The 121896-nt window shown below is 44.4% G+C and overlaps 1 protein-coding gene across 6 annotated transcripts; it reads right to left on the reverse strand.

The window, feature by feature from the left end:
• Positions 1-43241: 43241 nt before the first annotated feature.
• On the reverse strand, positions 43242-119459 carry TSPAN15 (tetraspanin 15). 6 transcript variants are annotated; one of them, XM_072628751.1, is made up of 9 exons: positions 119192-119375; positions 99191-99278; positions 82241-82426; positions 81094-81168; positions 67401-67496; positions 61710-61826; positions 49881-49928; positions 45227-45343; positions 43242-44364 (listed from the first exon to the last, which is right to left on the reverse strand). In XM_072628751.1, the coding sequence occupies exons 2-9, from the start codon at positions 99266-99268 to the stop codon at positions 44197-44199; spliced, it is 885 nt and encodes a 294-aa protein (XP_072484852.1). In that variant the 5' UTR covers positions 99269-99278; positions 119192-119375; the 3' UTR covers positions 43242-44196. The 6 variants fall into 6 exon arrangements, with proteins under 6 accessions (XP_072484852.1, XP_072484851.1, XP_072484855.1 ...); XM_072628753.1 differs by lacking the exon at positions 99191-99278 and adding an exon at positions 44471-44553 and having other exon boundaries at positions 43597-44364; positions 119192-119389; XM_072628750.1 differs by lacking the exon at positions 99191-99278 and having other exon boundaries at positions 119192-119459.
• Between the last annotated feature and the right edge of the window lie 2437 nt (positions 119460-121896).

The raw sequence follows: 121896 nt of genomic DNA on the forward strand, positions 1-121896 counted from the left end.
ACACACACACACTCCTTAAAAACCTACAACACTCAGTTCAGCTACAATCCTTACACTGTATCCAAGATAGTGCTTGGGTTGTCCTTTCATTATCCCTTCTGCTTGATGGAGACTGAAACCAAAGGATCCAAGAGTCAGAACTGGAAGAGACCTTAGCAGACACAGGAGCATGGATTTAGAATTGGAAGCTGATTTGGTGGTCCTCAAGCCTGATCTTCTCATTTTACATTTGAGAAACCTGAGGCACAGAAAGGTTAAGTGATTTGCCTGATGTCACACAGGCAACAAGCATTGCAGCTGAGATTTGAACCCACATTCTCTGACATGAAATCTCTCTCCCTCCCGCCCTCCCTCCTTACTATTGCTGTGCCTCATTGCCTGACTTAGGAGGAATTGGATCTCAGAGCTATAAAGAAGCTAAAGTCTTCTAGCCCAACTGAAACACAAAGCATAAATCCCTTCTACGTCATGGGTTTGGAATCAAAGGATCCAGTTTTTAATCCTTGCTTTAGTGCTTTCTAGCTGTTTTTTTAAAGAAAGGAAAGAAGGAAGGAAGAAGGGGAGAAAGGGAGGGCAGGAATGAGGAAGGGAAGGATAGGAGGAAAGAAGGAAGGAAGGAAGAGAGGAAGGGAGGAAAGAAGGAAGGAAGGAAGGAAGGAAGGAAGGAAGGAAGGAAGGAAGGAAGAAAGGGAGAGAGGGAGGGAGGGAGGAAGGAAGTATTGGATAAGCACCCACAGTTCACTGAGCACTAAGTTAAGTACTTTACAATTATTGTCTCATTAGATCCCCAAAATAACCCAGGGAAGTAGATGTTATTATCCTCATTTTACTGTTGAAGAGACTGAGGTAAAGACTAAGTGTCTGATGCTAAATCTGAAGCCATGTCTTCCTGATTCCAGGCCCAGCATTCTATACGCCATGCCCCCAAGTTGTCTGAGCTAGGCTAGATGATACAGTAAATACAACATAGAACTTCAAATCGGGAATACCTGGGTTTAAATCCTGCCTCAGACACTCAATAGTTGTCTGGATAAGTAGACGAACTTCTCTGTGCCTCAATTTTCTTGTCTTTAAAATGAGGCTAATGGTAGCGCTTACCTTTCAGAGTTGTGAGGATCAGTTAGCTTGTAAAATGCTTTGTGAACCTTAATGCACTATACAAATGCTGGCTATTATTAATATAATTTTCATGTTATCTTTTTATTCTGAATTTAACCAGTATTCAAAAAATAATGAGTGAATAAAAAGGTACTTTTCTGCCACATACTTTTCCATACATAAAGTAGAACAGAAAGAGATTATCTGTGAAGCTATGAATCTCTGTTATGTACCACCTGCTTTTCTTTTAAAGATATCATATATTGAATATTATTTTTGAAGCAACCCTGCCTCTCTGTGTTCCCCTCTGTGCACTTTAAAATGCATAATGACCTTTTTTACTTTCTTTTCTTCATTTTTGGGGCAACCCTACTGCTTGTACCCTCTTCCCCTCCAATATCCCTAACAAAAGAAAAAGAAAAACATAATCCTTATAATAAGTATGAATAGTCAAGCAAAACAAATCCAGACATTTGCCATGTTCAAAGTCATCCTTCTCATTCTGTATCTTGAGCCCGGGTGGGTCTCTACCTCTATAGATAGGCTTGTTCATTAAACTGACCAAAAAAGCTTTCTATAAATATTTTTCCCAATTATCTCTTTCCCTTCTTAGTTTACTATCTTTGTTTTTGTTTGTGCAAAAACATATCAGTTTTACATAATCAAAATTGTCTTCTATTTTCCTTTGTGAAAAATATTTTCTCTCTTGCTTCTTTACTTCAATGTGACATCTAGGTCATGTATCCATTTGGAGTTCATTATGGTAGATGGTATGAGGTCTTAATCTAGAACTAATTTATGCCAGACTGCTTTCCAGTTTTCCCAGTAGTTTTTTCAAGAGTCCTTACCCAAGTAAACATAATTAATTGTTTTAATTAATTTTTAGTTAATTCTCTAGGGTTCTCTATGTATATGACCATGTCATCTACAAAAAATGATAATTTTTTTCCTCTTTGCCCATGATGATTTCCTCAATTTCTTTTTCTTCTCATTGTTATAAGGAGCATTTCTAGTACTATGTGAGTAGTTGTGGTCTTTAGGTTTCTCAAACACTAGATTACTATGTTCCTTTCCTTCTGTATGTTGTGTACCTGGTCTCTTCCTCTGATTATCTTTTTTATTAATTTTTTTCATTTTAAAATCATTTACTTACTTTTTCTTTCACCTCTCTCCCTCTAATCACTAGAGTAAGAAAAATCTTTTTTAACAAATATGCATAGTCAAGCAAAACAAATTTCTAAACAGTATTGGCCATGTCCAACAACGTATATCTCATTCTACATATTTAGCAAATCACTTCTCTGTTGGGAGAAGGGCAGAATCTTCCATCATTGGTCCTCTGGAATCATGCTTGGTCATTATGTTCATCAGAGGTTTTAAGTGTTTCACAATTGCTCATCATCTTATGAATTGTTTTCTATTTCTATTCATTTTACCTTCATCAGTTTGACTTTTTGGTTTTTACTGATACCAAATAATTTTGATGATTGCTGCTTTATGGTATTAAAATGTGAATTTACTGCAGCTAGATCCCCTTCCTTTCCACCTTTTTCATTATTTCATCTAAGAGTCTTGACTTTTTGTTCCTCCAGATGAATTTTGCTATTTTTTTGGCTTTCTAAAATAATCCTTTGTTAATTTGATTGGTAAGACACTGAGGAAGTAAGTTAATTCAAGTAGTAATGTTGTATTTATTAGATGACATGTCCCAACCATAAGAAATAAGTTTCTCTCCACTTCTGTGGGTCTGTATTTCTATAAAGAGGATTTTACAATTGCATTCATCTAGTTACCATATTGCCTTGGCAGGTGGACTCCTAAGTATTTTATACATTCTTCAGTTTTCTTGAATGGAATTTTTTTCTATTGCTTCTTGATTGTGTTTGGCTGGTAACATGTAGAAAAGTTGATGATTTTGGATAGCTTCTTTTATGCTCTACAATGTTGAAGCTATTTGTTTCAATTGATTTGAATTGATTCTCTAGGGTTCTCTATGAATACTACCACATAATCTGCAAATTCAATAATTTTACCTCCTCTTTGCCTGTGACTCCCTCAATTTCCTTTTCTTTTTTTTATTGCTATAAGTAGCATTTTTAGCACTTTATCAAATAATAGTAGTGACAATGGAAATCTTTGCTAACATCTATCTCATTGGAAAGTTCTCTGGTTGGTCTCAGTTACGTATAATGGTGGCATTTGGTTTTAGATGCTATTTATCACCATTCTTTCCCCATCTAAGCTAGAAACTGATCTCCTACTCTGGCCTGTGCTTCTTGATGGGACTGTCCTTTGACTTTGTCAAATTAGCCCCCACTCCCTTTCCTGTGATTAATTTCTCATTTATTAGGACATGTTGGGGATATTTAAAATCATAAGAATGGAAAGGACTTTAAGCATCATCTATTCCAATCTCCTCATTCTGTTGAGAGTCAGGGAAGGAAAATGACTTACACAATGTCATATAGTTATTAACAGAGCTGTGAATAGAACCCAGATCTCCTAGTTCCCTGCCCCATGTTCATTCCACTATGTCACTTAAGAAGTAATTATATTAATCTTAAGAGGGGCAGGAAAGTTGTTCTTGTTCAGTCATGTTTGACTCTTTGTGACCCCATTTGGGGTTTTCTTGGCAAAGATACTGCAGTGGTTTGCCATTTCCTTCTTCACCTCATTTTACAGATGAGGAAACTGAGGCAAACTAGGTGAAGTGACTTACCCAGGGTCACACAATCTGAGACCAGATTGAAACTCATAAAGATGAATCTTCCTGATTCCAGGGTGGGCACTACCCACTGCAGCCAGAGATAGCAACACATAGTGGTTAAAGAACCTGCCTCAGGGTCGGGAAGACCAGGATTCAAGTCTTGCCTCTGACACGAACTGGTTGTGTGATCCTGAGCTCTTGCAGCCATGAAGAATTGCATGAGGTATGAGAGTTTAAGTGATTTGCCCAAGTTCGTATCATCAGTGTGTATCAGAGGCAGAGACTGGAAACCAGATTTTCCTGAATCTGAGACTGTCTGTCCACTATTGTATGCTATTTCTTGGGTGTATAATAGTTCACATTTCTTAGGACAATGGTTTCCAAAGTGGGACCTGGGGCTCCCCGGAGAGGCTGTAGAATGAGCCCCAAGGGGCCATGGCTTGAACTTAAAGGTATATGATCAACCAATTAAAGGATGGAAAATGTATTGTGTCCCCCAACTATACTAGCCCCTTCAACATTCTCTAGCTATATCCTCATGGGTAGTTAATGGGTCGCTTAGGGCAGTTATAAACCTATTCTGATTCAGGAACCCACAGCTCAGTAGGCACAATTTTCTGCACATCTCCTCCACTCCCATGTCCATTCCATCCCTGATCACTCTCTGGTTCCTGCAGGATGTCCTCAGTGGTCAGTGCTCTGTGCTTTGGGACCAATAAAGAACACTTCCTATCCCCACAAGCACATATTCCTTCTACACATTTTTCTTTTTTTTAAATAGGAAAGACTGATTCTTTCAATTCAAGATTAACTGGCATAGGTGAATTAAAGTTATATTATCTTACATTATTAAATTAAATGACCCAAATTAATATACTTATTTAGTGCCATACCAATTAAACTATCAGACAATTACTTTCTAGAGCTGGACAAAATAATATCAAAATTCATTTGGAAAAACAAAAGGTCCAGAATATCAAAGGGACTAATGAAAAGAAATGCTTGGGAAGGTGGCCTAGCGCTACCAGACCTCAAACTGTACTATAAAGCAGCAATTATCAAAACCACTTGGTATTGGCTAAGAAACAGAGAGGTAGACAAGTGGAATAGACTTGGCACTCAAGATGCAGTAGGCAAGGAATATAGCAACCTTCTGTTTGATAAACCCAAGGACCCCAGCTTCTGGGATAAGAACTCATTGTTTGACAAAAATTGCTGGGAAAACTGGATAACAGTGTGGCGGAAATTAGGCATAGACCCATACCTGACACCGTACACAAGAATAAAGTCCAAATGGGTACATGATTTAGGTATAAAGATTGATACCATGAATAAACTGGAGAAGCAAGGAATAGTGTATTTATCAGATCTATGGAGAAGGGAAGAATTCTTTACTAAAGGAGAGATAGAATGCATTATGAAATGCAAAATGGATAACTTTGATTACATTAAACTGAGAAGTTTTTGCACAACCAAACCCAATGCAACCAAAATCCGGAGGGATGTAGTAAATTGGGAAAGAATTTTTACAGCTAAGCTCGGGGATAAAGGCCTCATTTCTAGAATATATAGAGAACTGATCCAAATGTACAATCATACAAGTCATTCCCCAATTGATAAATGGTCAAAGGATATGAACAGGCAATTTTCAGAGGAAGAAATTAAAGCTATCTATAATCATATGAAAAAATGCTCTAAATCACTATTGGTTAGAGAGATGCAAATCAAAACAACTCTGAGGTACCACATCACACCTATAAGATTGGCAAACATGACAGAACAAGAAAATGATAAATGCTGGAGAGGATGTGGGAAAGTTGGAACACTAATTCATTGTTGGTGGAGCTGCGAGCGCATCCAACCATTCTGGAGAGCAATTTGGAACTATGCCCAAAGGGCTACAAAAATGTGCATACCCTTTGACCCAGCAATATCACTACTAGGACTATATCCCCAAGAGATCATAAAAATGGGAAAGGGTCCCACATGTACAAAAATATTTATAGCAGCACTCTATGTAGTTGCCAAAAACTGGAAGTCAAGGGGATGCCCATCAATTGGGGAATGGCTGAATAAATTATGGTATATGAATGTAATGGAGTACTATTGTGCCATAAGAAATGATGAACAAGAAGACTTCAGAGAGGCCTGGAAGGACTTATATGACCTGATGCTGAGTGAAAGGAGCAGAACCAGGAGAACTTTATGCACAGCAACAACCACAGTGTGTGAGAGTTTTTTCTGGTAGACTTACATTTTTGTAATAACACAAGAACTTCTTACCAAAAAAAAAAAAAAAATCCCAATGGAGGATCTCAAGGCAAAATGCCTGCCACACTCAGAGAGAGAAATATGGAAGTCACTCACATATTGTAGCAGATCATGTTTGTGTATGTGTATGTGTTTGTGTATCATGTTCTGATTTGTTATACGATTTCTTTCATTTATCTTAGTCTGACTACATAGCATGACTATAGTGAAAATATACTCAATAGGAAAGTATATGTAGAATCTATACAGAATTGTATGCAGTTGTGGGGAGGGAGGGGGGGAGTGGGGGGTACGTGGGGGGGATAAAATCACAATTGTATGGCAGTGATTGTTAAACATTACAAAAGAAAAAAAAAAGAAAAAAAAATTAAATGTTTTACAAAACTCAAGTTCCTATATAAACATGAACTGTTATGATAACAATTATCTGGAAAACTATAATAATTACATAAGCATATAATTATTGTGGCTTTTATTTCCACCCACTCAATAGTCTTCTTCTGAACGTCCTTCTTTCTACAGACGCCAACCTTCTTAAGTCTTCGAGGCTCTCAATCTTCTCCCCATCATTTAACTAAAACTGAAACTGTCTTCAAAATAACTAATAATTTCTTAACTGTCAAACGGAATGCCCTTCTCTCTGCGCATCTTTCTGGACCTCTACAGCCTTTGATGCTGCTGCCCGCCTTTGGTCTTCTCTCTTTGCTCTTCTCCCATCTGTCTGACCAACCTCTTTGAGCTTTTTTGACACCTGTCCCCTACCAAGACTTTATCCTGAGCATCCCTCTGTATATTCTTTCAGTTGGGAATTTCATCAGTTCCCATGGGCTTAATTATTTCTGTTCAGATGACTCCCAGATCCCTCTATCCCACTCTAGTCTCTCTCCTGAACACAATTTCCACATCTCCAGCTGCCTGAGTTCAAATCCAGCCTCCGACACTTACTGGCTGTGTGACTCCAGGCAAGTCACTTAGCCCTGATTGCCTCCAAAAAGAAAAATAAATTTCTTATTTTATGGAAGTCTTGTAATGTACATAATACAGTAATATATCTATAATTTATGCACATGTGAAAAAAATTGTATTGATGGCACTCTGTAATCATAGTAATGTAATCATGTAATCAGAAAGGTTTGCAGACCCCTACTCTTGCCCTTTGAGGCTCACAAAGTGCTTTCTTTACAAAAACTCTGTGAAGTAGATAGTACAAGTTAGACATTCCAATTTATACAAATGAGGGAGCTGAGAGTCAGAGAGGTTTTACACTTTGCAAAAGTCACACAGCTAGTAAGTGTCAGAGACAAGACTCACACCCTGGATAGCTGACTCCAAATCCAGCATTCTTTCCACTTTACCAGGTTGCTTGCGTGTGGTTATGTGATGACTCAGTCTGTTCTAGCTAGGCAGAATTAAAATCAGTCATAAACTTCTAGGCAGAAGTCTGGATATGAATGGAGATGGGGGAAAGGGGCAAAAAAAGGTGATTCTCATCCATCAGCCCCAAACCCTGCCCCCAACCTATGTCAGCCCCTTGACTCAGTAGCCAGGAAGGTCCCACCTGGAGATCTCATTACCCACCTCTTGGGTCAACAGACAGACCAGGATCCAGGGGCCCCAGACCCAGACAGGAGAAGATTAATGGAAACAGGTGCAGGGCTCAGGACTGATAAAACCCTCAGGGAGATATAGTGGATTGTGTGTGCCAACATTCAGAGTCTGAGCCTTCAGGGATGCTACACAGTGCTAGGGATGGGTTCAGCCCCCAGAGCTGTCTTTCTGCAGAAGGGCCAGGAGAAGCAGAGGAGGCGTGGTGAGGTCGCCCAACCAGGAGGGTGGTTTAATGCCCTTTTTTGCCTAGCTCTGTGTGGCAATGTGGTAGAGAAGAAAAAATAGGACAGTCCCCACCCTTCAGAGTGTAGAAGGCCAGAAGTGATAGGAGGCAAATGAGTATTGAGTGGGGGAGGAGTTAAAGGGGGGGGGGGTGTGCAGGAGGCCAAGGCAAATTAATATAAAAGGGCTCAGGGGTGTCATGAAAAGACCATTGGAGTTATCCTGGCTGATTTTAGGTCAAGTCACTTAATCTTGCTGTACCTCAGTTTCCTTATCTGAAAATGAAGGGACTGAGCTCACAGGTTTGGAGATGACAGGGAATTTGAAAGTCTTGTAGCCCCAACCCCTCCTTACAGATGAAGAAAGGGAGGCCTGGGGAGATTAAATGATTTTCCCAAGGTCACAATGGAAGGGTCAAAGTGTGCATCCAGGGCCTCTGAAACTAAATACAGTATGTCCCCAAAGTCTTGCACCCCAAAACAATTCACCAAAGCCTTAGTACAATTTTAAACCATTGGTGTTTGAATGCCTCCTCCATTGTTTATTTCAGGACACCAGCTGGGTCTCTAACTCTAAAGCCTGTGACTGTGAAATGTGCTCCCTCAGAAGGTACTGAGTTTTCTGAAAGCCTCCAATTAATTTGCAAACATTTATTAAGACCCTAGAAAGTCAAGAAGACCTGGGCTCAATCCTGCCGTGGATACCTACTGGCTCTGTAACCCTAGGTGGGACAATGAGGTGGCACAGTGAATACAGGTCTGGCCTGGAGTTAGGAAGACCTGAGTTCAAATCCTATCCCAGACACTTACTAGCTGGGCGACCCTGGGTAAGTCACTTAACCCTGTTTGCCTCAGCTTCCTTACCTGTAAAGTGAGCTAAAGAAGGAAATGGCAAGCCATTCCAGTGTCTTTGCCAAGAAAACTCCAAATGAGGTTACAGAGAATCAGACCCGCACTGAAGTGACTGAACCACCTCCACCACCACCACCACAACAACAAAAACCCTGGATTACTCATTTAACCTCTTGGTATACTTGGCTCTTCTCTAAGACTATAAGTTTCTGAGAAGACAGCCACCTAAAAAGGGTAGAGGGATTTCCCTTACCTAGGAGTTTCTATACTCATGAAAACACAGGACAAATTTCTATCCATACAATCTGGGAAGACAAAGACAAATGGGAAACAATCTCACCTCAGGAAGCTTGTGTCCTATCAAGAAAGATAACATGTACATAAATAAACATTAAAATATATACTGTTTAAATTTAAGGTAATATTTGAGGAAAAGGATCAGAAGAGCCATCCCATGGAAGATGGCCCTTGAGCTAAGCTATTAAAGAAACAAGGGATTCTGGGAGGGAAAGGTGAGGAAGGAGGGAATCCCCAGAATAAAGGGGGGTCCTTTGCAAAGTGTGGAGAGGAGAGATGGCATGTCATGTATGAGGGACAGAAGTAGCCCAGTTTAGTTGGGGTTGGACAAACACTTATCAGGGATATTGTCAAGGATACTTACTTGGGAACTTGCATAGACCCGTGATCTCAGTAACCACTTTCTATTCCATTCTGGGCTTATTTAGCCATCCATTGATTGACTAGCACTAAGGGTTGTCCCTCCAACTGCCTACTATATTCTGAGTAATGGACGTACTTCATCCATTTGGGTTTTTTCTTTGTGGTATTAGGGCCAAAGTCATCTGATGTATTGATGCATTGAGTAAAAAAGGTTGGACTATGTAAATCACCTCTGATGACAACAAATTTCTTTACTCTGAATCCTATACCTGGAAGGACCCTGGTCTTCGCTGGAGAAATTTCTAAAATTAACCAAAACATGAGAACTTTTTATCTTTCTAAAGCTGAGATATTGGCTCTATGACTACTCATCTCCAGTTTTTCTCATGTGTCATAGAGGGATAATAATGTTTGCCCTGAGAAGCAGAAGAAACTGGGCTCAAATCTCGCTCCTGACACATACTGGCTCTGTAACCCTGGGCAAGTCACCTACTTCTCATTGTCCTGGATAACTCTCTAAAACTATAAACTACAGCACAATAGCTATCTGCTTTGGGAAAGGGAGTCTTCTCTCTGGGAGTTCCTTGTACCAAATTGTATCACAGGTATGGACCAAAGAAAGAATATTTGCACAACCTACCTCATGAGATTGTGATGAACACTTTGTCATCCCTGAGGATCAATCAACAAACATTTACTAAGTGCTTACTGTGTGTCAGGCACTGTCCAAAGGCGGGGGAGGTAATCCTTAGAAACAATGACTTTTCTTCTCTTCACTTTCCATTTGTCAACAATAAACATTTCAAAGAATGTCTCTATATATATAACTGGAGAGGAGGTGAACCATTTATGTAGCTAGAGTGAGGGACAAAAGATACACAGCCAACTATTGAAGTGTCAAAGATAGCAAAGGAGCCAGGGAAAGTTCTGCAATCCATTAGATGGGTCTTATAGAGCTATCCACAATAGCCTCAGTGTTGTAAGTGGACAGAGCTCGTATTATATTTATGCTATATTATACCCATTTTACAAATAAGGAAACTGAGACTCAAAAGGTAAAGTGCTTTTAACATAAGAGGCACTTAATATACTTGTTTTAAAAAATGAATGCTGTGAGGGGAGGAGCCAAGATGACGGAGTAGAAAGACACACATATGCAGGCTCTCCCCACACAGCCCATAAAATACCTGTAGAGAGGGACTCTCAACAAATTTTGGAGCAGCAGAAGTGGAGAACAACAGAGTGGAGGAGATTTCCAGCCCAGGGTGACCTGAAAGGCCCATGGGAAACGTCGGTTGCACCGGACACGGAGCAGAGCACGGAGCTCAGTCCAACCTTGGCCATGCAGGATGGCATGTCTCTGGGAGGAGGACACCTAGGGGGTGGAATTTCCAGTTGCAGCAGCAGCAGCAGTGGGTTCCCAAATCCCTCAACCCATAGGTGCCAAAGGTCAGTAACAGGGTTTTTTCAGCTGGCCAGGAAGGGAGAAGGGCCTTCCCATAGCTCCAGCCTCAGGTAGTGGCCACAGAGGCCACATCGGACAGGTGGCAGCAGTTCCCACCACAGCCCCTACAGCAGCCATATCCATTGTTGGATCATAAAAACCCTGGGGGCACTGAGGAGCTGAATATTACCTCCTCCCTGTATAGAGGCCCTGAGGGAGCTCTTTATCTCACACTGAATGGCTGTGGAACTGGAGGCCAGGTAGCTGTGGAGAGGAAACTGCTAAGATTCTGGGCACAAAAATCTCTTCCCCTTCCCAGATCAGTGTACACATTTGATTCTGCTACCTTGGAGGAACTGAGATCTTACAGATTCCCAGAGTATACCCTACTCTTGACAAAGGACCCAAAAAATGAATGCTATGTTAAAATAATGAATAAGCATGTCCCCTAAGAAGAGATGAAAAAATAACATCTCATTCCCTCTTTTGGCACACATGCAGGACTAGAGTCATAAAACATTGAATGTACTATAAGACTCAGTTGATAAAATGCTTAGTTTTGTCAAATTACTTTTCCTCCTCTTTCCTTTTACTTTTCATTAGCAGAGATGGTTCAATGGGGATGGAAAGGGGAGAGATGTTTTCAGAAATAAAGGTTGAGAATAAAATATATCGGTTAAAAATTGTTTCAATTTGATGTGGAAAGAAGGAAGGGAAAGAAGAAAAGGAAGGAGGGAGCAAGGAAGGAAGGAAGAAAGGAAGGAAGGAAGGGAGGGAGGGAGGGAAGGAGAGGAGACGGCATTGATTAAGGACTTAGAGCATTAGGAGTTGCTCAAGGTCACAAAGACCACAAGAGTCAGGTCATTAGGATTTAAATTCAGATCTGATTTCAAGTCCATCACTTTTTCAAAGAAAGCTCCATTCCGTTCCAGATGTCCTGTAAGTTCATTTATTTATTTCTTAATAAATTGTGCACTTATTAAACACCTGTTATGGGCCCAACCCTGTAGTAGGTGCATGATATAGAAATCTTGAAGACTTGGCCCTTGTTCTCGGAGAACATAAGGCATAAGTACATAAAAAGTTAAACAATGAATATGTAATCGATTTCATGTGGTTTTTTCCTTCCAAAAATGGGAATAGTAGCAGTGAGTTATCCCGACTATCTTGAGATTAGGTGTACCTATGAATACATGAAAAAAAACCAACCCCCTCGCTGAGTGCCTGCTATGCTAAGCTCTGAGGATATAAAACAAAAGCCAAGATAGCCCCTGCCCTGAGGGAACTTACTCTCTAACGGGGAGAAACAATCATATTCTAATGGAAACATCAAGTCTAGTCAATGAGCATTTATTAAGTGACTTCCTATGTATCTAGTACTGTGCTAAGCTCTGGAAAGATGATGACGAGCAGAAAACATGATCTCTGCCCTAAAGGAGCTTACATTCCAATATACACAAACAACTGGGTGCATACAAGATACCTAAGACGGTTGTTTGTCCTTTGTTTGTAAGAGGACGATGACATCCTATGTGATGTCTTGAATCTCAAGTGAATTGGATTTAGATGATGTAGAGCTGCACAAAGTCATCAGCCTCACTCTCTCTTCCAAAGTCATCAAAGTCTGGTGGCAAGACATAAATCGGGTGACTAGTGAAGGCTCAGGATGTAGTGGATGACCTTGACATCTTTAGGGGCAGACCAAACGCTAATCACTCCACAGAGCCTACTTCAATCACCCTCATGGCCATTGGAACAAATTGTTCTCATCTGCCCAAGTCTTCTCATGCTTGGGGTAGACATCCCCCTAATTCACTAAGGGGTTCAAGGCCCATTAGTTATCCTCAATCTGGATTAGCCCATCTGCTGAGACAGTTCTACTGGAATGGGGGGTGTTGGCACTGTTCATGCTACAACTTCTTGGAGCCACAGGTGAGAGTTGGGTGAAGGTGGACAGCAAAGGTGGATGAGCAGCCCTCACATCAGAAGTACTAGTTCTACATGAACACCCCACACACCTCTACATAAGGAATTGATGACAGCTAGTGTGAGGGGAAAAAAATTAGCTGTTGGAGGGATTAGAAAAGACTTCTAAGAGTGGGTAGGATTTAACCCGGATCTTCAGGGAAACCAAGAGACTGGATGAGAGGATGGAATATTCCAAGTTTGGGGGAGGCAAGGTAAAGGTAAAAGTATATTAACACAGAGAGGGGGATGGGTCAGAGTCAGGTATAAAGTCACACAGAGTTAGGGAGACCAGGGAAACTCAGTGGCCTCCAGGTTTAGGATTCTAAAGTGACTTGCCCAGGGTCACACAGCTAGTAAATGTCTGAACAGGATTTGAACTGAGAACCTCCTAATTCTGAATCCAGAGCTCTGTCAACCTGCCCAACTCGAATTTTTGTAGTATTGGTGAAGAGGAACTGGCTTTATGGAGCCAGCTCAGATTGGAGAGCCATGGTTAAATTCCCAGTGTGAGTATCTGTACCTTCAAAATCAGTAAAGGCAACAAATCAGAGCTTGATTTATTGTACTTTTGATTGTCTAGACAGTGACAGAGAAAATATTAATAGTACATTAAACTTAAAGTGTGTTGTACATACATTATTTTTCAGAGATCTAGTTACTAAACATTTACCAGCACACTCTCATCTTTATGAGTTCAAATCTGACCTCAGACACTTACTAGCTGTGTGATCCTGAACAAGTCACTTAATCCTGTTTGCCTCAGTTCCTCATCTGTAATGTGGGGACACACTAGGGAAGGAAAAGGCAAACCACTGCAGTATCTTTGGCAAGAAAACTCCAAATGGGGTTATGAAGAGCAGGACACAGCTAAAACAACTGAACATAGCAGCAGCAGTAGTAGTAGCAGGTCTAAGGGTTCATTAACTAAATTTGACTCCTGCTTCCAAGTGGAGCCCTCCTTCTGCTCTTCAGGGAATGGTGGGCAAGGGTCTTTGCCTCCTAAGGTGGATTGATGAACATTCCTTTGGAGGAAAGAAGGCAAGGAAGCCCGTGCTCTCTTGGAGATATGGTTGGCCAGTCTCTCAGATGGTCTTAAAGTTGGACCTTGCCTGGCGTCAGTCATTCAGCCTTTTCCCTTTTGCCTCCAATCTCCATTTCTCTTCTTCCCACCTTGCTCCAGAGCTCAGCTCTGAGGCACCCCATTTATCGCTGCCTTCAGAGGAGAGTTCAATTAGCTCAGTGAATCACAGGGGGAAGGAAGCCACAAAGGGCACCATGTGTGGCCCTGGCCAGACGGGCCCATGGCTTTGAAACAGCGATTTGCTCATGATAGGCAGAACGAAGGCTATGCTAATTCACCTGCAGGGAGCCAGCATTTTGGAGGGGGGAGTGGAGGGGGGGAGCTGTGGACCTTTTCCTCCAAGCCAGCCCTCAGTTCCACCATGGCCACTCACCAAAGGGGAGACAGATTTGTGTGCATGCAAGGCCTAGAAGCTCATTCATTCTTTATTCTTTTCTCTTTTCCCTTCCTCTAGACCAATCCCCATACCTCCCCAACCCCCTTTTCTGAGACCCCACATGATTCTGGGTACATACGAGGCCTCTAAAAAGACACCTTCAATGGACATAGCTGCGGCCCATTCATTCCCCTTCAAGCCTTGTGCCCATGGCATGAACATAATTAGAAAAATAGGCTTAGAATAGTGACATTACCCATCCAGACAGGGGTCAATTGGGAAAAACATTTAAGACTGTAAAGTTTAGAGCTGATGACGGTCATTGGCTCAAAGATCTAGAACTGAAGAGAACCTTCAAAGACACTGAATTTAGGAGCTGGAAAGGACTTCAGCAGACTCCCCATCAAATTCATGCACCAAAGGAATCAAGGGTAACTAACCCAACTAGTCATCATCCAAGCCTTGCTTGAAGACTTCCAAGTAGAGAGAACTCACCCACCTACCCTTTTTCTAAAGAAGGTCATTCCACTTTTCAAGGGCTCTAATTGTCAGGATTCCTTCAAAAAGGAATTATTGGTGCTGGGGTTGGACCACTCCACTCTCCCACACTGGTCCCACAGGCTTTTTCCACTGACCTTCCAACTTGTCCTCAGCATTTTGAGGTTGTAAAGTCTGGAAACTGCCACAGCTGCCTGAGATAAAGTCTGCTCTTTGTACCCTCCACACATTTGCCCCTAGTTCAACCAAGAGACCAAGAAGAACAAGATTAACCCCTTCTCCACATAAGAACCCTTCAAATACTTGAAGACAGCAATGATGCACTGCCCTCCACAGTCTTTTCATTTTCAAGTTACACATCCCAAGTACCTTCATCTGATTGATCCTCATTTGATTTGGACTCATGACTTTTCACCATTCTGATTGTTCCTCTTTTAAAATTTTTATTAAAATAAAATTTAGTAAATTTTAAACTTTTTAATTATTTTTATTCTAAATTTAAACATGAAATTTATAATAAGTATTTTCATAAAAAATGGCAGAAGAGAATTATCCATGGAATTGGGAGCCTCTAGTATGTAAAATTTGCTTTTCTTTTTAAGTATATAATAAATTCAACATGTACCTTTCAAAAGGGTAGCTACAAGTCACAATGAATAGAGCACTGGGCTTGAAATCAGAAAGACATCCTCAGGAGTTCAAATTTGGCCTCATTCACTTACTAGCTGTGTAATCCTGGGCAAGTCAATAAACTCTGTTTGCCTCAGTTTCCTCATCTGCAAAATGAGAAGGACATGGCAAACCACTCCAATAGCTTTGCCAAGAAAACCCCAAATGGAATCACAAAGAGTTGGACATGACTGAATGACTCAACAACAACAACAAAAAACTTTTCAAAACTGTTCTGCTAGTCTCTGACTGCTTTTGGCCTTCCTGCTGGGAGGAAGAACACTGTCCCTGCTCCCCCTTCTTCATGCTACCTCTCTTCACACCCTTACAAAAAAGGGGGGGATGGGGTGGAGTCAAGATGATGGAATAACAACACGGACTTTCTAGAGTGCTGCCCCCAAGCCCAGCCAAATATCTGTAAAAAAAATTACTCTAAACAAATTCTGGACCTGCAGAACCCACAGAATGACAGAGTGAAGCAAATCACCAGCCCAAAATAGCCAGGAAGATCACCAGGAAGTGCTTATCAAGCCACGGTGGGGGCAGGGCACAGTCCAGTGTAGGCCACACCAGCACAGAGAGGACCTGAGTGGGCCTTAGGGGGACTTTATCTCAGGCAGCTGTGGCAGTTTCCAGACTTCACAACCTCAAAATGATGAGGACAAACCAGTGTGGGAGAGTGGAGTGGTCCAGCCCCAGCACCAAGGCAGTGGAGGGGGAAAGGGGTAGAGGAACCTGAAGCAGCCTCAGCAGCAGCAGGGGCAGGAGTAGTGACTGTTTCTGGAGCTCTAGGCCCACAGATTGTGGGGGAATCAAGCAGCTGACAATATATCCCCCACCCCCACTGGAAGCAAAGATCTACCCTGACAAAGAGTTCAAAAGTCAAGTAAATGGCTGGGAAAATGAGCAAAAACCGGGAAAGGAATCAGACTATAGAATCTTACTTTGTTGACAAGGAAAACCAAAACATGAAAACACAAGACAACAAAGTCAAAGCTCCTCCATCCAAAGCCTCCAAGAAAAATATTAATTGGTGTCAGGCCATGGAACAGCTCAAAAAGGATTTGGAAAATCAAGTAAGAGAAACAGAGCAAAAATTGGGAAGAGAAATGAGAGTGATGCAAAAAAACTATGAAAAATGAGTCAACTGCTTGCTAAAGGAGACCCAAAAAAATGCTGAAGAAAATAACACTGTAAAAAATAGACTAACCTACATGACAAAAGAGATCTAAAAAGCCAACAAAGAGAAGAACGCCCTAAAATGCCGAATTGGCCAGATGGAAAAGGAGGTCCAAAAGCTCACTGAAAAAAATAATTCTTTAAAAATTAGAATGGAGTAGATGACTAATGACTTTATGAAAAATCAAGAAATTATAAAACAAAACCAAAGGAATAAAAAAACTGCACAAATTGTGAAATATCTCATTGGAAAAACAACTGACCTGGAAAATAGATCTAGGAGAGAAAATTTTAAAATTGTGGGACTACCTGAAAGCCATGATCAAAAAAAAGAGCCTAAACAACATCTTTCAAGAAATTATCAAGGAAAACTGCCCTGACATTCTAGAACCAGAGCACAAAGTAAATATTGAAAGAATTCACTGATTGCTTCCTGAAAGAGATCCCAAAAAGAGAAGTCCTAGGAATATTGTAGCCAAGTTCCAGAGCTCCCAGGTCAAAGAAAAATTATGGCAAGCAGCCAGAAAAAAATAATTCAAGTGTTGTGAAAATACAATCAGGATAACACAAAATCTAGAAGCTTCTACATTAAGGGATCAAAGGGCTTGGAATATGATATTCCAGAAGTCAAACAAACTAGGACTAAAGCCAAAAATCACCTACCCAGTAGCGTAATACTTCAGGAGGGAAATGGTAACTCAATGAAGTAGAGGACTTTCAAACATTCTTGATGAAAAGACCAGAGCTGAACAGAAAATTTGACTTTCAAACATAAGAATCAAGAGAAGCATGAAAAGGTAAACAGGAAAGAGAAATTATAAGGGATTTACTAAAGCTGAACTGTTTACATTCCTACCTGGAGAGATAATATTTGTAACTCTTGAGACTTTACTCAGTATTTGGGTTGTTGGAGGGATTATATCCATATAGACTGAGGGCACAGGGTGAGTTGAATAGGAAGGAATGACATCTAAAAAAATAAAACTAAGGGGTGAGAGAAGAATATATTGGGAGGAGAAAGGGAGAAATAGAAAGGGGTAAATTATCTCTCACATAAAAGAGGCAAGAAAAAGCTTTTGCAATGGAAGGGAAGAAGGGGGGAGGTAAGAGGGAAAAAGTGAACTTTACTCTCATCACATTGGCATAAGGAAGGAATAACATGCACACTCAATTTGCTATGAAAATTTGTCTTACAATTCAGGAAAGTAGAGGAGAAAGGGCAAAGGGAGGAGGGAATCATAGAAGGGAGGGCAAATGGGAAGAGGGGGCAATTAGAAGTAAACACTTTTGAGAAGGGATAGGGTCAAAAGAGAGAATATAATAAATGGGGGGCAGGATAGGATAGAGGGAAATAGTCTTTCACAACATGACTTTTATGGAAGTTTTTTCCATAAGTACACATGTATAACTTATATTGAGTTGCTTGCCTTCTCAGTGGGGATAGGTAGGGAGGGAGAAAGGGAGAGAAGCTGGAACTCAAAGTTGTTTTTACAATAAGGTTGCAAGCTGTCTCAGGGAGGAGTAGGAAGGGAGGGGTGAAAGAGGGAGAGGGAGAGAAAAAATCTAAGATATATTGAAGTGATTGTAGGAAACAGAAAACAGATAAAATAATTTGTTTTGTGTTTAAATTTATTTATTTAAGTTTTCAACATTCATTTCCACAAAATTTTGGGTTCCAAATTTTCTCCCCATTTATCCTCTCCTCTCACCCCAAAACACCGAGCATTCTAATTATCCCTATCACCAATCTGTCCTCCCTTCTAATATCCCTCCCTTCTCTTATCCTCATCTTCTCTTTTGTCCCATAGGGCAAGATAAATTTTTTTCCCCATTACCTGTATTTCTTATTTCCTAGTTGCAAGAACATTACTCAACAGCTGTTCCTAAAACTTTGAGTTCCAACTTCTCTTCATTCCTCCCTCCCCACCCATTCCTTTTAGGAATGCAAGCAATTCAGTATAGGCCATATCTGTGTAGTTTTGCAAATGACTTCCATAATAGTCATGTTGTGTAAGACTAACTATATTTCCCTCCATCCTATCCTGCCCCCCATTGCTTCTGTTCTCTCTTTGGATCCTATCCCTCCCAAGAGTGTTGACTTTAAATTGCTCCCTCCTCCCACTGCCCTCCCTTCCATCTTCCCCCCACCCTACTTATCTCCTTCTCCCCCACTTTCCTGTATTGTAAGATAGGTTTTCATACCAAAATGAGTGTACATTTTATTCCTTCCTTTAGTCGAATGTGGTGAGAGTAAGCTTCATGTTTTTTCTCTCACCTCCCCCCTTTTTTCCTGCACTGAAAAGTCTTTTGCTTGCCTCTTTTATGAGAGATAATTTGCCCCATTCCATTTCTCCCTTTCTCCTCCCAATATATTTCTCTCACTACTTAATTTCATTTTTTTAAAGATATGATCCCATCCTATTCGATTCACCCTGTGCTCTCTGTCTCTCTCTCTATGTGTGTGTGTGAGTGTGTGTGTGTGTGTATGTGTGTGTGTGTATGTGTGTAATCCCACCAACTACCCAGATAGTGAAAAAAGTTTCAAGAGTTACAAATACTGTCTTTCCATGTAGGAATGTAAACAGTTCAACTTTAGTAAGTCCCTTAGGATTTCTCTTTGCTGTTTACCTTTTCATGCTTCTCTTGATTCTTGTGTTTGAAAGTCAAATTTTCTGTTCAGCTCTGGTCTTTTCATCAAAAATGCTTGAAAGCCCTCTATTTCATTGAAAGACCATTTTTTCCCCTGAAGTATTATACTCAGTTTTGCTGGGTAGGTGATTCTTGGCTTTAGTCCTAGTTCCTTTGACTTCTGGAATATCATATTCCACTCCCTTCTACCCTTAATGTAGAAGCTGCTAGATCTTGTGTTATCCTGATTGTATTTGCACAATACTTGAATTGTTTCTTTCTAGCTGCTTGCAATATTTTCTCCTTGACCAGGGAACTCTGCAATTTGGCCACAATGTTCCTAAGAGTTTCTCTTTTTGGATCTCTTTCAGGAGGTGATCAGTGGATTCTTTCAATATTTATTTTGCCCCCTGATTCTAGAATATCAGGGCAGTTTTCCTTGATAATTTCATGAAAGATGATGTCTAGGCTCTTTCTTTGATCATGGTTTTCAGGTAGTCCCACAATTTTTAAATTGTTTCTCTTAGATCTATTTCCAGGTCAGTTGTTTTTCCAATGAGATATTTCACATTATCTTCCATTTTTTCATTTTTTTGGTTTTGTTTTGTGATTTCTTGGTTTCTTATAAAGTCATTGGCCTCCATCTGTTCCATTCTAATTTTTAAAGAACTATTTTCTTTAGTGAGCTTTTGGACCTCCTTTCCCATTTGGCTAATTCTGCTTTTTAAAGCGTTCTTCTCCTCATTGGCTTTAAAAATTGAGTTAGCCTATTTTTAAAGGTGTTGTTTTCTTCAGTATTTTTGGGGGTCTCCTTTAGCAAGGTGTTGACCCACTTTTCATGCTTTTCTTGCATCTCTCTCATTTCTCTTCCCAATTTTTCCTCCACCTTTCTTACTTGATTTTCAAAATCCTTTTTGAGCTCTTCCATGGCCTGAGACCATTGAATATTTATATTAGATGTTTGGGATACAGAAGCCTTGAGTTTTATGTCTTTCCCTGATGGTAAGCATTGTTCTTCTTCATCTGAAAGGATGGGAGAAGATATCTGTTCACCAAAAAAGTAACCTTCTATAGTCTTATTTTTTCCCTTTTGTGGGCATTTTCCCAACCAGTTACTTGACTTTTGGGTCCTTTGTCAAGAGTAGGGTATACTGGGAGGAGCCAAGATAGAGGAGTAGAAAGAAACACATATGCTAGCTCCAAACCCACAGCCCATAAAATACCTGTAAAGAAGAACTCCCAACAAATTCTGGAGCAGCAAAAGCCACAGAACAACAGAGTGGAGGAGATTTCTGTTCCAGAGAGACCTGAAAACCTGACTCGAAAGGTCTGTCTCGCACCAGACCTGGAGCAGAGCCCAGTCCTGCCTTGGCCGCAGGGTACCAAGAGGAACAGATCCCAGCAGGCTTCAGGGACAGAAGCTCCAGTGGCTGCGCAGGTCCCTCCACCCACAGGTGCCAAAGGTTGGTGAGAAGGTCTCTTTGGCGGGTCGAGAGGGGAGTGGGGTGTCCCCATAACTCGGGCCCCCTCGGAGGCAGCAGTGGTGGACAGGGGCTCCCAAAGCAGGCAGGAGCTTGGATCCATTGTAGAAGGTCTCCATATAAAGCCCCTGAGGGAACTAAGCCTCGTGAGGCAGCTCTGCCCCCACCTGAGCACCTGAACTTAATCTCACACTGAATAGCAGCCGGGCCCCCCCCCGAAAGCCCTGAGGCTGGGAAGCAGCATTTGAATCTCAGACCCCAAGCACTGGCTGGGCAGATCTGGAGGCGAGGTGGGGGTGGAGAGGACACTCAGAAGTCAAGTCACTGGCTGGGAAAATGCCCAGAAAAGGGGGAAAAAAATAAGACCATAGAAGGCTACTTTCTTGGTGAACGGGTATCTCCTCCCTTCCTTTCAGATGAGGAAGAACAATGCTTACCATCAGGGAAAGACACAGAAGTCAAGGCTTCTGTATCCCAAACATACAGAATAAATATTCCATGGGCTCAGGCCACGGAAGAGCTCAAAAAGGATTTTGAAAATCAAGTTAGAGAGGTGGAGGAAAAACAGGGAAGAGAAATGGGAGAGATGCAAGAAAAGCATAAAAAGCAGGTCAACACCTTGCTAAAGGAGACCCAAAAAAATGCTGAAGAAAATAACACCTTGAAAAATAGGCTAACTCAATTGGCAAAAGAGGTTCAAAAAGCCAATGAGGAGAAGAATGCTTTAAAAAGCAGAATCAGCCAAATGGAAAAGGAGGTTCAAAAGTTTACTGAAGAAAATAGTTCTTTCAAAATTGGAATGGAACTGATGGAGGCTAATGACTTTATGAGAAACCAAGAAATCACAGAACAAAACCAAAAGAATGAAAAAATGGAAGATAATGTGAAATATCTCATTGGAAAAACAACTGACCTGGAAAATAAGTCCAGGAGAGACAATTTAAAAATTATGGGACTGCCTGAAAGCCATGATCAAAAAAAGAGCCTAGACATCATCTTTCGTGAAATTATCAAGGAAAACTGCCCTGAGATTCTAGAACCAGAGGGCAAAATAAGTATCCAAGGAATCCACAGATCACCACCTGAAAGAGATCCAAAAGGAGAAACTCCTAGGAACGTTTTGGCCAAATTCCAGAGTTCCCAGGTCAAGGAAAAAATATTGCAAGCAGCTAGAAAGAAACAATTCAAGTACTGTGGAAATACAATCAGGATAACACAAGATCTAGCAGCTTCTTCATTAAGGGTAGAAGGGAGTGGAATATGATATTCCAGAAGTCAAAGGAACTAAGACTAAAACCAAGAATCACCTACCCAGCAAAACTGAGTATAATACTTCAGGAGAAAAAATGGTCTTTCAACGAAATCAAGGACTTTTAAGCATTCTTGATGAAAAGACCAGAGCTGAAAAGAAAATTTGACTTTCAAACACAAAAATGAAGAGAAGCATGAAAAGGTAAACAGCAAAGAGAAGTCATAAGGGACTTTACTAAAGTTGAACTGTTTACATTCCTACATGGAAAGACAATATTTGTAACTCTTGAAACTTTTCAGTATCTGGGTAGTTGGTAGGATCACATACATACACACACGTGCGTGCACACACACAGAGAGAGACAGAGAGCACAGAGTGAATGGAATAGGATAGGATCGTATCCAAAAAAAAAAAAAATGAAATTAAGCAGGGAGAGAGAAATATATTGGGAGGAGAAAGGGAGAAATGGAATGGGGTGAATTATTTCTCATAAAAGAGGCAGGCAAAAGACTTTTTAGTGGAGGGAAAAAGAGGAGAGGTGAGAGAAAAACATGAAGTTTACTCTCATCACACTTGACTCAAGGAAGGAACAAAATACACACTCATTTTGGTATAAAAACCTATCTTACAATACAGGAAAGTAGGGGAGAAGGGGATAAGTAGGGTGGGGGGAAGATGGAAGGGAGGGCAGTGGGAGGAGGGAGCAATTTAAAGTCAACACTCTTGGGGAGGGATAGGATCCAAAGAGAGAACAGAAGCAATGGGGGGCAGGATAGGATGGAGGGAAATATAGTTAGTCTTACACAACATGACTATTATGGAAGTCATTTGCAAAACTACACAGATATGGCCTATATTGAATTGCTTGCCTTCCCAAAGAGAATGGGTGGGGAGGGAGGGATGAAAAGAAGGTGGAACTCAAAGTTATAGGAACAACTGTCGAGTACTGTTCTTGCTGCTAGGAAATAAGAAATACAGGTAATGGGGTACAGAAAGTTATCTGGCCCTACAGGACAAAAGAGAAGATGGGGACAAGGGAAAGGAGGGATGATAGAAGAGAGGGCAGATGGGTGATAGGGGCAATCAGAATGCTCGGTGTTTTGGGGTGGGGGGGGAGTGGATAAATGGGGAGAAAATTTGGAACCCAAATTTTGTGAAAATGAATGTTAGAAGTTAAATAAATAAATTAAAAATTATTAAAAAAAAAAAAAAGAGTAGGGTATATTCTGGGAATCTGTAAGATCTCAGTTCCTCCAAGGTGGCACAATCAAGCATGTACACTAGTCTGGGAGCAGGAGAAATTTTTGTCCCTAGAATCTTAGCAGAGTTTCCTCTCCACAGCCACCTGGCCTCCAGTTCAGCCAAGTCAACATTGGGGGCTGATTTTCAGATAAGCTGGATGGGCAGGGCCATTCAGTGTGAGACAAAGAGCAGCTCCCCCAGGGCCTCCACACAGGGCCAAGGCAAGAATCAGCTCCTCAGTGCCCCCAGGGTTTTTAACTCCAATAATGGATGTGCTGCTGAGCCTGTCTGATGTGACCTCTGCTGCCACTGACCAAGGCCAGAGCTATGGGAAGGCCCTTCTCCCTTCCCAGACAACTGGAAAAATCCCATCACTGACCTTTGGTGCCTGTGGGTTGAGGGATCTGGGAACCCAAATCCCTTGACTGGGGATTCGCTGCTGCTGGGACTGGAGATTCCTCCCCTGAGGGCTGTTTGAGAGCCACTCACTGAGGCCAAGGCTGGGCTGGGCTCTGCTCCACATCCCGTTCAACAGACATTTCCCTTGGGCCTTTCAGGTCACCCTGGGCTGGAAATCTCCTCCACTCTGTTGTTCTCCACTTCTGCTGCTCTAGAATTTGTTGAGAGTCCCTCTCTACAGGTATTTTTTGGGCTGTGTGGGAACAGCCTCTGTATCTGTGTCTTTCTACTCCACCATCTTGGCTCTGCCCCCTCAAATAAGATTTTTTTTTAAATTGTTTATACATGCAACTAGGAAATAAGATATACAAGCAATGGAGTATAGAAATCTACCTTGCCCTACAAGAAAATAGAGGGGATGGGGATAAGAGAAGGGAGGGGTGTGATAGAAGGGAGGATAAATTGGGCAAAGGGGCAACCAGAATGCACACTGTCTTGGGTGGGCAGAGGGGAGAGATGGGGAGAAAATTTGGAACTCAAAATCTTGTGGAAAAGAATGTTTAAAACTAAAAATAAATAATTTTTTTAAAAAGAGGGAGGGATGGGGAGAAAAACAAAACCCTTAGAACAAATGTGCATAGCCAAATAAAACAAATTTCCACACTAGCCTTGTCTGAAAAAGTACATCTCTCCATACTTATCAATGCACCTTTTAAACTGTGTCCCCTAGAATTGAAAATAGTATTTCAGATGAAGTCAGATTCTTCAGAGTAGAATGTGGTAGGACCATCACTTTCCAATACCTGGAACCTATGTCTCTCGTAACTCAGCACCTTAGGCTTATCCTTCATACTGTTGACTTACATTGAATTTGGGGTCACTAAAACCCCCAGAAACTTTTTAAATCAAGTTCTCTCTAACCATGCCTTCCCTCATCTTGTATTTATGAAACTGATTTTTTGAACCAACATGTAAAACTTTACATTTATCCATATTGAATTTCATTTTATTTCATTCTTCCCAATGCTCTAGTCTAGGTTGTGCCAAAATTCTTTTGGGCCCTGACTATCATCCAGAGTATTAGTTGTTCTTCCTAACTTCAAGTTATCTATAAATTTGATAAGCATACTACCTATACCATTATCCAAGTCACTGGAAAAAATTTTAATGTAGTAGACACTCTACTGGAGATTTTTGCCATGTTAACATTGGATTAATGACTACTCTTTGTGTACAGTCACCCAGCCAGTTCTGAATGAGTATGATATTACCTAATCAATATCTCTCCATCTTTTCCACAGGAAGAGTATATGATACCCTATTCAAAACTTTGCTAAAATCTAGTTAAATGATATCCGTAGCATTCTCTTTATTTGACAGGTTAGTAGTCTTGGGGAAAAAAAAGGTAATGAGTTTAGTCTGGCATGACCTATTCTTAATGAAATCAGGTTGGCCTTTTGTAATTATTGATTCTCTAATTTGGACAATTTAATGATCTTTTCAAGAATTTCCCCAAGAATCAGTCAAGCTCACTGACCTTGTAGACTCTGTTGTCTTTCCTTTTTTGAAAATCAGGACAACATTTACATTCTCTAGTCTTGGGGCATCTCTCTCATTTCCCTTGATTTTCCAAATATTATTGGCAATGGTTCACCAGTTACATCTTCCAGTTCTAATTATGACCCAAGGATGTAGTCCACATGGACTAGGGGACTTGAAATCATCAAGGGCAACTTTGTTTTCTCTCCTATCATCACAGATTCTGAGAGTTGGGAGGGACTTTAACCATCGTCCCCACTGTAACACACCCAACAAGTGGTCATCAGGCCTTATCTTAGGTATCAACTTCATTAGTCATTTTTGCTTTGTCAAATCCAGTGCAAAGGTCACTCTATTTAACAGAAGAGAAGCAAAATAAAAACTATTGTCAGTGAGACCGTCAGTATGCCTTTATTAAGCTTCCACTACATGCTGTTATCTGTTATCATTGTCCCATCCTTCCCAAGGAGTGGTGCTGTCCTTTTTCTGATCATTTTTCTCCAAATATTGCTAAAAAAAAAAAAAAAGCATTTTTGGTTGGTACCCTGAATATCATCTTTCAGCCCCCAGGAAACTGAGGTCCAGAGGGGAAGTGACTTGTTCAAGATCACACAGTAATGAACAGAGCCAGGATCTGAGCCTAGATATTCTGACTCCAGACCCAGTGCTTTACCTATTTTTCCTTTTTTGAAAGAACCTATGATTTCTCAATGTAAGGACCTCCTAGTGAGGAAGTCTCTGATCCACACAAATTGGCAACTGCTCTGTATTCTATGATCTTAGAGAGTTTTTTGGGACACTAAAAGGTAAAGTCATTTTCCTAGAGACACTCAACTTCCCCTACCCCCACCCTCACCTCTGCCCCGCCACTGTTGGCTTCTGGCATCTGGGTCCCATAGACCACAGTGAGGTTTGAAAGTACCTTTTCTTCTCCCTCCACCTCCCCAGATTGTCCCAATGTCCACAAGGAGTTACAGTTACCATTCTATCTGTCCTGGATTCATCCTGACTGTCATAGGGTTTCCTTGTACAGATACTACCTGTTTGTCCTTCAGGAAAGTCTCTTTATTGTTTTCACTAAGAATAATAGTGATGTCCATTTTTGTAATACTTTGAGTGCTACGAAGTCCCAGCCCCACAAAGTTGGCGGACCAAATAACTTTGTAAGAGGATAAATCCTGAGCCAAAGGGATCTCAGAGAAGAGGAAACTGGGGCCAAGGAAAGCTTTGTGGCTCCTCCAACATTCCAAAGGAGAGGAGAGGCAGAATCAGGGTTATTCCTGATTATTTCCCAGTTGAGAAAACTGAGAGCCAGAGAACTTAAGCTACCTGCTCAAGATCACGCAGCAAGTGTCAGAGCTGGGGTCTGAGCCCAGCTTTCCTGGCTTTGAGTCACAAACTCTTGCTACTTCACTGGAGTCTTCACATGAAGGAATGAAGAGGTTCTGGTGGGATTTCAGTGCCCTCGAACTCAATGGCAGAATGAAAACGGATGGTAACTCACAATCCTATGGAACTTCGTCTTACAGTTTGTCAAGTACTGTCTTCACATCAACCTTGTTTAAGGTCAGCATTCTCCTTTCACAAATTCAGTAGCCTGTAGGACCCTGGGCAAGTCATTTGACCTCTTTGTTTTCTAGGCAACTCTCTGAAAGCCATAGGTGCTAAATTGCATCCGCAGAGGGAATTCACTAACAAAGGAGCTCCCTATCCCAATGAAGTTATAGTTCTCTCTTTTACACAAGAGGAAACTGAGGCTCAGAGAAGTAATTTTCCCACTGTTACCAGCCCTTAATGGATCAGAGCTAAGGTTCAAACCCAGATCTCCTGATCCTAAATACAGTGCTTTTTTCCTATTTTTTTTTAAGGCTCAGCTCAAACTCCCCCTCCCATAGGCAATCTTTCCTAAACCCCCCACTCTCATGTCCAGATGTCAGGATTCTCTTTTCCCCAAATCACTTTGTATTTATTTTGAAGTCACTTGTGGGCAGGTATTGTCAGGTGGTACAGTGATTAAAATGCCAGGCCTGAAGTCAGGAAGATGCAAGTTGAAATTTGGCTTTAGACACTTACTAGCTGTGTGATCCTGAACAAGTCATTTGCCTCAGTTGCCTCATCTGTAAAATGGACTGGAGAAGGAAATGGCCAGCACTCCAGTATCTCTGCCAAGTAAACTCCAAATGGGATCACCAAGAGTGGAACACAACTGAAAACAACTAAGCAACAACTGTGTGTGTGTGTGTGTGTGTGTTTCTAGGTTCAGTTTCCAGCACAATTCCTGGCACTCAGTAGGTGCCTAATAAATGCTTATAAACTGGCTGAATTGAAATACACATACAGACTAATGACAATGGAGGGATACAATATATAGAGTCCATATCTCAACTGCTGAAAACTACAGATCGAATTCTTGTCAAATAAATCCTATTGTAAATATGCTGGTGAGCCTGGAGTGCACAGGTACACTCCCCAAGCAGAGCAAAGCAAACTCAAATCCTTTCTGTCAGTCACCACCCTGTGTTTATCTGGAATACACAGGTAGGGCACAGAGAAGAATCAGTGACTTGCCTAGGGTCACTGTCAATATTTATCAATAATTTGTCAATGACTTAGAATTTAAAGCAGAGTCTTCCTGAATCCCAAGTCAGCCTACTATTCACTATCAGCTCACCACCGAATATTAAGATCATTATTATTATAATCAACATTATTAGGACCCAGTAAGGACAGAACAGATCCTGGGTCTTTTCTTTCTCTAGCTTGGGGAGGGAACAGGATAAGCATTTATTAATCTCCTAAAGAGCTGGGCAGGCTCTCCTCCCGGGAGCCCAGTCTAGGCTGCTCTGAAATTCGCCTCAGGCAACATCAGTGTCCTGGAACCTTCCCTCCTCACAGCCTGTCTGGCTCAACCTGCACACTGACCAGTTGATCGGTCCAGACTGGCCACTGTGGCTGCTTCCCCTCTCCCTCCTCACCTCCCCCCCACTCCGCATCGATCCCAGGTTAGCCTTCTAGGGTAGGCTAGGCCCCCAGGGCTTGCATTGGGCCCACAGCTTCTCTCCCTCCCCCGAAGGCTTCCAGTTTGGCCACCTCCCCTCCAGACTTAGAGCTGGGCTCCCCCCCTCCCCCTGAATGGCCCATTAGTGAAGCTCATTGTGATGTAATCGGATTTCTCCCCTTGTTAGTCTGCAATGAAAATGTCTTCTAGACTCCTGAGGGAGGAGAGCTGGGGAAGTGGGGGAGGAGGTCGGGCACCCCATTCATCCTGAATTAAATTCTCTCAGCTGAGCTGTGAAACTATTCAGGCGGTAGCTGGCAGCTGCAGCCTCCAGCTTCCTTGACAATGTCCTAGCCCACCCTGCCCCCTCTCCCAGCCCCTTCCCTGGACCAGGAGGGGTGGGCTAGGGCTGCTGGAGACTTGTGTCTGTGAGCTCTGGCTTGGACTGGCCTGGGTGGGGGGGCAGTATTGCCAGAATTCTGCCCTCCCCAATACAGCTTTAGACCAGTGAGGTCAAGAGGGAGCTGGAAGCTAGTAAGGAGCTGGGTCTCCGACGGAGGGGATGAGGAGGTGGAGGAAGGAAGGGAAATTGAGGAGGTCAGCAACTCTTGTGGCAGGAAAAGATCCATGGTCAGTAGGACTTTTAACAGCTGTATGACCCTGGGCAAGTCACCTTCTCTAGGCTTTGCTCTACACACAGGTAAAAGGAGAGAGTTGCTTTTGTTTAGTTGAGATTTATAATTAGAAGGGCCCTTAGAAATCCTATCATCTAGACCAGCCCCCTGGATTTAGAGAGGAGGAAACTGAGGCCCAGGGAGGTGAAGTGACTTGTCCAAAGACAATATAGTAGTAGAAATAGTAGTATTACTGGTGTAGAGGTACTGGTAGAAGTAGCAATAATAGTAGTAGTAAAAATAGTAATATGAGGTATTAGTAGATGTAGAAGTAGTAGTGACAGAAGTAGTCATAGTAGTACTAGTAGAAGTAGTAAATAGTACTAGTAGCAGTAGTGCTAGTAGTAGCCAAAGTAGTAATAGTACTAGTAGAAGTAGTGGTAATAGTAAAAATAGTAGTACTAGCACTTTGGTAGAAGTACTAGAAATACTAGTAGAAGTAGTAGTAGCAGCTAGTAGTAGAAGCAGAAGTAGCGCCACTTGTAGTAGAAGTTATTGTGGTAGTAGTAGCACTAGTGGTAGTGGTAGGTCAGAGAGCTAGGATTCAAACCCAGACCCTCTTCTTGACTTCTATTGTGTTACTTTACACCTCACCACCCCCAGACAATAAGTAAGGTGCTCTCCACTGATCCACACATCAGTTTCCACCTCCCCTGTAAAATGTGATATCTTTGAAATGAAATACATATGGGATGATGAATAAATAGTTATACCTATATATATCTAGTATATATCTATAGTTATATCTATATATCTGTATATAGTTAGAGATAGTTCTATGTATATATACATATATGTATGCTGAAAATATGGATGTAACCCATATGTATGTACATGTGCATATATATGTATATATACACACATACATACATGTGTGTACTGAACAATTATGGGCCAAAATGATGTTTAACAACTCAGCCAATAAGCATGTACTAAGTCTGTGTCTGGACTGTCCTGGGCACTGGGGGAGATAAAAAGTGGAAGCAATCTTTACCTTTGAGGAGGAGGTTACAGTCTGGTGGGGGAGAGACAACATGTGAATATAGAAATATCTACAAGATAACTGCCCCATCAATACAAAGTGAGGAGGGAGGTGTCCAAGCATGTGGGGAACTCTGGGAAGGCAGCTTGTAGGAAATGGCCCTCAAACTAAGCCTTGAAGACAACCTAGACTATGTAGAGACCCAGGAGAGAAGGAGCACACAGGACATTGCGTATAAGAAAGACCAGTTTAGATGAAAAACTCATGGAAAGGAATAATGCGCCGTAAAGATGGGAAGGAGGGCTGGAGAAAGATTGTGTAAGACTTGAAATACCCAATTGTGTGTAAGACTTGAAATACCCAATTGAGTTTATATTTATTTCACCCTGCAAGTAACAAGGAGACACTATTTACCTGCAAAGTTTGTCCTGTAAGGGACTGAAATCTCTTGAAATGAATTAAACCAATATTTGCTGAGCACTAGCTCTGTGCTAGGCAGCAAATCTTTCTTTTTCTCTCCTAGTTTGAGGATTAAGATTTAGGGAGCAAACACTTCTGGGCTCCAAAGTCTGGCCCCCCACAGCATTAGGTCCTTCTCAGATCTTGAAGGATTCTGGGTTGTGGAGATGAGAATGGGTGTCAGAGCCAGTCCAGGGTGAGTGGGAGGAGGAAGAGGGGGCATCAGGCAGATGGGGGAGGGGAATGGGCACCCTCAAACTCACAGAGTTTTAATGGCTGGGTTTTGATACCCACTGGCTCCCAGGGTGAGTGACCTCTGGTCAGTCCTTTCCTCTTTCTAGCCCTCGGACTTCCTATCCACTAACCATGGAGAATAACTTTTGCACTTTCTCCCAGGGTGTCAGGAACCTTGTCACCTTTAAGGACCATAGCAATGAAAGTGGACACCATTACTAAAATCTTCATACAGGATGCCAAATATCAATGACTAATGGCCAAAGAAGACAGTGAACTAGAGCAGAAAGACAGCACCAAGCCTAGAGTCAGATGCCCTGGGTTCAAATCCGACGTGGAATGCTTACTACTCATGTGACTTTGGACCTCAGTTCCTTCATAAGTGAAATGAGGAAGTTGAACTTGATGGCTTCTGAGGTCCCTTCCAGCTGGTACTATGACCCTCTGACTTACCTTTGAACTCTGACACTTTCATTCTTGGTGATCTCGGGCTTAGGAAAGGCTAAAATGAAAGTAAAACTGTGTGGTCTCTCACAAGGAGATATTACATCTCTTTGTCTCCCATTTCCCCCAATCCTTGGTGATAGGAATCAGATTCTATATAAACTTTGAATCTTAATTTAATAAAAATCAAGTGTTTCCACCCTTCTCTCCTGCATTTATATATTGCCTACTATATGCTGTGCTGGTTGCTTTACAAAAACTATTTCATTGGATCCTCTCAATACACTTGGGAAGTAGGTGCTATTATTATTCCCATTTTAACTGGAGAAAACTGAGGAGGAGATTAAGTGACTGGTTCAGGTCACACAGCTAGTAAGTAGCTGAGGCTAAGTTTGAACTCAGTTCTACCTAATAATAATAATATTAATATTTATATAGTGGGTACCCCATGCCAGGCATTGTGCTAAGGGCTTCCTGATTATTATCCCCTTTGAGCTTTACAACAGCTCTGGAAGGTAAATGTTATTCTGATCACTATTTTACAGATGAGGAAACTAAGGCAAATAAGGTTAAGTGACTGTCCAGAGTCATACAACTAGTAAGTGTGTGAGGCTGGATTTGAACTCAGGAAGATGAGCCTTCCTGATTCATTGCTGGGCTCTCTATGCACTATGGCGCCACTTAGCTGTACTTTGTATATTTATAAAGCCCTTTAAAATTTGCAAAGCAACAATTGTTGCTTCGTTCAAATGAGTTCCCACCACTATGTCTTCTCTATGTGTCTAACACAAGACCAACAACCCTCCCACATATCTTAAAATGTAGTTAGGAAGTAGTTAACAAAATATATAAAAATAGAATAAAACGTGGATAATATTACATTTTAAAACAAAGACACTGAGCACCAGCAGAGATCCTTAGGTGTGGATTTGCGGCCGCATTACTGCTCAGTGCTACTGACCCACCTCCCACAGGGCATGTTGGGTGTGGGAGGGGATGCTGGAAGCCTCCATGCTGTCTCACTCCTTCTTAGAGGCCAAGAAATTGGCCCTTGTCAGGAGGCTAAGCAGGGTCAGGCTGCAATGGGGACCCTGGTCAGATGACCTAGTTTGGTTCCACCTCTAAGTTTTCTAACACTTGTTCTGTTCCTATCAGGCTCTAGTACCCTGGAGAGGCCCTGAAAAGAGATCGACCAGCTCTCCCACAAAGAGACACCAAGATGCTGATGAATGACTTGCCTAGACAGTGGTGACATGCAGCTGTTTGGACTAACCAAGAAGTTGGCCCATAGGTTCGGACAGATATTGCAGGTGCAAAATGAACCAGACCCAGAATTTTAAAACTATGGCAAGGACTGGTCATTGAATAGTGTTTTCATGTTTTTGTTGTCCTTCAGTCTTGTCCAACTCTTTGTGACTCCACTTGGGATTTTCTATACAAAGATACTAAAGTGGTTTTATCATTTCCTTATCTAGCTCATTTTATAAATGGGGCAACTGAGGCAAACAGGGTGAAATGACTTGCCCAGGGTCACACAGTTAGTCCTGATTTGAACTCAGAAAGAGGAGTCTTCAGGACTCCAGGTCTAACACTTTGCACTCTGGTGCCACTTAGCTTCTCTGCCATTCTGACTGAAACAAAAGTCCCACCTTTATTATTTTTTCCTTCCTTTTTTAAAAATTGATTTATTTGTTTTCAGTTTTCTACAATCACTTCTATAAGTCTTAGGTTTTCCCTCCCTACCCACTCCCTCCCTGAGACAGCATAAAATCTTATGTGGTTTCTACACAAACATTCTTATTAAACACATTTTCACATTGTCATGTTGCATGGAAGAATTAAAATGAATGGGAGAAACCAGGAGAAAAAACAAAACAAAACATAACACAAGAGAAAATATTCTGCTTCATTCTGTGATCCAGTTCCATAGTTCTTTCTCTGGATGTGAAAGGCCTTTTGCCTCAAGAGTCCATTGGGAATGTTTTAGGTCATTGCATTGCTGTGAAGGGCTAAGTCTACCAGAAAGATTCCTCACACACTGTGGTTGTTACTGTGTACAATGTTCTCCTAGTTCTACTCATTTCACTCAGCATCAGTTCATATAAGTCCTTCCAGGCCTCTCTGAAGTCTTCCTGTTCATCATTTCTTATAGCACAATAGTATTTCTTTACATTCATATACCACAACTTGTTCAACCATTCCCCAATTGATGGGCATCCCCTTGATTTCCAGTTCTTGGTTACCACAGAGAGAGCTGTTATAAATATTTTTGTACATGTAGGACCTTTTTCCATTTTTATGATCTCTTGGGGATACAGTCTTAGAAGTAATCTTGCTGGTTCAAAGGATATGCACATTTTTGTAGCTCTTTGGGGATAGTTCCAAATTGCTCTCCAGAATGCTTGGATCAGCTCACAGCTCTATTAACAATGAATTAGTGTCCAACTCTCCCACATCTTCTCCAACATTTATTATCTTCCTGTTTTGTCATGTTAGCCAATCTGATAAGTGTAATGAGGATCTCCTGGAAGGTCTATGAGAAGGATCTGTTGCACAGAGCTGGAGGAGTGCAGAGCACATAGCACACAGGCTGTACCAGCACAGACCCCACCACAGCAAAGCCCCGCCACAGGAAGCCCCAAGTGGTCTGAAGCAGAAGCAGCAAAGTGGATTCTCAAACATATCTGCTCAGGACAGAAGTCCAGTGGAACTGAGTGAAAGAGAAGTGCAGGACACCCATAACAGCAGCAGCCTCTCCTAAGACTATCAGCCTGAAGATTAAATGTCTGTAAGTCACCTACTTAAACTTTCAGCAGCCAAAATGGTGGAGTGATCTGTAAATACTCTCTCCCTCCCCTTGTCGACCTTGAAAAACCCACAGAATATTTCCTCAGGAAAAATCCTGGAATAGTGGGATTACCTGAAGGGGTAAACAGTCTCTTAGCCCATGAAGCTAGGAAAATAGCAAAGGGGGGTCCCTCTTGCTGTCACTGAAGGGAATCACTGTAGGACTGCAGCCATCCCAGACAGCCCCACCTCAGCAAACCAGGAGGAGATCCTGAGCCCCAGGAGGATGGAGCATGTAAGCACCAACACCAGCACCCCAGGCATGCCATAGCATAGCCAGAACAATCAGGAAGACACTAGCACAGTTGGAGTTCACCAACCTCTGAGCCTGCCTGTGCTCTAGCTCAGAAGAGGAGACCTCTTGAGGCCAGACCACCCCTCACCCATACCTTACCCAGCCAGCTCCAGGGTAACTTGGGGAAACTCAGAAAGACTTCACCTGGCCTCTGCTTTGGTATATCAGCAAGCTCAGCACTAGGTAAACTGCAGCTAGCTTCTTGCTGAAAGAACCAGAGGCTACAGTACACAAAGCCTCAAATTCCAAGCACAAAAATGTGGGACAGAGACCCTTATAGCCCAGAAGCAGAGATTCACTTTAAAAGCCAGGAAAAAGGCAATCATCATAACCAGGAAGCAAACCAGAAAAGAAAAGACCATAGAATCTTACTATGGAGACAAGGACCAAAACACCAATACCAAAGAGGTCAGCACTGAGACTGTACTCCAATCTGAAACTTCAGAAGAGAACATGAACTGGTCTCAAGCCTACAGAGCATTTTGGAAGAGCTCAAGAAGGATTTTAAAAACCAAATTAGAGAGGTAGAAGAAAACTTAGCCAATGATTCTAAAAATATGAAGAAAGAATTCACTGAAGAGAACAGGTCCATAAAAAGAGATGCAAATCAAAAGTCCTACCTTAAGACACAGTTTTTAACAAAGGAGCAACATGATAGGGTTTAGATAGTGGAGATATTACTCAGGTAATATATCCCATGACCCTGGACAAGTCACTTGTCCCTTTGAGTCTCAATTTCTTCATCTGTAAAATGGACATGACAATTCCTAGGACCACCTAGGAGATTATGGATCTAAATCACTGTAGACTCTTCCAAAATAATTATTGGGAGAGATGAGGATGCACATCAGGAACTTATTTAAGAGTAAAAAAACAAAGTTTAACTCAATGCCCCAATGCCTGAGGGACTCAATATGCCAAGAAGAAATTAGGAAGCCTCCCCAAAAGGAGACTTAGACATTGATGCAAGAGCCAGAGTTGCAGCTAGGGTCCAGTGAGAGGGGCCCTCTAGGGGCCCCTAGATAGGAGAATTGGATTCTAACCTGGATTCTGCCACTATTCTATTTAACCCAACACCTACCATGTGCTGGGCACTGAGCATACAGAAACAAAAATGAAATAGTGCCTACTCTCAAGGAACTTGTATTCTATTAGACAACCTTAATGTATGATCTTAGGCAAGTCAATACCCTTCTTTGGGACTCATTTTCCTAATCTGTAAAGCTAGAGTTGGACTCCATTTGCAAACTCTAACTCCTATGATTCCCATTTCTTTCTTAAAGATTCAGCACCTGGAGACTGAGACCCTTATTTCTCCTAACAGTCCCTGGTCCTAGGATATTAAAACTGGAAGAAAGAGACTTTTGAGGTTATCTAATACCAGTCTCTTAACCTGTGTTTTATGATCTTATTTTTGAAAATATTTTGATAACTGTATTTCAATATAATTGGTTTCCTTTATAATCCTATACATTTTATTTTGTGCATTTAAAATGTTATTTTGCGAAGGGCACATAGACTTAGTTCACCAGACTTCCAAAGGGAGTCCAGGACATGGGGGCGGTGGGGGGGGGAAGGTTAAGACTTTCTGATTTAGATTCACCTTCTCATTCTAAAAAGGAGGAAACTGAAGATCTGAGAAGGTGTGTGATTTGTCCAAGATCATCCAGCTTGTAAATGACAGGGGTCTCTGACTCTAACCCTAAACCCTAAACTTCTGACTCTGGCTCCAAGACATATGGGGCACCCCTCCTTTCCTTTGCCGCACCTAAATTGCCAAAATGCAGTGATAATCTGCCTCCTACTCCCCAGGGAGTCCAAATGTATCTAGTGCTATTCCATCTCCCAATTACCCACCCTGCCAAGGGGAATCCATCCCTTTGGATGCCAAGCCTGGAGACATGCAGGTTTTGAATTACAAGTGGGCAGTGCCACCTGGTGTCTGAATGGAGTACTGGAGAATTCTCAGGAAAAAGTGGGGCTACCATATATCTCTATTACCTGGGGAATTGAAAAGAAGACCCAGTTCTGTCTTTGGGATGCTGAAAATTTCATTGGAGAGAGTGACCACCAGATCAAACATGTAAGAAATGGAGAACAATCTATTAAGAAGCAGCCATAGTACAGTGGGAAGAGATTTGGAGTCAGGGAATCTGTGTTCAAATTTTTTCTTTTCCCTAGATCTGACGTTGAGCAAGTCAGCCTCACTCTCTGGGTCTCAGTTCTTCAGTTGTAAAATGAGAGTTGGTTGAAATGATCTCCAAGGTCCCTTCCAGATATAAATCTATTGCCCTTCCCGTTTCTTTCAGGATTCTACCTTCTGTGGGTAAAGTACTGAACTTTGAGCCAGGAAGTCATGGTTCAACCTTGCCTTCAACACCAGCTATCACTGTGACTTTCAGCAAGTCTCTTAACTTCTCTTGTCCTTGGTTTCCTGACTCATTGAGGGTGGGGATGGGGTGGAGTAGACCTATTGCCTGCTAAGATCCCATCCAGCACAAACCTAGACAAGAATGACGCTGAATGAGAATGTATGAAGGGAAGAGAAGGCTGGATTCTACTAGGTAGAATCAGGTAGGGTAGAATGAATTTGCATTAAAAAGATCTGGATTTGAATTCCTTTTTAATTGGGTAACCCCAAATTGGTCAAATTTCCTGCCTTTCCATCCTGCCCCTCCTCCTCTCACCAGCCTCACTTTCCTTCCGGGTAGAATGAGAGGATTGGGCTAAATGGTCTTTTTTCAGTTCTAAATTCTCTCTGTCTCCTCCCACAGCCAGTGAGAAGGCAAGGGATACAATGATCATTACTCATCATTAGATGATCTCCAAAGCCAAGGGAGTCTCTCTGTATTAAAGGCAAATCCATTATTTTCCCTGGGACTCAGTTATCTCCTCTGTTAAATGAGGCCATTGGAGCAGCTGACCTCCTAAGGTTCCTTCCAACTATGATACGATCATAGTACCCCCTCCATAATAAAATATTCACAATTCCTATGATGGGGGTTATTTTTTAAAAGTTTCCAAGATACTTTCTTTCTTTACCCTAGCCATGTGAATCAAATAATATAAGCATTATAGTCCCCATCTTATAGGTGAGAGAGTTGGGGCTCAGAGAGGGGTCACACAGCTTAGTAAATACCAGGAACTGGATTCCAAATCAGGTCTGAGTCCCTGGGCTCTAACCACTACACCACTGGCTTCTAGAACATATGGAATCAATCAAGTCCCTATCATGTGCCAAGCACTATGGTAGGTACTGGAGGTACTAAGAAAAATGAAAGGGTTCTCGACATCAGAATCGAGTGCATTTTAGATTTCCCCTCAATGGGGTTCTTCAAGAGAAGGGTGGGTGCTCCTTGTTAGGGATACTGTGATGGAGATTATGAGTCAGAGAGAGGTGAGAAGCCCCTTCTAACTCTCAGGTTGTGTGACTGTTCGTGGGACATCTGCCTCAAGGGTTAAGGGTAGGCAGTTTTACCTTACAGGGCCCCTTTCTAAGCTCCTGGAGGCAGCCAAGAACTGGGCAGTCTGGGGGATGTGGTGAGGGAGCAGATTGGTGTAAAGATTGCTGTATTTATGAATCAGAAGACCTGAGTTCCAAACCTATGTGACATTACATAAGTCACCTGACCTTTCTGGGGCCTCAGTTTTCCTTACATGTAAAGGAAGGGATAAGACTTGAAATAGCTGTGGAAGACAAAAACACTTGTACAGAGTGTTGTACAGTTCTGTATAGCTCTTGTAGAGAGCTGCGGAAAAGGAAAACACTTTATTATTTGTTATATTAAATTTTGATTTTTTCAATTACGAAAATTAACACAAAAGAACCCTCTCTCCCATCTCTCCTCCCCCTTCTCCAATACAGAAAGCAAGAAAAACAAACCCCTCTTACAAACGTGTATAGTTAAAACAAAACAAATTCCTCCTTTGGTCATGTCCAAAAAAACCTGTCTCAATCTGTCCTCTGAGCCTTCACCTGTCTATCAGGAGGCAGCCAACAGATGCCATTAGGAATTCTCTGAGACAGCAGCTGGTCATTAAGCTGATCAGAGTTCCTAGTGTTTCAAAGTTGATAATCTTTACAATGTTGCTATTATTGTATCAGTTGTTCTCCTGGTTCTGCCCACTTCACTCTGCATCAGTTCATATAAGTCTTCCCAGATTTCTCTAAAACTATCCCTTTCATCATTTCTGACATGCAGCAGAATTTCATCACATTTATGAGGAAAACACTAAAAAAATCCAGCAAGCTGAATGACCTATACAAGTGAGGTTGGGGGTGACAAGGGAACTCATCCTCTGCCCTATTGTTGGGGAGGGGAGGGAGGAGAGTGCAGGAATGTTGCTCCTTTGGATGCCCTTGAAGGTAACAGTTTCACTCAAGGTCTGAAGGGATAAAGTTATGGCTCATTTACCACTACAGTCTGGATCTAGCCTCTCTTGCCTGACTTCACGTTATTTCCCTTCATGCACTCTACATTCCAGCCAAACTGGACTATTCACCCTTCACCAAACAGCATCTCATCTCTCACTTCCATGCATTTGCCCAGTCTGGAATGCACCCCCTCCTCCCTAGCTTCCTTCAAGTCTCAGTTTAAGTATAGGCCTTTCTTCCTCTCCCTAGCTGTGTTCTCTCTCCCTTCTTAGATTATGTCTATACTTAAATCCACATTATATTCCTCTGGTAGTCTTCAAGCTCCTTGAAGACAGGGTTTTAGGGGTTTTTTTTGCTTCCATCTTTACATTCCTGCTACGTAGGTGTCTTTCACACAGTATTGGATTGGATTAGAAAGTTTATTGGATTGGATTAGAAAGCAGAGGCAAGAACTAGACACCAACTTTTGGGTTTTGATCCTGGCTCTACTAGAGGCCATGCTGTGGAGTTTCTTACCTTCTTTGTGCCTTAATTTCTCTTTCTGGAAAACACAGGACAGGGATCCTGTATCTCTGTCTGATCTTTCACGTGGCAAATTTTAGGAAGCCAATTTCCCAAACCACAAACACTTCTGCTGTTTCTAGAAGTCTGAAAATGTCCTATGGGTGTCATCACCTTATTGAGCTGTATCAATTTCTGTCAGGCCCTATGCCCTGTGAGATCGTGTGTGACCCCTGTCCCAAAAGTCAGAACTCCCTCCAGCCTCACCTTCTATCTGAGATACTATTGTAAAGTCCTTTCCAGCTTTAACACCCTTGATCCTAAGTCCGTTTCTAGCATTAATATTCTATATTCTAACGTCCTCTTAGCTCTAACATCTCATGTTCTATGTTCTAAGGACCCTCCGCCTCTGACATTCTAGTTCCTAGGTGTCTTCCACTTCCCTACTCCCTATGGCTTTATATTTCAGGGCTAACATATTAAATTGTCCTAGAGATCAGCTCCTTCCCTGGCTTTGCCCCTCTTGCTTCATGCTCCCCTTGTCCACAAAACTGAACTAAGGCTTTCAGAAACCAAGAATCCTTACCAAGCTGGGTCACTGAGCTCATCAATTAAGCTTAAAAAACCTTGAGATCCCCTGTGATTATTGGCAAAGGAGTCTGTATGTTTCTTTATCCTTATTATGTCCCTAGTTTGGAGCTGGGCTGTTCATTAAAAGCCTGTGGATGGATCGAATCGGTCAGTTTTCCTGACCTTAGCACTCACGGGAGGCTTCCCCATCTTCCGGACAATAAGAAAGGGGAGCTGAGGGGAGAGAGGGCTAATATCAACATCTTCCACCAGAGGGTAGCACAGTACAAGTTATCTCAGTGTGTGTGTGTAGTCTTAGAAGGTGAAAGGGGTTTGTATCATAAAAACAATACTAGTAGTATTTACATGATGACTTAAGGCTGTAAAGGGCTTTGAACAGAGTCCATGCATAGCAGAGCAGGAAAATCCTCTATACGTAGGCATTTCCAACAAATGCAGTCATCCAGCCTCCACATAGACTCCAGAGATGGAGGCTTCTCCTTGGCTCCCATCCCATTTTTATCAGTCTGTTTACAATTATTTTTTTTTAATGTAGAGCAGAAATGTCTCTCTGCATATGTAGACACACATACACACACGCACACACACACACACACACACACACACACACACATAGTAAGCACTTGAATGCTTTTTGACTAACACAGATGTTCCTGGGCTTATACAGGAATAGTGGGTATGGGGTAACAGAACCAGCCTCAGAGGCTGGAAGTCCTGGTTTCAAGTCCTGCCTCCAACACATCCCAGTTATGAGACCCTGAGGGCATCACCACCTCCCAGTGTCCCAGGCAGCTCTCCAAGTCTAAATTGTAGACCAGACACCAATCCATGCTCATAAATCAAGGTCCAGTCAAAACAAAATGTGTATATAGGCATGTGTGCACACACTTGGGTAAAAAGATGGGGTGGGGGTGGGAGGCAAAATCTCTCTGGAAACGAGCTTTATAAACAGCTTTGGGATCTTTTTACACCCTTCGTGCTTTGCAGACCTTTGATTTCCCATTGCTTTGGACAAATCACTTAGCTTTTTCAAATCTCAGCTTCCTCACCTGTAAAATTGGAACATTCATGCCTACAATAACCACCTCCAAGGATTATTCTCAAGTTCAGGGATATGTTTGTATAAGGCCTGAGCCTAAACTACCCACATTTGAGCCTTGATACCTTAACTAAGTAAAAACCCATCTCAATCAACTTCAACAAGCTTTTTAGACTAAAGGTGAAAAAAGTCTTTCCAAGCCACTGGATGAAGTGAAATGATTGCAGACAAGAAAATCAGTTGCATTTGGGTGAGGGATTTTTTGTGGCCTCTGGGTCCATCAAGTTAGCTGTAACTGGGGAGTTCTGGTGAGCAACAAGTCCAGGAGGAGAGCATGCTAGCCAAGGGGGGATGGAGGCCGGGCAGTTTTGGCTGATGACTCAGTAAGCAGCTCAGCACAAGACCTGGCTGAGGCCCCCAGGGTGCCCACCTCCTCAAGGATGGAGGAAAGCTCTGAGAAAAGCTCCTCCTTGGTACCATACCTGCCCACCACAGCCACTATATTATAATCTGCTCCTTCACTACCCAGATGTCTCCAGTAACCTCAGCTTTGTCTCAATCACAAAGAGGCCTAGGACTAACTACAGAGAACCTCCACTAAATGCTAGGAACTTTCCCACCTAAGAGTCAACATGATTGCTACTGAACTCATAATTTTTTTTGGTCTAAAATAAACTCCCTAAAGGTGAAGAGGCAGAATCCTGTGGACCTGAGTGATACATATATACAGATATGTTAGGTTCCAGGGCCCTTCCTGCCCGAGGTTTATCTACTTGGGAGAAAAGATTTCCATAAATGGATTGCCGCAAACATCTCCTGGCCAGCTTACTCTACCTTCCCTTCCCCCAGCCCCCACCCCCTCACGCTTCCCTCCATCTCATCTACAGACTGTTGGCACCCCTCACACCAGCCTCCTCCTAGCTCTCTTCCCCTCTTGCTGAGGTAAGATTTGTGGACAGGGGAGTAATACTTTCTAGCTAATTCTGACAGTGGCCTTCAGAGACAGGACATAGTGCAGGGGGAGACTGGAAGCATAAAGAATGTGGAAGAAGGAAGTGGGAAGAGCAGCAGAGAAGGGGATCATTTCCATTTCCATTTCCCCTGGGGAATGTTAACACCTTGAGGCCATTTAGTTTATGTCTGTCTCCTAGAACCCTAGCACTCAGCACGGAGCGTGGCACATGGGGAACAGAACAGGAGCAAGAGTTGTTTCATTGGCCAAAGGAACTCCCAGGTGAGGAAGCCCCTTCATCAATGCATAGACACCTTCTCAGCGACTCAGTTTTGGAGGAGAAGCTTTCAACGCTTTCCAGATCGCTCTGGCCCAGCTTGGTGAAGCCTGTGGGCCCCTTCTCAAAATAATGGTTTTAAATGCAGAAAATAAAATACAAAGGATTGCAAAGGAAACCAGTTACATTAAAATAAAGATGGAATTTCTCCCCCATTCAAGCCCCCCAACCACTCTGGCATCTGTCCACAGAGTGGGGGTCGGTGGATCCCAGGGTAAGAACCTTTGTTCTTAGAGAGATCACACAGCTTTGTAAAGCAGAAGTCCGAGCCAGAACTACAGCTTCTTTACACAGGCTAGATGGTGTAATTCATGGAATGCCACAGTTTAAAGATGGGGGTGCAGTATGACGGAAAGTGCATTGGACTTGAGATCAGGAAGAACTTGGGTTCAAATTCTGAGTCCAAGGTTAGTGATGTCATCGCAGACAAGACACTTCACCTAGTCTAGTGGACTAGTACATACCTGTGGCACCTGCCTCATCAGACATCCAACCCCAGTTTAGCTCAGATGACTCCTGATCCCACATAAGGCTTGATGATGGGAAGACGTGGCACCACCAGATCATACTGCCCACCTGCCTTCCCCCATAGACCCTGACCCACAAACATGGCCACCCAGAACTCGCCCAGGCAGCTTGACTACTCGGAGGTTTTGGATGAGATGGGACGCCCCAACTCTGTTACATCCACAGAAATGGAGGACCACCAAGCCTTAGTATCCGACTCTCCACCGTGTCCAGCATCAGGTCCACAGCTCTCCTGAGTGTGAGCTTAACCACATTAAAATGTATGGGGAAACTTTTAATAAGAACAACCAATTAAAGAAATATGTAAATGTGTGTTTTCCAAGGCCTGAAGAAATCCCTACATAGGATTTAGCAGTCTCCTGAGTTTGACACAAGTGGTGTGGACGCTACCATGGAACCTCCTAACAGAGCCCAAGGACTTCTGGGCTTTTCTCACCTGCCCCAAAGCTGAGCTCTTTTTGGTGCTGTTTCTCCCAATGAGAGGGTGAACTCTTTGAAAAAAGGGATTGGTCCCTGCCTGTTAGCATTCCCAGAACTTGGTATATATAGGGCTTTTGGCATAGGTTTTCTATTTCCTTCCCTGTCTTCCACCTTCCCACCCTAAAAGGACGAACTCCTCAAAAGCAGAGGCTGGCCCTTTTTTTGTTGAGTAATCCCAGGACCTGGCTTAATGCCTGGTACTTGAAGACCCTTAATCCTGTGTGCTGATGAGCGGCCCAATGTAGAATGCTTTGACCACCTTTAAGAAGCAGGGCTGCGCTTGCAGAGGGGAATCAGGGAAAAAAAGAAAAACAAACAAACAACCCAGAGTGTGTGATTCAAATTAATCAAACAAGCCTGTTATTTGTATATAAAACTCTACAGTTACAAAAGTCACATATAAATGGAATCCCCAAAGCAGCAACCCTCAATGGGGGCTCAAGGCACTGGACATAGTGAAAATGGACAGAATCGCAAAGTTATGGTACAAATGATCAGCTGGGGGACGAGGCAGGCACACACATCAATACGCTCATCCGTACCCCTCTTCCACTCGCTTAGAAATCAATACAAAAATAGTCACAATTTAATTTCAATGCCACAGGACCAGTCCCTGATGCACCAGTTCAGGCTCAAGCAACGTTCACTTATTCCCACACACAGCATCTCAGGCTTAACTAAGAAATCTCTTTTTTTTCCTTTTTTTTTTTTTTTTTTTTTGGCCCCTGAGCTTCTCAGGTGGGATGAAGAAAGAGGACACAAGGCCTCATTGAATAGGTCTAGAACAGAAGTTGAATCAATACCCAGAATCAATACCAATATCTGTAAGGTGACAGAAACTGGGGGTGCGAGATGCTCCCCAGGGCAATGGCTGGAGGATGGGAGACCCCAGGGCTCTGAGACCCCCAGAGCTGCCCCTAGGGCTTAGTCATCATCCCACAGACCCACCAGCATCAGACAAGAGATAAAGAGTGAGCCAACAGGACTGGGGCTCCAGTCAGATAGCCTCCTTGTCCCTGGAGAAGGGGGAGAGTTGGGTTAGGAAGAGGACTTCTCACTCCCCTTCAAGTCCCAGAGAAGCCTGGGAAAGAGGAGCATGGGCTCTTGGGTTCCCCCTGGACTCTGCCACTCCTGCACTCCCAGTCTGGACAGGGTCCATACAGTTTGAGGGAGCTGGAACCAGGGGCAGAGGCCTGGTGGTGGAAGAAGGGACAGCCCAGTTCTGCCCCAGTGGGCACAGCTTCCCTGCCCTTCTCCCTACTCCCAGGGGTCTGGTGGAAGGGCCTGTCACAGGACCTGAGGATGCTCCCCTGGATAACACATGCAGCAGCCGCCTCCTGAAAACTCCAGCTCTGACATTTTCTCCCCCCTGAGGAGGCCATCCGTGATCGAGTGCTCAGATATGATGTCTTCTACCCTCGTGATATAGAGAAGAGTGAGCAGCACACCTAGGAACTGGGGAAGAAAAGGTAAATGGGAGGCAAAGCAGGAGGGAGGCTCCCTACCCCTCCCCCCCAAAACAGCCCCTCAAACCCTCTGCTACCCCTAGGGTATAGGATACCATTGTCTTTGGAGTCAGAGGCTCTGGGTTCAAATCCTGCTACTGCCCTAGGTAAGCTCCTCTCTGGGCATCAGTGTCCTCATCTGTAAGATGGGGGGTATAACAAGAACATCAGGCTGATGTGAGGCCCAAAGGGGAAGCCTGCGTAAGGAGCTTCAAAAATCTGAACACACTATGTAAATGCTAATTATGATGACTATTAATCAGTCAGGAGAGGCGGCACAGGCACAGAAGCCAGGAAGATGGGGATTCAGATCCTACTCTGACAAACACAAGCTGCCAATGCTAGCTAAGTTCAGTCTCTTGGGGCTCTAGGAGACTCCCTGACGCTCCAAGTTTCCAAGAAGGAGCCAGCCTGCCCTGGCAGAGCGAGCCTCATCAGCAGAGCTCCATGAAATCACAGGTTTGCTCCTAACGCTTTCATTGTGGTTGTACTGGTAGTAATACCAAGGCTTGCCAAGTGCTTCACATTCCATCCTCACCACAGTCCATCATCATCCCCATTTTACAGAGGAGGAAACCAAGGGTGAAAGTGCTTAAGGGACTTGCTCAGCTTGTCAGTATCAGGGGTAAGTGTTGACCTTAGGTCTTTTTGTGTTCCGGTCAGTGCTCTGTCCTCTGTCTCCCCAATCCTACCTCTGTTTGCCATTATTGTTAATACTTTCCCTGCCTCCTGCCATCCTCCCAGCCCTCCCACCCCTCCTGTGGGGTAGCCCTCTGAGAGGGCTCCCTGTGAACGCCCAAAGGACACCTCACCTGGGGCAGCAGGATGCCTAGCAAGACAGCAGCCATGATGGTGTAGTTGTCCATGAACCAGATGATCACAGCATTGGTGCAGCCGCGGATGTAGATGACATCCAGGACACTCAGGCGCTGTCAAGGAACAAGGGTGTTTGGGGGAGGCAGTGCTAGGACACCCCCCTCGACCCCTCGAAGGGCACTGGTTTCACAGAATCACAGATCACAAATACCTTACAGGTTCCCAGGTCAATCTGGTCACTGGGCTAAACTTCTCCCTCCCTTCCTGCAAATCCCAGAAAAGGGAAGCAACCAGTCCAGTATCCCACAGCAAAAGGGTGGAGCAAACAGGATTAGAATCTGGATCCTCTGCCTCATGCCCCAGGGTTCCTTCTGACTCTACATTGGGAGAAGAACAAGAGGCTCTCTAAAGCACTCCCCTACCAGCTGAGAATCTGTTCTGATATCCCGGGTTCTAAGGCCCCTCCCAGCTCTGATGTTCCCTGTTCTAAGGACCCTTCCACTCCTGATGTTCTAGATTCTAGGTTCTAAAGACTGTTCTATGCTGGGGATGGAAGCTCAATTCCAGGTGGACAGTCTCAGGCGGGTAAAGGTGGGAACTTCTAAATCTTAGAGTTCTCACGAGACCCCCCAGGAAACGACTGGGAATCGAGGTGAACTGAGCTATCTCGCGTATTTCCGCCTCTTCCTGTGAGAAACGTGATGGGAGAGAGCTCTCCCCGCCCTCGAGATTGTCCCGGATCTGGGCACACTATTGTTATCTAACAGCATGGTATTCAGATGCAAACTATGCTGCTGAAGAGTTTAAGTAGGATCAGGAAAGCCTGAAAGTTCTCTTGGGCGGAGGGGCGCGGAGCGGACAGGACAACAAGGCTCCGCTTTTCCTCTCTCCTCTCTCCCCTCCCCCTCTCTCCCCACTTACACTTCTACTTCCAATCTCTTATTGTAAGATCTTTGCCTCCTTGGGAGATTCTTCGCTCCCTCCTAAGGAAGAATTCCCCTGCACTTGTAACTAGACCCTGAAATAAAGCTCAACCCTTGTTCGACTCTGGAACGTCCTTTCTCTCATACGAGCATCCGGTTTGGCCAACCGAAGACCTCGGGAGGTGAGGTAAGAAGACTCGGGTAGCCCTCAGGCCTCTAGGCCTGGCAGTTGGCGCCCCGAACAGAGGACTGGGAGCGCAGATATCCTGGGTGCTTTGGGAACACCCGGAAGGGGCTGTGAAAGACGCGAGTCCCGAATCCTAGATTCAGAAGGAGAGAAAGAGTGAGAGTAGCTTCCCACACCCATGGGAAAAGGACAGGGATGGGGAATCAATTGCCAGTAATAAAGCCAGAGGAACAGGAGGTCTGGGCTGAGATACTTTACAGGGAATGCAGGGAGGCGGAGGTCACTATAGAGTTAAACGACCTCCGAGAATTTTGTAAAAGGATTTGGAAAGTTTCTCCTTGGCTCAAGCAGACCAGAATATCAAGAGAAAGATGGGGAGCAGTCGGAGAACAAATGACCGCTTATGAGCAACTATGCCCCGGGGAGCTGGAGGATTTAGATTTCCTGATATTTGGTGTGATTAAATTAGAAGGGCCGGAGAGACCAGGGCGGGATTGGAATGAGAGTGGAAGCGGAGAGAGGGGAGGGGAGAACCCTGGCGAGCAGAAAGTTAAGGAGTGTAGAGAAAAAATAGGTTCAGAGCTCCATCTAGCGGATGGGAAAGGCGAGGCAGGGGAGAATGTACCGTGTCTTCCCTCTGCGCCTCCTTATAGCACGCTCCATACTGGAGCAGATAGGACCTGCCTTAGCAGTCGCTCAGTACCCCGGCACTGGAAGCTTAAAGAAAGCCAGAGACCAGTGTGGGGAATAGGAGGGTGCCAAAATACCTTAGAGACAATGCACCCAGTAAAGTGGGAGGCAGAGGATCGCCAAGGGACCGTATGGCCGTTGGTGATTCCAGGACTTAGTTTTAACATCTGGGGCAGGGACATCATGAGCCGCCTGGGGATGAAGCTATCAAATTTTTAGTAAGGGCCATTGCTGTTGCACTGGAGTCCCCACCCTTGAATTGGAAGTCAGACACACCGATTTGGGTGGAGCAATGGCCCCTGACTCCAGAAAAACTCCAGGCACTACAACTATTGGTTAAGGAGCAATTAAAAAAAGGAAATATAGAGCCATCACAGTCACCCTGGAATGCTCCTGTGTTTGTTATAAAGAAAAAATCCGGGAAATTCAGGCTCCTTACAGATGTTAATCAAGCATTTGTGAGCACCTGGCAGCAGCTATACCAAAATAAACAGCCAGTATGCAGCCTTATCAATTTCACCTTAAAGGCGATTCTCGCTAAACAAAAAAGGGGGAGATTAAGAGATTGCCTAACACAATCAGAGCTTGATACAGCTGTCTCAAAAAACTCACATACTACTCCAGCTATGAGACATTTTGTGACTATTCCAAGACAACCCCGCAAGGAAAGTAATACCCAGGCTGGAAATAAGGACACATGGGCCATGGTAAAGGATATGGCCTCAGGGAAATGGAAAGGTCCGTATAAGATACTAATATGGGGTCCAGGGTATGTTTGTGTCTCCACAGGAAAAGGGAATGCATGGATTCCCATTAGAAGGATCCGTAGGTGTAAACCGGTGTCGGAGACGGCGGAGACACAGGAGGCGGAGACCCCAGAGAGCCCGGAGACCCCAGAGAAGGATCATGCACCACCTGAGTCTGCTGATGACAGCTTTAACCCTGCTGCCCAGAGAGGAAGCAGCACTCATCCCAACATCGCTGACCACTCCATCTAGGCATCTCTTTCCAGCGGCTGAAGGAGGACTTTGATATCACAAACCCAGGACATTGGTGGGGGAAGGGGTGACCAACTTTTCGGGAGATGACCAACTTTTCGCCTGAATACCACAGGCTTGGCCATTCAGGCTTGGCCGCTGAGATCCATTTGCATGACTGAGGGGGTGGTGATGTGTAAGGCGCCAGCACTAGCTGCTTCTCTTAGAATATGCTTTGGAATTAGTGATTGCCCTTTCTCTTGCTGTAACTCAGCCATTTAGCTTCATTTTTGTTTTGTCTGACGCCTCCCTTTGTCAGTTGTGCTAGCTGCAGATTTCTGTGTAAATGAAGTCTTGTTGTGGGGTACTCATATGCTAAAGGCCTTCCTAATCCACTCAGCCTCCAGCCACTGTTTGCTCTAGAGCCATGTGCGCGCAGCGCAAAACAAAAAGGGGGAGATGCTGGGGATGGAAGCTCAATTCCAGGTGGACAGTCTCAGGCGGGTAAAGGTGGGAACTTCTAAATCTTAGAGTTCTCACGAGACCCCCCAGGAAACGACTGGGAATCGAGGTGAACTGAGCTATCTCGTGTATTTCCGCCTCTTCCCGTGAGAAACGTGATGGGAGAGAGCTCTCCCCGCCCTCGAGATTGTCCCGGATCTGGGCACACTATTGTTATCTAACAGCACGGTATTCAGATGCAAACTATGCTGCTGAAGAGTTTAAGTAGGATCAGGAAAGCCTGAAAGTTCTCTTGGGCGGAGGGGCGCGGAGCGGACAGGACAACAAGGCTCCGCTTTTCCTCTCTCCTCTCTCCCCTCCCCCTCTCTCCCCACTTACACTTCTACTTCCAATCTCTTATTGTAAGATCTTTGCCTCCTTGGGAGATTCTTCGCTCCCTCCTAAGGAAGAATTCCCCTGCACTTGTAACTAGACCTTGAAATAAAGCTCAACCCTTGTTCGACTCTGGAACGTCCTTTCTCTCATACGAGCATCCGGTTTGGCCAACCGAAGACCTCGGGAGGTGAGGTAAGAAGACTGGGGTAGCCCTCAGGCCTCTAGGCCTGGCAGTTCTAGTTTTGACATTATAAGTGGCATAGTGAACTAAGAGTCAGACTCCTATCTCAGACACTTATCAGCTGGGTGACCCTCAGCAAGTCACTTTAACCTTTCTCAGGCTTAGTATCTTCATCTATAAAATGGGGAGTTGCTGGGAGGATCAGATAAAATTATATATATGTAAAGAACTTTGCAGCTCAATAAAACTGCCAGCCATCATCAAATAATCTAAGGGCCCTTCCAGATGTGACATGTGGTCCTCTCATGTCAAAATTCCCACAATTTGAGCAGAGTCCTAGAATCCTCCCTGGGCACCCAGTGAGGCAAGGGACATTGGAGGTTGAAAATGCCTTCTTCTCTCCCTCCCCTCTTTCCTTCCCTCCTTTCTTTCTTCTTCCCTTTCTCCCTTCCTTCCTTCCCTCCCTTCCTTTCCTTTTTTATTCCTTCTCTCCACTTTTTCTTTTTTCCTTTTTCCTTCCTTCTGTTTCTATCTCTCTCAGACAGATACTGCATTTGAAGCATGGGGTGGCACTTTGAGGAAGTCGCTGGTCCTCTCTGAGCTAGTTTTCTTTTCTGTAAAAACTCAGGGGAAACACCTGTACCCACAACGAGGAAGTCTCCAGACTGGACCTCAAACCCAGATCTGCTGCTTCTCAGACCTCAGTTCTCCCCATCACAGACTGCAGATGACCCTGGCTAGTTTCAAAGCTCTCCTGAAGCCCCCAGAGCAGCCTGCATGGCTGGGGACCCTCCTATCAGCACTGGGGGAGGGGGAGAAGGGAGCACAAGGGTCCGACAACTTAAAAGGACTCACCTCTTGGTCAATTGTTTTGTAGCCGCACATGGTGTTAATGACAGCAGACTGAAACAGAAAGGAACAGTCAGTGCTGACAAGGAAAGATCCCATGGTTATTCTCCCAAGCACCTCTTAGGACAGAACCTTCCAACCTGGGGTCCAAAATAGATTTCTGACAACTGCATTCAAATAGAACTGCTTTCCTTTGTAGCCCTCTTTTTAAATTTTATGCATTTAAACACAGGGTTCTGAGGAGGGGCCCAAGAGACAGAAGACTGCTGATGGGCCCCAGGACACAAAAGGTTAAAACCCCCTGACAAGTGGCTCTTGTCTTCAGGGTCCATTTTTAAAAATATTTTCTCCCAATTACATGTAAAAATGAATTTTAACATTCATTGTTAAGTTTTCAGTTTTAATCCCTTCTTCCCTTCCCTCCCTGAGGCAATAAGCAACCTGATGCAAGTTATACATGTGCAATCATGTAAAAATGTTTCCATATTAGTCATTTTGTGGGGGGGGGGGGGAACTCAAACAAAACAAAGAAAGCAAGACAGATGGAGGGAGGCAGGAAAGGAAGAAGAAGCAAAAAATAGTGTGCTTTGGTCTGTAGTCAGACTCCATCAGTTTTTTCTCTGCAGATGGATAGTAATTTTCATCATGAGCCCTTTGGAACTGTCTTGAATTCTTGTACTGCTGAGAAAGGTTATCATTCACACTTGTTCATCATACAATGTTGCTGTTACTGTGTACAATGTTCTCCTGGTTCTACTCATTTGACTTTGCATCAGTTCATTGCAGTCTTTCCAGATTTTTCTGAAATCATCCTGTTCATAATATTTTATAGCACAATAATATTCCACAACAATCATATACCACAACTTGTTCAGCCATTCCCCAATTGATGGGCATCCCCCAATCTCCAATTCTGTCATTACAAAAAGAGTTGCTATAAATATTTTTGTACAAATAGGTTTTTTCCCTTTTTAAAAAAATCTCTTTGAGATATAGAACTAGTAGTGGTATTGTGAGTCAACAGTTATACAGTCCTTTGGGCATAGTTCCAAATTGTTCTCCAGATCAGTTCAAAACTCTGGCAACAATACATTCATATCTCCATTAGTTTTCCCACATGTCCTCCAACATTTGTCATTTTCCTTTTCTGTCACATCAGCCAATCGGATAGTTGGAAGTGGTATCTCAGAGCTGTTTTAATTTGCATTTTTCTAATAAATATGATTTAGAGCCTTTTTTATATGACCATAGATAGCTTTGATTTCTTTGCCTATAAGAAGGAAAAAAAAGAAGAGAAAAAGAAGAAAGACTATTCACATTCTTTGATCATTTATCAATTGGGAAATGACTTGAAGTCTTAATTTGACTCAGTTCTCTATATATTTGAGAAATGAGGTCTTTATCAGAGACACTTGCCATAAAAGTCCCCCTCCCAGTTTCCTCTGTTCCTTCTAATTTTAGTTACACTGGTTTTGTTTGTATAAAAACTTTTTAATTTTACATAATTAAAATTATCCATTTCACATTTCATAATGCTCTCTATCTCTTATTTGGTCCTAAATTCTTCCCTTATCCATAGATCTAACACATAAACTATTTTCCAAATTTGCTTACGGTATCATTTAAATCATGTACCCATTTTGACCTTATATTGGTATACAGCGTAAGATGTTGGTCTATATCTAGTTTCTGCCATACTGTTTTTGGTTTTCCCAGCTTTTTGTCAAATAATGAGTTTTTGTCCCAAAAGCTTAGATTTGGGGATTTATCAAACCCTAGATTACTATGGTCATTTCCTACAATGTATTGTATACCTAAGCTATTCCAATGATCCATCACTTTATTTCTTATCCAGTACCAGACTATTTTGATAATTTGATAAGGACCATATTCCTTCACTTTTTTTCATTAATTCCCTGATATTCTTGACCTTTTGTTCTTCCAGATAAATTTTATTATTTTTCTAGCTCCAAAAATTAATTCTTTAGTAGTTTGATGGGTATGGCACTGAATAAATAGATTAATTTAAGTAGAACTGACATTTTTGCAATTAACATCTTTCCAATTGTTTAGATCTGACTTTATTTGTATAAGAAATGTTTTGTGATCATGTTCATACAATTCCTGGCTTTGTCTTTAAAGATAGATAGTCAAGTATTTTATATTGTCTACATTTATTTAAAATGGAATTTCTTTCTCTATCCTGCTTCTGGACTGTCTTTAGGTGTTACGAAGGTATCTGTATTGATTCTTAAACCTGTGTTTCCCATAGGGTTCAGAGTCAGTCATGGGTCAGTCAATAAACATATATTAAATGCCTGCCACCTGTCAGCCATCATGCTAAGCAGACATCCCTGCCCTCCAGAAGCTCACAATGTAATGGGGGAGCTAGAAGGCTTTGCTCTCGTCTCTCTCATTCATAAACATAAAAAAGAACATAAAGACAAGAAGATTGCATGTGGATAGAAGAAGCATGGTATCATGAGTGGGCAGAGAGCCAATACCTAGGTTCAAATCCTACCTCTGACATTAGCTGTGTGACCCTGAATCAATTGATTAACCATCTCCACATTTTTCAGGCAACTCTCGAGCCCTTCTTAGGGCTAATCTACTAAAGTCTACACCCTTCACAAGTTGAGAGGGATTTCCCACTCCCTTGACAGACAAAACCACAGAACCTGAGTGTATTTGCATATCTAAATCAAGAAACTTCCATTACTCAGTTTTTTGGTTTTCTTGCAGCCCTTATTAACTCCCAGAAGGCAGTAACCAAAATGCCTATTTTTTTTTTCTTCCTGACTTCTTTTCTTTGTATTGCTCTGGATTTTGCTGCTGTCCATTCCTTAGTTCCAAAGTCACAGTCAGTGCAATCAGGCTTATTCCATCTCTGCTCTCATCTCTCTGTCATTGACTATTAAGGATTCTCTTTAACACCTTCATGTTTTCAGGTCTTTTTCTTTATTTCGTGTGTGTGCGTGTGTGTGTATGTATGTGTGTCTGGACCTGTGAATTTTGTCAGTGCTGGGAACTCCCAGTGAGGAAACTCCCTCCAGAGGTCCGGGTCAGCCCCTAGTGAGAGATTAAGTGCCTTGCTCAAGGCAGCCCAGCAGGCCAGGATGTGTCAGAGATGGGATTCTGATCAGTTCTTCCTTGTTTTTTAAGTTTTATTTCTTTCGTTCTCCTATTACACAGATTCACAAATAGCTCACATTTGGTAAGAGATCTCTTGTAACAGCAAAACAACTAAACAAAATTAATACTACAGTAAGCCCATCTGAAAATGTGCACTGTGCCCATCTATAGCACTACCCTATCACTCGCTTTTTAAAAAATGAACAGAAATCTATCTTCTCTCCCTTCCACTGATCCCTACTGAAAAAAAAGAAAAACACATTTCTTGTAACAAATACGTACGGTCAAGCAAAACAAACGTCCTCGATGGTCATGTTCAAAGCTCTATGTCTCAGTCTGCACCCTAGATCCATCATCTCTCCATAATAGACAGAATGCCTCCCCACCAGCCCTCTCGGCTCCTCCATGGTCTCACTTTTGATCACAGGTCTTACGTGGCTTTCAGATTGTTTGCTTTTACAACTTTGTTATTACTGGATAAACTATTCACCTGGTTTACAACTCACTTCACTGCATCAGTTCACAGAAGCCTTTCCATGTTTCTTTGAAATCACCTGTTTCTCTATGCCCAAAGGGCTATAAAATGGTGCATAGCCTTTGACCCAGCAGTACCACTTCTAGGTCTGTATCCCAAAGAGATAATAAAAAAGGGAAAAAGACCCACACATACAAAAATATTTGTAGCAGCTCTTTCTGTGGTGACCAAGAATTGGAAATTAGGGGATGCCCATCAATTGGGGAATGGCTAAACAAGTTATGATATATGAATATAGTGGAATACTACTGTTCCATAAGAAATGATGAGCAGAATGCTTTCAGAAAAACCTGGAAAGACTTACACAAACTGATGCTGAGTGAAGTGGGCAGAAACAGGAGAACATTGGACACAGTAACAGCCACATTATGCGATGACCAACTTTGACACCCTCAGCTCTTCTCAGCAATGCAATGATCTAAGATAATTCCATAAGACTCATGATGGAAAATGCTGTCCACATCCGGAGAGAGAACTGTGGAGTGCACATGCAGATCAAAGTACACTATTTTCTTTTTTTTCTTTCTTGTGGTTTTTCCCTTTTGTTATAATTCTTCTTTCACAGTATAACTTGTGTGGAAATGTGGTTAATATGATTGTACATGTATAGCCTATACCAGATTGCATGTCATCTTGGGGGGGATCAAAGGGAGGGGAAAAAATTTAGAACTCAAAATCTTATAAAAATGAATGTTGAAAACTAAAAATAAATAAAATTTTCCTCCTTTCTTACAGTACAATAACACCCCATCACAATTACAAGTGACTCAGCCATTCCTCAATTGAGGGGCATCCCCTTTCATTTTCAATCCCCCCACAAAGAAAGCTCCTATAAAATATTTTGTATACGGAATACCTTTCCCCCTTTCTTTGATCTCTTTTGGGCACAGGCCTAGCTGTGGTATTGCTGGGTTAAAGGACATGTACTACTTGGTAACTTTTTGTGTAGAATTACAAATGGCTTTCCAACAGTTAAACACGGTCACAGGTTATCCTACACACCCCACCCCACCCCCAGCATGAAGGGGCCTCTCTTTTGCACAGACCCTCCCAGTCACTGGGGAAATAAACAAAGCCAGAGCAGCGATCCCTACCTGCAAGAAGCTGCCAACAGGGACACGTAAGAGCTTGGGGCCTAGGGTCAGAGGGCCTCAGTTCAAATCCCAGCCTCACTGCTCACTCCCCATGTGATGTTGGCCACGTCACTTAAGCACTATTGGGCCTCAGAGTCCACCTTGGTAAATAGAAAGGGTTGGACCCAATAATCACTAAGGCCTCTCCCGGACCTCAGGCCCCTGGTGCTAAAACTGAAATTCTGTCCATCCCAAAGCTCTGTTGGATGGCTGCGACTTCTTCGGATTCCTCCTCACCCTTTGAATACAGGCCCTCCCTTCACACTCCCTCGGTTCTCCAGGGAGGATCACAGATTCAGAGCTTAAAGGAATTAAATCCAATTTCCTCACTTTACAGATGGAGGAACTGAGGCCCAGAGAAAATAAGTGACTAGTCTAGGGCCACACAGCTATTGTGCACTTAGCCAGGATCTGTTCTTGTTGTCCACAGGCTGCTCTTTCCACCTGGATAAGGCTCCAAAGTAGCTGTACAATGCGGTGGATAAGTGGGGGAAAAGGGTGGGGCCAGGAGGCGTCTCCACACTTTCTGAGGAGTATGGAAAAGCAACATGTCCCTAAACTCTACCAACTTCCCCACCAGGATCAGAGGGAAGAGAAAGAGCCAGGACTGGTCCAGGTGAAGAGGACATGAATGGCCCCAGGTCACAAAGGCAGTGAGATGGGGGATTCAAACACAGGGCTCTTTCCACAGTCCCACAGATTCACCCTCCACTGACTCCCTTGAGAAAATGATGGTGGTAATAAGAAGTCCCAGCTCACTTACCCCGAAACCCTTCCTCAGAGCCCAGACCCTCCCAACTAGGAAGCTGAGGGGTGGGTAGGCTGGTCAGTTCTTATGGTGGTCAGGCAGTGGGAGAGACAGGAAATCCCCCACTCCACCAAGACTGAGCCTTCCTTTACTCCCCAAATTTTATGTCCTATGGACTCCTATTTTACATCCATCCTTTCCCCAAATCAAGGACTCAACGTGTGAGAATCTCGAACCCCTTTAGCAGTCAATCTGGTGAGGCCTCTGAGTCATGTTCTCAAATGCACAAGATACAAAAGATTACAAAGGAAAACAATATTGAATTACCATCATTAAAATATCTTTTAGAAACAAGCTCACAGACCCCAAGTAGGAATTCCTGCCCTAAGTGAAATGACAAAAGTCACTCATTCACTGTCCCATGTGATCCTCACAACAACCCTGGGAGGGAAAGGGAAACGGGCTCAGAAAAATGAAGTGACTTGCCCAGGACCACTCAGGGATAGGGTTAGGATTCAAACTCAGAGCTTCCAACTCCAAGGAGAGCTGGCATTCCCCACTCACTGTTCAACAGTGGTCCTAGAATGTCCACCAACCTGTCCTGCTTTCTCAATCCTTAACTCATTCTTCAAGGCCCAGGAAATTTCAAGAAAATTCTCCAGAGAGAACTAATGAACTCTCCTTCCAGACTGAAGCAGATTTTTTTCACTTTATGTTTCTTGCTGTGTGTGTGTGTGTGTGTGTGTGTGTGTGTGTTCATAGCATGGCTGACACAGAATTATGCTTTACATGACTTCACATGTACAATCAATCAATAAGTTGCTTGCTTTCTCTGTGGGTGGGAGGTTGAGAACTTAGAACTTGATTTTTTTAAATATTAAAAAAGACTTTTAAAATGTAACCAGGAAATATTTAATGAAACAAAAATATCATTTTAAAAAAGAAAAAATCAATCTCATGAGTCAATATTCACCTGTCACAGCTAAAAGCTTGGGCCTAATTAGGTAAAACTATGCTTGCCATTACATATGCCTCGAGAGGAGTCATAGCATCAGAATGGTGAGGGTTTTTTTAGACACAGAGATCTCCCAAGAATCACCAAAAATGCCACCCATGACGATGAAAGGCCAGCTTAAGCAAAGAGAAAAAACAGAGGGTCTTGTTAATGTCTACTGTGAACTGGAATTTTTTCTTCTATTTTATCTGGGGTATCTCTGTTTATAACAATCCTTGCTCCTTGTCAAAAACAGAATTTCCTAAGTACACATGAATCATATGCTCTTTTATACTCACTGGAGGTTCCATTTCCATTAGTTGTCATGGACGTGACAGCTGCCATTTGTACATGACATCACACCTGCCCTGACATATGACACTTATCCCCTAAACCACAATCAGCAGGATTCTTGTTCTTGCCTGTAGAATGTTCTAAGCTCCTCAGGACCCAGGGACTGCCAGTCCCAGCACAGGGCCCAGCACACAGTAGGAACTTGACTTGAAATGAACATGACAATTACTCTTTGTGGTAAACTGTGATTTGTGAAATATATTGTTTGAGGTAGATGGGATGGGACTCCAACATAGAGTCAAAAGAATCTGAACCCAGACTCAGACTTCAAATCTCTACATAACAAGGTATTAAACTAAGATCCTAAAAAGTGAGGTAATCTATCCGATCGCGATGCTCTCACTAAAAATCCAATAGTCATAAATTTTGGTGAGCACCTGCACCCCAACACAGAAAACTTTGAATTGGTCCCTTACTCTTTATCACATCCTATGTTTATCTGTATTTTTGCGTGTTTTATAATGTGTGTAATATATTACTACAGTAGTACATGTATCTAGTTTATAAACAAACATGTATGTTTGAAAGTAGCAGAAAGCCTAGCTCCACCAGATGTCAAATTGTATTATAAAGCAGCAGTTATCAAAACCACTTGGTACTGGCTAAGAAACAAAGGGGTAGGCCAGTGAAATAGGTTAGGTACTCAAGACACAGGAGTCAATGAATATAGAAATCTACTGTTTGATAAACCCAAGGACTCCAGCTTCTGGGATAAGAACTCACTGTTTGACAAAAATTACTGGGAAAACTGGATAACAGTCTGGCAGAAACTGGGCATAGACCAATGCCTGACACCATACACAAGAATAAAGTCCAAATGGGTACATGATGTAGGTATAAAGACCGATACTATAAACAATTTAGGGGAGCAAGGAATAGTGAATTTATCAGATTTATGGAGAATGGAAAAATTTTTGACTAAACAAGAGATAGAAAACATTATGAAGTGCATTAAATTGAAAAGTTTTTGCACAACCAAACCCAACACAATCAAGATTAGGAGGGAAGCAGAAAACTGGGAAAGAATTTTTGCAACTAGTGTCTGTGATGAAGGCCTCATTTCTAAAATATATAGAGAGCTGAGTCAAATGTACAAGAATACAAGTCATTCCCCAATTGATAAATGTCAAAGGATATGAACAGGTAGTTTTCAGAGGAAGAAATTAAAGCTATATATAGTCATATGAAAAAATGCTCTAAATCACTATTGATTAGAGAGATGCAAATCAAAACAACTCTGAGATACCACATCTCACTATCAGACTGGCTAACACATGACAAAACAGGAAGATGATAAATGTTGGAGAAGATGTGGGAGAGTTGGAACACTAATTCATTTGTTGGTGGAGCTGTGAACTGATCCAACCATTCTGGAGAGCAATTTGAAACTATGTCCAAAGGGCTACAAAAATGTGACCCAGCAATACCACTTCTAGGACTGTATCCCCAAGAGATCATAAAAATGGGAAAGGGTCCCATTTGTACAAAAATATTCATAGCAGCTCTCTTTGTGATGGCCACAAACTGGAAATCAAGGGGATGCCCATCAACTGGGGAATGGCTGAATAAATTGTGGTATATGAATGTAATGGAATACTATTATGCTGTAAGAAATGATGAATAGGAAGACTTCAAGAGAGACCTGGAAAGACTTATATGAACTGATGCTGAGTGAAAGGAGCAGAACCAGGAGAACTACGCACACAGCAACAACCACAGTGTGTGAGAAATTTTTCTGGTAGACTTAGTACTTCATTGCAATGCCAGGACTTAAATAATTCTCAATGGTCTCTTAAGACAAAATGCCTTCCACATCCAAAGAACTATGGAATTCGATCGCAGAATGAAGCAGATCATTTTCCTTTGTATTATGTTTTGCTTTGTTTTATGATTTCTCCCATTCATTTTGATTCTTCCATGCAACATGACTAAGGTGAAAATGTATTTAATAGGAATGTATGTGTAGAACCTATATAAAACTGTATGCTGTCTCAAGGAAGGAGTAGGGAGGTGGGGGGGAAGGGCGGAAAGGGAGGGGAAAAAATCTAAGATATATGGAAGTGATTGTAGAACATTGAAAACAAATAAAATAATTTTTTAAAAATACAATAAAATAAAATAAAATAAAAAAGAAAGTAGCAGAAAGGCAGCCTAACATAGTGGATCCGGAGCTCACACTGAAGTCAGGAAGATTAGTTCAAATCCTGCCTCAGACACCTAACTACCTGTGTGACCCTCGACAAATCACTTCACTTCTTCCTGGGCTAGATAATTGCCTACAGTCAGAAGGTGCAGAAACAGTGCCAACCTGCTCTGGCGGAGGGACTCTCTTCTCCCAGCAATGGTCTAGCCCCATCCCTACATACATATATTGAGAATGCATGCTCAATTTTTTTTACCTGATAGGTGTGTGGTCAAAAATGTGGGGACCACTGCCCCAGACCCCCACACTGCCATTTACCAGCAGCAGGGCAACCCCTTCCTCTTCTGGACCTCAGTTTTCTCTTCTGTCAAAATGAGAGGGTCAGACTATTGCCATACCACCACAAAAATTAACCTCTACCTTCTCACCCCCAAAGGTGGGGTGAACTGTCCTTCTGCATCCTCATCAGTCTCCGTCAGACAGCAGCTGACAGTCTTTAGAGCCAAGTAGCAGATAGGCAGGAACTGGGAACATTTCAAAGCACGTTAGGCTTGGAACAGAAATTTTCCATGAGCATTAAGGGAGCTCTCCTCTCCATTCATCAAACCCTGCACCTATAGAGGAAGTGTCTGCATCCTTTCTCAGCAGGTCTGAAAGCCCTGAGGATCTGGTGCTCTGGGGAGAGTCACTACCTCTCCCTGGCCCTTGGGCTCTTTCTCTATCAGATAAGGTATCTTCACTCTAATGGATCCCTTCCAGCTCTCAATCTCAGGATTCCCTCTGTCCTGGTGGGTAACCAAACAAGGCTTTTGTGGGCTGAATGTCTGCTGGGTTTCAAGGCCCAGGCTTGAACCAAGAACCAAAGCTGAAAGAGAGATTGGTGATGAGTGAGATCAAGACCTCAAGTGAGGAAGACTTGAGTTAGGATCCTGCCTCTGACACTTGCCAGCCTCCCTTAAGCTCAGTGTTCTCATGTGTACAATGGGGATAATAGCTTAGGATCAAATAGGTATTTGTAGAATGGTTTAGCACAGTGCCTGCTTGTTTCCCTTTTGTGATGGCCAAGAACTGGAAATTGAGAGGATATCCATCAACTGGAATACTATTGTGCCATAAGAAATGATGAACAAGAGAACTTCAGAAAAACCTGTAAAGACTTATATGAACCAATACTGAGGGAAGTGAGTAGAACCAGGAGAACATTGTACATGGTAACAACAACACTGTGTGATGATCAGCTTTGACAGACTTAACTCTTCTCATGCAATGATCTGAGAAAATTCCAAAAGACTCATGATGGAAAGTGCTGTCCAAATCCAGAGGAAGAACTATGGAGTCTGAATGCAGATCAAAGATTATTTTCTTTATTTCTTTCTGGTGGTTCTTCCCTTTTGTTCTGATTCTTCTTACACAACATGACTAATGTGGAAATATGGTTAATATGAGTGCACATATATAGCCTATATGAGACTGCATGCTGTCTTGGGGAGAGGGGAGGGAAAAAAATTTAAGAACTCAAAATCTTATAAAAGTGAATGTTGAAAACTCAAAATTGCTTGTTTTCTTCCTTCCTTCCATCCAAACCAATCCAAAATACATTAACTAAATACCTACTATATGTCAGGCACACAAAGTAAACAGTCCCTGCCCCACAAGGGGCACAAGGAGACTACAGGGGAGATACAATAGGTAATTAATAATTAGTCATCAGCATATTTATGACAAACAGAGGGGATCAGGAAAAAAAGCTGTGCTTTGAAGAAAGCTGGGATTCTGAAAGGAAGAGAGGCCAATGGTGGGCAGTACTGGGAGGGAGGACACCCTGGACAAAAACCCAGTGGCTAGCGGCAAGATGCAATATGCCTGGAAAGGCAGGCTTCCTGATTACAGAGGGACCTGAACTGCAGGGCTCAAAAATGCAATGCTGATGAGTCTGTATTTGAGCAGGTGGCAGGCAGGACTCTAGCAGGGACCCAAAGCCCCCAGCTGCTCTCCTCATTTGGTCAAAGATTCATAAATTGCAGAATCAGAAGGACCTCAAAGATCATCTAGTCTGGAGGGTCCATGAACTTACTTATTTAATACTTTCATAACTGAATTTCAATATAATTGGTTTCCTTTGTAATTCTAGGAATTTTACTTTAGGCATTTGAAAACAAGATCAGAGAGGGGGTCTGTAGACTTCCCCAGACACTGCTCAAGGGGGCCATTACCCAAAAAAGGTCTAGCCCCTCAATTTTACAAAAAGGGGGTGGGAACTTTGAGATAGAATGGAGAACTCTTTGTCATAGCTGTCATTTGGGGTGGAAGGACTGCATCATGGTGGTCATTTGGTTGGAGGCAGCAGAGACCTGGGTTCAAATCGTGTCTCTGACACTTCCTCACCATATGGATGTCCATGGGCAAGTCTCTAAACTTCCCTCAGTCTCAGTTTCCCCACCTGTAAAAGGAGGAGAGTGACACATGCTCTCAGTAACTGCCTTGAAGGGCATTTATGAAATCCTAGGGTGCAGACCAGGAGTCCTGAACTGCTCTTGTCTCACAGGTCCCTGGCCGCGTGGAGGAGCCTGTGGCCAGTTGCGTTTGCTGCCAACAATCACAGTCACAACACTAAATTTCAGTCAGAGATTAATGGGAATCATTCCCCTTCGTCCCCAGCCAAGTTCACAGACCCCACTAAGGCACACACACAGACTCCTAGGGGCTAAGAACCCCCAATCTGAGCAGGTCAGCAGCCTTTGAGTTCCTGTGTCGGCTGCTCCTAGAATGAGGCTAGCATAGCTACATGGCTCTTACCGAATTTCTTAAGCAGCAGGTATAAGGTACCCCACATGCCAAGGGGCCAGGCGCGTTGCAGTCGTGGTACTGGTTCATGGCCCAGTCCTTGTAGTCTTCTCCACCACAGCACTTAAACTAAAAAGAAAAAAAACTCAGTGTGTGTGTGTGTTTGGGGGAACAGCAAAAGGGAATGCTCTCCAAGTGCTCCCACTCAGGGTAGCATACGAGGGCAAAGTGCCACCCTCAGCCCATTCCACCAAAAGAAATTGGCTTGTTTTACAATTAGCAAAGAATGAAGAAGGTCACTTCTGACTTCAAGGTTTAGAATCCGGGACTGGAGCTGATACCAGGCACAGGCATTAAGTCAAGCTCAGTTTCTCTGTCTCCATTTCCCCATCTGTAAAACGAGAATTCAGTCCTGGGACAACAAGGCAGGAGGGGATTGTGTCCACAGCACAGGAATACAGTGGGCAGAAGGTAACCAGGCCAGTGTCATATGAGAAGAAGGTGGCAGGCACTAGGGCAGAGCCTAGAGAAGCCTTGGGCAGGGACAAGAGAGTCATCCTTGGGTCCTTGAGGATCCATCATGAAGAAGAGGGAGCCTTTTCTTCTCAGTTCAAAGGCCAGAACAAGGAGCTATGAGCTAGAGCTGCAGGATCTATGGAAGCACTAGGGAGCATGGGAAGCTGCCCAAAGAGGACCAGACCCTCCAGTACCAGCAGCTCCCCATCCCTCTCTGTCACTTGGTAGATAGTTCTTGATGCACACTATGGTCAAAAAAGTCCCAACCCCAAGGGAACTCCCTGGTCTGCCAATGTTGGCTGGCACCTTCTCTGTGGTGTGCAGTCTTGGGGAGCTGCGTAGAGGCTGTGAAAGACTGAGTGATCTATCCAGGGTCCTACAGCCAACATGTGTGTGTCAGAGATGGACTTGAACCCAGGTCTTCCTAGCTTCAGGGCAGACTGTGCCCCCTATGCCACACTGCCTCTGGGATAATAATGGAGTACACTGATATATTTCCTTGGGTTTACAAAGTGTTGGGGGTGTAAGCTCAGTTTTCACGTGGACAGTCTCGGGCAGGCGAAAGTGAGGACTTCTAAACCTCAGAGATCTCACGAGGCCCCCCAGGGAACAGCTGGGGATTGAGGTGTGAAACACGGGCTATCTCGTGCATTTCCACCTCTTCTCAGTGGGAAACTTGCTGGGGAGAGCATCCCACCCTTGAGATTAGTCCGTGGTCTGAGCACACCTGTTGTTAATTAGCTAGGGGCTGAGAGCACGCATGGTATTCATGTGCAAACTATGCGGCGGGGAGAGCTTAAGTATGGACAGGAAAGCCTGAAGGCCCTCTTCTTACTGTGGGGTCCCCTCCGGGGGTCCCTCCCCTCTTCCGCTCCCATCCTCTTGCTGTATGATCCTTGCCCTTTGGGAGGAGGAGGGTTCCTCTCTCCCGGGGAAGAATTCGCCCTGCATATGGATATGTAACTAAGACCCTGAATAAAGCCTAACCCTTGTTTGACTCTGGAAAGTCTCTTCTCTCAATACGTTTATCTGGCTGATCACCGAAGACCTGCGAAAGGTAAGAGACTCGGGTAGCCCATCAGCCTCTAGGCCGAACAACAAAATGCATTCCTCACAGCAACTCCGAAACCTGGTAGGTAGATACTAGAAAAAAGGAAGAATAAATCAAAGTAGTCTTACTCCTTGGAAAAATAAACTCCTGGTCAGCCCCAGGGCCTGTTCTAGTAGAGATTGAATCTCTGGGTCAAAGATTCCTGCTCTGAAGCTGGCCCACCCCAGGAGAGCTGTCAGGCAAGTTCCGCACCTGCTCAAAATCATGAGAGGGGAGCCAGAACAAAGAGAGACAGAGGAGGTTCTGTTCAGGCAACACCCGCAGAGTGTGGGTCAGCTTGGCCTATAAAGAGCCTCCCCTTGGTTGAGGGCAGCCAGACAGGTCCACTGCCCAGAGGACCTGAGCTAAAGTTTGTTCCGAGGGGTTGTTGTCTGGACTGAAGATGGACAGGGTTCTCCCGGGGTTTGGCAGCTGGAGCCAAACAGAAAAGGATGGAGAGGTGGTGGGGGAGGAAAGAGGATGGGGGGGGGAGGTGCTCGGGGCTCCAAGAACATGTTTCTTTCGAGGCCCTGGGTGAGGGTCCAAGGCACTACTTTTACCATGCTTGGGGTCTCTCCAAGGGGAGGAGGAGGCTGGAAAGAGAACCAGAGGTTGAGAAGAGCTCCTGTTTCTTTTGGAAACTTCCCCTGGAAAGCAGAGACCTGCACCTCCCCTCCCTCGTCTTCCCTTCTCTCCCTCCTGCCAAGACCCTAGAGTGATGAGTTCATGGGCTGGGGAGGGGGAGAGGACAGCCATGGGCACTACCATTTCTATACTGTTTCTATACTGTTTCCACACCATTTCTACATCATTTCTGTACCATTTCTGTACCGTTTCCACACCATTTCTACATCATTTCTGTACCATTTCTGTACCGTTTCTACACCATTTCTACATCATTTCTGTACCATTTCTACACCATTTCTACATCATTTCTGTACCGTTTCTACACCATTTCTACATCATTTCTGTACCATTTCTGTACCGTTTCCACACCATTTCTACATCATTTCTGTACCGTTTCCACACCATTTCTACATCATTTCTGTACCGTTTCCACACCATTTCTACATCATTTCTGTACCATTTCTGTACCATTTCTACACCATTTCTACATCATTTCTGTACCGTTTCCACACCATTTCTACATCATTTCTGTACCGTTTCCACACCATTTCTACATCATTTCTGTACCGTTTCCACACCATTTCTACACCATTTCTACATCATTTCTGTACTGTTTCTACACCATTTCTACATCATTTCTGTACCGTTTCTACACCATTTCTACATCATTTCTGTACCGTTTCCACACCATTTCTACATCATTTCTGTACCATTTCTGTACCGTTTCTACACCATTTCTGTACCGTTTCTACACCATTTCTACATCATTTCTGTACCGTTTCTGTACCGTTTCTACACCATTTCTACATCATTTTTGTACCATTTCTACACCATTTCTACATCATTTCTGTACCATTTCCACACCATTTCTACATCATTTCTGTACCATTTCTGTACCGTTTCTACACCATTTCTACATCATTTCTGTACCATTTCTACACCTTTTCTACATCATTTCTGCACCATTTCTGTACCATTTCTACACCATTTCTACATCATTTTTGTACCATTTCTACACCATTTCTACATCATTTCTGTACCGTTTCTGTACCGTTTCTACACCATTTCTACATCATTTTTGTGCCATTTCTACACCATTTCTACATCATTTCTGCACCATTTCTGTACCATTTCTACACCATTTCTATAGTATTTGACAAGCATTATCTCACCGGATCTTCTAAGGGAGGTGCTGCTATCATTCTTTCCATTTTACAGAGGAGGAAACTGAGGCAGACAGTTGAAGCGACTTGAGCAGGGTCACACACACACACACACACACACACACACACACACACACACACACTGAGGCAGCATTTGAATTCCAACTCTAGACCTGGGGCTCCACCCACATAGACATCTAGCATATAGAGAAACTTGCCATAAAGGCCTAGGTTCAAATACCAGTGAGGGCCATGCCTCCAGTTCAATGTCCTCTTATGTAAAATGGGTTCAATGACACTGGTACCATTAGAGCATGAGCTCCCTGAGAGCAGGGATGACCTTGGGACTCTTTTTGTATCCACAGGGTCAGTACATGCTGAGCACAGGAGAGATGAGAGGATTCTATCGGGATAGAATGAGTCACTCCTCCACTTCGGCTGTGACTCATCTCTAGTTCTCCTGGCACCCTGCCATGGGGAAAGCGAGCTTGGGGGCAGGGATGGGGGAAGGGGCGGAGCAGGGTAGCCCTCCTGAAGGACCTGCAAGATTGCCACAGGAGAAGAGGTCGGACACAGCCCGTTTGTTCCCGGGGCCAGAAGCAGAAGCAAAGGGAAGTCAATTTAGGACTGACGTTAGGAAGGATATTATGATATTCATAATAACTGATATGATATGCTTAATGAATATACTAATAATTTAGATTTTTCAGACTGGCCCTTCCTGGCCTGGGAGTCGGAAGGCCACTTCAAACAATGATCAGTCCTTGACATCACTCACAATCACAGCACTCCTGTGTTCGTGTACCTGAAGTAAAGTGAATCAAAGACTGTGTTTTCATCACAGAACTCTGCTCCCGTGCCCCACAGCATAACGGCCTCCCAAGACTTGAAACAATGCTATTCCCACAGAAATGGCTGTTGGTGATCCACCCTGCCCCCCCTTCCCACTTGTGATTTATGTATAGGTTATACTACGTCCACAATCTCTACCTTCACTACGGTGGGATTCTGATCAGGAAAGCTCCCAATTTGTGAATCTGTCCCCCATAAGGAAAGTAGTTAAGTAAACTCCGACTTATTACTGGCACAGTGTCTCTGATCTGCTCGTCTCCTCAGTCCCCTGTTAGACGCTGGCTCAGTAAAACTGTGTTAACAAAATAGGATGGGCTGCCCTATGTGGGGGGAGGGAGGGGTCCTCCTTCTTGGAGGTCTTCAACACAGAAGGGATGAACCCCATGCCCTGCTATGGTGAGCTGGGTTCTCAGGGGGATTCTTGGTCAGGAATGAGTAGAATAAGACCCCCAAAGCCCCTTCAAGCTCAGGGCTCCTGTGATCTGGTCCAGAGGATGCCCACGACAAGGTCACATCTGCTTGATCCAGCTAGGAGAGGTGTCTGAGCACGGCCTGGCCCTGGCCGAGTCTGTCAATAAGCATTTATTAAGTGCCTTCTATTTGACAGGCATTGGTAGTACATTGGCTGCTCTCCCCTATAAGTCCTTCCTCCTACTGAAGGAGGCTTTTCCAACATTTGGAGGGATCCAGATGGATAAAAAAGGCTGGGAAGGGCAAGGGGCCCATAGGGATAGGGCCTGTCCCTGTGGTCACCAACACTGGGAGGCCACAAGACCGAGGGCCAGGAGCCCAGAGTCTGAATCCAGGCCCCGACCTTCCCCCATCTCTGTGACAAAGACACAACGCCCACACTAGCTGCCTGATGGGCCTTTTATGGGGAAAGCACTTTTGAAAGCCTTAAAACTTGCCCTGGAATTAAAACCACCCATCAAGCACTACACAAATGCTTCTATGATAATTATTGCTGTAATGACCAGTGCCTCCACCCAGCCTGGTCAGTCCACAGCATCACTGAATTTAGGGCTGGAAGGGGCCTTAGGGACCATGCAGTCTGACCCTCATCTTTATAGTGACCCAGGAAAGCCCCAAGGTAGCACAGACAGTATGTATCAGATACAGGATTAGAACCCACAGCTTCTGAGCATGAATCCTGTGCTCCTTCCCCCACACATCATAACCTCTAGCAGAGAGCACTGGGTCAAGGTCAGAGGACCTGGTGTGGATCCCAGCCCTGCCTCTGACCCCGCGTCACCTCCCCTTTGGCGTTTTGGGTTTTCTCATCTGTAAAATGATGCTCTATCCTCCCTTCTCTGAGTCAGTGGTCCCATGACTGGGGCAGGGGGGAGAGGATGAGAGGATGAGAGACACCCCCTTTCCCTTCTCAGTGACTGTCAGGACCAGAAGAGAAAGAAGCACGGACAATTTCAAAGGGAACATAAGGAATCACCATCTCACCTGCTCCTGGACAAAGTCCATGATGTTCTTGAAGTCCAGGTCATCATAGTAATTCTTGATTCCCCTTCGGATGTTGTCATTCAGAAACTCAATTGTCTGTTCAGAAAACAGAAATTCAGGAAAGGTTGGGTCCTTCTTTCTGAACTTCTCCTTACACTTCTGCTCGGCCCTAGTCAACCCAAATCCTTACCCATCCACTGGGTGACACACAAGTTACAGTCACCCACCTCCCCATGCTTTTCAAATAGCTTCTTCTCCCCCTCCCTCCCCCACCCACCCTTGTGACAATCGGGAGAAGAAAGGGAGGACAGGAACCACCACTCTCACTTCGTAAATCAGGAACAAGGCCACTAGACAAGGGGCACCAGGCCGAAGGGAAACCAGATTTCCCGGCTAAGCAACACCTGGCCATGCCCCTGATGGGCCTGTGCTATCTCTGCACCTCAGCCCAAGGGTACACATGTAGAATGCCCTTCACTCATGGCTGGCCGGCCCCTGCTGAGATTCTACCTATCCTCCGAGCCAAGGCCACCTCCTCCATGAAGTCTGCTCTGATTTCCCCACCAGAAGTCTAATGCTCATTCCATGGCACCAGAGAGATTCTAGTAACATTTGGGGGGATCCAGATGGATCGAATGTAACAGATTCACAACTTAAAGTTTTTCCTGATGAGAATAAGAGCTCACAATTGCACAGCATTTTAAAGTTTACTAGTTACTTTGTATTCTTATCCCCATTTTACAGATGTACACAGAGAGCCTCAGGAAGGGAAGGGCTTTAGAGACTGACCCAGAGCTAGAAGAGACAGAGGTCGGCTGGTCCAAAGGAAACTGGGGCCCATCCAGGGGAAATGACTCGTCCAAGGTCACACTGGAAACTATCTAGAAAGTACAGGAACCCAAGCCAGCCCTCTCCCCAGCATGCTGCATGCCTCTCTCCCCAAGAAGAATGCTGTCTGACTCGTGTCCCACACCCAGTCACACTGTGCTGTCTGCCCCCACAGTCCATCTGTTGTGTTGGAGCTCTCTGGGAACACAAAGGGCCTCACAGCAGCTGTGGGTGGGCGATGCTCCAAAGATGAGCAGGCAACTCTGCCCACCCCAGTACAATGGGAGCTTTCAGGACGCAGAGCACCATCGGGGATAGTCGAGGCTGGGCACAAGGGACCTTCTTAGCTCCAGACAGAAAAGCAGGGGGTGAAGGCCAGATGTGGGCCCCTCCCCCAGAGGAGGCTGAGCTTGGCCATCCCTGCCAGGCAGCCACTCTGGGTCCTGGGTTCTACTCAGGCATTCCCTTCCTGGGCAGGGAGACAGGCCACTCTGCCTTTCCCTGGGATTGGAGCATTCTGCTCTGCATAGACATTATCTCATCTAAGAGAAATGCTCTTTGGGGAGAAGGAACCTGAAGAGAGCTCAAGAAAGCCCTGGATGCAAATCATTCCTCTTACACACAGTAGGTGTATGACTCTGGGCAAGTCCTTTAACCTCTCTCAGTGCTTGGCACACAGTAAGCATTTAATAAAGGGTTATTAGCTTGGATTACTGTGGGCAACTCTCTAAGACAAGGGCTCTTAACCTGGGGTCTGTGAACTTGATTTTTTAAAATATTTTGATAGCCCTATTTTAATGTAATTGCTTTCCTTTGTAATTCTAGGTATTTAAATAAAAGCATTTAAGTCCCCTGAAAAGGGTCCATCAGTTTTCCAGATGGCCAAAGGGATCCCAGGCACAAACAAGGTGAGGAATCCCTGCTCTAAGATGATAAATTGCACAGAAGGTGCCAGCCTGTGCTGGTGGAGGGTATGTCCCCATCTAGGAGGTCCCTGTCCCTACTCTTTATGTATTACACAAACTGAAACCCATGGTGTCCCTTTAAGTTTTAGTAGGCTTGGTGACACCGTGCATGTTTGCTCAGTTGAAGCAGCCACTCCAGGTCAGAGAGGCAGTGAATAGATGCTCCTGCTTAGCACTCAGGTCCTCAGGGCCCCAAACCTTGGGCTCCTCCCTTGTACCATATGGGAGTCCTTGGCTTGAAAAGTTACAGAGAAGGAACCAACAGAACTTCCTCTTGTTCTCTACCTAACCTTGCTCCAGAGTTGAGGGGAGGTTCAGAACCTCAACTGTCATAGGGTCTTTGTTTCTCTACTAAACAAAACTCCTGATCAAGTTACTTAAGCGGGCCCTCCCTGGGTAAGGACCATGACGTGGAATGAACAATGGCAGTTGGAGGGACAGAAAACTCTCACCATCTTCAAGGAGCCAGGGAATCTGCCTGTACTGGTCTTCTCTAAGGCAGGCAACACACAGAATAAGGGGAAAATTCACAAACTGCCCAGGGGGGTGAGCTCTGACCACCAAACACAGGCAAGCTAACTCTCAACCTTGACCTCCAATCCCCTTCAAGTGCCCAAATGTCCCAAACCCCTGCAAATATGACCAGCAAGCACTGAGAACATTAATGCAGGCAGGGCAGCAGTCCAGGTCCCTGCTCCCTCCCCCATCAACCCCAAGGCAATACCAGGGCATCCGAGTATTCCCCATAGCAAACACCACAGGGTGAGTCGGCTTGAAACCCAACTAAAGATCATGATGAGATGATGGGCCAGACCAGAGGAGTGGGAGGTGGGGTATAGGGGTGCCAGCCTGTCCTTCCCCCAGAAAGGGAGAGAGAAGAGTGAGAAAGCTGAGAGACAGAGAAAGAAAGGAGAGGGAGAGGAAGAGAGAGAGAGAGAGAAAGAAAGGGAGGGAAGGAGACAGAGAGAGAGAGAGAGAGAGGAGAGAGAGGGAGGGAGAGAGACAGAGAGGGAGGGAGGGAGAGAGAGAGAGGGAGAAAGAAAAGGAGGGAGGGAGACAGAGACAGAGAGAGAGAGAGGAGAGGGAGGGAGACAGAGACAGAGAAAGAGACAGAGAGAGAGACAGACAGAGAGAGAGAGAGACAGAGAGAGAGAGAGAGAGAGAGAGAGAGAGAGAGAGAGAGAGAGAGAGAGAGAGAGAGAGAGAGAGAGAGACTGACCAACCCTTGGGCCATATCTTCCAATCTGCCCTCATAGTTATAGGCTGGAGTCCGCAGAGGGCAGCTCACAGTACTATTCCCCGTCAGATTATAAATCACTTCAGGGTAGGGACCATCTTTTGTCTCTCCTTGCATGTTTAGTGCCTGGCACATAGTAGGTGCTTAATAAATCTTTATTGATCAAACTCAATTAAATTCACCCTGAGATGTTGGACTTTATTAGAATTACTGCTCATGATCTCCCACTGGCAGGCTTCTTATTGGTTATCAGTCACATGTAATTACCCTTTAGAAAGCATGTTGCCTAACCATGTACAGTACAGACAGAAACATCCTGCCCCAAACACTCTCCATTTGCACACACTAGGTCCTTGGAAAGAGAAAGCTCAAACTCAGAGAGTGGAAGTGGCCATGAGGTAATTAAACACAGCTAATGATTACTGGAAACCCCCTCATGGAGTCCTCCTTAAGTTCCCTCAGGTGTAGCTCTCTGCTGGACTCTTAAGGTGGGTGCCCTGGAGGAACCCTAAAGCCACATTTCCTGGCTCTGCCTCTCGTGCCCACTTCTCTCAGCTCCCGAGGAAGATGTCGTCCTGGGTAAACTGCTACCAGCTCCAATGGACACCACTGCATTTAGCAATGGAAGTGCCAGATCTTCTGACATTCTGAAGTTGGGAAGGATGCCACCTTGTTGATGTTGCAGGTTTAAGAAGGGAGAAGAAACTTTCTTCTCTCTCCTTCCCTCTCCACATAGGCAATTTTCTCCCAGGGGCCCTACCCCACTGGATGTGATCACCATTCAGCTGGCCTGCTGTTGGAGTGTGCACCTCCAGACAAGCCCAGAGAAGGAGTTGGTTCTTTCAGCTAATCACAAGATTATTTCATGCCTGAGGTCATCAGCTTTTGTCTAATGACCCCAAGGCCTCTATGACCATTTCACATTGATTAAAGTGTTCATTGCACCTCATCTACTATAAATTGATTAACTGATTTGATAATTATGTCTGCTATTCTGTGATCACATGCATTGGGGTTGGGGTTAGAAACCCCCCACCCTGACAAATGGTGGGAGAACAGACATGAGGGAGCATAATCAAAGGGAACTTAAAACACAGTATAGACACATGATGGTTGGAAAGGTTAGAACACACAGAGCGTGATTCAGTTAGTAGGACTCTCAGAATGTGGAATATCAGAAGTGGAAAAGGCATTAGAACATAGAACACAAATGTCACAACTTGAATGTTACGGCTGCATGTGATGGGTGGACTAGCTGAGTGAGCAGGGATGTCAGAACAGGAAAGAAGGGACAGAAGGAGAAACAGAAGGGAGTACCGGCCGAGTCTCCCCTCCAGCCAAAGGGCCCAGCGGAAGCCTGGGAAGCTTGGTGACCTCAGCACCCACACCCACGGCTGCATCTGCAGGAAACAAATCATTAAGCGATGACTTCAAGCTCTGTTGCCCCTGATGGGAGGAGGTCAGAGCAGAGAGGCAGTAACTCTCATGCCCTTTGGCAGATATCCCCGGGGAGATGGGGCTCACAGGAAGGATAACTCGAGGAGCAAACAGAGCTGCTGCCTCTCAGGGAAAGGAAGAGAGGAGTCAAGCACAGGGCCAGACTGTGCTGGAGATTTCCTCACTGTGCCACCCCGGGCAAGTCACTTAGTCTCTCTGGGCCTCTTTGCCCTTAGGGGGCCGCTAAGGGCTCTTCTGGCTCAACTAGGAAGCTAGGTGGTGCCATCCTGTAAAAAGTGCTGGACCTGGAGTCAAGACTTGAGTTCAGTTCTGCCCTCAGACACTTACTAGCTATGTGATCCTGGGCAAGTCATTTAATTTCTGTCTGCCTCAACTTGCAAATGTATAAAATGTGGAAGCCTCTGAGGTCTCTTCTGGCTCTACATCTATGATCATATTACTTACTCAATTACTTACTCAATAAAAACTCACTAAGAGTCTGTTAAGCGTACAGGCTACCGCACCTGGCACTGGAGTAGATACAGTTTAGACATGCTGGTCCCTGTCCTCAGGGGGCACACAGAAAAATTTATTATAAAATGCTTTCCTCACAAATATCCTTTAGGGGACCCCAGCTTCTGGGATAAAAACTCACCATTTGACAAAAACTGCTGGGAAAAGTGGAAAATAGTATCGCAGAAACTGGGCACAGAACCAAGTCTGACACTGTATACGAAAATAAAGTCCAAATGGACACAATCTAGGCAAAAAGACTGATACTATAAGCAAATTACAGAAGCAAGAAATAGTTTATCTGTCAGACTTTTGGGGAATTGAGGAATTTATGACCAAACAAGAGTTAGAGAACCTTATGAAATGCAAAATGGATAATTTTGATTACATTAAATTGAAAAGTTTTTGTACAAAGTCAATGCAACCAAGATTAAGAGGGAACCAGAAAACTGGGAAAGAATTTTGACAACTAGTATCTCTGATAAAAGCCTCATTTCAAAAATATATAGAGAACTGAGTCAAATTTATAAGAATACAAGTCATTCCCCAAATGATAAATGGTCAAAGGATATGAATAGGCAGTTTTCAAAGGAAGAAATTAAAGATATCTATGGTCATATAAAAAAAATGCTCTAAATCACTAATAATTAGAGAAATGCAAATCAAAACAACTCTTAGGTATCACATCACACCTGTCATCTGGCTAAAATTATAAATGTTGGAGAAAATGTGGGAAAGTCGGAACACTAAATCAATGTTGGTAGAACTGTGAGTTGATACAGTCATCTGGAGAGCAATTTGGAACTATGCCCAAAGGGGATACAAAAATGTGCATACCCTTTGACCCAGCAAAATCACTTCTAGGGCTGAATCCCAAAAAGATCATGAAAATAGGAAAAGGACCCAACATGCACAAAAATATTTATGGCAGCTCTTTTTGTGGTGGCCAAGAACTGGAAATTGAGGGTGCCCATCTATTGGGTTGTGGTATATGAATGTAATGGAATACTATTGTGCTATAAGAAATGATGAACAAGCAAAATTCAGAAAAACCTAGAAAGATTTATATGAGTTGATGCTGAGTGAAGTAAGCAGAACCAGGAGAACATTGTACACAGTAACAGCCACACTGTGTGAGGACTGATTTTGATAGACTTAGCCCTTCACTGCAATGCAAAGACCTAAAACATTTCCAAAGGACTCATGATGGCAAATGCCATCCACATCCAGAGAAAGAACTATGGAGGTCCGAATGCAGAGCAAAGCAGACTATTTTGTTTTGTTTTGTTTTGCTTTGTTTCCTTTCTTATGGTTTCTCCCATTCATTTTAATTGTGTAACATGACTAATGCAAAAATATGTTTAACAGGAATGTATAGGTAGAGCCTATATCAGACTGCATGCCATCTTGGTGAGGGAGGGGGAGAAAATTTGTAACTTATGGAAGTGAATGTTGAAAACAAAAAATAAATTAATTAACTAATAAAAGAAAAACAAATAACCTTTGGAGGAGGTAGGATGGGCATTATTATGCCTAATTTGTAAATAGGAAAACGGAGGTTCAGAGAAAAGAAGCCACAACGTAATAGACCCTCTGAGTTTGAAGAGACTCCAGAGACCCTCTATATCCAACTTGTATTGGTCGACCAACATTTGCTAGAAAACCTCTGAGCTTTGTGGAGGATTCTACCATCTCCTAAAGTGGTAGCCTATGGTCAGAAAGGCTTTCTTTTACATCAACCCTAAATCTGCCTCCTTGCGAATTCTACGCCATTGTTCCCAGTTCTGCCCTTTGAGACCATGAGGTCTGACTTTAGGGTGATGCCCCTTCCAAGAGGGAAGCTAGGTCCCACTAAGTCTTCTCTGTTCTAGGTCAAGCATCCCCAGTTCCTTCAGTCAAGTCCAATGATATGGCAGTCTTCTGGACAAAGCTCTAGTTTTTCAATGTCCTTCCTCAAATATGGCATCTGGGACTGAAGAGGACAGTCCCAACGTGCTATATGCCCAGTGAGGAGGACAGCAAAGCTATCATCTCAATGCAGTCACATCTGCTTCTCCAGCTGCTATGGTATACTGAGGACGTGTTCATCTTGTGGTCCACTAATACCTCTCATTGGGGCAACTAGGTGGTACACTGGATAGAGCACCAGTGCAGGAGTCAGAAGGACCTGAGTTCAAATATCACCTCAGACACTTGACACTCACTAGCTGTGTGACCTTGGGCAAGTCACTTAACCCCAACTGCCTCATCCTGAGTCATCTCCAGTCATCCTGATGAATATCTGGTCACTGGATTCAGATGGCTCTGGAAGAGAAGTGAGGCTGGTGACCTGCACAGCCCTCCCTGACTCAAACAAAGTCAAGTGTAAGTCATGTGATTATTTCTCTGATGGCATGGTCTTCTTTGCTAATACCCCTAGGTCTTTTTCACAACAACTACAATTCCTCCAGCTTCAACCTGTGAAGTTAATAGATTTTTAACCTAATTGTAAAACTTCAATTGAATCAATATTCACTAAGTACCTGTCCTCAAGGATCCCTACAGCTCCATTGCATTTTGCCCAAAGTTCTAGTCTATCAAGTCCTCCTTGGGCCCTTACTCTTTCATCTAATGAATGGAATAGTTTTTACCAGTTGATCAGTCAACAAGTATTTATAAGTGCCTACTATGTGCTAAGCACCATGCTAAGTGACAGGGATATAAAGACAAAAGACAACAGTTTTGCCACCAAGGCTTACAAGTAGAGCTGGGGGGGAACAACATATATGTACAGGTACATATAAAATAAACACCGGGTGACTTGGTAGGGAGGGCACAACAGCTGGGAGTATCAATAACCAATCCATCAACAAGCACTTACTAAGCACCTACCGTGCAGGAGGCACTGGGCTAAGTGCTAGGGAAACAAAGAAAGACAAACACAGGACCTGCCCTGAGTGAGCTGACCTTCAAGCAGAGCCTCTGAAAGGCCCAAGGACAGGATATAGTTGTCAGTCAGAGCCCAAAGCATCCACTTTGTCCACAAGAGAGGCATGAACAAAAATGGGAAAAAAGTTGCTGCAACATAGGCAGCCCAAGTTGATAGCATTCCTCTGTTCTACCAATGAAGTAACACTATCCATAAAGGAAATGAGGTTAGTGTGGCATGGCCTATTCCTGATGAAGCTATGCTGACTCCTAGTGATCACACTAACCACCCCTCTAAAAGTGTGCTCTAGAATCTTTCCAGGAATCAAAGTCAAATCTATAGTTTAATGCCATTCTCTTCTCTTTTAAACTGGGATTTCCTTTCAGGGTAGCTAGGCAGCACCATATAACACAAAGCACTGCACTTAAAGTCCGAAAGACTCATCTTCATGAGTTCAAATCTGGCCTCAGACACTAGCTGTGTGACCTTGGGCAAGTCATTTCACCCAGTTTGCTCAATTTCCTCATCTGTAAAATGAGCTGGAGAAAAAAATGGCAAAACATTCCAGTATTTCTGCCAAGAAAACCTCAGAAGGGTCACAATGGACACAAGTGAAAAACAACTTAACAATATTTTCCTTTTTCCAGTCCTGCAGTATCCTTCTCATTCCCCACAATCTTTCAAACATCACTAACATTGACCCAGCAATATCTAGCTCATATCTGCCAATTCAGAGGTTCACAAAACTGGAGCAAGAAGATACCTTCTATCCCAACACCCTCATTTTACAGATGAGGAAACTGAGGCACAAAGAGTTTAAATAATTCAGTTGGGGTTACATAGACAGAAAGTATCAGAGGCAGGATTTGAATCCAGGGCCTCTAGACCCAGAGCCAGGGTTCTTTCCAATGAGTCTCTTGGGACGCAGATCAAGTAGGTCTGGAAACCAAAACTCATTAAAAATTAGGTATTCCCTTCCCATAACTGGGACTGAGAGGAGAATAAGAGCATGAACGGTAGCTGGGAATTCTGGAGAGAAAATCCCAAGTGCTCTCCTTGACTATAAGGACACATCAGCCTGAAGGAAGCCAAGAGAAAAGAGTTATCTCCCTGTCTGGGTAAAACAAAGGCAGGAAGGAAATGACCTGAGGAGCTAAGGCTAGAGAGCCCAACTCCAGCCTTGGCTTGCAGCTGTTCTGGCATCTGAAGCAAAAAGAGATGAGACCAAGATTCAAATCCTAGCCTTGCCATGAACAGCACTGTGACTGGAGAAAAGGCCTCCTCATAACTCAGTTTCCCACTACATAAAATGAGCCAGTGGTCTCTCAGGCCCTCTGCAGCTCTAAAACCTGGGATGCCTACACTACCTCTGGGCTAGTTACGGACAATACTGCTAGAGATCTCGCCATCCCCTCCATTCTCCCATTGCCCTCTCCATGGTCTTGATTTACAGGAAGAGAAGGTAGGAAGGAAATGAAGGAGACATTGCCTGATCAAAGGAGCTGGCTCCCTGAAGCCCAGGGAAGTCATGGGAAACTCAGAGCCGCAGGGGTGGCTGCACATCTGGATACTGCCTGAGTTCCCTTTGGCCAGCTCCCCAAGGTCAGGGAATGAAGCCCCCCACTGTCCAGCCTCTCCTCCTCCATCCCCCTCTGACCTCAGTAATGCTTCTCCCTCTCATTTCACCCAAGAAGCAGGGTCAGAGAAGGAACACACAAGTAGGAGTCACCAGACTTGGGTCTCTAGGCAGGTCTCAGTTATATGTGACTGTGACAAAGCAATTACCTGCTCTGAGCCTCAGTTTCCTCATCTATAAAATGGGGAGCAAGGTCCTTGCCCCTTTTATCTTATAGGGCTGGTATAAGGGATGGGAAAATGCCCTGAAAATTATAAATGCCCTTTAGGTGTGAAGCATCATTATGAGGAAGGTATTATTTTAAGGCTTTAAAACTCTGGCTCTCACTTAGTGAGGCAACTCAAATTTCAATTCAATTCAACAAATATTTATGAAATGCCTACAATGTTCCAGGGACTATGCCAGGTGCTGGGAATGCAAAGGAAAAAAATAACAATGTCTCTGCCCTCAAAGGAATCAATGTCTACCCTCTTCTACTCAGAGGACACCTGACCCTGGGAGACAGCAAGTACAGGGAAGGGGCACTGACCCCGGGAGAGAAGGGCTGTGTCCTAATCCTGCCCCTCATCTTCCTGAGGTTCCTCATTATCTGTAAACTGAGAGGGTTGGGTTCGCTGGCCCCTGAGGTCTCTTCCTGCTCCAGAACCACAATCCTGTCAGAACCTGCTCCAGGTCACAGAGATCACAGGATCACGGAGCAAGAGCAGGAAGGGTCCAGAGAGATTTTATAGATGAGGAAACTATCTGGAAGAAATCCCTACCAAAACCCTGGTCAGGAAGACAAGCTCAGTGTGAGTCACTAGTGTGGTGGAGCAGCCAAAACATCTGATGCCATCTTAGGCTGCATTGTGAGAGGCCAGGTATCTAAAGTAAGGGAGGCAACGGTCCTGGTATCTTCTGTCCCTATGTGGAGCACACAGCACAAGGGCAAAGGAGGGCCAGCATGGAGAAGAGAAGCCCAGGGGTAAGAATGGGGAGGGGGGATGGTGCCACCTGTCTTTAAGGTCAGGCACTGCCATGGAGAAGAGGGATGGGAATCAGGACTGTTCAGCTCAGTCCCAAAGGGTAGAACCAGCCCTGACAGGTAGGAATTCTAGGCAATGAGATCTGAAAAACTTCCTAACCACAAGAGCTATCCAAAGATGGAAAGCACTGCTTCAGGAAAGTAGTAAGCTCCCCATCCCTAAGGTCTCGGCACTCAGGCTGGATAATAACTTGTTAGAGATGCTCTAGAGAATTCTGGCTCATGTGGTGGTTGGACTACAATATTGGAGACCACAATATTGGATTTCACTATATAATAATAACGGCTGACACATAAATAACACTTACTATGGGCACCATCCTAACCTATCATCTCATTAGAACTTCACCACACCCCTGGAAGGTAAGGTACTGTTATGCTTTCCATTTTACAGTTGAGGAAACTGAGGTAGACAGAGGTCAGGTGACTTGCCCAGGTTCACAAGCTAAGAAGCATCTGAAGCCAGATTTGAACCCTGGTCCTCCTGACTGCGGGTTCCAAGATCTACACACTGTTTCCTGCCTGCTCCCTATGTAACTAACAAATCCATGTTGGTCATCAATAACACTGATTCACAAGTCTCTCTATGGCAGGATTGAAGGGCAGACCAGGTGTGTGAATGGCCTCCCCTGAGGCCTCACTGGCGATCCTGGGGACAACATATTCTCCAATGCCCTTCACCTGTGATTCCCAAAGAGAAGCCTCCTGGCTGAGCCCTGCCATGGACAGAGCCTTTCTAGGCCTGGGGGGGCGGGGGGAATTCCTCTTGTAAGAAGTTGTCCTGCAGGGCAGCAAGGCAAGAATGCTCCCCCGGTGGAGCTAAGCATCTGCCTGGGTGCCTTCCCATATAACATGGCTATGGAGAAATCCCACTGGAGCCTGGACTTCCACTGCAGTTACAGAGCTGCTGCCAGGCCTGAGATGCCTGCGTCCCAGGAATACAGACAAGTACCTGTGTTTTCAGACAGACTGGCCCTCCCTTCCCGGGGGAGGGAGGGGAAGAGGGGGGTCCAGTGAGTGAAAGGACTTCCCAAGAGCCCCCTGCCCCACCAATTCCAGGGGGATTTCTCTGCCTGGTCATCCCAAGGGTGGGCAGGCTTCACTTCAGACTCCCACAAGCTACAAAGGACCCAAGAGATGGTCCATTCCAAGGGTTTTTAACCCTTTTTGTGTCCTGGACCCCTGTGGCAGTGTCTGGTAAAGCCTACAGCCCCAGCTCAGCGCTCCCCAGTGAGTCTCCCCTATCTCCAGCCCTGGCGTCCCAAGACTGAGACAAAGAGCCCATGGAGAAGGGCAGGTCCTCCTCCCTCCCCCTGGTTTCAATTACTTCACTTAATTAAAAAGCTAATTTTATCAAGAAAACCTCTGAGTCCATCCCTGGAAGAGATTCAGGCCAGGTTCTGATCTTAGAAACAAATGGATGGTGAATTAATGGTGGGTTGTGGCCCTGGGGTCAAAGCTGGGGGGCATGAAGAGGAGAAGGAGGGAAAAGGGGAAGAGGGAGAAGGGAAGGAGAAGGAAGTCTTTCCAACACGAATACTTTGGTTCTCCCAGATTTCTTCCCTGGGCCAGGGCACCTCCTTCTCCACTTCCACCCTCTCTCATCTCCTGTATCTTCTCTCTAAAGATCAGTCCACTCCCACTCTAAGGGAATGAACAGCCCAAGAGGCCCAGGTAGAGGAGAGCGGAAGGCTGGCCAGACAAAGGACCTTTTGTCATTGGAGACTCAGTGTCGGTGACTGTAGGTAAGCATGTGAGACTCGAGAGGTAGGAGAATGGGCTCTCCATCCTCTCCCTTCTTCCCTGAGAAAAGTCCCCTGACCTCAGAGATGGTAAGCACCAGTCCAGTTACAGGTCCAGAGCTCTGGCCACATAAGACAACAGAAAGAGCTGGGCTTGTGTCTTGGCACCAAGTTAACAGGTGGGGGACCCTGAGCAAGACATGGGATCAGGCCTGGAAGGCACCTCCTCATTTTACAGATGAGGAAACTGAGGAAGAGAGCTAAAGTAGTACAGGGAAGTAAACGGCAAATTCACAGCATTCCTGTTTTGGTGTTCCTTCATATCTTGATGGCTTAACTGAATTTTGGATTTGACAGCTAGAGGACAGTTTTCTAAGCTCCCCAGATCCAGTAATCGCCGGATGCCTCCTGATTCCCCCAATTTCATTCAATAAACACTAATTCAGGGCTTCCTATACTCTGCACTGCAGAGGACTCGAGGAATTAAAAACAGTGCCTGCCCTAAAGGAGTTCATGTTCCTTGCACACGACCCACTCCCCAGCCCTGCCGGGCTCAATTCTGGGCCAAGCCCCAGTAAACAGCTGACATGTCTCTAGCAAAGGCCAATCAGCATGAAGGTCTTCAAGGGAAGGGTCTTCTTCATAAAATTTCTGCTTTTGGTGCAGCCTTGATGTCTTCTCCATCCCAAGGGGATGTGTTTCGAAGCCTCAGTTTCTTTCATCTGCAAGATGGGGCCAATGAAACCTACACAATCCCCCTCTGTAGGGTCCCATATCCCACGGTGGTAAGTGTTCAATAAATGCTTGCTGACTGACTGACTGTAAACCATAAACCACCATAAATTGTGACTCCCTATTATCAGTAAAAGTATTACAGACCTAGAATTAAATAGCAGGAAAAGATTGGGTTGGATCCCACTTGGCAAACTGGTCAGCAATTTCGACAAAAATGCGACACAGAAATCAATATTAGCATTAGAGACCAGATGGTGAGAGTCACCAGGCTTGGGTGAATGTTTATTATCATCATCATTAACAGTAATATCATTAATAATGATACTAATGCAGAGAATGATGATGATAGTGGTAATAATAAGTGATAAGCACAGAGGCCTGGGGTTTTCATGGAGGTTGGCCCCAGCAGCCTCTAAGGTCCGTCCCAATTCTAAGTCTATGCTCCTATGATCTGTGATTATATGAATAACGTAATTAAATTAATAACAGTTAATAAGTCACATGATACTTCCCTGGAAGAAGGCACAGAAGCAAAGGGGAAGGACACCAGTTGAGCTCCCATTACCCAGTCACTTTTCTGGGCCTCAGTTTCCCTCTTCTCCAGGACTCTGCACACAGGCCCATCAAAAATGCTGAGAGTCAGAATCTTTCCTGTCCTCGCTGCTCACCTGGTTCCTGAAGATTAAGGCCACTACACCCCCGATGAGCTCGATGATGAGGCAGATTCCCAGGATGTACATGAACTGTGGGATGGAATCAAACAGTCACTTAGAGGTGGAGGTGTACCGCCACACCACTCCCATACCCATTTCACAGGTGAGGTAACTGAGGCTCCAGAGCAGGGAAGCCACTTACCTAGGGTTACCTAGGTGGCACTAAATGCACAGAGCACTGGGCCTGGAGCCAGGAAGACCTGAGTTCAAATATGACCTCAGACACTTCTTAGCTGTGTGACCCTGGGCAAGTCACTTCATCTCTGCCTCATTTTCCTCACCTGTAAAATGGAGAAAATAACGGAACCAACCTTGCAGGGTTGTTGTAAGAATCAAATAAAGCTAACATTTGTAAAGCACTTTGTAAACCTCAAAGAGCCAAATAAAAGCTCACGGTTATTGTGTGATGATGACAATGATGGAATGGAATAATACTGCCTCATAAAGAAGCCAAGAGAGCCTTTGTGGCACAACGGACAGAGAACTATCCTTGAAGTCTCTTATAGGAAAGAGTTTAGAAGAAGGCAGCACAGAAGCTGACTATATTGTTATGCTTCAAAAAATGTAATATACAACTAGAAATGTTTGTGTGGGGCAACTAGGAACTCCTGAGTTCAAATCCTGTCAGAGACACTTAGGAACCATGTGACCCTCAGCAGGCACTTAACTTCTCTCTGCCTCAGTTTCCTCATCTGCAAAATGTGGATAATAACTGCATCAACCTGATAGTGCTGTCCTGAGGATCAAATGAGATAACAAACACTCAGGGCTTTGAGAATCTTCGATGTGATGTAAATCCTAGCTATAATTATTACAATATATGACATTAGAGACTCTGCTCCAACTGCCCCCTTCTGCAGAAGCTGGGAGGGCCTCCCCATCTGAGATCACCTTCCAGCTCCTTAGTGCTGATCTTGTGTCTCCCCAATGGTCTCCCCACCAGAATGACTGACTGACCACAGCCTGAAAGGGGCAAGGGTCACACTCTATGGCCCAAGTTAATGCCACCCTCCCACACCTGTGATGCCCAGCCCTGCACCAGGGGGGCAGAAGGACAAGATAGATCCAGACTAGGTAGGAGCAAGGGATGAGGCCAGCTCACCGATTGGAGGAGACAGAAGTTATCCCGGAGAGAAGCCAAGACCCCCACGAAGGAGACGATAAACATGATAACCCCAAGGAGGATGAGGATGATGGCAGGAGCGAGGAAGGCACTTTCCAGGGTTTTGTATCTCTGGCGCTCAACTTCTGCATAGATCCCCACAGAGAGGATTAAGGCACCTATGAACTGCAAGTGCAGAAAGCAAATGTGACTTTATTTTCCCCCATCATGAAAATGGGGGAGAAAACACAAAATTACTCATTTGTCCTTACTGGGGCCGGAAGGACAAGATCTACTGGACAGAGATAGGAACTGGACTTGTGCTGTCACTGCCATGAGAACTCTCAAGTAAGGAAACTCCCTCACCTATGCAGGGCAGCCCCCTCTCCCTCAACCTACCTGTCAGACAACACCTACCTGTCAGAGGTGACACTCGAACCCAGGGCTTCCAGCTCCCTACCCACTAGGCCATGCTGCCTCTCATCAACTACCCAGAATTATCAGGAACCAAGCAAATGGGCGGGACGGCCTCAGCAGTGATGTCACCTGTGAGGCTGGGGCAGAGGCGCATTGCCCAGAAGGTCTACAGGGACTGGCTTTGCCCAGAGTTCCCCAGAAAAGTACCCAGGCTGTTTCTGCTCCTCAGCTGAAGGGGATTTGAAACCTTTGGGGGGAGCCTCAAACAGAGATGGAGAAAGTGGGCAGAGGGGTTCAGTGAGCTTTGGAGGGGAATTTTTTTTCAGTGAAAGATTTTAACAGTGTTCTGATGGGCAACTGGGCTAATTACTTCAAAACCAGCTTCATACCACAAAAACCCCCAACCCCCATGCTAAAACGCCAGCCTCCCCTCTCCAACTTAAAAAATTTTTTTTATTAAAACTTAAATACATAATATGAAAAGAAAAAGAAACATGATTAACTTAAATATAACATAAGAAAAGAAAAAACATGTCACATGCACAACAGAATGTGAGAAGATTCAAATTATACAGTAATAAATTTTCATTTCAAGAAAGCCTATATATCAAATACTACACACTGTTGAGAGCTGTCCATCTTTTCTTTGCTTCTTTGTAGGTTTTCTTTTGTTCTCTGCTGTGCACTTTTTACTTTGTTCTTCCCCCACTTCCTCCTCCCTCCCCAAGGTACAATTAAGCATGGTTATAGTTATATATAGATATACACGTACATGGAAACATATATACACATACATATATACATAGATAAACATACGTTTCCCCTAACAGATTCTACTTCTAATCTTCATTCTTATGTTTGTGTGTATCTCTTATTTCCAATCCCTCCAAAGGACATTATACTAGACCTAGTATATGACCATCAGAGCCTAGGCATCCTAGGGTCCCAAAGCCAAACGGGACCAACTTGCCCCAGGAGCCATCTAGGTCAGTGCTCCCCTAAAACATGAGGCCCTTCTACCTCCAAGGGCCCATGGGACTCCAGAATCTTTGGAAAGAACAACTAAATTTCCATTAGACTTGGTGATACACCTACAAAAGTCATGCAAATACCTTTGGAAACACTTAGAACACTCCAGCTTTCTTTGATATATCTAGAGGCAGTCACAGAGATGGCTCGATACAATGGAACTTCCAAGAGTCCCTAAGTATACCTAGAACCTTGGAGACTCAATCAACCATTCAATCAATAAGCATTTGTTGAAGTACTTACAAAAGTGCAGAGAAAGCAAAGATGACTTTCTTTTCCCCATCATAAAAATGGGGGAGAAAACACAAAATTCTAAATTTGACCCTGTTGTGGCCTTGGGAAATAGGCTGGGAGGTGAAGATCTATTGGATAGAGATGGGCACTAGAACTGACATCACTGCTACAGGAACTACCAAGTGAAGAAACTCCCTCCACCCATGCAGAGCAGCCCCCTCTCTGACTTGATCTCTTAGAGATCTGCCTAGAGCACCGAGGGGTTAAGGAACATCATGTCTACATGTCAGAGGTGACACTCGAACCCAGGGCTGCCAGCTAGGTCATGCTGCCTCTCATCAACTGGAGAAATAGTTCACAAAAGGAAGCAAACCACTTTTTCTGTTCCAGACACCATGAAACAAGGGCAGAGAATAAAAAGAAAAAGCAGAAATAGTTCCTACCCTCAAGAAATTTATGTTCTAATGGAGGAGACAGCATCTATTTAAGCAGTTCATACTGAGTAGACAGAAGAGGAGAAGGGGAATTAGAGGGGTCTCCTGCAGGAGGCAGGGGCTGAGCTAAGACTCTAGATAGGATTGGAACCAGCCATTGGGAGACTCCTAGATATACCTAGAAACCTGGAGACTTCCTGAATTGACCTAGAACCAGCAGCAGGAAAACTCTTAGATATACTGGCAACTCCACTGTTTCCCTTGGCATACCTAGAACCAGCCACAAAGAAAGAGGCAGCTGGGCAGTATAGTGGGTAGGTGGAGCTCAAGACTAGGATCAGGAAGACCTGAGAGTAAATCCTACCTCAGATACTCACTAGCTTTGTTAATCTGGGAAAGTCACTATCCTCTCCAGTCTCAGTATCCTCAAGCATAAAACAAGGGGGGTTGGACTCCATGGTCTCCAAGGTCCCTTCCAGTTCTAAATCTGTGTTCCTAAATTTACCTTGACCCCCACACCTTCCCTTGATACAGTCCCTGGAGACAACTTGATAGGCACAGAACCCCTAAGAGTTCTAGACAGGTTTTCTTTGATATACCTAGAAACTTGGAGATTCCCATGACAGACCTAGAATCACACACAGGAACATTCATCTAGAGCCTCAGAAATTCCTTTTGATATGGCTAAAACTAGGAACAAAGACATGTCTGGATATATCCAGAACCCTGGAGATTGCTTTGATACACTCAGAAGCAATCTTTTTGTTTTCATCTGATCCCTGCCTAATACCTGGTGATAGAAGGCACTTACTCCTCCACATGTGATCTCTCTGCTCAGTTTCCATGTCCAGAAAGTCCAATGAGTGAGTCCCTTGCCTCTCTGAACTTTAGAGTCTTTCTAGATAATCCTTCTCCAGAGCAGGTGGCAACACACAGGCTTAACCTTAACAAGCTGTCTGATTTAATAGGACATCCCTCTTAGCTCCACGCAGTTGGAATCAGCCAACTAGATGAAGAGTTAGACATGCAGAGTAGTCATGCCAACCAAGGATTTAGGTAAACATCTTGAAAAGAAAAGCACACAATTTGCCAAAGATAGGCCATAACACAAGTAGACTCAAAAATAGCCCAGCGGCCCCTGCCTTTCCCCTGCCTGGAGGGATGGCCATGAGTGGCAGCTCAAAAGTCCATGAAACAAGGAGAACTTCGGTGCTAAAAATCTTCAGGTGAGATGATGATAACTGGTAGCTATATAGTGCCTAATTAACTATGTGCCAGGCACTGGATAAGCACCTTATAATTGCTCTTTCATTTGATCCTCCCAACAGCCCTGGGAGGTGAGTGCTATTATTATCCCCATTTTACAGATCAAGGGAAAGTGACTTGCCCAGGGATACACAGCCAGGAAGTGTCTGAGGCCAGATTTGAACACTGGTCTTCCTTACTTCAGGTCAGGCACTCTATCCACTCTTCTACTGAGCAACACTCAAGGACCAGAAGGCTCCAGTGAGAGCAACTCGAGCACACCTAGGGTACTCTGAATCTAGGGACCCTTCTCTTTGAAGGGACAAAAGGAAGAAAGAAGAATTTACAACAGACTGTACCCTCTCTCCATCAATACGGATCAAAACCTTATCTGTAAGTCACATAGTCTTGGGGAGCTGCCCAGAGCCCTGAGAAGTTTAAGTGAATTGCCCAAGGTCACACAGCCAGGAGGAGCTGAACCCAGGTCCCCTGTCCAAGGCACTAGACCCACTCTCTCTCCATCTTTTTGTTGCTGTTGTTAAGTCATTTCAGTTATATTCCACTTTATGTGATCCCATTTTGGGTCTTCTTGGCAAAGATACTGGAGTGGTTTGCCATTTCCTTCTCCAGCTCATTTTACAGATAAGGAAACTGATGCAAGATGGGTGAAGTGACTTGCCCAAGGTCACACAGCCAGTAAGTGTCTGAAACCATATTTGAACTCAGGAAAAGGAGTCTTCCTTTTTACAGATGAGGAAACCAAGACTCACAAGTTTAATGACGTGTCTATAAGGAGATTTTAACACAAGTCTACCGACAACAAGTTCAATGCTCTTTCCACCAGGGTCCTCTGGGTCCTGTGTCCTTCTGCTACCCTCTCTCACCACCCACCCCCTCCCCCCAATCACAACATTTCTGGGCAATCAGAACCATCAATCAAGTTTGGCTGGGTTTTCTGTTTGCTTGTTTGTTTTTGTTCTCAATATTCTCTTTTATAAGATTTTTGAGTTCTACATTTTCCCGCCTTCCTCCACTCCCCCTTTCCCAAGACGGCACTCAATCTGATATAGGCTATACATATTTTCACATTAGTCATGTTGTGAAATAAGAATCAGAACAAAAGGGAAAACTATGAGAAAGAAAAAACAAACAACAAAAGAGAAAATAGTTTACTTTGATCTGCATTTATACTCCAAAGTTCTTCCTCTGGATTTTCCATCATGAGTCTTTTGGAACTGTCTTAGATCCTTGCATTGCTGAGAAGAGCTAAGTCTATCCAAATCAGTCATGAACAATGTGGCTATTACTGTGTATGATGCTCTCCTGGTTCTGCTCACTTCACTCAGCATCAGTTCATGTCAGTCTTTCCAGGTTTTTCTGAAGTCCTCCTGCTCACCATCTCTTATGGAACAATAATATTCCATTACATTCATACACCACAACTTGATGGACATCCTCTCAATTTCCACATCTCGGCCAACACAAAAAGAGCTGCTATAAATATTTTTGTCCATGTGGATCCTTTTCCCATTTTTATCATTTCTTTGGGATACAGACCTAGAAGTGGTATTGCTGGGTCAAAGGGTATGCAGTTTTATAGCCCTTTGAGCATAGTTCCAAATTGTTCTCCAGAATGGCTGGATAAGTTCACAACTCCATTAACAATGCATTAGCGTTCCAATTTTCCCACATCTCCTGTTTATTTATTTATTATTTTCCTGTTTTGTCATATTCGTCAATCTGATAGGCGTGATGTGGTACTTCAGAATTGTTTTGATTTACATTTCTCTAACCAACAGGGAAGTAGAGCACTTTTTCATATGACTATAGATAACTTTAATTTCTTCATCTGAAAACTTCCTGTTTATATCCTTTGACCACTTATCAATGGGGGAATGACTTGTATTTTTATAAATGTGACTCAGTTCTCTATATATTTTAGAAATGAGGTCTTTATCAGAGAGACTGGTCATAAAAATTATTTCCCAGCTTTCTGCTTCCCTCCTAATCTTGTTTGCATTGTCTTCGTGAAAAACTTTTAATTTAATGTAATCAAAATTATCCATTTTGCATTTCATAATGTTCTCTATCTCTTGTTTGGTCATAAATTCTTCAATCTCCATAGATCTGACAAATACACTATTCCTTGCTCTCCTAATTTGCTTATAGTTTCACCCTTTACATCTAAATGATGTACTTATTTTGACCTTATCTTGGTATATGGTACAAGATATCTAAGCCTAGTTTCTGCCACATTATTTTCCATTTTTCCCAGCAGTTTTCTGTCAAGGATGAGTTCTGATCCCAGAAGCTGGAGTCTCTGGGTTTATCAAACGGTAGATTACTATAGTCATTGATGACTATGTCTTATGTACTTAACCCATTCCTATTTCTTAACCAGTACCAATTAGTTTTGATGATTGCTGCTTTATAATACAGTTTTAGATCGGGTATGGCTAGGCTACCTTTCCTTGCATTTCTTTTCATTAATTCCTTTGATATTCTGGACCTTTTGTTCTTCTAGATGAATTTTGCTATTATTTTTTCTAGCTCTATAAAATAATTTTTAGTAGTTTGATTGGTATGGTACCAAATAAGTAATTTAATTTAGGTAGAACTGTCATTTTTATTATATTAGCTCAGCCTACCCATGAGCAACTGATATTTTTTAAATTATTTAGATCTGACTTTATTTGTGTAGAAAGTGTTTTGTAATTGTGTTCATATGTCAATCAGTTTGTTAACTGTCTAGGGCAACAGGTTGACATCTCAGCCTACCACTGGGCATCCTTGGCTGACCCTGCCAGGAAACTGACCACCAGCAAGAACAGAGAGAGTTCTTGGGGACTGCATCTTCTGATGGGTTGACTCCTTTGGTGACCCCACACTGACAGGGCCTCAGTCTGAGCATATTCCCTCCTCCACTCTTTCCCAGTCACAGGAGATGAGGCTGAAGGTGTCGGGACCACAAAAGGAAAGGAAGAATCATAGGGTGGTTCCAGCATCTAGAAGCCCCAGTTTGTCAGGGCTACTGGATATTGCCATGTGTCAACTACAGATGGACTGATGGACCTGACTGAAAGCTACCAGGTGTGCTGACAGCAACAAGCCCAGGAGTCTCCTGGAGCCAGCCAGAAGGAGAATATGAACAAGCCCTTATGAAGGGCCTAGTATGTGCCAGGAACAGTGCTGGGTGTCCAAAATGAAACAGACCCTGCCCTCAATCATTACCTTCTATCAGAGAAAATAACAGGAGGAGGAGGAGAGAGAAAGAGGTGGTACAATGGATAGAGCACCAGCCTGGAGTCAGGAAGATCTGACTACAAATCTTGACCTCAGATACTTACTAGCTGGGTGACCCTGGGAAAGTTATTTTACCCTGTTTGCCTCAGTTTCCTCATCTGTAGAATGACCTGGAGAAAGAAACGGTCAAACTCTTCAGTATCTTTGGCAAGAAAACCCCAAATGGGGTCACAGAGAGTCGGATATGACTGAAAAAGGCCTCAACAACAATAAATATAGATAATGAATATATGAAATAGCATAACTTCTTTAGTAAGTTAGAGAAAATCTGACCTAGAACCAGAAGAGTCACAGAACGGTGGCAGAGCTAGAAAAAGCCTTCCAGCTCGCCTGGTCCAAGCCCCTCTTTTTGTAGATGACACAGCAGAGTGCAAAAGAGCCACAGTTGAGCTAAGAGGCCAGGTGTCCCAACTTCTAGAAATCAAGCCTTCCATCCATAAGCATTATCACAATCCACCATCTCCTACGAACCAAGACCATGACACTGGCGTCACAAAGACAAAATGTGCTTTCCACTTGACCCCACTAAACCAAAGAGAATGCTTTAGCTCAGGTAGCAAAGAATGGTCCCGCCTAGCTCGCCTGGATTCCTCAGTGTTTACAGGCTCCTGATCTCAATGGAAGAGGGATGGGTGTGGGAGAATGTGAGAGGACATTTCCTTAGCTTGACGTACCTCTGGCCCAGCTGATGTTACTTCTTGGTGGCCAGGGGTGGTCCATGTGGGAAAGAATGAGGCCTGGGCACTCATAAAGTCACTTTCCAAACTTCCAAGGACTTCAAGATTGAAAAACATAGCTCAGTATTTATTCCTTCGTTAACCCTGCTTTATGTTTCTCTCTGGACATAGGGATTTCTGCCACTGCCAAATGTAAAATCCCTCCCTGGGCCCTCTTGGCTAATTATGGGGCTCAGTCACCCAGAGCAGGAAACAAACAAGTCATTTTTCAGTGATGATGGCACCCATGATCATGGTGAGCAAGGCTTGGCGGAGGGGGCGGGGGGGGGGGGGGGGGGGGGGGGGAGGAAGGGCAGGGAGAAACATCGCCTGGGGCCAAAATAGGCAGCAACAATTCCCTTCTAGCTGGGTAGACTATGGGGCAGCCTCAAACCCTAAGGGCCTTTGTACTGAACACAATGTCCCCTTCTCTCCTGGTGTTCTGGTCATCTCAGGTGGCCCCTTCTCAGAGACATGCTTTTAAACACATCTAATAAAATACAGAGGATTACAAAGGAAATATAGTTATTAAAATACATTTTTTTAAAAAGTTCATGGACTTCTGGCTAAAAACCTCCATCTTGAAGACAAGTTGCTTTGGAGAAAAGGCCCTGGCCTCAGTTTCCTCCATTAGAAGACAGTATTCCAAAGTTGGGGGATGGGAAGGGCAGGGAGTGGTTGGACTAAATACAGAGACAGCCTGGGCTGGGAGGCTGGAGGAGTCAAATGAGACCCCAATTCGAACCTGATCCTTTATTTATTCTCCTTATGTTTATTCTGTATGTATTAACCTAGGTTCTTGTTGGCCTTCCTCTTCAACATGCAATCTCCTAGAGAGCAGGGAACGTTTCTTTACTGCAAAATATAGAAGGCGCTCAATAAACAAGTGCTGACGGACTGCTAAATCACTTAACATGCACTGCCTTGTTCCTTAACCTCCAAGACTCTCTGTTTTCTCAACTGCAGCATATAATAATATTATAATTGCTGGGTGATACAGGGTGTTGGACTAAAATTCAAGAAGATCCAAGTTAGAATGCTGCCTCAGACACTTGATATCTGTGAGACCCTGGAAAAGTCACCTCACCTCTGTTTGCCTCAGTTTCCTCATCTGTAAGATAGGGATGATAATAGCACACCCCCCCCGCCCCGAGGGGTTGCTTCGAGGATCAAATGAGATAATATTTGTAAAGTGCTTTGCACTTTATAATGATATACACATATACACACGTATAATATATGTATATGTGTAATACATATATGTATTGTGGCACATGTGTATATACAAATATCATATATACATATAATACATAAATGATTTTTTATTATTATTACTACTACCACCACCATCACCATCACCACTACCACTACTACTTCTACCATTACTACTACTACTATCACCACTACTACCATTACTATTATTACTATTACTGCTGCAGTTTGAACGGTTCAGGGACCTCTCAAGAACCAGAGAGCAGGACAGAGTCATCTGGAAAGAATTCATGGACTCAAGCATTCTTTAAGTCAAGATGGCAAAGGTTTATTGTAATGCTAATATGGAGAACAGAGCTCCTTAAGGAACCTGAAACCTTACAGGAATAATGCTAAAGCTTATATAGGAAAAGAAGTGGATTATGTGGCAAGTATACTAATTAGGTGATAACATACAACCTTGTTCACAGCATCATTCGCTGGAAAGGGGCGGGGATTCCTAAAGGGTGTGTTTTTAGTGTGGTTTGTAACAAGATAGCTTCAGGAGCTGACGTCTATAGCTTGACCTCTGGACTGCGTATGGTAACTGTGGATCAGTGCGTGGTAGTCCTGTTCATACAAGGGAAAGCTTGTTCTTGTGACAGGGAGAGACAAGTCTGCCTCACTGGGGTCCACTCATGAGTTATTGCAAGGTAATAGTGGCACAGGATGGGCAATAGCTAAGCATAGTGTCCTTGGGCTGGGAGAAAACTGTCAGGGATAGTGTTTTATGAGTAGGGAGAAATGTGACCTTGGAAGTGGTGTGCAAGCACAAGCACCCCATCACCATCACTACCACCACCACCACTACTACTACGGCATTGAAATTACCCTAGAAGAAAACATATTTGGTTTTGTGTTTCATTAAACATCTACTTTAAGGTGTATGGTAGTAAGAGTAGATTCTGAAGCTCTTTCGCAAGGAGTTCACTTTGTTCCTTATCAGATATTCATTAGAAAGTATTTTGTAAGCCTTAAACCACAAATGTCAGTTGTTATTATTATTAATCATGGCCATTATTACAAAACCACCCTCACAGTGCTTCCACTTGGACAAAGCAGCTCCCTGTTGTCCTGCTCAGACCTCGGCTAAGTTTAGTCAAGGGCTGCGCCAAAGGCCAGCTGCTCCTGAGGAGCGCTGGGTCAGGATGAGGGTTTTCATTACCAGCTCCTGCATTGGGTACATGATACTTCACTGGCAAACGCCCTCTCCAGCCTGAAAATAAGAACTCACTCCCCCAGGCCAGGCTGGGCCTGTTCTGGAAGAACCCTTCCCAGAGGGAGCCCCACCCACCTTTACCATCAGAATCCACTTATTTGGGGTGATTTCAAGGGAATCTCTCTGTCAGAAACAGGGACTGATGCTCTTGGAATTCAATTTATTTCAATAATCACTTATAATGGGACTTGGCAAATGAAATAATAATAATAGCTACCATCAATATAGCATCTATTTGCTAAACACCACATTAGGCACTTTGCAAAAATTATCTCATTTGATCCTCACAACAGCCCTGGGCGGTGGGTGCTATTATTATCACCATTTGACAGATGAGGAAGCTTGAGGCAAATAGAGATTAGGTAACTTGCCCAAGGTCACACGGTTCACACAGCCAATAAACGTCTGAAGCTGGATTTGAACTCAGGTGCTCCATCCCCTGCACCACCTCCTATATATATATATATATATATATATATATATGTATGTATGTATGTATGTATGTATGTATGTATGTATGTATGTATATGTATATGTATGTATATATGTGTATGTATATGTGTATATATATATATATATGTATATATATGTATGTATGTATATTGTCTCCTAAGGCCCAGGAGGGAAAGATCCCTTTTTCTTTCTATCTATCCCTGGCACTTAGCAATTAATAAATTCTTTCCATTCCTTCAATCAAGAATGAGTCTCTCTACTTGCCCTCGGGAAACAAAGGCAGCCCTGACCTTCCCCGCCCTGGGGGAAGGGGGGGGGGCAGGGAACTGGATTTAAAGACAGAAGACCTGGGTTCAAATCCCAGGCCTGCCACTTACTAACAGTGGGGGTTACTAAATTACTAGACCAGATCAGGGACGTTTAACCCAAGGGCTGCCTGGAGCCCATTAGAACCAGTCTGAAATGTAACTGGGAATAGAATTCCAAAGGTCCCATGATGAAAAGTGCTCTCCACCTCCAAAGAGAGAACTGACCATCAGTGCAGGTTCAAGCAGGTTTTTGTCACTAACTTTATATTTTTACAACACAGCTTATATGGAAATAGGCTTGCGTGACTTCACAGGTATCAATAATATTATGCTTATCTTATCAATGGAAATGGGAGGGGCTGGAGAAAGGGAAAGATTTAGAACTCAAAATTTTAAAAAATGAATGTTAAAATAAAAAAACAGTACAATATAGATAATGTTAACTTGTGGTTTTCTAAGTTAACATGTTGCCCTGAGGGATTCATTTCTTTGAGTTTGAACCCCCTGGAATAGAGGCCTCTAAGATCCTTTCCTGTCTAAATCCAGGATCCTAAGTGACCTCAGGGGGACCAATTAACCTCTCTGGTCCTCAGCTTCTCACTTCCTTCCCTTTAAAATGAGGAACTGGACTAGATGCCCCTGAGGTGTCTGGTTCCAGACTTACGCTCCTAAGTGTGATACAAAGCAGAAGGCGATGATGATGATGATGATGATGATGATGATGATGATGATGATGATGATGATGACGACTGACATTTGCATAATGATCTATATGTGTGCATACACATACATACTCATCAGATATTCATTATGACTGAGATAACAAGTAAAACCCTTTGCATCCTTTAAATGCGACAAATGCTGGCTATTTTTGCCATTTGTTATGCTAAATTATTGTTTATTGTTACAGGGTTAACCAGTCTCAGTTCTCCATTTTTACAGCCCTGCCAGGGGTTAATCCTCTATTCTCCTCTCCCCCACTCATTCCAGCTTCTCAGTACATTCCAGCCATCCGTCCGCCTCCAACAGATTATAGATCTTTGTAGCTCTGTCTCCCCATCTAAGCACACAGCTTGGTCTATGGCAGGCTCTTCAAAAAATGGTTGCCGGACTAAACTGCACCGTGATCACTTAGAAGCTTCTAGGTGCTAGCCATCTGACCCCTGAACTTTTCTTCCAAGACCCAGGAGGACAAGGATTCATCTGGCACCAGGGACACTGTTACCAGCCCTGAGGACATTTGTTCTTATTATTAAATGATTGTTAGCTTGAGGTCGGTGAACCTTTTGAAACATATTTTGATAACTGTACCTAAGTTTAATCTGTTTCCTTTGTAGTCCTGTATATTTTATTTCATGTGTGTAAAAAGATCTGGGTGAGAAGGGGCCCACACAGGTTTCCCCAGACTGCTTGCCTGAGGGCACTGGACACAAAGGAAGAGTAACCATCTCAAACAGGAGGCCTGGTCTGCTTCTCCTGCCCTCATCCTGGCAATCACCCAGGTTCACAGTCATGGAGTCATCCTTGCCTTCTCCCTCGACCTCATCCCCCACATCCAATCAAGCTGCCAAGTGCTCTCCAGGTGAGCTCTCTCCCATTGGCCTCTTCTCTTTACCAGAGCCTTGTTCAGGTGCTCCCCCTCTCTTACCTGGCCTCCCTGCTGCAGGTAGCTCCCTGGACTAATCATGCCTCACTCTACCTGGCTACCAAAACCACATCCCTTAAGGCCAGACCACCCAGCCAGAGGTTCCCTAACTGTACCTCTCCTGTGGGGCATTTGCAGCCCTTCCCTATCTGGCTCCAGCCTGGCTCACTTCCCCTCAGTCAACCTGGCCAAGAACTAGTCATTTCATTCTTGCTGTGGTGTTGGGTGGGCTTCAGCTGGCCTGGAATTTTCCCCCTCTCAGTCTCAGACTTGATCTCTCAGAATCCTGGGCTCCCTCAAAGTCCAGCCCAAAGGTCACATCCTATTCAAGGCCTCTCCTAAGCCTGAAAGTTCTTTTGGTGTTCTTTTTATCTGGGTACATATTTTCCCTATACAAGCTCTTGGAGGACAGGGCCTGTTTCCTGTTTCCCAGAGCCCAGCACAGGACCTGACACATGGGGGGAAGAGTAGGGGATCTGAAGCCAGGGGACCAGGGTTTGAATCCTGGCCTCAGGGCTTCATGCCTGTGTGACTTTGGGCAAGTTCCTTCCCCTCACTCAAGAAAAATGAGTGAGTTGGACCAGAAGCACTCTAAGGTGCCCCCCTACCCCAGCTCTAGTCCTGTGACCCTAAAATAACTCCCCTGTGTAACTAACAGGGGCCACCCTAGGCCGGCTTTGGGAATCACCCTTGGAGACAAATCTATTTTGGCCCAAAGGTCCCCAAGAGAATACACAGACCCCTGGGCTACCCATGCCCAACAATACCCTCTTCAAGGGTGGACCCAGGACCATTTAAATCATCAGGACAGCAGCAGCATGTGTACCGTGCTTAAAGTTTGCAAAGTGCATTACACAGGGTATGGTACTGGGTCCTCATAACAGCCCCGGGAGGGAGGTACTTTCTTATCACCATTTTAGAGATGAGAAAACCAAGGTCAGAGAGGGCCTGCCCATTGTTCCACAGCTCTTAAGTGTCTGAGAATCCAGCATTCTATCTCTACAACACCTTACAGAAATGGACTTCAGGAAGAGGACCAGGAACGGTTTTTTTTTAAATAGTATTTTTTTTTCCAATAACATTAAAACAATTTTTAACATTTTTTTAAATTTTGAGTTCCAAATTTTTTCCCTTCCTAAAATGGTAAGAATTTTGATATAGGTTATATATGTGCAATCACGTAAAACATTTCCATATTAGTCAAGTTGTGAAAGAAGAAAAAGCCAAAACATAAAAAAAAAGTTAAAAAAGCATGCTTTGATCTGCATTCGGACTTCATCAGTTCTTTCTCTGGAGATGGATAGCATTTTCCATCCTAAGTCCTTTGTAACTGTATTAGTGATTGTATAGCCAGGAATGGCTGCATCAGAGTTGGTCACTGCGTAATGTTGATGTTATTGTGTACAACGTTACTGTGCACAACGTTACTGTGTACAACATTACTGTGTACAACGTTAGTGTGTACAACGTTACTGTGTACAACGTTAGTGTGTACAACCTTCTCCTGGTTCTGCTCACTTTACTCGGCGTCAGTTCATGTAAGTCTTCCCAGGTTTTTCTGAAAGCACCCTACTCATCATTTCTCATAGCACAAGAGTATTCCATTACATTCACATACCAGACATTTCCAATTGATGGACATCCCCTCATTTCCAAGGAATGACATTTTAAAGAATGCAGTAAGTTCCAGCCAGGGATGGACAAGATCCCCAACTACATTCCAGGGACAAATTCAATGGGGTCATCAATTCTCAAGGGAGCCATCTTCCAGGGAGCTACAGTACTCAAAAGGAATGATGCAGTTCTAGCCAGAAAACCCTCGGCGAAGCCACCACAAGGAAAACAATATTGTAGGAAAAAAGGAGTATTCCAAGAAAGAAAGAGTGAGTGGACTGTCCTCTTCGTGTTGTCCCTCTCTTGGTCCAAAGGGAAAAGCAATTATGGAAAAGATTCCCACATGGAAAGTACATCCAGGGGTGGTGCAACCTGGGAGACCTGAGTTCAAAACATGCTTCAGACATTGAAGAGCTACTGGATGGGAGGAAGAAGACTGACTGCCCCTGACTCAGCCTCAAGTTCACTTGTGAAAAGGAAGAAGTAGGTACATTATTGACCTGGCACAGTTATTAGAAGGAAAAGTATCTTACAAATCTTGACGCAATGATTGAAGCATGAATTTCTGGTTTGTTTGGTTTTTTCCTCTGATAAGAAGAAAATGTGGTGAAATGAAGAGAGAGCTGGACCTAGGGACCAGAAGGATCTGGATTCAAATTCTGCTGCATACCCTGATTAGCTGGGTGACCTTAGTCAAGTCACTTAAAATCTCTCCAAGCTTCAGTCTGTTCATCCGAAAAATGGGAATAATAAAAGCTCCCACTTCACAGAGCTCCCATTTCACAGATGAAGAAGGTCAGAGGCAGGGGATTCCCTTTCCCTGGGGGGTAGGGGAAAGAGGGGGGCGGAATCTGACATGGAGGGGTAGTAGTGTGCTAGAATGGATGAGAACCTCACTTGGACTTGAAGGGCCACTAATGGTTAGTCCAGAGGATGCCTTGGGGCAGGGGACTGACAGAATGATGGCAATTTTCAATCAGCCACAGTGGAAAGACAGTTGGATCAGGGATTCAGAGGATCTGGATTCAAATCCTAACTCTGCTTCTTAGTCTCCGTTTGACTTTGGGCAAATCGCTTTATTGTTCTCTCCCTCAGTTTCCTCATCTGTAAATGAGGGAGTTGGAATAAATAACCTTTAACATCCCTTATAGCTCTAAATCTATGATCTTAAGTATTTAAGGAAAAGGTATTGGCCCCAGGGGCCAGAAATCAGGGCAAAGAGTGGCAGGCAAACTTCCTGACTTGTGACCTCACCTTCCTGGAGAACTTCAAGCAGAGGCTAGGCAACCACTTATTAGGTGTGATATAGTGAGGATTCTTTTGGGGAGTGCGTTGGATTGGAAGCCAACTCTAATAATAGATTCCATAATAGTGAATGGATGAATAAATGAGAACATAGGAACACAGAATTTTGGAAATGGGGGAATCTTTAGGGACCATCTAGATCCAAGGAGGTCTTTAATCTTATTGTTTCATGGACCCCTTGGGCAGTAAGTAGTCTGGAGAAGACGACAGACCCTTCTCAGAAGAAGGCTTTTAAAATCCATAAAGTAAAATCCATAGGATTACAAAGGAAGCCAATTATACTAAAAAACAGTTATCAAATTTTTTTTTTTAAATTCACAGGCCCCAGGCTAACAACCTTTGATCCAGCCCATCCCCCTACTTTCTCAAGTCCATACATTAAGGATTTTGCCCAAGTCACAATGACCAGGCGAGCCTTAAACCCAGGCCTTCTGACCTTTACTTCTATTTTTTTCTTTTGCTGCTACTTTTATTGGTGCTTTTTTTCCCCCATTACTGTTTACAGGTTCTTTTCCTTTTCCTCCTCTTAGAGGATGCAAATAAATTAAAAACAAAGCAGAAGTTCAAAACAAAACTGAGTCATTGGAAAAGCCAACCCAGGAAACAAACTGGCTCCTGATTCAGACATCAGGATGTGCCGAGTCACCCCCAGAGACAATAATAAAAGCAAGTTCCCTGAAATACTCCTGCAAATGAAGCAAAATGACAAAATGAACAGCTCCTGCCCTCAAGGAGCTCCCATTCCAACCTCAAACACAGCATTTACAAGAAGGCAGAGGTGGGTCAATGGTACATGGTTAACCATTTCTGTGTTGTGCTTTACAAAAATGGACAAGCCAATTGCTGAGGTCTCTTCCAGCTCAGAGATTTGAGAACTTTTTTAGGTCTAACATGAGTCTCAATTCAGTGCAACAAAGAGCCTATAATGTTCCAGCCTCTATTTGAAGGCTTGCATTTATGAGGAAATCACTGCCTTCAGAGGCAGCCCTTTCTATTTAGGGACAATTAAACAACACTAGATCTTCAAGCAGAAAACTTGGATTCAAAAACTGCTACGTATGAGACTTTCAGGGGCAGCTAGGTGGCACAATGTTCAGCCTGGAGTCAGGAAAATGAGAGTTCAAATCCAGCCTCAGTCACCTTCTAGCTGTGTGACCCTGGGAAAGTCACTGTACCCTGTTTATCTCAGTTTCCCCATCTGTAAAATGAGATGGAGAAGGAAATGGCAAACCACTCCAGTATTCTCTACCAAGAAAACCTCAAATAGGGTCACAGAGAGTCAGACATGACTGAAAAACAACTAAAACCAACATGTGACTTTGGCAGACAAGTCACTTCCCTTTTCTTGATTGATCAATTTTCTCATCTGTAAGACAAAGAGGCTTGCAGAGAATACTGGCTCAGACCCAGAAGCCAACATTGGTCCTTTTACACACACACTCCCCACTGCTCCTGGTACTACCTTCTGGGAGTCAAGCAGAGTAAGTTTAATCCTTCCAGGGGATAGCTTTTCAAAAACTTGAAGGGAATCATAATGTTCCCTCTGAGTCTCCCCTTCTCCACGCTAAACATCTCAAGTAAAATGCAATACTAGAAATACCCCCAACTTCCAGGAACCAATCAAAGAACTCCAGAATGTAGAGGTAGAAGGGAAGGTGGTCTATGGTCCCTGTCTCATTTGTAAATCTGTAAACAAGTGGAAAGCAAGGATTGAATCTTTGGTTTCCCCTTTAACCACTCAAAGACAGAGAATGCTCAGTACGGAGCAAAACCCTACCTGTTGACTCAGTGATTCCCTACTGGAAAATCTGAGCCCCTTTTTTCCAAGCTTAGTCTCCCAGCAAAGACAGAGCATCCTGGGAAATCTGTAGGCAAAACAATTAAGAACTTGAGCAAAGTTGCAAGTTAATAAAATTAACCCAAACAAATCATCAGCATTTCTGTGAATTATCAACAAAACCCAGCAGGAAGAGATCGAAAGAGAAATTCCATTTAAAATAACTATAGACAGTATACAATACTTGCAAGTTTACTTGTCAAGACACACACATGAATCCAATTACAAAACACTTCACCTAAATAAAGGCAGATCTAAATAAATGGAGGACTAGTAATTGCTCATGGGTAGGCTGAGCCAACAAAGCAAAAATGACAATGCTGCCAAAATTAATTTACGTATTTGGTAAGAAAATAGCTAGAAAAAAATAAAAAATTCATCTGGAGATATAAAAAGTTCAAATATATCAAAGGAATCAATGGAAAAAAATAGAAAGGAAAGGGGCCTAGCAGTACAGATCCCAAACTGTAGTACAAAATTGTAATGATTGAAACAATTTGCTAATGAATAAGAAATGGAGAAGTTAATCAGTAGAGTAGATTAGGTACACAATATATAGAATGAGCAAATGAGCACAGTAACATGGAAAAAATTACCTGTCATATCTATGAACAAGGGACGAGAGTTTATGAGCAAACAAGAAATAGAGAGGTTCACAGGAGGTAAAATGGACAATTTTGATTACATAAAATTCAAAAAGTTTTTGCATATATAAAACCAATGAAGCTAAAATTAGAAGAAAATTAGAAAACCAGGGGAAAACTCTTTACACCAAGCTTCTCTGACAAAGGTCTTACTTCTAAGTTCTATAGGGAACTGAGTCAAATTTACAAGAATAAGACATATTCCCTAAATTGATAAATAGTCAAAGGATATGAATAGGCAGTTTTCATATGGAGAAATTAAAGCTATCAATAGCATATCAATATATGGAAAATGCTCTAAATCACTAACAATTAGAGAAATGCACATCAAAACAACTCTGAGGTACCATTTCATCTACACAAGATCGGTCAAGATAGCAAACAAGGGAAATAACAATATTGGAGAGGATGTGGGGGGGAAGTTTCACTAATACATTGTTGGTGAAGCTGTGAACTAATCCAACTATTCCGGAAAGCCATTTGGAACCATACTGCAAAATCTATTCAACTGTACATATCCTCTGACACAGTGATTCTGATAGTAGGTCTATACCCCAAAGAGATCAAAGAAAGAGGGAAAAGATCCATGTGTACAAAAATATTTATAGTAGCTCTTTTCATGGTAGAAAAGACCTGGAAACAGAGGGAATGTCCATCAACTGGGGAATGGCTGAACAAGTTATGGTATAGGAATGTAATAAAATGCCATTGTGCTGTAAGAAATGAGGTAGGGGGTGCTTTTCAGAAAAACTTGGGAAAACTTCCATAAACTGACACAAAGTGAAATGAGAAGAACCAATAGGGTAATTTACATGGAAATAGCAATACTGTAAAGATAATGACTTAGGACCTCTGATCAACACAATCAATGACTGACTCCAGTTCCAAAGGACTCACAATGAAATGTGCTGCCCAGCTGCCCACTGAAAAGTGATGGACTCAGGGTGCAGACTGAAGCAGATTTTTTCTCTCTTTTTGTACATGGCTAATTTGGAAATTTGTTTTGCATGACTATATATGTTTGTAATGAGTTTTGTTTTCCTTGCTTTCTCAAAAGGTGGGGAGAGGGTGAGAATTCAGAATTGAAAATAAAACTGAATTCTAAAAAAAAGAGACAGGCACAGTAAACTACTCCCCCATCGTAAAGATGGAGCTTACTCTATACCAGGAGTTCTTAACCTGGGGTTCTTAACCTGGGTCTCCCCTGGTCTCCCCTAAGGATCCATGAATAGATTTCAGGGGGGTCTCTGAATTTTGATAGAGGGAAAAATGTCATCTTTATTTTCACCAGCCTTTAACTGAAATTTAGGCTTCATTCAATTATGAAAGTAGGAAGCAAAATTATTCTGAGGGGTCCCACAGACTTCCCCAGACTGCCAAATCAATCGGTCCATGACACATAAAAAGTCAGGCATTTCTGAGCTAGCCCAATCCCTGAGAGAAAAGCCCAGTCTAGAGGGCCCCGTGAACACTAGTTCAGCTCCAGCAAGGACCATGTCAGCAAATTCAACTCAAATTCCAATCATTCATTAAACACCTGCCCTTTCAGAGAGATTCTGAGAGCAGAGCACAGCCTGGAGAGCAGCAGGGCAGTATGGGGCAGGGTACCGAACGTAGCTACAAAGGGCCTGGTTTGTACCTGGGCTCAGCCACTGAATATCTACATGACCTTAGGTAAGTCAAAGATGTACTCTAAGGTGACTTCTCCCTGGTTCTATGACCCCATGAGCAGCCCTGGGCGGGGGAAGGGGGGGGGAGAGACTGTGCAGGTATACAGTCAGTCTTCTGCCTGCTGCCCACCCCTCCACCTGCTCTCTCCTGCTTCCCACCTGCCTGTCTAGCTCATCAGCCACATTCTAGCCCAATGCATGGGTGTGCCCCTAGAGCTCTGTCCTGGGCCCTGTTCTCTACACACTTTCTTGGTGATGCCGCCGTCACCTCCTGTGGGTTCAACTCTCAGCTCCATGTAGCAGATTCCCAAACCTATCTTTCTCCTGAGGTCTAGTCTGCCACCTCCAGCTGCCTGTTGGAAATATCCACCCAAACTTCCACAAGCATCTCAAACTCAACACGTCCATTTTCTTTTGTTCAAACTGTCCCCTCCCCTCCACTCTCCTTCAAAAATCTTCCCTATTTCTGTCCAGGAAAGACCACCATCTCTTCAGTCATCCACATTTGCAACATTAGAGTCATCTTCAACTGCTCACTCTCATTCATCCCACGTAATCAATCAGCTGCCAAGTCTTTTCCTCACCCACAGTCACCCTAACCTTACCCTGCCTCGTTCAGGGCCTCACTAGCTCTTAATTGAACTTAATGGTAAAAGTGTCCCAACTGGTCTCCTGTCCCAAGTCTCTCATTCATCCAGTCTTGAATTCTGGTGCCACAGCTAAAGCACAAATCTAATCCTGGCATCCCCTGCAGTAGAGGCTTCTGTGGCTGGCAGCCCCTCTGCTACAAACTATACCCTCCTGTGTCCGACATTTAAAGCCCCTTCCAGATTGCCTCTGACCTCCCTTGGCAGGACAATTTCCCATGACTCCCACTCTCATTCTCATCATTCCAGCCACACTGTGCCACTCAGTGTTCTCATACACAACATTCCATCTTCCCCACTCCCTTGGCACTTCCACTTTTGGGATCCCTGGTCCTCTTCACAGATCCTCTGCGGGACAACACCTCATACAAGGCCTCTCCTCTCGTCCCCAGTTAAAGCCCTGGAAAGGACTTTATGAATACTTTTGTATTCTCTTCTCCGTGCACATGCTGCAAAGGGTCCAGAGCCACTTGGCAGAACGGAAGATATACTGGTCTAAGGGGCAAGGAAGCCAAGTTTGGCCCCACCATCTTCCCCATCACAACTGAGTCTTATACCAAAGGGAGGCCGTGACCACTCAGGACACAACTAAACAATGGAAATGATAATATCCTGCCTGAAGGCAGAAAATTAGATTCAATCAGGTCTAGAGTTGGAAGGGTCCTTGGAGTTCTGAACAGAACTGGGCTTAGAGCTACAGGGCCTGGGTTTCAATCTTCTTTCTGACAATTGCCCATGCAACTTTGGGCAAGGTACTGCCTACCTCTTGGCCTCAGTTTCCTCTCCTGTAAAATAAGGGGACTGGACTAAATGATCTCTAAGACATCCCCATCCTCAGCTCTAAAACTTACAAACTCATGACCATAAGTCAAAACCCTTTTTTCTGACAGAAATGGAAACTGAGGCTTAGGTCAGGTGACTTACTCAAGGTCACACAGTAAGTTAGTAGAACTGGAAGGGTCTCTGGAGGTCCTAGATTTTATGCCTATGACTGCAGAAAGCTGAATCTGAAATCCATGGGACTAAGAAGAGACCAGAGTCAGACCAGACCTCAGGAAAATATTCCAGATGACAAGGACCAGAAGAAAACCAAGTCAGTCTTCATCAGAAGCAGGCCAGTGGTGATAGTGGCCCTTCCCTGGTACCCTGTAGACCATATTCCTGAAGGCAGAAGTTTAGTAAGAAATGCTACCCAGGCCCAACCAATCTCTAGGGAAATCCCCTCCTCCTTGGCTCAGTTATTTCTGATGAGGTTAGAAATGGGATAGGTGGGAGAGGAAGAAAGAGGAGAGAGACCATGTTCTTTTATGGTCATTCCCAGGACAATACTCTTTCCCCCAAAGTTCAACAAAAGGGAAAACCAAAAAGGTCAGGCCCTATTGGCTGTGTGACTATGGATAGGTCACCTGGCCTCGCTAGGCCTCAGTTTCCTCATCTGTAAACTAAGAGAATGGGTACAGGCCCTGGCAAGTCAGAAAGTCTGACTGTGCTATCTGACAGTCTTTGAAGGTGTTTCAGGGCAGAAGCTTTCTTAGGCATGACCCTCTGGGGCAGAAGGAAACCTAGAGACAGACTGGCCAGAGAAGGGGAGGCCTGGAGTGAAGAGGAAGGGCAGGGCAAGCAGGAAGTCAATGGGGGTGGGGAGGGGTCTCCTCTGACACCAGAGGTAAATTCTTCAAGGCCAAGGAAGCAGATGGCGGGCAGGAGCCGGGGAGGGGAGGCAGCAGAGATGGAGGGAGGAGAGGAAGAGAAGCCAGGGGGATGCACCACATGCCAGCTGCAGGCTCTACCGTCCATGTGTCATTTGTATTTTTCAATCCCCACTTGGACAAAGAAAAACAAGGGGAAGGTACTGAGTCACTGCCACCATTCCTGCAGTCCCATCGCTGCCTCCGCTTTCCATGGTCCTGGGGATGCAGGCTGTGCTCAGCCGCCATCCAGGGTGGAAGGTATCAGAGGTTATCAAAGGATGTACAGGTCAGTGATGGGAGGGAGGGGCCTCAAAACAAAGCTCAGCCTAGGGAAATGGACACTAAATTTAGACTCAGAGGACCTGGGTTCAAATCCCAGCTCAACCACTTGCCATCTGGGGGACCTTGGGCAAGTCCCTTCACCTCCCTCTCTGAGTCTGTTTCCTCACCTGAAAAATGAGGGGGCCAGAGGGGGTAGACTCAGCAATCCCTGCTTGCTCCAAAGGCACAATTCTGTGATACTCTGGCCTCAGGACTTGGAAAGAGGACTTGGAGATCCTCTAATAATAACGAAACAAAGATAAAGCTCATAATTCTGTAGTGCTATAAGGCTAGCAAAACACATCACGAACATCATCTCATTTGATTCTCCCAGTAACAATGTGAAGTAGGTGCTAGTAAGTGTCTGAGGTGACATTCAAACCTAACTCTTGAGATCCAAGTCATTTCATCCTCACAACAACCCTGCGAGCCAGAGGCTGCTACTATCCTCATTCCACAGATGAGGACACTGAGGCTCTGGAAAAAGTTAAGAGACCTACTCAAGATTGCACAGGTAATAAATATTTGGGTAAGATTTGAATCTAGGTCTTACTCAATCCAAATCCAATACTCTAGCCACCAAGTCACTATGTTTCTGTGTCTAGACCAGGTCTCTCATTTTACACATGAGGAAAACAAAGCACACACAGGGAAGTGTTTGGCTCAGTGAGTCAGAGGCAGAGCCACAAACAGCAACTTGTCCTCTATTCTCCCCTTTGTTATTGCAGCAGCCCCCTGAGACCTCGGCCCAGGAGAGAGTCCCAAACAGCACCAAAGCTCCCCAGGTTATAACCTGTGCCTTGTTCTAGGCCTGGAGCCTGCTGGGAAGGGGAGGGAGGGAGAGGTCCCCAACAGAACATGGCAGCATCAGGACATCCTGTGAGGGGGACAGGGACAGCTCCCAGGGCAGGAAATCCCTGCTCTGAAACTTATCATAGAGGGCTGCCTAAAGGTTAAATGATTTACCTAGGGTCACACAAAAAGTGCATAGGGTGGGGTCAGGTTAGGTGCTCACTCTGCTCCTGGTACTGGGCAGAAGACTGGAAAGACAAAGATAACCAAAGTGCCTGGCCTCAAATAGCTTATATTCCAGTGGGAGGGGGGGGGCGAGGAAGAGGCTGAAAAGGATGGGGAGGGACAGCAAGGCTGCTCTACCCAAAGGAGAACGGCTGGGGCCCCTCCTGAAATGCATATGTCAGGAGAGGGGTCCCTAGACACAGGCATCTCCTCCTGGTGGGAAGGAGGAGGATACTGTCATGGATAATGACATCCACACAGAGAAGCTTACAAAGCATGTCATTGGACGTCCACGGCCACCCTTACCCTACAGTTACCGCAGGGATTCTTAGCTCCATTTTACAGACGGGACTGGGGGCTCAGAAGAATAAAACAGTCTGTCCAGTTTTCCTTACTAAGGTCAGAGGCCGGGTTTGGACCCAGGTCTCTCCTGATGCAAAGGCCAACATCCCTTCTCTGGAAGAAAAAAAAGCTAACCATTTTCACAAAAGAAATTATATCCAAATCACTCAGGAGTAACTAGATTTCAGGGCTCCTGGATTCTCTCAGTGACTCGGGTTCATTGCAGGAGTGAGTCACATCTGTGATTCAGTCCTCCTCCTAAAGCCAGGCAAGCGAGCTATCTCAGTAAACATCCCTCTCACTTGGCTGAGAGCCCTTATTAAAGTTTTGCCAGTCATCTCTCTTCCAGACCCTGGAAAGTACCAATGTCCAAACTTGCCCCCAGTCAAAGGGGGTCACCAGTCCCGGGCATCTGCCTGGGCCAGGAGGAAGCTTCCAGACGTAGCTTCAGTTTTGAACTCAATGGAGCAGGTGTCTGGCTTGGGGAACTTTCCGGATATTTGAAGGCCTGTTGGCTCTCCCATTGATTTCTCCTGGCAACTTGCAGAAGGAAGAAAAAGGACCTCTAGCCGTGGGCCTCCATCCATCCAATCAATCAATCAGTCAATCAGCCTTTGTCAAGAACTCACTATGTACCAGGCTGAGCTCCAGCCCTGCACCCACTCCACACTGCTGCCAAACCAGCCTCATCTCTTGCTATCTCCAAGTCCTAGGGAAGCCCTCTGCCCATCTCTGAAACATCCTCACACAAGATGAAAGGGATCTCAGATTTCACTGCCTTCCCCATTTCACAGATGAAAAAACTGAGATCAAGAGAGGCTGTGACTTGCCACATTCACATAGCAGTAAGTCCCAGGAAGGGGATCCCCAGAGCCTTTAAGATAAGAGGCAGGGCTCTTCTCCCTCCATCTCTGCCCAGTGAGATGGCTAGTCAGTCAGAAAAGCACCACCCCATGCCAGGCAAGGGTCTCAAGGAGCTGGGGGTACAAAGAAAGGCCAGGACACATTCCCAAGGCACTAGCAGGGTCTGTGCCAGGCCTCTACAGGACATATGGAAGAAAACCCCAGAGCGGCCACCAAAGGAGGCACAAAGTGGGATTTGAACTGAGTCTGGAAGGAAGCCCCAGGAGCAGGGGGCAGCCCAAAGAAAATGTTCAGAGGGAGGCCAAGAAGAGGAGGAGGCCAGGAGGCCAATGTCACTGGAGCACAGACTACAAACCAGAGAAACAATCCCTGTCCTCAGGGAATTTACATACTAATGGGAGAAGACAACACAGAACAGATGGGAATGAGGTGGCCAAGTGTACAGTCAGAAGAGTCATCTTCCTGAGTTCAAATCTAGCCTCACTCTTACTAGGTGGGTGAACCCGTTTGCCTCAGTTGCCTCATCTGTAAAATGACCTGGAGAAGGAAATGGCAAAGCAGTATAGTATCCCTGCCAAGAAAACCCCAAATGGTGTCACAAAGACTGATTTGAAAGGTGTCTGAAATACAAAAGATCATAAAATCCTAGATTAAAGCAGAAACAGACCCTGGAAAACCTCTAGCCCAATCTCTCCTCCTTTTAAAGAGAAATAAGGTGACCAGTCCCAGGACACACAGGTAGAAAGAGGCACAGACAATCTTCAGACCCACTGCCATGCTTTTTCCATTGGCCTTCATAATAATCTGTGTTCGCTGCTCTGGCCACAACCCTTCCCACTGGACAATTTTTTAGCAAATCATTTCCTTTTCTGAAATCTCTTCATTTTCTTCATCTGTCAAATGAGGATCACAACACATGTAGCCTGATAGCACTTTACCAAGAGCTCATAAGTTTAAAAGTGCTGCATCAATAGGAGCCATCCTTAACTTCTCCTTTTACAAAGGGGAAAACTGAGAGAGAAGGGCTCCAGGCCTTATCCAAGGTGCCACAACCCAGAAGCACCAGAGCCAAGACTCAAAGCCAGGTCTCAGCCTCCAGATCCAGCAATCTCCCTCTGACACCATATTGCTCCTAACAACCATAGGAGAGAAGGAATTTATCTATTATCCCTATTTTGCAGATGGGGAAACCAAGGTTGGCAGAGGGTAAGTGACTAGCCCTGGCTTCCATAGCACATCAACACCAGAGCAGGTATTCTTTCATTGCCCCATAGCTGCCCCACCTGAGCTGACGTGCATTTGGTAACAAGGTGGCTCAGCAGCCCTGAGCCTCAGGGAGTCCCTTCCTCATACACCCCATCTCCACCGCACCCTGAAGAGAAGGGGATCATCCAATCACTGTACAAATGAAGAAACCGAAAAACTAGGAACTAGCCCAGGGTCACAGGTTCCTCCAGACGAGGCTCCTAGGAGTTAGGCTAGGAGGGAACCAGCAGATGGACCTTACCCTGGAGCTGACTCCAGGGACTCATGAGAATGACCTTCAAGGATTGGAAGGAATGTCAGATGGAAGAGAGATTAGATTTATTTTGGGGAAGTGGGAGGAGGGGCTGGAGATTACTAACTGGCTATGAAGTAAAAACAAAAGACTTCATAAGTTTTTTTTTTTTTTAATGGGACAAGAAGAAAGGATGCAGCTTGAAATCCAGTTCCGATCCCAAAGGTGTGTCACTGAGGACGGCCCAGCGTCAGCTCCGTCTTCATGGGACTCCACCACCCTCCACTAACCCAAGCCAAACCCCTCTCGGCCTGCTTCAGCAATCATGTCAGTAAAAATTTACCACCAGTGGCCAAAGCAGCATGAGGAGGGGAGGGAGGGGGGACAACAACGACTAGAGTCATAAAGACCCAGGTTCATTTCCTGCCTCTGAAGCTTTACTAGCTGGGTGACCTTGAACAAATCACTGAACCATTCTGGGCCTGTTTCCTCAAGCAAATGGAGATAAATAATACAGGTAGTGCCTATGTCACAGGGTTATGGTGAGCCTCAGATGACAATGTAAGAAAAGCGCTGCTAATCTTGAATCCCTACATAACTGGGGCAGTGGGAGAGAGAGGTTGGACCCTCAATTTCACAAGTGTAGGGAATTGCTGGGGTGCAGACCTTCCCCAGTGAGGCAGACAGAAAGTCTGAGAGATTTCTCTGGGATGGGCAGACTGCATGATGTAACCAAAGTGAGTTACACAGCTAATAACGTCAGAGGTGGTCCTTAGTCCAAGTCTCTATCAGAGCACTGTTGCCCGTAAGCACCATGGGAGGTGGGGAACTTTTTATTATTCCACTGTCTCTCCATGAAAATGTCATTTGTATTTTCTTGCTGAGATATTTTCTTGACTTTTTAAACTCACTTTTGACAAATGCTTTATATTAACTTTAATTATGTTTTTATTAATTTTAATTAATAAGCATATTCTACTAATTATGTTAAATTTCTCCAAGAAATGGTAAAAATCTCCATTAAGATTCTGATGGCCAACTATCCTCAGAGGCCTTCAGAGTTCCAGGGACCTAGCTCTCTACCAAACCACAGAGAAACTTTTCACTTGATCTCCCAACCCGCTGGGAGAGGCCTCTGAAACCACAGTTTATCAGAATTGCCCAGAGCTCCACCCAAACCTCAGGTGGAGTCACCAGAAAAGATTCCATTAAGCCGATATGGAAGGAGAAAGATCAGGTCACAGACACTCAAAACACCTGCAGAAGCTAAGAGACTTTTCAGGTTCTCCAGGTTTCTTTGGTTTCATGTCTGACTATATATATATATGTATATGCTACGTCAATATTATACATATATGTATATATAATATGTTAACATCTACAGACCCCCATTTCTTCAAAAAAAAGAGGAGGGAGGTGTCTCTAAATTCCAAATATTCTGAAGCAGGGATGGGGAACTTTTGACCTTGAGGACACTTGTGGCCTCCTAGGTCCTCAAAAGTGGCCCCTTGACTGAATCTAAATTTCACAGAACACATCCCCTTAATAAAAAGGATTTGTTATATGAAACTTGGACTCAGTCAAAAGGCTGTACCCAAGGGCCTAGAAGGTCACATGTGGTCTCAAGGTCACAAGTTCTCCACCCCCATACCTGAAGTAAATAAGATGAAATTCATTAGTCCTGCTAAAAAGACCCAAATACTGTTGCTGTCTGATCGTCATCTACAAGGGAGTAACGTTCACTGAGAAGGCTAACAGGAAACCTAACTTAATTCTTTCTAATCAGTCATTTCCCACTGCCTCCAGTTTCAACAGCCTTCCCCACTGAAGTTACCTTCCACCTCCTTTAAAAGTATCTCCTAAACAAGGTGATACCCTGCCAAAAGTAAACTCCTTGAGCACAGGAGGAATTTTTCACCTTAGTGCCTGGCACAAAACCGGCTGAGTAAATGCTAGTGGACTGAGTGTGTGCTCTCAGATCTCCAGGGACAAAGATGTCCGTTATAATCACAAAACACTCAGTTTCCTCCTTTTATGGTTCTTTCTATTTATACCAGATGAGTGGGTATTTCCCAGATTTTCCTTATTTCATTCCTATCAGTTCCTAAAAGATTTCCCAAACTTCTCTAGTTCTTTATAGTCAGCATTTCTTATGGCACAAAATACTCCATTTTGTTTAGGTATCCCAATGTGTTTAGCCATTCCCCAACTGATGGGCATCGACTTTGTTTCCAGGTCTTGGCTCCCCCTAAAAGTGTGACCTTTTAAATGCATTTGGCCAAGAACAGATCAAAGCATCTACCCACTGAGTTTCACCTTGGATGGGAGAGGGAAAGACTTTAGACAGCTGCTCATAACCCAGGGACCACTGAGCAGATCAGAGCAAGGAAGGCCCTAAAGTGGAGACCTGGCTCTAGTGTTTATAACTTGGGTGTGCTGGTCATTGGCCAGTCTCTTAAACTCTCAGCTTCCATTATCAGTAAAATGAAGACTAGAGGATCTCCAAGGACCTTCTGGCTCTAGACCCATATATGCACCTTTTCTGCCCAGCTCTGGTAACTCTGGAGGTGCAGCAGAAAAGCCTAAGGAGTCTGAAACAGGAAGAGACTGGCCTCTACAGTGACTAACTGTTGTGTGCTCTATGTTCTATGTTCTATGTCCTAAGGCCCGTTCCAGCTCTGACATTCTATATTCTTTGTTCTAAGACTCTTCACAGTTCTGATGTTCTATGTTCTAAGGCCCCTTCCAACTCTGACATTCTATATTCTAGTTTCTTCATGATTCTATCCTCTGTCCCATTCTCACTCAGAATTTCACATTATCTTTAATATATATCCCAAATCTTTTGGCAGGGATAGGGAGAGGTCTCCTCCCTACCCTTGAACCCAATATATTAGGAAACTTAAAAAACCTAAGAAAATCATTTCTGAAGCACATGAGTTCACCTTCTCGGTGCTGCTGGCTCAGGATGGTGTCTAACTCTGAGACCAAAGCTCCTTCCCTGAGGATGCTGGTCTGCAATTCCAAGGCACCAGTCAGATGCCCAGGGGCCCCAATGAGAAAATAAGATCTTCCAAAGTCTCTGTTCTACTCTGCTCTCCCTCCCCCTCACAGTATTTATTTTTTTTCATGTTTTTCCCCACTATGAGAAAATCCCCCTATCTGTGGCTCCCTAGGGCCCAGCACCAAGGCCGTAGAACTGCTGGGTTACTCAAACCTCAGCTACTCTTTCCTACCTATGATCCAAAGACCTTGTATTCAGAGCAGGATGGGAACTCAAAACCATCTAGGCTAAGCCCTTCATTGTACAGAAGAGCAAAGTGAGAATAAAAGGAATGACTTGGAGAGGGTCTGGTACACATGGGTCTGAGGTAAGATCTGGACCCTGATCTTTGGAACTCCGGGCTCATCTGAGTCCTCCCAGCTCTTCAAGGTCCAGTGCCAAATGCTCATTCAGACTCAGGCTGTTTTCTCCGACACTCCCAACCGCTCTGCAGGAATGACAATCTTTTATAAAGAAGAGATAGCTGTATCACTACTCAGGTTGGCTAAACGCTTTACAAGCATTATCCTGTTTCACCCAAAACACAACCTGCAGAGAGAGGAACTTTTACTTTAACTGGGCCTGCAATTTCATTAGAGGAGCAGGTTCCTGAGGGGAGCTTTCTGGCTTGGGCTCTATACCCAAACCGCTTTAGAGAACAGCCTGGAGGTGTCAGAGGTGACACCCAAACCCAGATCTTCCTGATTCTAGGGACCAGCTCTGTATCCACCAGTCTTTGCTGTCTCTTGAGGTCACTACTACAGGACTTATAATCCCCATTTTACAGGAAAAAAAACAACAACTGAAGCTTAGAGAGGTTGTGATTTACCTAGGATCACAAGGCAAAATTTGAACTCAGATCTCTCATGCTCCACCAATCTGGTCCAACCACCTCATTCTACAGATGATGACACTAAGACTCAGAGACATAAAAAGACTGCACAAGGTTACACAGGCAGGATGTGGCAGAGTTGGGATTTGAACCCAGGTTCTATGGCTCCAGATGACAGAGTAGGATACTTCCTCACCCCACAGCAGAAAAAACATGGGACTGGGACAAAAACTGCTAGGTTCCAATAGCTGCTCTAACAAGTCTTCACTGAACTAATAAGGACATGTCTTGGGGCACCTTGGTTTTTCTTCTGCAAAATGGGCACAATGATACTCAGAGTCCATACCTCATAGGCACTTTTGAGAGCAAAGTGCTTTGCATAAACTTTCAAATGCGAGAGAAGTGAGTTGCTGTCACTCCCTCTCCCAAAGCTGCAGTTCCTCATCTCTAATTTGTTTAAACAGATTCCTGCTTTCACTGGTGTAGAAGACACCCCATCAGCACCCAATCTATCTTTTGGAACAGTCATTTGTAATGCTGGGGTCTCATCACACCCGTCTCTCACTCTCTTACGAAAAAGTTCTTTGTGAACCCGGAAATGTCATGTAAATGGGGGGTTATAATGATTAAAGACTGGTTGGGGGGGAGGAGGGAGACGGGGCAGGAGAGAAACAGATCAGTGCTTCATCAGCACACACATCTCCCAGGATAGATGCTAGCTCACATTCCATCAAAGCACACTGGCCATCCATCTCTAGATCATTTATAGTCTGAAAGGCTAAGAGATTTACCCTGCACAACAAAACTAGGATGTGCCAGAGATAAGGTCTCTCTGACTCCAAGGCCAGCCCTAGTCTCTCCATTCAAGATCCTCAGAGAGCACAGGAGAAAGAGCAGAGGACATGGTTTTGACAGCCACCACTGATATTGCCTAGGAAAATCAGCGAAATTCTCAGGACCTCAGTTTTTCCATCTGTAACACGAGGGGATTAGATTGAATAACCTGTGAGTTCCCTTCCATCTCTAAATCTATGATCATTTAATATTAGCTTCTACTTCAGCACTGAAACACCCCTAAGATCCACCTACCCACTGCTGTAAAACTGCCTTCCCTATGGTTGCCCACACTCTCTAGGGACCCAATGTCACCCTGAAACTTTGGACTACCTTGAAATTGGTCTGGGGAGAGATTCTTCTCCAGAAGAAAAATGCTGTTTAAAATGGATTAACATCCTCAGAAAGAAAACCACCAACTGAGCAGGGACTGCTTATCACTGCTGACTTTGGAAAGTAAATAGCCCTTTGCCCCTGCTCAGAAACAACAACTAGGTTTCACTGTGAGTGGTTTTCAAAGCCTAGGCCCAGCCTGCCTTTCTTTTTGCCAGGCAGGGCTAACTGAGAAACCAGTTCCTAATAAATCCCTCCCCTGGTCTCCCACTGCTATTCAAACTCAGAAACCTGAGGAGTAGCAGGCTTCATGTACTAATGGAAGTCTCTGGTCCCTGGAGAGATGGAGTGTCAGGCATTCTTGTCAGCAATCTGAATCCCAGCTCTGCCCCTTAACTAGCTTCAGAACCTTAGAAAAGTCATTTAAAATCCCTAAGCCTCAGGATCCTCCTCTGTAAAATGGGGGAAATTGAACTAGATCAGGGAGTGGGATCCCTAAATTTGGAGGGGGGGTTAATATATTTTGATAACTACATTTTCAGATAACTGGTTTATTTTGTAATGCTAAGTAATTTATTTTATTTAAAACATCTAAATTTAAAACATTCTGGGATTTAAAAACACTCTGGGAAGGGTTCCACCAGACTGTCAAAGGGACTCAGGACCCAAAAAGAATCCCTACACTTGACGATAAGGTCCATTCCAGCTCTAAACCCTAGGATCCTCCCCCATCCTCCTTAAGCCTCCCATGGGATAGAGAATGGAAACCATGTCCAGTTCAGCAGCCCAGTGGACCGTGGATGGGGAGCCCAGGCTGCTACTCAGGTTCTGCTGCTTTGCAGTTTGGGGGCTGGGAAAGAGCCTTCACATTCCTGGGTCTTGGTTTCTTCCTCTTTAAAAGGAAGGTAACAATCTTTCAGTACCAACCACAGAGAGCCATCCTGGAGGAGAGGTCCTGTTGAGGAGTGAAAATACATGACTACTCATCACTGAGAGCCCTGAGAGGTCTAACCACTCTCCCTATCAGTTCTTACCTGGCCCAAAGCTTAAGAATTCTCAAAGGAATGAAATTAGGAAGGGGAGGGAAGAAGGCAGGGGGAATGAGGCTCAAGCCTTCATTGCTTGACAGGAAAGGGGAAGCAACCTGATTCCCACTCACTTGGTAAAAATGACCAGATTGAACTTGAACCTGGCTCGTTAGAACAGGGCGGGGCATAAGGAGCAACTTTTCAGGAACTAGGTTAGCAAACAGCCCCAAAGGCTGTTACAAGTTTTCTTTACCTGGGACCAAGAATCCAAAAAGAATCCAGGGACAGCTTTCAGGGTCCATGCACTTGGAGGAGAAAAAAAATGACCCCTTTACTTTCACCACCTTCAAGTTCCACAGCTAATGAGGGTTTGAAAATAGGTCTCAAAATATTGAAGCAGCAATTTGGGGGCGGGGGAGACCTTGACAACTTGGGGGAATGAGGGAATGCCCAGAGGAGAGGGGAGGAAGGGGGAACCACTTGAGTTGAGTCTTGAAAGGAGGCAAGGATTCTAAGGAGGGCACATTCCAGGCATGGGAAGAGGGGGCAGCAACTTGGCCAGCTTGTTGGAATAGGGGCTGCAGAATGGCTCTAGAGAAAGAGCTGGAGGAGGCAAACTGTGAAGGGCATTTAATGCCAAATAAAGAAGTTTTATATTTCATCAAAGAGTAAACGACCTGCACCGGAGGTCTGTGAATTTTTTTGTTAGATATAGGTAAGTATATTTCAACATAATGGGGTCCACAGAGGTTTCACCAGACTGCCGGGGGGGCCATGACACAAAAATTGTTAAGTGTCCTATTAGAGACGTGGGAGCCACTGAAATTCAGTAAGCAGGGCAGTGACAATCAGACCCCATGTCCAAGACACCTGGGGGATCCAAATAGCTAATTGGGAAGTAACCCTCAAAGCAAGGAATCAGAAATCTGGCTGATGACTGCTGGTGCTTTGAGATCGAAGACTGAGCACAAACCTGATAGGAAGGGGAATGTCTAAGTCCGTCATGAAAGAGAAGACACAGGCAGCACTCCCTTCCCCAACCAGAGCAGGGTGGGAGGAGGCCATGGCTGAAGAGGAACTGTAACTACGCCAACAGAATTCAGAGATTGTCACAGCTCTTAGTTCTGGAAGTACTCCTAGGAGACCAGCTAGCCACATAAATTCGCTGTAAAGAGGACCAAAGGGTAATGTGATTTGTGTAAGACTCCACAGCTACTTAAGAGCAGGGCGGTGGTGAAGTGGATAGAGCACTGGGCTTCCTGACTCAGGTCAGGAACACCTTAGTTTAAATCTATTCTCTGACACTTTCTAGTTGTGTGACCCTGGGCAAGTCATTTCACCCTGTCTGCCTCATCTGTAAAATGAGCTAGAGAAGTAAATGGCAAACCACTCCAGGATTTTTGCCAAGAAAACCCCAAAAGGGGTCACAAAGAGTTGGACAACTGAAAACTATTAAACAGTAACAACACACAACTAGTAACTTAGTGGTGGAGCTGGAACTAAAACCCAGGTTCTAGACTCCTAATTTAGTCCCCTGTGGACTATACCAGTCCTTAGGAAAGGAGTTGGAATATTGAAAAGTTTCATTTATCAGGGAGTGTGGAATGGCAGATAGAGAGCTAAACTCAGGGTTTAGAAAGTAACCTGGATTCAAAGCCCATCCTCCTACACTAGCTTACATGATCCTGGGCAAGTAAATAAACCTCTCTGCATTGGTGTCCTTTTCTGTAAAATGGGGGTTATAATGCCTGAAGTACCCAGGGGGTACTAAAGAGAGTTGCTTGTTGGAAGGTTTAAATGAGATCACACAGCCCAGGGAAAAAAGGGGGCTAGATTTTGAATCAAAGGAATGAGATAAGGTCACTTACTAGCTATGAGATCTTGGGCTGGTCATTTCTCCTCTATAGTGCAGGGTTTCCTCATCTGCAAAATGGATGGGGTAGGATGGATTGATTAGAGGGCCTCTGAGACCCCTTTCAGTTCTAACTAAATGATCCTCTGAGATATATACACAATGTGTGTATATTTTATATGTGTCTATATACATCATATGCATATTACACACACAAACAAGGCTTTACAAACTTTAAAGGATTTAATGAATGCCGGCAGGTAATCACACACGGACTAGGAGTAGCCCTGGGTGGTGTAAGCACAGGCTTTGTGGCTTCTTATGCAAAGTGTGAAGTCTTGTGGTCACTTCTCTTATTTTTATAAACTACCTTCGGATACAATGTAGAAGTAGGAGAGTAGAGAAGTAGGTGACCACTGTGTTGTCCATGTAGATATTTCTGAGCAGGGCAAGTCTTCCTCCTCCACAGTGGGCTCTCCATGCAGCTGCCAAACGGATGTTCCTAAAACACAGCTCTGACCCTGTAAACTCCTCTACTCAAAAATCTCCAGTGGCTCCCTACTGCCTCTAAAATGTCATTTCATTGGTATAGAGTACTTCTAGCTGAGGAAACTGGAGCTGCCAGTGCAGGTCAGCCCCTCTTCTGTGACTTCCATTTGTAGAGAGTCAGATGACTTGCCCAGGATCACAGTTAGTCAAAGGCAGGACTTAAATCTTCCCCAGCTTTCTCTCCACTAACCCATATTGCCTCTGGGAGAGATACCAAAAATCCTCTTTGTATGTATCTTGCATGTACCTATATATATGTATGATAATATTTAACAGGGTAGCTAGGTAGTACAGTAGACAGAATAATGGATTTGGAGTCAGAAAGTCCTGAGTTCAAATCCTATCTCAGGCACTAGCTGTGTTACTTAACCTCTGTGTGCCTCAGTTTCCTCACCAGTAAAATAGGGATAATAATAGTACCTACCTCACAGGGTTGTTGGGAGGATCAAATGAGTTTAACAGGTTAAGTGCTTTGCAAACCTTATAATGATACATAAATTCTAGGTTTTGATATCATTAGTTTAGTGTATGTGCGTGTTGTGTTCCCTGTTAGAATAAAAACAAAGACTGTTTTTGTTTATTCCTTATATTCCAACACTTAGCATAGTATCTTGGAATATAGTAAGGTCTTAATAGAACATAGACTGATTAATATCTTACCCAATCTGGCTCCCACCCACCTTCCCAAATATTTTCCGTTACTCCCACTTTCTGTCCAACTGGTCTGCCCCTAGGCAGTGTGGCCCAGTTGGAAGGTATTCTAATTTGGAAGTCAAAGGACCTGGATTTGAAACCCGACTCTCCTACTTAATACCTGGGCCTCTGGGCTGTTCCACAAACAAAACACCCCATCTCTGGGGTTTTCTCTGGCTGTCCCCCACATCTGGAATTCTCTCCCTCCTCTGCTCAACTAGCAACAATCCCCATCCCCTTCCTTCAAGACCCAATGAAAACCCCCCCTTCTCCAGGAAGCCTTCCCTTTATTATTTTAATTTAGGAGCTTCTCTCTGTTAATTATTTCCTATTTATCCTCTCTATAAGGCTTACTTCGTATATATTTGGTTACTGACTGTCTCTCCCTCTTTGAGGACAGGGACCATCTTTTGGAATCCCCAGTGCTTAGCACAGGGCCTGGCACACAATTGACACTAAGCAAGTCACAACCTCATTCTGTTCCTTTTTCTGTAAAAAGTAAAAAGGTACTTTTTAAAAAAAACTGAACTCATGATTGCCTTGATATAAGAAGTTCAGGTAAGAAAACTTCCTTCACAAGGCAGATCTGCACCTGTTTTCAATTTATAGTCTTCGAGTCGCTCAGAACAAGGAGATTTAGTGCTTTGCCAGGAGGGTGTGTCTCATCTTGCCCTGAGGCAAGGCCAGAAGTCAGGACATACCCCCAAAATGCTGGTTGAATGGGATTGTCCAATTCTGGCAGTCACCTAAGAGGCACCAGACACCTCCATTTTGTGACTTTTCCAGAGCATCTCTAACAATAGGGGCTACTGTAATTTGAACCAGCTTTCCCCATTAAACCAAGTAGGAAAAGGGGTAACTCACTTGGCATCTTTGAAGAACCTGCCAAAGTTTCCGAGGGGTTAATAGCACAGTCCAAGTTTTTACCCTAGTAAAGGTTACCAAGCGCTCTCTGCTCAACCCCCTAGGCTGTAAACGAGTGTTACCTGCCTTCATTTCAGGGATGAAGAAAACTGACCCTTAGAGAAGGAAGTCATCTGGCCGGACATACATCCGCTAAGTGGATGTAAGCCTTAGACGTGATTCCACGTCTTCTGACATAAAACCCAGGACCTCCTTCCCCACGGGAGAGCTACCCTACCCTAGACACGCCGTCGCCAGGGTGCAGGTGCTCAGCAAACATTCCTTATCTTGCGATTATCTTTGTCCCGGATTCCGGGGGCCCCCTCCCTTTCCTGAATCGATCACCTCCAGAGTCTTAGATCTATAACTGGAAGGACCTTACCGGTTATCCAGACCAACACACTCGTTTTATACATGAGGAAACTTAGACCAGAAACCCAGACAAGTGCAGGGCTAGCCCAGGAAGTGAATCCGCCCCCCCTTCCAAATCCAATAAGCACCACACGTAATTAATTTGCCGTTAATAAACAGAATCCTACTTAAGATGCCCTGCGGACCAGTAGCTCCCGACGGGAAGGCGGAGTGGGCTGGGGTGCAAGTCACTAAAGAGGGAACCCAAATCCAAGCCATGGAAACAAGGCAGAAGAGAGCGGTCGGTCTACGCAGCCAGGCGGGCTCCGCACTAGCATCCGACCTTCCCTCTCTCCAGGTGCGTCCACCAGGTCTTCCCAGGAATGGCCAGTTACTTTCCCAGGGGGACTGGGGACTAGTGGGGAGAAGGGGTCAGTGACTCTCCCCCTCCTCTAGTCACACTCCTCCAGTTTATTCATTCTCCTCCGCGCGTCCCGCCCCTCCCCCGACTCGGGGTCCGAGTCTCCCCTTCCCCCCAAGGCTTCCCTTTTCGCCCCTCCCCCATGCTCCCCTCCCCTAGCGGTCCGCTTTCTCACATACACTTTTTCTTCTCCCTTTTCTTTCTCCCCCTCCCAACCAACATCCCACCCCGGGTTTTTGGAGGGCCCTCCGCCCACCCGGGGGAGGGGTCTCGGCCCCGGGGGTCGGGGCTGGACGGTTCCCACAGGCAGGCGGCTTTCCCCGCGGGAGCTACCTGCTCCCCGCCGGACCCGCCCCCGGCTTGGCCCCGGTGAGGGAGGGGGAGAGGGGTCAGCACGGGGTCACTCACCCAGAAGAACAAGGAGTAGACAACCAGCGAGAACTTGAGGCACAGGTAGGAGAAGCGCGCACAGTAGCGCACCTGCTCCGAGTCCCCGCGGGCCATCATCCTGCAACCGCCGCCGCCGAACTCTGACTCCGCCGCACGGCCTGGCCTGGCCCGGCCCGGCCCCACCTGCAGCTGCAGCTGCTGCGGGGGCCCGGCCAGAGTCCCGCCCCCTCAGCGACCGGCAGCGGTGCGAGCCAATCACCGTGCCCGGTCCTCGGAGGCCGCCAATGGGAGCGGACAGGGGCAGGGCATAGGCGGGGCCTCGTCGGAGGCGGGGAAGGGGCGGCCTCTTCGGGGCTGGCCCGGGAGTTCCGGGCGCACACAGCCGGCGCCTCCTCGGGGAGTGCTCCAGAGCTTCTCCGCGGGGGGCCGCTGGCCAACCTCTGATTGCCCGGATCTGGGGAGCTGGAGGGGGTCCCCAGGAGCATCACCTGCAGGCGTGGAAGGAGCGCTGGTGCCCTCGAGGGGGACAGACCCGAGGGCACGCGCGGGGACCGGGGATGGAGAGCGGAACGTGCGCCCCTCGAAGGAGGCCGGGTCGGAGGCTGCGCCAGAGAGTGAGGAGAGGGGCTCCCAGGACAGTCTGGTGCTTTCCGCAGCGAACCCGGCCCGGCCGCTTTGTCCTGCTCTGTTCGAGTGTCTCCCGCTTTAGAGGCAGGCGCTGTCCTCACCTTTGCTCGTGCCCCCTGCCCTCAGCGGCGCCAGTAGCAAAGGTTTGTTGAACCTGGGGGGATTGGGGTCCCCGGAGGAGGAGAAGCCGAGGCTTCGGGATCCCCTGCCAGGCCGGCCCTCTCATTTTACATCGGGGGGAGCGGGAGAGAGGAGGCAGGACTTGCCCAGAGCTGCAAATCTGGCAAGCCTGGGGTGGGATTGAACCCTGGCTCTGAGATGCCCTAGCTAAGAGCTGTTTGGGTTGTACGGATACAGAACCGAAAACCCATAATGACTACAAACTGAAATCGACAAGAGGCGCAAAAGGAAGCTGAACTTTGAGAAACGGGAAGGGAAAAAATCCACCGAAGTCCGACAGAATGCAAGAAAACATCTCCTCCCTCACAGCTAATAAGTGGGGGTCCACCGGGACAGAATAGGACGTATGTTAACCAAAGTTCCTCTATCTTTTTTGTTTGTTTATTTGATGACTCTAGACCCAGCACACTTTCCATGGGTTGGAGAAGGAGTTTCTGAGTGGCTTCACGTTGAGTTGTAGGTTTCAGAGCCCGGAAATTGATCTACAGAGGTCACCAGAGTCCAATCCCCTCCTTTTACTAAGAGGGAAACTGAGGGCAGGAGACAACCAAGTGACTTACCAACAGTCAGCCAGGTAAGTAGTAGAGCCCAGGTTTAAACTCGGGGCTTCTGAGTTCAAATACTGTGCTCTGTGGAGAACAGCACAAAAGGGAGCTGAAGGAGGAGGGGAGTAAAGGTACCCGAAATCTGAAACAGAACCAGAGGCTAGCAAGCCTGGGTCCCTCCCCAAAACGAGGCTTACCTATGTGCCAGGAACTGTGCCGAGTGCCATACAAATATTACAAAAATTACACATTTGATCCTCACGCTAACCCAGAGAGGCAAGTGCTGTTATTATCCCCATTTTACAGTTAAGGAAACTGAGGCAGGCAGCGGTGAAGTGACTAGCCCAGGGTCACACAGCTGCTAAGTGTCTGAGGCCCTATTTTAACTGGGGTCTTCCTGACTTTGCTGTAACACCAGCTGCCTCTGTGAATAATCCCCATCAGTTCAGCCTCCTCTTCCCGATTTCAGGGAGGTAAAATAATACTTGTCCTAGCAGGTTGTGGTAAGAATCAGTGGGATAAGGTATGTGAAATTCCTATGTAAATGAGTTACTGGTTTTTATAGTTTATATACACTGAATTAATCATTAGCTCAGGAATCTACATCTGCTTTTTTTTTTGTTCAATTACATGTAAACAAATTTTTTTTAAATTTTGAGTTCTATATTCTCTCTTTCACTCTCTCCCCTCCCTGAGAAGTCAAGCAACTTGATAAAGATTATACATGAGCAGAAAATTCCCAGATTAGCCATATTGCAAAAGAAAATACACACCAAAAAAAAAAAAACAAACCCTGGGAATAATAAAGAAAGTTTAAAAAGTACGCTTCAGTCTGCATTGCAATTCTATCAGTTCTTTGGGGGATGGACAACAGCTCAGGAATCTAGGCGGCACAATGGCTATTCTGCTGAAGTCAGGAAGACCCAAGTTGAACTCCTGCCTCAGATACTTACTAACAGTATGACTTTTTAGGAAGCACTTAACCACTCTCTGCCTCAGTTTCCTCATCTGTAAAATATGAATAGTAATAATAGCACCTACCTCCCAGGAGTTTTTTCAGGCTAAAATGAATTGTATTAAAGTGCTTTGTAAACCTTAAATCGCTTTGTAAATGCTAGTCGTAATAATGGACAAGACTCCCATTGCCTGGGTTCCCCCATCCCCTCAGTCTCAGTGTGTCTTCAAATACTTTTAGATTAAAAGGCAGAGGCTCAGAAAAATCCTTATGTGGTTTCCAAAGTCCCTATCTCCACCCCTTTTGGGGGTAGCAGATTTTCCCACTTAGTTCAATAAAATTCAGTAAGTATTATTGAGAACTTATGTGCTCTGGGCACTGGGAATACAGAGGCAACATGAGAAACAGGAACTTAC

The sequence above is a fragment of the Notamacropus eugenii genome, chromosome 1, assembly GCF_028372415.1.
Source record: "Notamacropus eugenii isolate mMacEug1 chromosome 1, mMacEug1.pri_v2, whole genome shotgun sequence".
Lineage (NCBI taxonomy): Eukaryota > Metazoa > Chordata > Mammalia > Diprotodontia > Macropodidae > Notamacropus > Notamacropus eugenii.

Bases quoted from the DNA above. Each gene is read 5' to 3' on its own strand.
- TSPAN15 (XM_072628750.1), bottom strand. From the start codon at position 119,290: ATGATGGCCCGCGGGGACTCGGAGCAGGTGCGCTACTGTGCGCGCTTC. The intron at 81,169-82,240 runs GTGAGCTGGCCT...TCCATCCCACAG, and splicing joins ACTTCTGTCTCCTCCAATCG to TTCATGTACATCCTGGGAAT. The intron at 45,344-49,880 runs GTGAGTCCTTTT...GTTCCTTGACAG, and splicing joins ACAAAACAATTGACCAAGAG to CGCCTGAGTGTCCTGGATGT.